This window comes from Pteronotus mesoamericanus, unplaced genomic scaffold, assembly GCF_021234165.1.
Source record: "Pteronotus mesoamericanus isolate MK-2021 breed Mesoamerican mustached bat unplaced genomic scaffold, CSHL_Meso_final contig_124, whole genome shotgun sequence".
NCBI lineage: Eukaryota > Metazoa > Chordata > Mammalia > Chiroptera > Mormoopidae > Pteronotus > Pteronotus mesoamericanus.
This window is the reverse complement of record NW_026555051.1, coordinates 2598866-2743044: the sequence shown is the minus strand read 5'-3', so window position 1 is coordinate 2743044 and position 144179 is coordinate 2598866.

Here is a 144179-nt window from a genome sequence, read left to right as displayed (position 1 = left end):
ATACTTATTGCAGAACTATTTCCAATAGCCAAGATATAGAAGAAAACTTCATGTCCATCAATAGGTAAGCAGGTAAAGAAGAGGTGCATATATGCAGTGGAATATAATTCAGACATTGAAAAGAATGAAACCTTGTTATTTGCAAAAATATAAGCTGGACTTAGAGTGTATTATGCTAAATGAAATAAGATCACACAGAGAACAACAAATACCCGATGATTTCATCTGTATGTGGAATCTAAAAATACAATAGTCTACAAGCAGAACAGAAACTGATATAGATACAGAGAACATTTTGATGGTTTCCAGATGAGAAAGGATTTAGAGGGATGGATGTAGAAGGGTGAAGGAATCTATAAATACTAATTTGTTGTTACAGAATAGTCACAGGGATATAAAATACAGCAAAAGGAATATAGTCAATAATATTGTAATAACTATATATATATGTATGGTGTCAGATTTGTAGTAGATTTATTGGGGTGATCACTTCATACATTATATAAATGTCTAATCACAGGGAGGTAGACCTAAAACTAATATAATGTATGTCAACTGTAATTTAAAAATAAAAAATAAAACCACTCACAAAAAAGCAAAAATAAAAACATAAAAAGCCAATTCTTTATCATAAGAAAAGTTCATAGAATCTTCAGAATGTGGCTACCAATGGAATGCTGAGAAAGACCACAGCTGTATTTAACATGAGGCTATGGTATCCCTGTGCTTGACACCAACTTGCAGTCACAATTAGATAAATATAAGATGGTTTAAAAAACATGTAATGTGACACATTGACATTTTGACAGAAATTCTGCTTGTCTTAATGTCTTTTGAGGCTATTTGTAGATGAGCTTATAGGTTGCAAATAGAAAATCATTGATAAAAGAAATTAAGATTGTGACACTGGGGAATGGTGGCATGAAAGAGTGTCTTGGTCTCTCCCCTTGAAGTTTCAGTATTTTGAACAGCTATAACTCAAGAAATGATTCTCTGATCAATGCATAAACACATCTGAGGAATCAGAAATGAAACATCTCCAGTAAACAAACTTAAAGACATGAAAGCATAGGATTTAAATGACAGAGAATTCAAGATTGCAGTTCTTAAAAACCAAACAAACAATGAGATGCAAGAAAATACAGATAGACAGTTAAAGAGCTCAGAAAACAAAGCAACAAACAAGACAAGCGCTTTTCCAAAAAGACCGAAACTTTATAAAAGAACCAAGCAGAAACTCTGTGGATTAAGAACTCAATTAAAGAGGCCAAAAATGAACTAGCAAGCATAGGAAATAAAGAAGACCAGGTGGAGGAAGGAATTAGTGATAATGAAGATAGAAATCCAGAAATGATACAGAAGGAGGAAGAGAGAGACTTAAGCATAAAAAGGAATAAAAGAACTCAATGAGAACTATCTGACTCCATCAGAAAGAGGAATATAAGAATCATACCCATATGGGAAGAAGAAAAGAGAAAGAAGGGAATGGAGAGCCTTAAATAAATAGCTGATGAGATCTTCCAAAACCCATGGAAAGAGCTAGATCTTTGAATCAAAGAAGTAAACAGAACACCTAATTACCTCAATCCATAAAAGCCTTCTCCAAGGCACTTTGCATTAAAACTGTTAAAAATTAATAACAAAAGAGAGAATTCTCAAGGTAGCCAAGGAAAATAAGAAAGTTATCTATAAAGATAAGATCTTTAGGTTATTATCAAACTTCTTAGCAGTAAGTCTACCAGCTAGTAGAGAATGGAAGCAAACATTCAAATTACTGAAAGAAAGAAATTACCAACCAACAATAATATATCCAGCACAGTTATCCTTTAGCAATAAAACAGAAATAAGCAATTTCCCAGACATATAGAAGCTGAGGGAATTTATCACCAGGAGAGCTCCATTCAGATCACTCAAGAAGGTTATTCTACATGAAACCAAGAAAAAAATATCAGAAAACTACAAGTAATATCATCAAAATCTTACAGCATAAACAGAAATAATTTGTGGCGACAAAAACATAAAAGGGGAGTTGGTAATGGTCTGAATTTGCAAGGGAGGATGGAGATCAGAAACATTCAAAAGGAAAAAAATACTGTATATATGAAACTTTATAAACTTTATGGAAACCACACACACACACACAAACAATAACTGAGACACATGACTTAAAAAGAAAACAAGAGAAAGAGCTATGGAATACCACCAAACAAAAACAACAGAGACACAAAGAAAAAGAACCAATGCAAACACAGAGCTACCAGAAAACAAAAGATAAAATGGCTATAGGAAATCCTCATACATCAATAATCACCCTTAAAAAGTAAATGGACTGCATTCTCCAATAAAATCACACAGACTAGCCCTCAGGAGTCACACCAAAACTACAAAGATAAAGATAGACTCAGACTGAAAGGGTAGACAATGATTGTTCAAGCAGATAGTATCCACAAATAAGCAGGTGTAGCCATGCTTTTACCTGATAAAACATATTCCAAGGTAAGAGAAGTAACAAGAAACAAAGATGAACATTTTATAATGACAAAGGGGCCATAGCATTTCTTGATGTACATGTACCCAATCAGGAATCACTAAATATATAAATCAAATATTAACAAAAACTTACAAAAACACAATCATATATGGGGACCTACACACTCCGTTGATAGCTTTAGACAGATCATCCAAACAGAAAATAAGAAAAACATTGGCTTTAAATGACACATTAGACCAAATGGACATAATTGACATTTATAGTTTTTCATCTTAGAATATCAGATTATACATTCTTTATCAGTGCTTATGGAATATTCTCAAGGATAGGTCATATGTAGAGATACAAAACTAGCCTCAACAAATTTAAGATACTGAGATTTTACTAAACATATTCCCTGACCACTATGCTTTGAAATTAGAAATCAACTTTAAAAAAAGAAGTAAAGAAGCCCAGAAATATGTGGATATTAAACAAAATACTACTAAAATGTCTGGATCACAATAGAAATAAAAGGTAAGATCAAAAGATATATAGAGACAAATGAGAATGACAATACAACATACTAAATCTTCTGGGGTGTGACGAAAGCAATAATAAATGGTAAGGTTATATGATTACAGGCCTATTTCAAGAAACAAGAGAAATCCTGATAAACAACCTAAAATACAACTTAAAAAACTTGAAAGAGAAAAAACAAAAGCAATCTAAAGTCAGCAGAAGAATGAAATAACAAAAATTAGAGAATAATTGAATCATGGAGAACAGAAAGACTAAATAAAAAATACAACAAACAGCTGCTTTTTGAAAATATTAATAACATTGGCAAACCCCTGGATAGACTCACTAAGGAAAAAAAGAGAAGTAGCTCATATAAACAAAATCACAAATGAAAAGGAAAGGTACCAAAGGCATTACAGATATGCAGAGGATGATACTAGAGTACTATGAAAGACTATATGCCACCAAATTCAATAACCTAGAAGAAAAGGATAAGTTCCTAGAACTGTATAACCTTCCTAGACTAAATCATGAAGAATTGGAAAATCTGAATAGATTAATAGTGAACTGAAGCAAACATCAAAACCTTCCCAAAATAAAAGTCCATGACCTGATGGCTTCACTAGTGAATTCTATGAAACATTAAAAGATGTGATATCTATCCTTCCAAACACTTAAAAATAATTGAAGAGGGAATATTCCTAACACATTTTATGAGGCCAATATAATGCTGATAGGAAAACCTGGCAAGTATAACACACACATAAAAAAGAAAAGTACAGACCAACATCTCTGATAACACAGATGCAAAAATTCTAAAAAAAAACCAAAAAACAAACAAATCAAATACAACACAAAAAAAGAAAACTACAGACCAATATCTCTGATAACACAGATGCAAAATTCTAAAAATTAAAACAAACAAATCAAATACAACAATGCATTAAAAAAATAGTACATCAAGATTGGGTCTTTAGAGAGACAATCAAATTCAAATGAGGTATTAGAATGGGCCCTAATGCAGTATGGCTGATATCCTTATAAGAAAAGGAAATTTGGACTCAGCCACCTGCAGATGGAAGACAATGTGATGATACAGGATGAAGAGAGCCCTCTATAAGACAAGGAGAGAAGCCTATAATAGATCCCTTCTTCATGGACTTCAGAAGGAACCTATTCTGCTGACATCTTGATCTTGGACTTCCAACCTCCAGAATTGGGAGAAAATAAATTTCTGCTTTGAGCTACCTAATCTTTGGTTCTGGTTATGGCAGCCCTAGCAAAGTAATACAGATCTGCTTCTGCCCTCACAAAATTATTATGTTTAATTCCTCAGCCTGATGGTAGACATGCTAACTTCCTTTGACATTTTTCAAGCCTGGCTGCTGCGTCTTTACTTTGCCTACACCTTTACCCTCTCCCACCCACTCCATCACTTTCCTCACTGCTCTCCAAGTCTTTTTGGACCCTAGCTATTGTGAGGGAGAATGGGAGTTGGTTTTAACTTGAGGAGAGATAAGAAACTAGGATCTTACACATATCACAACTATATACATAGATAATTCAAAATTGGAACCTACGCATACCTTCAAAGATGTACACTCCCCAAATGGTCTGAGTGAATCATTAAATAAACTGTAGTATTGGTGGTTTCATATAATTTTTGTTGTCTTTATTAAATAGTGTCACATATCAACTTTGGTAGGGCAGATTGTAAGATTTAATTCTGAATAGGCTATACTAATATTTAAAGCAAATGTTTCACTTATGTAAAGAACAAAACTTGTCCTTGAGATTGAAACTAAACTAGTGTTTGTATATTTCTTGCCTATTTCTATTATTTTAAAAAAGCTTTAAATGACTTTTTGGTATTCTTTATCCATTTTTTTATTAAATATTTGTAGAAAATTTTCCCTAAAAAAACCCATTAACCCTTTTTTAGATTATGTTGTCAATACTTTCCTATTCTATTATTTGTCCTTTAATTTTTTTAATATGTATATTACTGTATAGTCTTAAATGCCTAATATAGTCTTATTGTCAATCCTTTACCTCATAGCTTCTGGGTTTGAATATTTTACTTCAGGGTAAGAAAAATATTATTTTGTATTTTTCTCTTAAAACTTCTTAGATTTTACATATTGATTTTTAACTCACCTCAATATTTTTTGTTTAATGTGTGAAATAGGGCTCTATATTTGTTTTATTTCAAGTAATAGTTGTTCATGCACCTTATTTGTTGAATTAACCTTATTTTCCCCATTGATTTGAAATATCAATTTAATCATATAATACATTGTTAGACAGATATATATATATATATATGTTTGTTTCTAGAATGCTTATATTATTACATTGACCAACTTGATTATTTCTGTAGACATAACTGCTGAGATTTTATAATGGATTTAAATTTTTTAATATTTTATAATGGATTTTAAAATATAAAAAATTAATAAAATCACTTTGCATTTAGAAAGAAAGAAAGAAAACTCCTACTTTTTGTGACAACATGGATGGAATTGGAGACGATTACGCTTAGAATAAAAGTAAAATAAAATAAAAATAAAAAGCATTTAAAAAAATTTTTAGGTTCAGATTGCCCATAAAATTCCCAAGCTGAAAGATGTAAAAATAAATTTCATTCTTTAATTAAGATTAAAAAAAGGTCACTTTCAAGTAGTGTTCATTCCAGAGGCACAAGGATGGTTCAACATATGGAAACTGATCAATGTAATACACCATATTGACAAAACAAAAAATATAAACCATATGATCTTATCAATAGATGTAGAAAAAGCACTTCATAAGATACACATTTATGATTAAATGCTTATAAAATTGGTGTAAAGGAAAAGTACTTCAACATAATAAAGGCCATGTATAACAAACTCTCAGTTAATATCATACTCAATGGTGAAAAACTGAAAGTTTTTTCCCTAAAATCAGGATCAAGACAAAGGTGCCCACTCTCCCCACTCTTATTCAACATAGTTCTTGAAGCCCTAGCCAGAGCAATAAGAGGAGAGGAAGAAATAAAAAGCATTCAAATCGGGAATGAAGAGTGTCACTTTTTTGCAGACGACATTATTCTGTATATAGAGAGCCCTAAAGACTCCAAGAAATAACTGTTAGAAACATTAAATAAATACAATAAGTTTGCAGGGTATAAAATCAATGTACACAAATTTATTGTTTTCCTATATACTAAAAAATGAAATTTCAGAAAAAGAAATAAAAAAACAATTCCTTTTGCAGTTGCAACTAACAAATATAATAGCTAGAGATAAAGTTAACGAAGGATGTGAAGTATCTATGTACTGAAAACTACAAAACATTGTTAAAAGAGATTGAAATAGACACAATTAAATGGACAGATACTACATGTTCATAGATTGGAAAAATGAACGTAATTAAAATGTACATATTACCCAAGCAATCTACAGATTTTAATGCAATCTCCATCAAAATCCCAATGTCATTTTTTAAAAGAAATAGAATAAAAACATGATCAGATTTGCATGCAACCACAAAATATCTTTAATGGTCAAAACAATCATGAGAAAAAAGAATGAAGCTGGAGGTATCACACTATCCTTTCTTCAGAGCTATGACAGTCGAAATAACACGGAATTGACAGAAAAACATACATATAGACCAATGGAACAGAACTGAGAGCTCAGAAATAAAATCACATGTATATGGGCAAATAATTTTTGACAAAGGTGCCAAAAACACACAGGAAAGGATAAAAGAAAACCTCTTCAATAAATGGTACAGGGAAAGTGGGGAAGCCACATGCAACAGAATGAAACAAGACTACAGTTTGTCCCCATGTGCAAAAGTTAACTTAAAGTGGAGAAATGTGCAGAAAAGTGAACCCTCTTTCATTGTTGGTCATTCCTATGTTCACTGCATCATTATTCATGGTTGCCAATACAGAGAGACAATCAAAGTGTGTTCTCATAGATGTTTGGATAAAGAAGATGTGGTATATATCTTCTCAATGGGATACTACTCAACCATAAGAAAAGACAAAATACTGTCATTTGCAACAACATAGATGGAACTTGAGCATATTATGTTAAGCAAAATAAGTCAGTCAGAAAAAGCTAAGAGTCATATAATTTCTCTCATATATGGGATATAAAACTGAACCTGATAGACATAGACAACATTATGGTGGTTACCAGAGGGAAGGGGTTGGGGGTGCAGAAGGGTAAATCGGCCAAATATATGGTGACAGAAGATGACTTGATTTGGGTGGTGGATATACAGTGCAGCATACAGACCATGTATCACAGAAATGCACACTTGAAACCTATATGATCTTTTTAACCAATGTCACCTCAATAAACTAAATATATGTATGTTTGTATTTATACATACTAATAAAGAAAAAGAATTTCAGAAACTGCAATATAACTTCTTGACCTTTGATGAAAATAGGTAGGTAGTATTTATTGACAACAGTTTTTAAAGACATAAAAAGAATAAAATTCTTTAACCACAAGTCCTTAACTGAGAATCCATGGTGTGTGTGTGTGTGTGTGTGTGTGTGTGTGTGTGTGTGTATGCACACACACACACACATATACTTCATATATATACTGAATGCTTCAGACTTTTGGCATTCAAAATTCAGTTGACAAATTTCCTAAGTAAAAGCAGGGAACAACTGTAATTGAACAACAACAAAAGAAGAGGAACACATTTCAATATAGTCAATCCTACAACTTCAATACTACTAAATACCAAGAAGAACTATTGGTTGCCAAAAATTCAGCCTTATATCCATTGGCAGAAAGAATCAACAGAGTCACATATATGAGCTAGTAATAGAAAATTGCTTCCTAAACTTAAAAAAAGCTCAACTCTTAAATTGTAAAAAAAAATAATTTTAAATTATTCCCAAATACATACAGAGCCAAAATGTGTGTATATTATATAATTCTTTGTTTCAGAGTATAACTATCAGTAGAGTTATGGATGATATTAAAACACAAATCCACTCACGCTCCTGACCAGTTCCTGGGACTGCTTGCATAGTCTTAAATTTTCTTCAAAGATCAATAAGCAGTGGTTGTTAAATGGATGCTCTTCCTTACCACTGTAGGTTTTCCAAGGTGCTTTTAAAAACTCCTCATTGCCCTGATGCAACCTCTTTGAAATCCTTCAAGAAAGAGAAAAGGAAGCAGAAAATTGCAAAGTGCAGCAATACAAACTGTGAGTGGGAAGCACTCTGTGGTATACGCTTTAGAATACAGGCAAAAGGATTTTTAAAAACAGCGGCCCTTTAGTGCAGTGTCAGCACCTGCTGTAATAAAAACCAAGTGACAGCAGAGTAATTCATCCTTAACTAGAGTCACTTGTTTATATATATTTTGCTGATTCATCAATATATCTGAATCTTAGTCTTTATAAAATACAGATATCCTACATTTATCCTTAAACTGCATAATTTTTTTAGAATCAGGTAGATTATATAAATCCATAAATTAATTGTCTGCATGCTATTCATGTTCATGTATTTTGACTTTTTAAATATTTCTTTTCTCTGCTGCACAGTTAATGATTTATATATTTGCCACAGAAAATGTATCAAGATAGATGTTCCAGACACATACATACAAGCAATTCCTTTCACTTTTCATCTTTTCATGAGAATAAAACATTTAAAGGTTTATTTCATGCTAGATTCCTGCCACTGTGTCAGGCACTATTATCTCAGATGCAATTTATTGGCTCTCTAGATCCCAGGGTGGTTTAAAGCAATGCTGGTTTGCTTTCATACTGTGGAATCAACTTGTTTGGTTCCTTCCCTCATCACTGACTATTTTTGCCTAAGGCAATATTCTGGTTTTCTACTTGGACCACATGAAAGGGCCTCAGGCAGAAGCAGAGTTAAAACATTCATTTTGGACTTTGATCAAGATGAAAACATGATAACTAGGAGATGGAAATTCGTAAGGTGGTTATCCTGAGCTACATCAACAGTTGTTTAACAGCCTGGTGATGTTCTCGCTATGTTTTGGGGATTGGGGATGAGCCAAATTATATAACAATTTCAATGAATAAGAGGTATAGTAGTAATAATACTATTGGAGGAATATAATTTTGTTATAATAAAAGAACAGGTTTCATTTCTATGAAGATTTTGTGCTTTATCTCCACTCTAATGGTTTCTTGTTTCTGATCTTCTTTTCATAATATACATTGAGCATCCTTCATGGGGAAGAACTATATTTGTCACTGAAAATAAAATAATAATGTAATCAAATAACAATCACTTCCATCATGAAGTTTACAGCCTAGCAGGGGAGCTAGTAGTAATAACTTCATAAATAAATATGTGACAAAGTATGATGGGGCAATGTGTGCTACAAGACCAGGTACCAGAGAGGCTTTATTTAAACTGTCCCCAGATAAGTGATATTTGACATGATGACTGAAGGATGAGTGAGGATGAAGGATTATTGAGACAGGTGGGCATATAGAATTCTAAATAGATGGATTAACTTATTTAAATATCCTGAAATGAAGAGAAGAAGAATCATGAAGAAGTGAAAGTAAATCACTGTGACTAAATTCCCAGGAAATACTGGGGGCAGGCAGTGCTAAATTTTAGGTCACATAAAAGATTTTGGTCATTATCTTTGGAGCACAAGGGGAATAACTGAAGCTTTTAAAGGGGAGGAATCAAATAATCATGTTGACACCTTAAATAGATGAAGACAGGGCACCGAGAAGACATTGCAATAATCGAGGAGGAAAGTTAACATGACTAAACTGATGGTGGTAGAAATACAGATAAGATGAAGATAAATTTAAGAAATTTAAAGGAGTTTATTTTTGATAATAGGTTTGTTGATGTGAAGTGAAGGAGAGTAGAGCAGGGTAAGTTTTAAATCTCAGACTTGCAATTCTGTATGGTTATTAGTTAATGTCAGTGGGAAAATGATAACTTTTTTGATTTGTTAATTTGGAATGGAACAGAATACAGGGAAGGTGGTTCTGAGTTCTAGTTTCAATCTCTTGATTTTCAGACACTTTAGAGTAATCTGAGAAGATCTGTCTAGTATTCTTTGCTACTTGGATTTGGAAAAGAGAAATCTGAGCTCAAGGTCATAATCTATGAATTACCATAGAAATCAAAATTGAAGCCCTGGGCATGTATAGAATTTCCTAGAGAAAGTACAGAAAAACAAAGATGACTAGAACTGAGTCTTGAGAAGTGTCAACATTCAAATGCCAGGCTACAACCAAAAAATTATGAATCATACTTTTTGAGTTGTTATTATATGACATAAGTAAGCCTCTGCTGTATATTAATCTGTTGGATATTTATGATAAACTTGTGAGAAAAATGTTACTTTTCTATTTCACAAATGACACTGCGGCACAGGGAGGATATGTGTCCAGCCAAAGGTCATACACACACAGCTATCAAGTGGTAGAAATAGGCCTTAAATCCAGGCAGTTAGATTTGAGAACCCATTCTTTTAAACATTACAATCTGCCAGGGTGTTTTGGGAAATTAGCAAAAGAGCCTGAGCAAGATATGTAAGAATTTAAACTCACATTTGTGTTTGTCCTCTAGATCTGCAACATTCAATGCTCATTACTAATAACACGATTTTTGTGCACTTGACATATGGTTAGTCCAACTGAGATGTGATGTAAGTATAACATACATATCAAATTTTGAAGACTTATTACAAAAATAAATTATGTAAAATATCCCATTAATATTTTACATTGATTACTTATTTTAATGATAGTATTTTACACATAATGGGTTAAATATAATATTAAAATTAATTTCACCTGCTTATTTTTTATATTTTAATGTTCAAAATTAATTTTAAACTAGAAAATGTAAACTTCCCTACATGAATCACATAATATTTCTATTGGACAGCACCTTTCTAGATATTTCTCCCATTTGCTCTCTGAATTCTTAGCTCTAGGTAGGCCCTGAAAAACAGATAATATTCTCTCCTTGACACACATGTTCCATTCAGAGCTGAGCTCTAATCTTGTCCCTCAGGCTCTCAGACCCTTCCTCTGCGGTGTTTCCATGGTAATTTTGCCTTAGGAAAAGAAAGATGCTTTTAACCTGAGTTCTAAAAATTTTCCTTCTCAGGATTTACGTCACTTCATACTGATTTTACGGTTCTCTCTTCTGTTCTTCTCTAAGAGTTTAAATAATTTTTGACCTCATGAAATTTTAGTTCAGTGCTTCTCAGGCAGATGAACATTTAAGAACCACTTGGGAAATTTTCTCAAATTATACAAGGTTGTCACCCTGGGAGATTTTATATGTGCTCCCAACCTCTATTGTCTGAGAAATGAATTTGCTACACTATAACTAATTATTCTCATTTGCTTCATGTCCTCCCAACTTCTGTCGACTCAGTCAGCTCTTCAGCTCTCCAGATCATGACCGCTTTGTTTACCTGCTTGTCACCAAAGGGCTCCATTTCAGTCCTATGTTATAGACTGGAATGCTGAGTTTAGTTCATGTGGCTATGGAAACCTGCCATTGGTTTTGACCAGAATAACAGTGACCTCAAGTTCACACATCTAATTCACATGAAAATATCTATTTGTCTATCTAGGAGACACCAAACATAGGTATCTGCTTAGAGAAGGCATTTCTAAAGTCAGCAAATAGATATTTTATAATACACCATTCAAGATAAAATGAAGAAGAGGGTTTACTCACAAGCAATAATGCATTTAAAAATGGAATCCAATAGAATTCTTATGATTTAGGTCTTATGGAAAATAAAGGTATTTTCCAAATGTAGATTTTATGTTTTTCTTATTACTCTGAAATTTCATTTCATATTGTAAAGACTCTTCGATGGGCCTTGTAATTATTTTGCAAGTAAATAAGGATGTCATAAGACAGAAAGAGCAGATATTTATAAGTTAGGGCATTTTATTCTTTCATCGGTAAAATGGGGCAATAATACTCAATTCAGAGATTAGAAGAGACGATACAGGTAACTATGTGAAGAATACATTAAGATCCCTATAAATCTTAGTTACTTTTCTCAAGCAGAGCTATGTTCAAGATTTAAGACTGTTTTCCCAATTCTTCTTTTTCCTTATAGTTCACCACACTATTATCTAAAGCAGAATTACAGAGATTTAATTTACTTCTCTAATTATTATTTGGGGAATAGATTGCAAAAGTACAGCCTCTAAAGGAGACAAAATTAGGACACTGATTACAGTGGTGCTGAGTTATACCACTTAAATATACCCACACAAAGATAAAAGGTTGATATTCTAATAACTGGTAATTAGTACACAGCTAGTATCTTCAGAATTTGAGTAATTTAGCTGAAGGACTATACAAACTAAGAATTCAAATGAACTTGAACATTTTTATTTACATTTATTTTTTGTTGATGGTTGTGAATTTATTGCCATTTATTGCTCATAGTTTTGATCTTCTTTTTCTTAAATAAATCCCTTTAATGTTTTATACAATAAGGGCTTGGTGGTGATGAACTCCTTTAGCTTTACCTTGTCTAGGAAGCATTTTATCTCCTCTTCCAGTCTAAATGATAGCTTTGCTGGATAGAGTAATCTAGCTTGTAGGTCCCTGCTTTTCACCACATTGAATACTTCATGCCAGTCCCTTCTAGCCTGCAAAGTTTCTTTTGAGAAATCAACTAAGAGTCTTATGGGAACTCCTTCATAGGTAACTATCTGCTTTTCTCTTGCTGCTTTTAACATTTTCTCTTTCTCTTTAGCCTTTGGAATTTTAATTGTGATGTGTCTTGTTGTGGACTTTTTGCATCCATCTTTTTTGGGGGGCACTCTGTGCTTCCTGGACTGTATTTCTATTTCTTCACCAAATTAGGGAAGTTTTCTTTCATTATTTTTTCAAATAAGTTTTCAATTTCTTCCTCTTTCTCTTCTCCTTCCAGCACCCTTATGATGCAAGTGTTGGTACATGTAAAGTAGTATATGAGGCTCTTTAACCTATCCTTGTTTTTTTGGATTCTTTCTTTTCTTGTTCTGATTGATTGTTTTCTTTTCTTCCTTATGTTCCAATTCATTGATTTGATTCTTGGTTTTTTCCACTCCACTGTTAATTCCCTGTAAATTTGTCTTTATTTCATTTAGTGGAGGCTTCATTCTGCCTGGGTCTTTTTTAGGCTATTGAAATACTCAATGAATTTCTTGGGCATCTGTAGGGTACATGGAGGCAGTCTGGCTACCTCATCTAGATGCATGGGTAACTGGAGGGAGCAGCTCCTCACAACCTTAGAGGAGTCTGATAAAGCAGTGTTCCCACACACTTTTGCCTGGGTCTCATGGTCTTGAGCCTCAGGTGCGAAAAACTTCCCTGTAGCCTTGAGTAGGATTGCATGTGTAGCTCATGATAGTTACTTCACCTTCTGATTTGATTGTCTTCTTTGTTTAAGGCTAGTATAAAAGGGATAGGAACTTTGGATGGGGTGGGGGGTTGAGGCACTGACTTGGACGCAGGCTTGTGGCCTGTGTGACTCTCTCAAATAAAAGCATGTCAAGAATTCCCAAGGCTCCAAACATCTTCTTCCATCTACCTGAGCCCTGAGCGGACCTGTCCAGCCTAGAGAGGTTGTAACACAGCATCCTAACAACGAGTGTTTTGAACTCTGCATTTGATATATTGCTTATCTATAATTTGTTCAGTTTTTTCCTGGAGTTTTATTCTATTCTTTCATTTGGGCCATATTTCTTTGTTTCCTCATTTTAGCAGCCTCCTTGTGTTTGTTTCTACATATTAAACAGAGCTGCTTTGATTCCCTATCTTAGTAGCATGGCCTATTGCAGAAAAGTACACCTGTAAATTGGATGGGGTGGAGCCTTAGGTAATCACCAGGGCAGGACAGCCTGTGCAAAGTAGGCTGATGGAGTGTCAGATACGGTGTTGCTGCTCTGTGTCTCTGTGTTAGAGGGCTCAGAAAAGAAACAGTGGCTGCTGCCTGGTCTCTGTAGTTTTGTCCTGGAAGAAGCTGTCTCCCGGCACACACCCTGATACCAAACACTTCAGTTTCTCTCTGTATGCCACTCATGCCCTTCCAAGTGTTACCCCGATGCTGGAGCCCAGAGGGTGTGACTCTGCATAAGTGTTAAGACTATTCTTGGCCTTTAAAATGACATGCCTGAGAATCCCACAGTTTTGGCAGCCACCCCAGTCTTCACTGGGTTTTACAGCCAGAAGGTATGGGAACTTATTCTCCTGGCACTGGAGTCCTCAGCTGGGTTGTCTGGTGTGGGGCTGGGATCCCTTGCTCTGGAGGTATTCCTCCAGATTTTAATCCACCGCACGTGGGAATGGGACTGCCTTTTCACATCTTCGTGTCTCCATGTCTCCATCCTTCCCATCCATCTGAATGAATGTGACTTTTTTAATTCCTTGGTTGTCAGACTTCCATTCAACTCAACTTTCTGATGATTCTCTGTGTTAGTTGTTTTGTAATTTAGTTGTAATTTTTTGCTGTGATTGTGCAGGAGCTGAGCCATGTTTACTACATATGCCTCCATCTTGACCAGAAGTCCTGAACTTGAACTTTCTAAACTCATAGATTCCTAATAGACTAAATTCTTCCCTTACTCTAAGAATTTCAATCATATTGGATATGACATCCATTTATGCCATTGTGATTCCCTAATTCTTTCTCTACTTCATTAATTTTAGGTAAAATAATTGCTAACTTCATTTTGTCATGAGTTTGGCAGATACATTAGAAGAGTCTAATCATTTAGATAAAAGCTATGATAAGAGAACAAGCTAGCAAACATAACTTTTTTATCATTGTACAAATCTATTGTTAAATATAATTATACATTTTATTCATTCATTCAGGAAATATTTATTTGGTACCTATAGTATGACAGGCACCTAAGTCCTAAAAAGAATATATAAAATAATTTTTTTATGAAAATAAAATAGGAATACATAAAAGTAAATTTAATAAACTCATAATTTATTAAAACTAACCTCCATTACAGTAAAATTAAGTATTTAATTAGACATGCCTAACTTGCAATCATTTCTATTTATTTTACAGATTAAGAAAGTTTTTACTGGACGTTTGATCCAACGGAATGTCCATTAACTAACTGAACTTCCAATAAATAAAATAAAATATAAATTCAAAGTTCACATCCAAAGAGTCATATGTGGTAAATAATTAAGGAAACCTTAGAATGAACATAAAAGTGTTATTTTAAAATTAAACATGTGATTCATTAAAAAACTCTCAATATGATAATCCATTTTATGTGTTGACATGGCTATATCACGGTGTCTTGCTATTGATCAAACATTATTCTAGATGTTTCTGCAAAGGTGTTTTTGAATGAAAATAAAGTTTAAATCAGTGAACTTTGAGTAAAGCAGATTACCTTCCACAATGTAGATGGGCTTCAACTAATTAGTTGAAGGTCTTAAAAGAACAAAGACTGACCTCCCCTGACGAAGAAGAAAATCTGGCAGACTATTTTGGGCTTGAACTGAAACTATTCCCTGAGTTTCCAGACCACTGGCTACTCTCATCAGATTTTGCATTTGCCATACCTCCATAATCAAATTCCTTAAGAAAAATCTCTCTTTCTTAATACACACACACACACACACACACACACACACACACACGTGTCTCCTCAGGAAAAAGTCCAGCCATTACTAATATAATGAGAACAGTTTGTGTGACATTGATGTAAACTGGCAGCCAAGGAGAGTGGACTGGAATGAGCATGCATGAACAATGACCATTTCACTGTAGTAGTCAGTGGGGATGGTAGACACTATAGACTGAGCATGTGCGCTGTGTAGCTGTCACATTAAAAATGACTGAGTGAGTAGAGCAATGAATCTGCATCAAATTTTGCAGTAAGCCTGAACATCCCTCCATGGAAATTATTTCGATGATTCAGAAGGGTGCAGCTCTGGGCAACTGGTGATTCGCAGCTTCATCACGACAATGCACATCCTCATTTGTCACTTCTCATATAGAGTTTTTTGGGCAAAACATCAAATCATCCAGGTGACTCAGCCCCCTTACAGTACAAATTTGGCACTCTCTAATTTGGAGCTTTTCCCAAAACTAAAATCACCTTTGAAAGGGAGGAGATTTCAGATCATCAATGAGATTCAGGAAAATATAATGACGCAGCTGATGGTGATTGGGAGAACTGCGCGAGGTCCCAAGGTGCCTACTTTGAAAGGGACTGAGGTGTCATTGTCCTTTGTATAATGTTTTTTGTTTCTTGTATCTTCTTCAGAAAAAGTCTTTATATTTCATAGCGTCTGGTTGGATACTTTCTGGACAGATCATACACACACACACACACACACACACAAACACACACAATCTTGTATGTGTGCTCCCACACACACACAGATTTTGTTAGCTCTTTCTCCAAATAACTCTGACTAATAACACTCACTTTTTAATTATTCTCATATAGGTCATAAAAGTTAGAAGGGCTTAATGCTGTCATTACACCTAGTAGGGAAGAATAAATACACTTTGAACAAGTGTTTTGCCCAAAACTCCACTCAAAATTAATTTACTGTTTGTAAACCTGTGTGTACTAATCTTAAAAATGAAAACATAAGCATTGCTAGGCTTAATAAATATGAACAAATGGAATTAGAATAATGATTCTAATGGTTTCTAATGAATAAATGGAATAGGTAAATGATTATGAAATGTGATAATAAACCTCATTTTATCTCTGGTGAACTATAAGTTCTCTCAAGAAAAAAAAATATTTACTTCCTTTAAGATACATGTACCAGCAGTTATAAATATTCTCATTAAAAGTAGCAGCTTCATTTATACTAAAATTTTAAAAACAATCCCTTATGTAAAACAAAAACCAGAGAGTTTAGGACAATTCAATCTCAGAAACCTATTTTCTCCATGTCTCTCTACTATGCCCACCCACAGCAATGGAGCTTCCAAGGGAAAGGAAATCCTGCAGCTCCAAGGAGCTTGCTTATGAACATAGGGGCCTGAGAGAAAAAAGGATATGCATTTTTCAGAGACTATATTACAATTATAATATTGATAAATTAATGGCTAGATAATTAAAATAATATATTTTATATTTTAAAATTAAATGAAGATAGCAAGTTTTTTTTGTATAAAGCATCCCTAATCATATTGTATAAGATATATTTTAATGTCAAAAGCACACTCATCATATATATTTATACATATTTAAAATAATATATTAATTTTCTGTTATCTAACAGAAAATGGTTTAATGATTTAATGTGATAGTTTATTTTAAATCATCCAATATTACAGAGCATATGCATAGTCAACTTCTAAAGAATCAAGCATAACAGGACAAAAATCAAAGTCATAATGAATACAATAGATTTATTCAATGATGATTCAAAGGTAATTTTAGAAGCCTTTACCATTGTCATCTGGTTTGCACAAGTATCACTTAAGAAATAAAAGAACCAAAGTATTCATGGCTAAGAAAGTTTAGTGGACAGTGGTCATATCATTAAATGTAGATAAAACCTAAGTTATGGCCTTATAAATAAAAAGAATGTGGTGCAACTAACATGACTATTTCCAGCCTGAATGAGTTACCAAAATAGTTATCAAATGTTAATTTATGATTTAGGAATCAATCAGACTCTGTTATCCTGACCACAAAGTTTGTTTTACAATAAAAAAATGACTATTCAAAATATCATCAAGTATTTCAAAAGATTTTGCCTTTGTGACCTTGGAAAAGTGCATCTTTTCTATCATAAAATGGGATCACAGAAAACTATTTCTAAAGGATGACAAATGGAAATGAGTATACTTTATATTAGTATTACTATTGTAATATATAATTTTTCATATTAAAGCCATCTCTTTACCTATTCCAACAATGTTTCTTTCTGGTTTGAATAAAAATAAAATCTTAATTACATAGAGAAACACTGCATAACAATGAGGTTTACAAGCCCCTGGTCATTTAGCAGTCAAGCTATATAATTAATATATGTGATTATTAATATATTGTGATTAGACTTTATGTAGAGTAACTCTATATTAATACATGTATAACTATATATTAAAAATTTTAAATTTCAAATTGTTGTATTTGTGGTTTGGGGTAAGAGTCCTCATTCAATGAATATGTTTCTGATGTGTTATGCTTCTTAATCAGGAAGTATTACAAATTACTTTTCAGAAAAACATCAGGAGAGACAAAGAGCAACTATGTAAAACATGTATATTTAGAAAAGGTAACAATAGTTTCTAGTGTAGTTGACACAGCTTGAATAATAAGTATCTCTAATACCAAATGGAAGGATTTTAGAATATATTTACCAGGGATTTCTTGACTTTGTATGTCTTGTAATACAAAGTGGCTTGTTCTCAATGGCTCAGTAAAGGGATCCTAGGCATCGAGATGAAGATCAACTGCAGAAGCACCTGTAAAGCACTATGAATTACTTTGTAAACCACCACCACATTAGCTTAGATATGGTGATTCACAAAGAAATCCACAGCACTTCACAGTTTGGGTAAAGCTTGGTACCTATGAACCAATAAAAACAGTACCCTTACACAACCAAAAGTTGAGGGAGCATTTTCAGCTATTTTTACACCCTTTCATATGACATCAAAATAGAATTATAGCGGATAAGCTAGATAGAGCAATATTCACAATCAGTTGAAGAATATGTCTGATTTTGTGCCCCCTCTTTTAATTGGAAAAATACAAGAAATACTGAATATTTATTTTAAATAAACAAAACTTAAGAATAAAATGTATGCTTTCTGTATTATATACCAACTAATTGTCACTTAAAATAATTTCTAAAGCAACAACTAGCATTATATTATGCAGGGTATTAAAACAGGTTTCTACTCATAAAAATAAAAGGCATGGTTATTAATATACTTGTCAGAAATGGGAAGTAAGTAATAAAAACATATGTGATTCTCACTTATACATCACAGTATATGTGTTGCTGGAATAATTTAAAAATATACTCTGTTACTTAACTTCACACTTTATAATCACATAGCTTTATATTTTATTAAAATTATTAAATTAATTTAAGCTGAGTGTTTTGGTATTATATTTGTTTAAATGAACATTTTTTCCATGTAACTTGCTGAAATCCAAGAATATTTATAAAACCAAATGCCATGTTATACACATTAAATTCAACTCTGAAAGAAAATCACACCAATAAAAAATGGGAAAATATTCAGTAAAATTACTATCTTTAGTAAAATCACTAAAATCAAACACTTTTATTTATACCTGTCTTAATGATAACATTTATCTGAAGAACAGGGAGAGAGCTGAAAGATTTAATCTAAAATTAATGAAAAAATCTATAAATTTTACTTGTCTATGAAACATAGTATCAGTCAGAAAATACATCGCTGTAAAATTTTCACCATTTTTTAGAGTATACTATCACATGTTAATATTAACTAAAAATTATGTTATACAGAAACTCATGAACACACAGTCCCAAGCAGTTCACTATTGTCACCATAGGTCATTGCTTGGCATTCCTCTATTTATCTTCCCCAACCTCACATTCAGCAACTAGGCCAAATTTGCTCAGTAGATGGACAATTAGAAATATTTAAATAAAAAGAAAAATTGTAAAAAAAATTATATATTCAGAGATATATATTATATGTCTCTTTTGTGCCAGACATAGTTCTGGTTACTAGATCTATAAGAACCAACTCAATACAGTCCCAGACTTCAAGGAACACAGAGAAGAAACTAAGCAATTGAAAAATGGGTGGTATGTGCCACAGAAATGTTCCACGTAAGGCTCATGGAGACCACATGCATTGGCCACTTAATCCAGCAGTAAAAGGGTTATTGACAGCTATGCTGAGGAAGTGTTATATAAAATAAAATTGGAGGAATGGCAGGAGTTAGAAATGAGAAGGGTGGGGTAAGACCATTCTATCTTTAAAAGAAAACTATAGCCTGTAGAGAATGGAATGTTATTTTTTTTTTTTAGTATGATAGATGAAATGGAAAGCCTATCCTATATTTTGAGGGTTAAGTGAAAACAAGTGAGCATCACCAGCTGGGGAGCAGCAGGGGCAGACAAATTTGAAACCAGTGATCTATACAGCATGATGACAAAGCCTAAAAAACGTGGGTAGGGTGAAGGAGCAGATAGAAAAGCGCTCTCCAGATTTGAACGGATGTCCCAAACTGGCCCAGGCAAAACTCCTTGCAGAATTGGGAGAGTTTTCCCTTGCAGGTTTATTTAGGCTCAACAGTGGGTTGAGGATATACATTCAGAAATTGACAGAGTTTTGAAAACAGATCACCTAATTTTAAGAAGACATCTAAGTGGATATGTGAATAACCATCCCAAATGTGAAATTAATTTAATCAAAAATGTTAGAAAAACAATTCAGAATGAATGTTACAATATTTTGTTTCTTCTTTTGCCCTTCTTTCTCTACATAAGACAAGTATGCTTTCCATACCAGGTATATATGATAAATGTGTGCTCTAATTTGCTTTATTCCTGAATTTGAATCCAAAAAAAAAAAAAGAACACAAAAAACCTTCAAGCATGTGACTCTTTAGATTATATTCACCTACTTAAAAAAAATACCTCCTACATTTCTGTTAAATATGTTGTCAATTTTATGTAAGAGGATAACTGATATGCTCTGAGAAAGAAATGTTCTGGTTGCACAGATTTTCTGGCACACTGATTAATTAGACCACATCATTTTTTCCAATTTTTGCATTATTTGAATTCAGAAATAGGTGAAGTTTAATTTTTCCTAATGAATGACCACATTGCACTGCTTAATTTTCCTTTCTAAGGCTATTCAGAACCTTTGTGACTTTTTTTTTTGGCCTGCAGTCAACATTTTCTTTAGTATTCACAATACTTTGGTTACTCATTCAATACTTAACATTTGAGTAGACAGAGTGCCTAACCCAAGGAATTCAGTGTACCATGGAGAATACAAAGTTACCCTGCATCTGTAATTAGGAACTGCATGATAAAACTTTTGACCAGGGGTTCTTTAAGGAAGGTAAGATTGAGGGTGGTATGGGGAGAGTGGTAAGGGGAAAATGGAGACAGCTGTATATGAACAACAATAAAAAATATATAAAGTGTTGGAGATACAAAAAAAAGAGAAAGAAACAACTTTGAATAATGGTGTGAAAAACACATGCCAAATGTCCTAAGTTTGCAAAGAGGAGTTAAGCAAACACCCAAGTCAAACAGGGTAGAAGGGAAGGATGGCATGGATTTGGCACATATGTTACACAATATGGCACATCGCACACAATTATAAAGTATAAAATAGACTGATATTTCTGTGTTCTAACACTAGAACAAATCCTAATGGTTGTTTGTTGGGCAAGTCACTAAAGTTCAGATGAATTAACTTCATTCTCTTACTATTCTAACACTGGGAGAAAAATTCCAGCTAACTTAAGGATTCTTTCTAACTGGGCTCCAGCCAGTCTACAGGTTTATCAGTGGACAAATGTCACTCAGTAGTCTTAAAGCGAGTAATTTAGTTATAATTTGAAAGTCCAAACAATAAGTCTATGTCGTAATTTATTTGCTAGAGTCATCTTTAGTTTTAGAATCTGATGTCTCATATTTCTCAATTCATACAAGAAGAAAAAATGAAATTTAAAAATAAATAAATAAGGAAAGGCAGGACTAACTAATATTGACTATATTTAAGATAACTACTACTGCTGATAGAAAGTAAAACAGTTGCAGAACTGACAGAGGCATCTGTGGTTAAGAACTGTATCACACAACTTGTATGACAATCCCTGCTGGCAAACTGATTGGGGGACACAAAGCTCCAAAGGAAGCCCACCTTCTGTCCTGGTGATGAAAGCCAAAATGGATGGAAATAATATAGAAAGTAAAATAATATAAGACAAATATAGAACAGAAAATGAAAAACATATGCACAGTAAATACAATCTTCCTGCTAGTTGTGTTTTCCCTTTTCCTCTCATAAACCCTTCCTTTTGCCCCTCACTAATGAAAATAACAGTGCAAATCAGGTGATCAAAGTAAGTGACAGCTGATGAAAGAATAATTAAGCTGCTACAGAATGTTTCCATGTGATGGCAATGAAAAAATATATCTTTTACCGACATCTCAACACCTTTAAGTTTTAATTTATTAGTTTAAATAATTAATGTAATGAATAACAATAACTGAGCTAAATATTAGTCATAATCTGCAATTCAATGAAAAAAAAATAGACTTCCAACCAAGACATAGGCATAAATAGACACTCTTCACCTTCTTGCATATCCATAACAAGGATCACAACTAACTTCAAGACAGAAAGCAATTAGAATTGCCAGAAAATTGAACTTTATGGAAACCCAACAACCAAGGATTTAAAGAAGAAATATTACTCCAGATGGGTAAGAATGGTGGAGATGGGGAGCTGGGGTGGAGAGAACACAGAGCGGCTTTAGCATGACAGCGGCAGCAGTGGCAGCCAGCAGAATTTGCCATCCCACATTCACATATGGTGGATAAAAATTGGGAGGGACACCTGGGGAGTGAGTGACCCCAACCCCAGGCAAGACCACACAGGACAGGGTTCCAGTGCCAGGGATATAAAGCCTCATAACTTTTGGCTGTAAAAACCAGTGGAGGTTGGGACAATGGGAGTAACTTCCAGTCTCTCAAGAGAGCCCGTTTAAAGGACCAGCACGATCCCAGAATACACACATACCCACCCACTCTGGGATTGAGCACCTGGGCAGCAGCCACAAGGGCACCAGTTGCACACAGAAAGTGGTGAAAGTAAATGTAAATGGAACAAGAGCTGAGCAAGCAGCATTGTTCCCTCTCTGATGCCTCCCCCACATACAGTGACACAAAGAAATGAAGCAGGTTACCTCACCCTGGAAAATAACTAAGGCTTCTTACAACTTAACAAGTGGGCCAAGACAGAGAGTCAAAGCAGCTCTATCTAATACATAGAAACAAATACAGGAAAGCTGCCAAATTGAGGAGGCAAAGAAATGTGGTCCAAATGAAAGAACAGATCAAAACTTCAGAAAAAGAACTAAATGAAATGGACATGACCAACCTATCTGATGCAGAGTTCAAAACATTGTTGTTAAGAATTCTCAGAGAACTCATTAGTACAGCAAATGTTTAAGGGAAGAAATGAAGCCTACAGTAAGTGAAATATGAGTGAAGTAAAGAGAAATCCAAGAAAACCAACACTGAAGGGAAGAAGCCAAGGTACAAATCAACAATTTGGAATATAAGGAAGAACTAAACAGTCATCCAATACAGAATGAAGAAACAAGAATTCAAGAAAACAGGGACAGAATAAGGAGATTCTGGAACATCTCCAAATGTGCCAACATCTGAATCACAGGGGTGTCAGAAGGAGAAGAGGAAGAGCAAGAAATTGAAAACTGACACTTCCAGCCAAGATGGAAGCATAAGTAGAAACACTTTGCCTCCTTGCACAACCAAAAAAAAAGACAACAACAAATTTAAAAACACCAAGAACTGCCAGAAAACCAAACGGTATGGAAGTCCAGCAACAAAGGGCATAAAGAAGAAACATTCATCCAGATTAGTAGGAGGGGCAGAGACCAGCAGGGAGGTGGAGAGGACAAACAGTAAGGCAGCAGCAGGGGACCGGGTGGTCCCACATTTGTATGCAGATACACCAGGAGAGACAACTGGGGAGCAAGACAGACTGCACAACCCAGGGTTCCGGGTAGGAAAAGAAAGTCTCAAAACTGCTGACTATAAAATTATGTGGGGGGTTGCAGTGGCAGGAGAAACTCCCAGACTCACAGGAGAGTTTGATGGAGAGATCCACAGGGTCCTAGAACGTACACAAACCCACCCACCTGGGAATCAGCACCAAAAGGGCCCAATTTGCTTGTGGATAGTGGGGCAAGTAACTGAAAACTGGCTGAGAGCCAAGCAAGCAGCATTGATCCCTCTCTGATGCCCCACACCACATTTTGTGTCACAATGCAGCCAACTAGGTTGCCCTACCCTGGTGAATACCTATGTCTCTACTCCTTACAAGATAATAGGAGTGCCAAGACAAAGAAATATGGCCCGAAGGAAAGAACAGATCAAAACGCCAGAAAAAGTACAACTTAGGAGGGGAAGAGATAGACACCTTATCAAATTCAGAGTTCAAAACACAGGTAATCAGGATCCCCACAGAAATGGTTGAGTATGGTCACAAAATAGAGGAAAAAGTGAAAGCTAGGCAAAGCAAAATAAAGAAAAATATACAGGGAACCAACAGTGAAGGAAACCAGGACTCAAATCAACAATTTGGAGCAGAAGGAAGAAATAAACATTCGTCCAGAACAGAATGAAAAAACAAGAATTCAAAAAAATAAGAAGAGGCGTAAGAACCTCCAGAAAAACTTTAAATGTTCCAACATCCTAATCATAGAGGTGACAGAAGAAGAGGAAGAGCAAGACATTTAAAACTTATTTGAGAAAATAATGAAGAACTTCCCCAATCTGGCAATGGAAATAGACTTCCAAGAAGTCCAAGTTGCTCAGAGTTTGAAAGAAGTTGGACCCAAAGAAGCACATGTCAAGGCACATTATAATGACATTACCCAAGATTAAAGATAAAGAGAGAATCTTAAAAGCAGTAAGAGAAAATTACCTACGAAGGAGTTCCCATAAGACTTTCAGCTGATTTCTCAAAAGACACTTCACAGGCTAGAGGGAGCTGGGAAGCAATATTCAAAACCATGAAAGGCAAGGACCTATATCCAAGATTACTCTATCTAGCAAAACTATCATTTAGAATGGAAAGGCAGATAAAGTACTTCCCAGACAATGTAAAATTAAAGGAGTTCATCATCACCAAGCCCTTATTTTATGAAATATGAAAGGGAATTATTTAAGAAAAAAAATCAAGCCTGTGAACATTAAAATGACAACAAACTCACAACTATCAACAACTGAATCTAAAAATAAAAACAAAAACAAAAACAAACTAAGCAAACAATTTGAACAGGAAGAGAATCACAGAAATAGAGATCATATGGATGGTTACCACTGGGGAGGGCGGGGGAGAATGAGGGAAAAGGTGCAGGGATTAAGAAGCATAATTGGTAGATACAAAATAGGCAGGGAGATATTAAGAATATAATAGGAAATACAGAAGCTAAAGAACTTATATGTATGACCCATGGACATGAACTAAGGGGAGGAGGGATGGAGGGGAGGGATTACTGGGTGGAGGGTGATAAATGGAAAAAACTGGGAGAACTGTAAGAGCATAACCAATAAAATATACTTAAAAAACAAACAAAATTAATCCCTACTGCATCAATATAAAAATTTAAAATAAATTGCATACACTCATAAAATCATTGGAATTTTCATTATTTTGGAAAAAAAAACATACAAGGAGAGTTTTTATTTAAGAAGTTCCTACAAAGCACTTACATTAATTCATTTACTTCTGACAACAGAGAAGACAGAAACCCTAAGTTTTTATTTAGAGTCCCCATCTTAAAGATGTGAATATTGAGGCTCAAAAAGTTAATAATTTGTCGAAGACCAAAAAAGTATTTAAAAGGCAGAGCCAGATCTGTCTAAAAGCTTATGGTTTTTGTTTGCCACATAACTGTTCAGTACTTAACACTGCCTGTAGCTTTTGGTAAATCTGAGAAAAAAATTAGATAAAATTCTAAAGTTGTTATAGATTATGCTGAATACAATGTAGAATCAAATGTAGAAAATATACATGAGACCTACAATAAAACAATTCCTTTGACTAAATGTTAAGAAAATTTAATTTATAATGTTCAAATTAAAAATTTACCATAGACTACCCAGTTCACTTGAGATAAACTTTAAGGTTTTTTTTTTAAACATCAATTAACATAGTAAGAGATACTACCCCAATTATCAAGCATCCCTTTCCTACTTATTAAAGATATTCCTTAGAATGTTGACAGAATTTTTAAAAACTAGTTTGTACTATTAAATTTGTTTATACTTACTGTATAAAGTATCCTGTCATTAAAAACATATTATTTATATGCCTTGGATTGATCACGGACTTTTTTGTGAATAAGCCAACATTAATGGCATTTTATATTACAGGAAATATTTTTCAGGAAATGATGGGTTTAGCTCACTGTCAAAGATCATTAGTCTAAGGAATTATATCAAGAGATACAGTTTATGAAATAGGCATCTTCATTTACTCATGGGGTCATTAGAATAATATATATGTGCACGTGTGTTTCCTTCCTTTTTTCTACTTTAATACTAATGCCCTTAAAAAGTGGCAGGATGGATAATTCTCTATCAATTTGGGGATAACTCATTCTACTTCAAATATTGCCCCCTACTAAACTCTCCATTTGGGGGAGTCAATTCAATTGTTCATTTATGTGAAGAGCAGATATGTGTCTCCTAGGAAAAGGCATGAGAGGATAGAAAACAAATAAATGTTTAAAAACACATGTAAACTGTCAGTGCTTATTATTTCCTCACTAATGAAAATCCCTCCTGGAAGAGTAGTTCTGTTGAGTAACTACAAACATAATTTTCTGTAGACTGACTGTTCAAAACCTCAAAAATTATATTTTGAAATTGAAAATTAAGCTTGGCACTCTAATTTTGCAGACGAAGATAGAAAGAAATGGAATGTATTTTTAAGCCCCAAACTCACTCTTTCCAATGCTTGAGTGACTATATTATATTACATAATAATACTCGCTGGGAAACGCCTGGCCTGGTTTCGGGAGCTGGAACCCTGCCAACAGGATGGAGGGCCCCAAGGCTGGAAATAATCAGGAGGCCTTGGAGAACCAGGCACCAGAGGAGACTTGACCTGTTCCCCCAGGCAGGGGCATAGCCCCTGCCCCTCTGCTTTGCCTTGTGATGGACCTTGCCAAGGATGTGTAAGACCCCTCGGGGGAGGGGCAACCTAAGACAGGCATTGACTGATATGGGCAACAGATAAGAAATATCCCTACACCTCTCGTCTTGGCTTGGATACGGCCAGGGTCCTCACTGCAGCCAAAAAGCAGTATCCTTATCTCTTGGTAGTTCCCTCCCTGCGCCTAGCTCAGGCCTGAAACAGTGCAGGAAAAGCAGCCCTAAATCATACCTGGCGGTTGCCAGGGTAATCAGGCCTAAAAGTAAATTCTTTAGAGTGTTCTCTGTTCCTTCCTCAGATCTCTGGTCAGCTCATGCTGCAAAGGACCTTCACATTATTTATACCCCTTATCCTTTATCATTCAGGTGCTTGCCCCATCTTCATTCTCTTTTGTTTAGACTAGTCTCCTCTCAGACCCACGTAAATCAGTGAATTCCTGTCACTTGTTTTCTTAAAGGTATCTATTCTCTGTGAACCTTAACATGCTAATGTAATGAGTGTATGTACATTCCTGTGGCCTAGTCCACTGATAAAGTTTTCAACAAAAGCCTTGGAACAAAGGGCAATGGGGCCTTCCCCTCTAGACAGCCTTCCCCATTAGGGGGATGGTGCCACAGCCTTCTCTGGTAGGAGGAAAGTGCCCGTTTGCTCTCCTGGCAAACAGAGAAGTGTTTGCAATGTTTTGTGTTTATTCCCCTCATCCGTGACAACCCCGGGCCGGGCTCTGTGGGTTTCAGGGCCCTGCTCCCACTTCAGTTGACCCCAGCCAGTTTCCCTCAGGTTTCAGGGAGCTTGGCACTCCCCCACAGCGGCTCGCCCCTATAGCCACCGCGCAGAGCAACAAATACTTTTACATTATTTTATAGTATTTTTATTAGGTTTGATCATATAACAGACCATGCTTATATTTAACTCAATGCTATTGGCTGAATATGACATAAATATGAATGATACACTTCTTAAATATATGTTTATAAATACCAAGGATCAGGCATAGTTAGAACAGTGAATTCAACTTTAGTTTGATTTTACAAATATTTAATTATCCATTCATCAAAGGCATTTTCAGCCTCTACTATATAAAGGAAATTATGCTAGACACTGAGGAATCAAAAAGGAAATACTTATTATCTCAGTCTTCAAAGAGCTCAGTCATTAGGTAGAATGACAAATCTGAAATATTTCTACTACAGGGATAACAGCAATAATAGGCACTTTAAAGACCCTACAGGAGAAGAGGTATCTAATCAGAACTGGACTATCAGGAGAGAATTTCTGGAAGAAATGACACCCAAATTCAGTCATATTGGGTGAAAAAGTAATTGACCAGGTAACTGGATGAGGAATGGGAATGTTAGCAAGAAGAGTATTCCAGGTGAAGGAAATAATACTTGCAAAATTAAGGAAGAAAGTATCAATGCAGCATTTATGAAAGTACATATTAATATTATGTGACAGAAAATATTGTGGCCAGAAGAAAGGGTTAAAATTAGTTAAAAGGCCAGTGGTTTGAGATGTGTGCTAGACATAGTTTAATCAAGGTGCCTCAAGATGTGGCCAGTGTCTGTCCTCAAGAAGCCCACAGATTGGCGACAGGTGATTTGAACAGCATTGTCTTCATCAACACTGCAACTCCAACCATTGCAACCCCCACCATTAATCACAGCACCTGCTGCCCCTCACCCCATCAGGGAAGAAAATATGTTCCTCTACCTACTCTGTCCTCTTTATTTTCCCCTCACTACAACCCACGTAAAAATGTCTTCAAAGAAAAAGCTAGGTCACTCACGTTCAAAACCAAAATTATAAAACCAGATAAATAAAAACTTTAACAATAAAGCTAAAAAAACACTTAAGAATCAGAAAAATATCCAAGCTCACCCAATTATATTAAGGTAGCCAAAGCTAGCAAATGCATAGACAAAGACAACAGTATGATGGTTCCCAGAGGGGAAGGAGGGTGAGGACAGACAGAGAAGGTAAGAACAGTCAAATACAGGGTGAGAAAAGAAAACTACACTTTGGGTGGTGAGCACAGAACTCAATATACCGATGATGTATTATAGAATTATACATCTGAAACTTATATAATGTATTAATTAATGTCACCCAACAAATTTGATTCAGTTTAAAAGATATCTTCCCTTACTCTTTAAATCACTTATTTTATTTTCCCAGTGCAATGAAAAAGTACACAACTGATGCCCATATTCTTTACATCATATATGACCTTTTTATCCTCTGCTTAAATATTTTATTTTCCTAGGCATTGCTTTCACAGAAAATCCCAGCACACAAAGCTTATTATAATCAGGCCACAAACTGTCCAAAATTATTTTTTGCCACTCCACTCCATATGTCATGTCCCAGCCCCATTTTATTTCCCATTTTTATCCAAACAAAGCTTCATGCCTGGCAACATGAAATGTCTCTACCTGAAATGTCTTATAGCCATTTCTTCTGTAGAGAACTCTTTTTTATGTTTTCTCTTCTTCGTTTGTTTTTAAATCATTTTTTACCATTATTCTATTACAGCAGTCCCGATTTTTACCCCTTTGCCCTCCTTTGGCATCCCACACCCGCTCAGTTAATTCCCACACCATCGTACCTGTCCATGAGTCATTCATACTTGTTCTTTTTCTAGTCCCCTCTCCTTCTTTCCACAATCATACCCCTCCCCCCTCCTAACTGGTCACTTTCAGTCTGTTCCATGTTTCCATGCCTGTAGTTCTATTTTCTTCATTAGTTTATTTTGTTCATCAGATTCCTCTTATAGGTGATATCGTATGGTAATTGTCTTTCAATGACTGGCTTATGTCACAGAGCATAATATTCCCCAGTTCTATCCACCCCAGTTCTTATCTATTCACAAAAGATAAGTTTTTTCTTTCTTTCTGCTGCATAATATTCCATTGTGTAAATATATCACAGTTTTTTGATCCACTCACTTACTGATAGACACTTAGGCTGTTTCCAGCACTTGGCTATTGTAAATATCACTGCTATGAACATTAGGGTATGTAAATTCTTTTCAACAGGTGATTTGGGATTCTTAGGGTATAGTAGCAGCAACAGAATTGCTGGGTCAAAAGGCAGTTCCATTTTTAGTTTTTTGAGGAAATTCCATACTTTTTCCCAAGTGGCTACCCCAGTCTGCATTTCCACCAACAATGCTTTTCTCCACATTCTCACTAGCACTTGTTGTTTGTTGATTTATTAATAATAGACATTCTGACAGGTGTGAGGTGATATTTCATTGTAAATTAATTTGCATTTCTCTGATGGCTAGTGATGTTGAGCATTTTTTTCCATATATCTGTGGGCCATCTGTATGTCCTCCTTGGAGAAGTGTCTGTTCAGATCCTTTGAACACTTTTTAAATGGATTGTTTGAAGTCCTGGTGTTGAGTAGCATGAGTTCTTTATATATTTGGGAGATCAAACCCTTGTCTGATATATCATTGGCAAATGTTCTCCCATATAGTTGGTTGCCTTTTCATTTTGATGATGGTTCTTTAACATACAGAAGCTTTTTAATTTGATGTATCTCATTATTTTTTTTCCTTATTTCCCTTGCCCTAGGAGATATATCAGCAAAAATATTGCTACATTGGATATCTGAAATTTTCTTGCCTGTTTCCCTTTAGGACTTTTATAGTGTCATAATTTATAGTTGTCTTTCACCCATCTTGAGTTTATTTTGGTATATGGTGTAAGTTGGTGGTCTAATTTCATTTTTATTGCATGTACAAGTCTAGTTTTCCAAATACTATTTATTGAAGAAGCTATTTTTACTCCATTGCATACTCATGCCTCCTTAGTCAAATATTATTTGACCTTAGAGCGCTGGTTTCAGTAGTCATTATGTCTTTCTTTGGTGGGTCCTTCCTTCTTCCTGGCTAATTGAGAATCACACCACCCATCAACCACATCTTTATGCTATTGTATTGGTGCTGCCAGAACAAAACCAAGTAAACAACCCAAGAAACAAGCCCACACCTGCAAAAATAACCCCTATCCACAACCATACTATAGTAGCAAATGAACAAATATTAATAAAGATGTAAAGAGATTAAGAGTATTATAAGAAAGGAAAAATGAATACGAGATGACTAATTCAAAGAAAAATGATTTGAAAGGGGTAGATGGAAGAGAAATAATTAGAGTAGGGAACATAAACAAGGCAAAGAAAGAAAATGTACATCATAATTGAGAAAAGGAGGGAAGAAGGCAGAATGTAGTAAGAGAAGGAAAGAATATATTATTAGGTTTAAATAAATTTTTTTTAAATATAGTGAAAAACATAGGAACCAAATTGGAGAAAAAGACCCACTACAGCAATATCAACAACAAATGAGCAAAGATTAATATATGTGGGATGGTAATAAGAAGGATAAATGAAAGAAAGAAAAGTTTATGTGATGTGTAGAGGAAAGAAAAGTGATTTTGAGAGGATAGAGGGAGAAAGAATACTAAGAGAGAGGAATGCAAACTAATCTAAGATGGAAAAATAAAATTTAACATGTAAAAAAAGAAGGCAAACTGGAGTAGAAGAGGGTAACAGTAAAATTTGAGATTTGAAATACAAAAATAGTAAAGATTTAGAAATAAAATTGAAGAGGTATAAGAACATCCACCATATCAACAACCAACGAGCAAAGACTGATGAAGGTGGAGATAGAATAAGGACCTTTTAAGAATGGGGAAAAGAATGTGGGATGACTAATGACAAGGGAAATGGTTTTGAGAGGCTGGAGGGAGGATAAGTACAGTGTGGAATAGAAATATGTCATAGCAAGAGAAAAAATAAAATTTAAAACAAAAGCAAGAGAAGAAGGAAGAACGTAAAATGGAGAACGGAGGAACAACATATGAGATTTGAAATAAACTGAAATATAAAAACTGGTGAAATAATAGGCACACACTTGACGGAAAAGAAATGAATGTTAAAAAGCTATGCAGGAGAGAAAACAACACAAATCATGAAGACCATGGTGGAATTCATCTCAGTAGAATCCAATGTTTACCACTGTCTTTCTTCAGGATCTGCTCTTCTTAATGTCAGATGGTGTCCTACTCTAGCCCTAGACAGCCTGTTCAAGACTACAAGCAATCCACAGTTTGTGGCTATCTTCTTCAGATCTGGCTGGTCCCAATGGTCTGCTCTGCTGGCTTTTCATCAGCCCAGGGCCCAGGAGTAGTTCATTTAATGTCCTGAGAGAACTGCAAATACCTTCTCCACTTGCCTCCAGAGGGGACTTCTGGTATGATTGGGAGGGCAGGGACCCTGGATCACGTCTACGGGGAACTATTCAGTCTTCAGGGAAAATGGTGGAAGTGTTTCCCCATCTACTCACCACACGTCTTGGTCTGTCCCAGATTCTTTCCAATAATGTTTGATTTCTGGTTAATTAGCTGTCTGTTTCCCGTGAGAAATCTGTGTAAAAGGGGTAGCTCTTTCCTGCTTGGCGCAGATGGCAGCTCTGTCTAGGTGCTGAGGCCAGACGGGGTCCTGAGCCCCACTTGTTGCACCTATCTATAATTGCTCTACTCTGCTGGTTTTAGTGGATTAAGGCCCAAGGAAAAGCATAACTTGTAGTGTCTGGTAAAGAGCCCTCTCAGAGCTTTTTCTTCTTCCCCTGCAGAAATGCACCCAGCAGGTAGTTCCTGAGCCAGGCCTCACTTATCTACAGAGCCTGTAATCCCACAGGTGGGAGTTGGGCTCGTCAGTGTGTGAGGAGACCAGCCTGGCTACAGCAAATCTCAGGCATTCAGCTTCTGGTCATCCAGTCCCTACCCTGCTGCTGTCTTGCTGGAGGTTTGGGCCTAAACTCTCCACTCTTTCCAGTCCTCTGCTCACCAGCTGTGCTAGTGTCCCACAGTCCTTACAGAATGACTTTATCCCTCTAAGTTCTTTGTTAGCAGAACCAATATGCACATGCACACAAGAACCATGTCCCTGCCAAGTCTCAAGTTTCGCATCAGCTCTTCTTTTTTAAAAGAGTTTTTGTGTGGTCCTCACACTGCAGCACCAAGCCCTGGGGGCATGCTCTCCATGTGCTCCCCTACCTCCAAAATCACAGAGTCTCTGTCAGTCAGGGCTGGCCACCACCTGCCAGAGCCTCTGATGGTTTTAGATGAAATTTCTCTCTAGAAGTGGTGCTGGGAAGAGTCCTGCAGGGATACTATAACATGGGGAGGTAGTGGCCTGCTGTACCAGCTTCCTCCAGAGATACTCAGCCTCAGGCAGGCATGCTCACACTATACTGTTTCTGCAGCCAGTGCCTCCCCAGCTTTCTCTCTCTGGCCCCAGAGCTTGCAGTTCCTGAGCCAATGGGCAGCTGCCCCGAATCTGTGCAGCAAGAAGTGCCAGTATGAGCAGTGGTGGTGGCAGTTGCTCTGCTAGGAGAGTCCAGGATCCCAACTTCCAGATGCCCAGTAATTGGGCAGGTTCTTGCCCACTCACACACACTCCCCACACTCAGCTGCGAATGCACTCATTCACAGATGCTCTCACTCTCTCTCTGCTGGATTTTTGAGTTGATTGCTGTGTGGTTTAGCTGCAAGACCAGTTTGGGTATGGGAGCAAGTAGACTGAGCTTCTACCGACTTTGCTGTCATCTTGAATCCAATAATGATAATATCGGATCTAGAAATTTCTTGATTATTTATAAAGATCCAACTCTCATATCATGTCCACTGTGAAGCATTTTCTGATTTCAAAGAGATTGGTTGTATCTGCTTCCTCAGAAGACCCACAGACCCATGTACCTACTGCTATTATAGTAGTTTCTATTCATGTGTAAGTAATGCTTTATTTGTTTGTCACTCTCCAAATTATTTAACTTTCCAGAGGTCAAGAATTGTTCCTTAGTCATTTGAGACAGACAAGCAACTGATGAGGAGAAAGTATTGGCAGCTTATATAATGAACTAGGGGTCATTACAATAAGGAAACGACATACAAAAACAAAACAACAAAAAAAACACTAACAACACAACATGATTAAAAAAGTTAATAAATTATTTAAACTTCGAAATCATAAAAATTGAGAAAAAATATATAATTTGCCTCACTTCATTTTTATTTAAAAAATTAATGAATCAAAAGAGTAACAAGAAATTTCATCTATCAGACTGCCAATAATTAAAACATTTGTCATGCAAAGTGACAGGGAATTGAGACTCATTCTCTATTGATTACTGGCAATATAAGTTGTCATGTTTTTTTCAGTTCATAGGGGAAAATGTCAAAAATTAAAAATGGGCATGCAATTGTAATCTAAAAATTCTCTTTGTAGATACCCACAAATATTTATTTTAGAAAAATATATTTACAGAGACACTGATTGCAGTGATTATTTAAAAATCACAACTTGGAAACAATTTATTCATCAGTAAGAGAATGATTAAATAGATCATAATTTTAAAATTATGTAGATATTAAAATGAGGTGGATATTAATGTGGTAAATCTCTATGATAGTATAATAAGTACATACTTTATTGCAACATTATGAAAATATGGGTATGATCTACAAATTTAAAAAATCAAGTTATAGAACAATATGCATAATACGAGTTCATTGAAAATGTAAATGTATATATAGGAACACCTTTTGTTGTACTTCTCTTTATTGTGCTTTGCAAATACTGCATTTTTTACAAATTCAAGGTTTGTGGCAACCCTGCATTGAGCAAGTTTATTAGCACCGCTTAACCATTACTATTTTCTCCCTTGGTGTCTCTTTGTCATATTTTTGTAATTCTCATATTATTGACATATTGTTTCAAAGATTTGTTATGATGATCTGTGATTAGTAGTCTGGATGGTACCATAGTAATTGTTTGGGGGCACTATGAACCAATCAGCACCTCATGCTACAGAGAAATTGTTAGCAGATGCAATAAACTTTATTGTTGCCTTATTTTAAGAAATTGCCAATCCACCCCAACTTCCACCACCACCACTCTGATTACTCAGCAGTCATCAATATTGAGGCAAGACCCTCAAAAATGTTACAACTAGCACTTTTTTTAGTAATAAAGTATTTAAATTGAGGTATGTACATTGGGATTTTTAGATATATGCTAGTGCACATTTAAACTACAGTATTGTATAAACATAACTTTTATATGTACTAGAAAATCCCAAAATTTGTGTGACTCACTTTATTGTGATACTTTAATGGGGTCATCTGAAACCCAACCCACAATATCTCTGAGGTATGCCTGTAGAAGACACTCTAGAAGATATTTACCAACTTTTATTATTTTAAAAAATATTTTACTTATTTATTAGCTATTCTTTATGTCTTTTGTTTTTATTATATATTTTTCCATTACCACTTAGTCCCCTTATACCCCCATTCCGCGAGCAATCACCACCACACTTATCCATGACACATACCAACTTTTAAAAAAATGTTTACATCTGATAAATAAGTGGGAGGCAAAGCACACAGAGCAATAGAAATGAGACTTCGAGATTTTGGCTTGTGTACTTTTGTGTTTACTTTAGTCATACAATAACATATTCAGTATTAAAACAACCAAGAAAAGAAAGCAAAGTTTTGGTGCAATATAAAAATATTAAACTCAGGAACATTATCACCTAACTAGACTGTAATCAAATAATGCTCATATTTACATCTTCAACCCCCTAACACTTATTTTTACAATGTGTAAGGAACGAAGCAATTTTCTGAAAACTCTACCTAAGGAGTAAAATGGACATGAGAGACTAGTTCCATATCCCAGTTCTGATATGTATTAACTGGGTGGATGTTATTTCTATGAGCCTTACTCTCTTGCATTTAAAATATATATAATAACACTTACTTCTTAAGATTTTGAAAATGCTTGGTTCATAAGGGGCTTAATAATTTCTAGTTTCTTTTATCTTTTGTTAATATAAGAAACTTTGTTCTATTTGGAGGTGAATGATGAGATTTGCCCCCAGATATCTTTTACTGGAGGGGTCATCACACAGTAACCAATGATGTGGTGATTTCCTCTCAATTTATGATACAGTATTGCCTTTAACCTCTAACTTCAAAATCATCATAATTTTATGCTTTTACTCATAAAAATCATAAAACCATAGAGCTGGAAAAATACCTTCAAAGTCATTTAGTCTAGGTTTCCCACCTACAGGCAAAGTGATGGGTAGCATAAAATATCTATTGTGTTTTAATCATTTCTCCCAAAAATGATTTGAGCATTTGCTTGAATGAGTAATCCATCAAATGCTTAATAAATCTTTTACTTAAGTAATATCTTCAAAGAAATAGACATATAGAGATAAAGCAAATTCCTTTTCTTTGAAATTAAATTATTTTTGTCCTTATTTATTATAATAAAAAGAGTGGAACTTTTAACATTTAACAGGAAAGATATACAAACATGGACAAAACACAAAAACTCTGATAGAAAGGAAAATTAATATCTTTTGGGAAAAATGTAAAAATACACTGCAATTCTGGATATAATGGCAAATTCATGACAGTGTTCATCCTTCGCAATTTTCAAAACAGTTGTATGCTCCTTCCCTCTTTGTCAAATATTAACTGACCATAAAGACATGGTTTTATTTCTGGGTTCTCTATTCTGTTCCATTGATCTATACATCTGTTCTTTTTTTTTTTTTTTACATTTTTACTTTTATATTTTTAAATTCATAAATCATGTTTATTCTCTTACAGTTGTCTCAATTTTTCCCCCTTTGCCTTCTTCCACCCATCCCACCCCTACTCCCCGCTCCCACAGTCAATTCCCACTCTTTTGTCCTTGTCCATGGGTCATTCATACATGTTCTTTGTTTAGTCCCTTCCCCTTCTTTCCACCCTTGTTCTCTTTCCCCATCCCTTCTGGTCACTTTCAGTCTGCTCCATGTTTCCATTCCTGTGGTTTATTTTCTTCGTTAGTTTATTTTGTTGAATAGAGTCCACTTATAGGTGAGGTCATATGGTATTTGTCTTTCATCAACTGGCTTATTTCACTTACCTTAATATTCTCCAGTTCCATCCATATTGTTGCAAAAGGTAGGAGTTCCATTTCTTTCTTTCTTTCTTCCTTCCTTCCTTCCTTCCTTCCTTCCTTCCTTCCTTCCTTTCTTTCTTTCTTTCTTTCTTTCTTTCTTTCTTTCTTTCTTTCTCTTTCTTTCTTTCTTTCTAAATGCAGAGTGATTTTATTTATTTTTTAAATGTCAAAGTTAATTATAAAATATTTTAAAAAATGTAAAACCATTATAAAGTCTCAGCAATTAAGCCAACATGACACCAGCATAGAAATAATCAGTTAGATCAGTGAAATATAATGAGCATTCTAGAGACAAATGTATATATTTGTCTATCAATATAATATATGATTAAGTTGATATTTCAAATCAATGGGGAAAATAAGGCTTATTCAACAAGTAAGGTGTATGGACCACTATTACTTGAAATAAAACAAATATAGAGCCCTATTGCACACATTATACAAGAAATATTCGGGTGAGTTAAAAATCAATATGTAGAATCTAAGGAGATTTAGAAGAAAAGAGAACTAATACTTTTCATGACCCAAAGTAAAATATTCAAACCAGGAAGCTATAAAGTAAACATTGGCAATATGACTATATTAAACATTTAAGCTATAAAGTAAACATTGGCAATATGACTATATTAAACATTAAATATGTATAGTAATATACATATTTAAAAAGTTAAATAGAATAGGAAAGTATTTGTGACACATCTAAAAAAAGGTTAATAGGGGTTTTTTTTTAGGGAAAAAAGTTCTATAAACCTTTAATTGATAAATAGATAAAGAATATCAAAAAGTCATTTAAACCTTTCTTTAAAAATAATAGAAAAAGGTAAGAAATATATTAAAACAGATTTAGTTTCAACAACTAGTAAAGGAACAATTAAAATTACATCATTGTCACAATCAGATTAATGAATATTAAAATATTGGTAATATCAAGTATCGGCAACTCTGAAAGGAACTAGGTATTCATATAAACTTTTTCTTCATCTTAAAGCAGTTCCTTTAGCATATTTTGCAGTGCTGGTTTGGTGGAGGTGTACTCTTTTAGCCTTCTTTGGTCTGGGAAACTCCTTATTTCACCTTCCATTTTAATTGAGAGCCTTGCTGGGTAGAGAAGTATTGGTTGCAGGCCTTTGCTTTTCAAGACTTGGAATATTTCTTGCCATCCCTTTCTGGCTTGCAGTGTTTCTGTTGAGAATTCAGCTGCTAGCCATATCAGGGCTCCCTTATATGTTACTATCTCTTTCTCCCTTGCTGCCTTTAGGATTCTCTGTTTGTCTTTGATATTTGCCATTTTAATGATGATGTGTTGTGGAGTGGGCCTCAATGGGTTCCTCTTGAACGGGACCTTCTGTGCTTCCTGGACTTGTATGACTTTTTCTCTCCTCCAATTAGGGAAGTTTTCCATCATGACACTTTCAAATAGGTTATCTATCCCTTCCTCATCCTCTTCTTCTTCTGGTATCCCTATGATACAGATATTATTACGTTACAGGGTGTCCTGCATTTCCCTAAATGCCACTTCATTCTTTTTGAACCTTTTTTTCATATTCTTGATCTTTCTGGGAGCTCTTTTCTACCTTGTTCTTCACTTTGCTAATTCAGTTCTCAGCTTCATCTAGCTTGCTTTTGATTCCTTCTACTGTGTTCTTCAATTCAGAAATTGTATTCTTCATTTCCTCTTGTCTCATTAATAGTTTCTATGTCCTTTTTCATGCTGATAGAGTTTGCAGTAAGTTCCTTGTAGTTTCCCTGTAGTTTTGGTAATTCTCTTTGAGCTCACTGAGCTCATTGAGCTTCCTTAGAACTGTTGTTTGGAACTCATTATCTAATAGTTTACTTGCTTCTATTTCATTTCTCTCTCTTTCTGGGGTTCCTCCTTTCCCTTCGAGTGGGGCATATTTCTTTGTCTTCCCATTATTTGTGAGACTCTTCTCTTTTGCTTCTGATTCTTAAGTTGATGTTTCTTGATTTCCTGACTTTGTGGTCGGAACTTCTATGGTCGGAGACCGCTGTTTTTACTTTCTGGATCTGCCTTTGATGAGGTCAGATGTTGACCCCGTCTGACCTTAGGCAGTCTGTTCGAGACTTCGAGGAAACTACTGTGTGTGGCTATCTCCTTCAGCTGTTAATATAGTCACTCTGCACTCAGCAAGCCGCCTTATACAGCTCAGGGTGGAGCGGAGTCCCTCCTGGGCGTGGGGTTATTGGGTCCTCTCCCACTCCTGCCGTGTGGCGGGGGGAGTCCACACTGGGATTCCGCCAGATACTTTCTCAGCTCTCTCTCCAAAGCCTCTATCCCTAGTATCTCCTCAAGGTCTCTAGCCCACTCTGCCCCTGCCTTTGCCTGGGACCAGGGTAAGTGGCTGCAAAAAAAATGTATGCATTTTTCCTTTAAACAGTTCTTTGCATCTCCAGCCACCTGTCTCTGGCAGAAAGCAACCCTGCTGCTTTTTCACAGCTGGCTGTTCTCTGTGTACTCTTTGGTCTCTGGTGTTGTGGGCTAGAGATCCCCGCTTTTGCTTTAGACTTCACTCTTCTCAGGGGGATCCAACTGGCCATTTCAATATCCTTATGGTGCTGCCACCCATGGTCGCCCCACTCGCCTTCTCGAGTCTGTACCACACTCCTGGGTACTTTAGTGCGTTAGATTGCACTAAAGCTGATTCTTCTGTGTCCGAGGTTATAAGGCTCCTCTCTCACTACTGTTCAGTTGTTTGATTCAGGTGATTTCTCCCCAATTTAGGTGTAATTCCAGGTTGGTCCTGGGAGGAGGTCAGTGTGACTTCCACTCACTCCTCTGCCATCTTGAAAATGCTTACGTATATATCTATTCTTATGTCAGTATGAGACTTTTCTGATTACTATGGCCTTATAGTATAGTTTGATACCAGGTATTGTGATCCCTCCTACTTTATTCTTCTTTCTCAAGATTGTCGAGTCTATTTGGGGTCTTTTTTGGTTCCATATACATTTGTGAAGTATTTTATTTAGATCTGTGAAATATACCCCTAGTATCTTAATAAGAATTGCTTGAATCTATAGTTTGCTTTGGGTAGTATGGACATTTTAATGATGTTAATTATTCCAGTCCATGAACATGGTATATGCATACATTTATTTGTATCTTCCCAAGTTCTGGAAACAGGCTAAATGCTCATCAGTAAATGAGTGGATCAAAAAATTATAATACATCTATACAATGGTATACTATGTAGCAGAAAGAAGGAACTCCTACCCTTTACAACAGCATGGACGGAACTGGAGAATAATGATGCCAAGTGAAATAAGCCAGTCATTGAAAGACAAATGCCATACAATCTCACGTATAAGAGGAACCTAATGAACAAAATAAACTAATGAGCAAAATAGAACCTGATGCATGGAAACTAAGAACTGACTGACAGTGACCAGAGTGGAGAAGGGAGGGGGATAAGGATGGAGAGAAAAGAAGGGGACTAGTCAAGGAACATGTATGAATGAACATTGGACATAGAAAAGAGGGTAGGGAATGATTGTGGGCGTGGGGTGGTGGGCTGGGCAGAGGAGGGGAAAGGGAAAAAATTGGACAACTTTAATAGCATAACAATAAAACATTTTTTTAAAGAAGCCACTGGCAAATGCACAGCTTAGTCTCCCTTCTCCTCAAACCTAACAGTCTATTCTGAGGCATAGTAAAATCATAGCGCCTCTCAGGGATGTCCCATGAGATGAACATTTTATCTCTTTGTGAAGCAGTGGTCAGCTTGATAATACACCCAGAATACACTTGTTAACCCTCCTCTGCTTTATTCCCCTTTTCCTCATTGTTCCCATCCTGGGATTCCACTCCAAATAGAGCATTGACATACAAATATAAATAAAATAAAATGACTTGTCCAAAGTTATGTGGATAAGTAGTAACAATAAGTTTAACTGAACGTATTAAGACTGAAAAGCTTGTGCTGTTTTATTATTCTTCTACCATATCAAATTATCCTTCAATGACATCAGGAAGAAACCCTCCCAAACAACTCCATAAAACATCTCATTAGAAAGTCAGGTATATGAAAAAATCTCACCCAGGGATTCCAAATACAGTTAGTTCCACACATTATTTCTTCCAATTATCACAGTACTTTGTGCCTTTTTGTGCAATCATTTTTACCACATCTGTGCATGCCAATTAATTGAAGACATTTTTGCCTCATTAGATTTTAACTGGCTCACATGGGCACCCTTGTAAATGACCACCCTGACCTACTGCAATCTCAGTGGAGCTCCACATCCCCCAGTGCCAACATGCTAAAAATTGTAAGGATACCACTGCTGGGGATAGCTCTGGGCAAATGTGTAACAGTGCCTAGGAACTAAGGCCCAGGAAATGTGTAAGAAACTCAGAAATTCCTTAAGGAAACAAAATGCTGGAATTCTGCTTTGGCAACTAGGGAATAAAAAAGGAAAGGGCAGCAGAAAGGGCTGAGAATCAGGAAGCCTAACTATGTTTGTAACTCTGATAAGTCATTTAACTTCTTTGATCCAGTTTTGTAATCTTCCTACTACTTATTTATCTAAATAAAATAATGCCATAGGACTTAACTATCTGTAAAATGCCTGCCAGCTATAAAATCCAATGATTTTATTGGTTAAGCACTAGCCATAATGTAAATAACTTCATATGAAATTAGACTCTGCTCTTGGAATAATATTCTACTTAAACTTAACGGTGATCAACAAAAGGACGTCAATACCTTCCTAAGAAAGCATATTTAATTTTCAGAAATGCAGAATACTTTGACAGTCATTTTAATGAGGCTTTTAGATTTACTCATTTGACAGAATTTTAAGTGTAAAATGCTAACATTACTAAAAACCTTTTTTCTACGTTAACTATCATCTTTCCATTTTCAGTGGGTTTTGAAATTTAACATTACCAACTGTATTTTAGATTAATTTATGTGTAGAGCACTTAACACCCGAAGCAGTGCACCACCGTATTAATAACTTTCACATTAATGAACATGATAATGATAATGTTAAAAACCTGCAAGCGCTTTCTTTTTAGTTGTTCCCCTTTTTCTCCCTTTCCCCACCTCTACCCAGCCTCACCTTCTCCCTCCCCATTTCAATCCCCATATTGTTGTCTGTGTCCATAGTTGTGCATAAATGATCTTTGGTTAATTTCTTCACCATCTTTCATCCCTTCTGTCTCCCCCACCTCCTTTCCCATAGCTGCCAGTCGGTTACTATCTAAGCTTCTGTTACTATTTTGTTTGTTAGTTAATTCTGTTCATTAGATTCCACATATAAGTGAGATCATGTGGTATTTTTCTTTCACTGACTGGCTGAATTCACTTAGCATAATTCCCTCCAGGTCCATCCATGCTGTTGTAAAATGTAAGTTGTGGTACATTTACACAATGGAATACTACCCAGCAGAAAAAAGAAAAAAACTCTAATGTTTTGAAACAGCACGGATGGACCAGAAGAAAATTATGCTAAGTGAATTAAGCTTGTAAACTCTTTATGCACAGTATATCCAATTCCCAAAACTGCCTGTTGCTTCCAATATTTCCTCAATTGCAGATACAATTTAATTTTGTATTTTTGGGAAAGCATCCAAAGTGCAGAAGAGATAACTTAAATTCACTTACCCAATAAAAAGGCATATTTATCTAACAGCATATTCATGATAAAGGAAGAGATGTAGTATAACATGTTTAGAGTATACAACTGGGGTCAGATAGTCCTGGGCTTGAACCCCAGTTCTGCCATTTGCTTACTTGCAAAGCAGGGATTATATTTATTTAAGGATCATGGAGAAGCTTGGAGATAATAACATGAATTGCCTGGTGCATTTTTTGATAATTTAATTTTAAATCCCAGTAATACTTTAGCATTAAAATTCAATCAGCTTAGGTGGTAATAAACCTTCTGTAGAATTAGGTTAGCAATATTCAATTTCAGCAACTGGATTGCTTTTAGGAAAGAGGTGAGCTCTGCTCCTCTAAAACAGGAGTTCTCAATCTTTCCATTATAACCACCAAAAACATGCTTTTCTCTCCAATCCTGGTCTTCTTTGATTGTCCTGCATCTCATGATTCACACCAGCACTTATTCGGTAGCTCGCACCATGAAACTAATTTCATTGACATCTCACCCTTCCTCTCTCCTTTACCACCGATATTCATCATCACCAAGTCAATCAGTTTTTATTTGCAAAATATGTCTCCAATAAATCCATTTTTTTCAACTTTACTGACATGATCTTCTAAATGTAATATTGTTGTAACTGGTCCCTCCATGCACACATAGCTCTTTCTGAACTGTTATATATACTGTATTGATCCATTTTTTAAAATAAAAATATGTTCATTACCTTCTTCTTGTCTTCAAATACATCAACAGCATTCCAAATTCTAGAAGAGAGACTAAAATCCTTATCACAGCCCACCAGGCTTGAGATTATCTGAAGTTATTATTTACCTGTTAAACTCAACACAAGCTATTTTCTCCATTGTTCACACTAGTCTTTTTTAATTGCTGTAAGTATTCTTGGACATTTACATATTATTTTATTTGGCCTAGAACCTTCTCATCCTTCTGCCTCACTCATTCTACTAATTCTTACTTATTAGATGTCAGATAAAACATACCTTCCTACAGGAAGCACTCATGCTTCCTGCCAAACTAAAACAGATTAGGCTTTCCTTTTCTGTGCTTTCATTGCAGCTGACTTCTTACTTCAGCATAAAGGTTAGCAATATGTTTTGGAAATTCATATATCTTTTATTATATATTTATTAAATTAGAAAAATTCCAATTGATTACTAGAATGTATAAATTCCATGAAGACATATATCATGTTAATTTTTCTCAATTGCATATTCTTAGTAAATAACATAGCCAATGCATACCCAAATTAGTTGAACGAAGTACTAAAAGAAATTAAGGATTATTTTTTCTTGCTATTTTTTTCCTATGTTTTCTGTTTTGAAAATATTTCCCCCTACAAACTCTATCTGCTCTTTTGTCCTCATAAAGATGGATAATGTCCAGCATATACAATTCAAACACTAGGCACATCTCTTATGTACCCTTGGTAATTGTGCCTGCTTAACCAACCACATCACCACAGTTGCTCCAATTTAATTGGCAAACTGTCCTTCTGGTTGGTATGAAATAATCACTATCACAGTGAGAATATATAGTTATTGGTTTTGTTAATATGGAAAATATTGGTTTTGTTATTACAGAACAGTATATAATTTAAGATTTTTGAAGTGTTTAAAACTAGTAATCTAAAAGGGCAAATATTTAGAGTACCTCATAAGACCACACCGATGTTCAATTATCAATATTTTTCTATTTGTGAACAACTCCAAAATTAAAAGATAGCTGTGTTCAGAAGTTCAGACATAAATGAGTCAATGGTTCAGAGCTCAGAATGTATTTTCCAAGGAAAAATGTAAAAGAACAATATACATAATTACCCACATGGAACTATTTAATTGTACAGACATATTTTATTCCTAGCAATCAAATCTAAAAGTCTAACTATGAAAAATGCATTGAATATGATAGTAGCATTGGAATCGGGGCATTATGGAACTAACCACAACATACAGGGGGGTCCAGCAGAAGGAATGACTGCTTGAGTGTGGTTGGTAGGTTAATAATATGAGTGTAATAATTTATAGTTTTAATTTGGACATTTCACCTAAAATGTCATATGGTGTACTTGAGTGTAATATTGTTACGTTACATAATTACATGCTAATGATTTTATAGTAAACAATTTTGTAATTATAAAAGGTGTTATTGGAGCAAAACCCTATATATTAAAATGGTATTTCCTTGGTTGTGCTTCTTCTGAGGAAGAGAATAGGCACCCTTAGCTGTCCAACAAATGGAACTTTTGAACAGAATGTATGTGAGTTAGGCACTGGGTACCAAGAAGGCACTGAAATCACTATTTTTGGTCAGTACATACAATGGATCTCTCCAAAGACTTTGGAGTTCTGCATAACCTGATTCTATTTCACTAAGGTAAAATCCTAGAAACACCATTCAACCCACTTAGCACATTCTTTCATCTTCGTATTTTCATTATGGAGGAAGAAGAGACAGTGACTGTATAGTCATTGGATTTGGCCTTTGTTTATGATAGGTAAATAAAAAATTTAAAAGTTTATTTTAGGTGTCTTTCTAATTGAAGGGAAATGCTTGGCATTCCTTTAAATTTACTTATTTTTTAAACAAATGAACCAGCAATGCATTATGTTTGAATGGCAAGTACATTATTCTGCTAGAATGGCATGCTTTTAACTTCCTGACACAACCTTTAGCCAAACTCAGAAATGCAATATAGAGTGGGAAGAGAGAGAAAATTCATTGCAGAGAAGATCTAGCATTGACATAGATGGTGTAACAGTTCTAGAATTAATTTAAGTCTTTATTGGCTAGTATTTAAAATTAGAATTAAAATTGGGGGCTGAAAGAATTGAATCCAAGCTAAAATTGTACTATGGAAATATAAATAGCAAGTTTTTGTGGCAGGCCTAAAATGATATAGTCCTCCTGGAAAGAGCAATTGAAAGAGCCAATTAATTCATAGTAGGGAGGAGTGGTTGAGTTAAAGCAATTTAATTAAAAAGACAGGGCAGGGCTTCTTCTTCAGATTTGAGGACAATGACAAATGGTGTCTTAATTAGATTCTTAACTTCCAGAAAAGAGTATGTGCCACTGGGGTTTTGTGCAGGTTGTACATATTCACTCACATAATTCCTTTCACTGCTATTTCCTTTCCTCTAGCTTTAAGGAAGATAGGTACTTACTAATTTTGTTTTTGATTTGCTATTTTTACAGAAGAAGGTCTTTGTTTCTCTGTCTACCTAGTATGTCTCAAATTTATTTTAATGTGGCTAAGATTATCTTTGAAGATCAGGAACTGTTCTTAGAAAATCAAGGTTCCTGAAATTTTCTTTTTTTTTTTTTTTCATCCTTTTTTTTCTATATACCTTGGTTTTCTCAGACATGATTGACCATAGTAAAACTTTCTACATATAATTTGGACTCCAAGTACATGTTTCTTCTTTCTACCTTACTATCTAATTCAGCAGCTGAAGTCACAGGAACAAAGTTCTCTGCTGCTAATATCTTCTGATATCCCCACATTAGATAATTTCTTACCTAAATGAAAATTATTTTCATTATTATTATACTTTTAAATTTTTTTATCATCATAAATATTTTTGAAATGGCAACATTGCTTAAGGCTTATTTTTTTCAAGTAAAGTGAGTTTTAATGAAAAAATAAAGAACAATCAGGGCATGTCGTATCATGAGCAAATCGTGATCTACTTCTTGGAGTGGCTGTAATGTCCATAAGACTTGGGGCCTTTCAAATAGATCATGTAACATATTTTGCTTAAATGGTAGCCACAATAAAAACAAAAAGCTCTACTGAGGCTGGGGGATGGGGGTTTGGGAGGGATGAACACGTTTATATAATATTGAGGAATAAATGAACAAAAAAAGGTATCCTTTGCTTTTATGAGATAACATTCCCTTGTAGGATAAATACAGGAGTTAACACTTGGGTAACTTGAAATAAATGAAATATAATACTTTTAAGTAGGACATTGAAAAAAAGAGAGAAAGGAAAGAAAATAATAGAAAAATACAGAGTTCTTTCAGATTAAGGTTGGAGATGAGAGAGTAGTGGACTTTTACACTGAAAACAATATTTCAGACATTTAAGACATATCCACTAACAGGTTAGCCTCATTGCATTAGAGTAATGCAGGGCAAGTCACGAAGAAGCAGAAAGTCTAATGGGTGATTTACCGTGAGTGAGGCAGATCCACGTATATATGTTATAGTAATAATTTACACAGTTTTACAGATATTCTTCTTGTCAATTTCTACCCTAGAATCTGGCAGAGCATCTGAAAATGGATGTTCATAGATGTGTGGTGAGTTTAAGTCTACTGACATATAAGTTTCATGTTATTGATCTGTGTCTTGGAGAAGAGGGTGGAAATTTGTTTTCTCTAGTTATTAAAGGCAACAATCAGATGAGCTTCTTGGATTAACTCAACAGATTGTCATAACTTGTCATTTGTCTAAGAAAACTGTTGGCATTAAGATAAACTATATGTCCCAGAAAAGTGATTCTCAAACACCATGTCTTGACTGTACCTGATATTACATTGGAGAGGTCATCAATTTATTGCTAATATTGAAGAAAAATGTCAGTGAATGATTTGCATTAAAAAAAGAGAAACTATGTTCAAGATGATACTTATGCCACCTTACTGTATTCTGATATGTAAACTTTTTAGAGTACACATCACGACCAAGCTACTAGGAAAAGAACATGGCTCACAAATTATTTTATTTAAGTCATAGCCAGCAGTGTTATCTTACAGGGACAATCATATAATGGGTGGAGATGTGGAGTTGGGTGGAAGACAGAGAATTGTAATACCAGATCATTAAGATGGTAAAGGGAAAGAAGCTTTACTGATCAGTGCTTGACAATACTTCTGTCTGAAAATATGTTTTCAGTTAATGAAATATTTGTTCATATTTATGCCAGGATAATTGAAATCAGTTGAAGATATACTAAAGAAATAAACTTCAAATTGGATTTTAACTAATAAAATAAAATAAAATAATATCAGCATGCTGTTTTAGAAAGAAGATATGCAAAAATGAAGGAGTTTGTAGTCTCAGTTTTAAATATAAGGAACTTTATTGAATCTTTTGAAGATAATTTTTGTAATCCTCACTCAAGGATATATATGTTTATTGTTTTTAGATAGAGAGGGAGGGAGAGAGGTAGAGAGAGGGAGAGTATCATCTATGTAAAAGGAAAATATTAATTGGTTTCCTCCCATACACACCCAACTCATAATCTTTCGGTGTACAAGATGACACTCCAACCAACTTAGCCACACTGCCAGGGCTAAAGATAAAATTTTGAGGGATACATGGAGATATTGGGAGACTTTGTTAGTCATTATTATGGATTATGTAACAGAAATCTAACCCTTAGATATGATTTTATTTGACTGTGAAAGTTTTAAGATATGTCTATGTTAGCAATAGTCTTTACTGTTCCCAAATGTAGCATACACATTATCAACTTTATATGTTTACAATTTTCTTGAACACATTCGAATTTGTCACCCTTCTGTACCATGAACAGACTATAAAGAAAAGAATTAACTTTGTGTAGTTTCATGAAAAGAGTTTCAAGAAGTTTAAGAACAGATTTATTCTGTAAATGTTGATGACAAATATAGTCCATCAAATAATCTTAAAATATAAAAAATAATTACATAAATTGATGTACACATGAACATAAACAGAGTAAATACCTTCTCACAAAAAATAGAAACCAATCTCAACATTTATAAAGATAATATAGTCCTGATAAAATATAACCAGGGAAAAAATTTTAGGGAGATACCAGTATAACCTGTAATCATATAATTTTACATTTTTTCCCTAAAAAAGTCTATACATTTCCTTTCACAAGAGCACTGGCATTTATTTCATTGACTAATTTACTCTTATCACATAAAGGAGGATATAATTTAAAATGGCTCTTATAAATTGCTCAATTTACAATGATATTATCAAGACTTAGTCTAGAAGAGATGCAACCCCTTCGTTAGATTCAACACCTGTGGAACTGATTGAGCAAACCTACTGGCATCTCTGATGGATTGATGAGCTGATACTTGCCTGGGGGGACTACTTTACATTTCCAAGATTACTTTTTTTGTTGTTTAGAACTTAAATTTATTCTGAACACTTGGCAGCACTGAGAATGGTGGTAAGCACCAGTTATAGCATGCTGTCCATTGCAAAGCTGTAGAATGAGTAGGAAGATTTGTGGGTGTTCCCGGGAACTCATCAGTCTCCTGTTCATTTTTAATAGGAGACTCACAAGTTCCTGCAAATGCACACAAACATCGTAAGCAGAGGCTGGTATTTCCTCTACTGCAAGTGAATATAGTAATCTTTCCCCTCTGGAGTGTCTTCAGCAGCTTGGCTGGTGCTTGTAATTCTTTCCAAACAAGGCATCATGGTCACTGGTCACTTCCATTCATCTATTCAACAAAATTAATTGAGCTTCTCCTATGCTAGACACTATTCTTATCTGCAGGGATTAGTGGTAAATAATTTCTTGTCATTATATTTAATCTATTGAGCATTAGTCCAGTTAATTTTCAATCATGCTTGAGTCAAAACTTCAGTCTCCAATGAAATGAGAGGCAGTGATGTTTAAAAATTGCCTGTGTAATAACTGTTAAGCTTAGAGCTCATGGCGCAATGGGAAAAATTTAGGAATGGGAACTAAGAGGACTGAATTCTAATCCTAATTCAGCTAAAACCTAGCATTATTTCCACAGTCAAACCATTTAACCTTTTTTGGGCTTCAGTTTTCTTAAATATTTGTAAAATGATTATTTGAGCTATTTCATTACTACTCCCAATCTGGATGTTTAATGTCTGATTATAAAATAAGAACTGCAAACACAGAATGAAAAGCATTTATATGTAAAATGTAATGTCATTGAATTTGTCTTTTTCTAGTGGGAATGCCTTAGGTTCAGAAATTACTGTAAATTTTAAATATGAAATTGATTGCTGGTATGTTTTTCTACTAGCCAGTATATAAATTATTTTTCTCATATGAAAACACATGATTGATTTGCTTTTTTACTGATTTCTAACACTGAAACATTTTCCTCTAGGCTTTAATTTTCCCATTAGACTTTAGACTCTAATATACCAAGAGAGGCCCCATTTTTTAGTAGGAAGCTGGGGCACATCATCGAGGTGAACAATTGTTCAGTACCATGTTTCAGGCTTTGCAATTTTTCTGCAACTTCAAACTGAAGAAAATTCAGCTTCTGTTGGTTGGTTAGTTTGGAATAGAAAAATGAATATTCTAGTACCCATCTCCCCATAAAAAACATGTATATAAAGAAATGTGTCTCCACACACATGAACACAGAATTTTTAATGATCCTTCAAACTAAAAAAACAAAAGTTCATATCTAGTAAAAACTCATGAACTTAGTCTGGGTACATCAGAGTAAACACACTCCATTTATTTAGCTATCTGTATGTCCTTGTAAAAGCCAGTCTGTTAAATGCTTTATGGAGAGGTTTAATTAAAATCTTCAATTAAAATTCCAAATTAAAATTTAAGAATACTTGAAATACCTTATGCAAATAAGAGTAGATCACATTCTCTATCCAAAGGATAAGCATCCTCTAGGCAGAGGCCCCATCCTATGTGTTCCTTTAGTTTCCACACCTGCAAACTCTTCAGCAGTTAACAAAATCAATTGTAATGTGGAATAGTATATAAAATTTACATTTTAAATAAGTAATGAACCACTAAGTCATGAAACATTTATTCAACTGTTTTCAGAGTTTTAAACTAGGTGGCCAAATAAATGAGGTACAATCTCTTCCTTGTAGTGCCTCCATTTAAGCTTTAATTAATGATAAAACATAGGTTCTTTGTGTTAAATGCATGTCATAAATTCAAATATGCAAAGATAAAAAAAGGAGAACCATTAAATAGAGGTGAATGGTATAAACCAAGAAATAAAGAAGAGGAAATGTTAGATTAATAGTGGAGCAGTATATCATAACACATAGGGTTTATGGTTCCACTTTTAGAGGCCAATATCTGAGTCTTTGAAACATCACATACTGCACGTATGTATGTGCACAACATTGACTCCCTCTGAGCCTCAATTTGCTCATCTTAAAACAGGAATACCAATAGCACCTATCTCTTAGTGTTTTTCATTCTTATTACCTTCATTGTCATTACTGAGGATCTGAAACAGGAGAGGGAGAACAAATTGGATTCTACAGTTCTGCTACCGACTTTAGATACAATGCTAAAATTTTGAAGCTAGAAATTGATAAAGAAGGAAAATCTCAAGAATATCAGTGAAATCTAACACCTGACTCATTATACTTGTGAAAATCTACTAATAATATCATTTCAGTGAACTATTGTACCTTTGGGTTCAGTATGGTTTCCATTCCTAGGGGATTGTTTCCAAATTACTTGAAAAGTTATTTGAGATGATAAAAAAATTATACACATTCTACATATATAGTGTTTTAAAAATCATGCATTGACATCATTACAGCTCTTTGACAATTAACCTTTATGCTACTTATTATCAATACTGAAATAAATTATCTAGGGAATATTCATGCAATTTAGGAGATCTCAGTGAATAAAGTGATCAAAAAAGAAAAGACATAGAGTAAGATATAAGATATATATTTGTGTGTGCATGTGCGCATATATACATTTCTAAGGCACAAAGTAACCTCTTTTCCAAGGGGAATTTAGACTAAATACAAGGTGTAAGACACTGAGGATTTGAGGTTGTTATATTTTAAGTGTTTCAATGGTAAGCATTTTCAATTCTTATTCCAGTGTCTAATATTCATACAAACAAAATAAATTTCAAGGAACACTAAATTGGTTCTTTGTTTACAGAAGGTTTCATATCATCAAATTACCATGTTCAGGAGAAATGGTACTAAGTGGTGAGATAGACTAAGATAAATCTGAATTTCAAAATGTGTCTTCCATGCTAGAATCTAGTAGCATATTTAAGGCTTTTGCTTAGAATTGAGGGGTGAGGGAAGGAAAGCAGTTATGGTGTATTGAACTCTATGTGGTCAAGTTCTATGATCTTTTTTTTCTATTTTCCAACATGATTGTGGTTATGCTCATAGACTTTAGATAAAACCTGTGAAGATAATAATGAAATATGCATTTATTTACTCATTTGTGCTTTCAAAGATATTTGGTTTGACACTAAGTTCGTAACTGGTAAAAATATTCCCTAATGTCATTTTACTTAATTTTCTTGCCTACTCCTGTAGCTGAACCTAAGGAAAAGAATGTTTTTGACCAACTATAGTCACATAGTTTATTAATAATCAATTTCTGATATATGAACAAAAATTACATATAAATATCAAAATTAACTTAAAATCTAAAGAAAAACAATCATACAATTAAAAAAGACAATTGCTCTTGATAGACACATTTAAAATGATTAAACAAACTCAAGATTCTTTACTACTTGGTATAAGAAAAGAAAACAATAATTATATTTATAACTTTCACTTTGTCAGATACCTAAGTTTCTGAGTCATAATAACCATATTAAATATCATTATCCAATAATAATATTATCCAATAGGGTTACTTAAATAGTTTTAACTTAGAGAAAGAATGTTATGCTAGTGTAACAATTGTCAGGGGTAACTGAAACTTAAATTGATTACCGTTATGCTTTCAGAAAAAAAATTAATTCCTATTCAAATATCCTATAATAAAAAACCTAGTTATTTGTTCAGAGAACTTAAATGTTTTCAGCTTTGAAAATATTTAAGCAGTTATTACATTGACAATAATTTTAAGAAATATTTTACAATATTTTACATACCTACTTGTCTTTCAATTTTTAAGAAATCATGCATGCTTGCTATATAAAGACTCATGTAAATATCAATTAATGGATGAATGGGTGAAGAAAATATGGCATGCATATATCTATATCTATATATCTAGCTATATCTATATGTATATCATCTATCTCTCTCTATATATACACATATATACACATCTATGTACATATATATTACTCAGCATGCAGAAACCTTGAGATCTTTTGCTAAATAAAATAAGTTAGGCAGATAAAGAAAAATACTGCATGAACACACTTATATGTTGTGTCTAAAAAAGAAACAAACAAGCAAAAAAAAACACAACGAAATTTATTGAACAACAGATTGGTGGATTCTAAGAACTGTGGTTGGGTGTGGAAAAATTGGTTAAGGTGGTCAAAACTCGTAGTTAAGAGAAAAATAAATTCTAAGAATGTGATTCCTGCATTGTTACTACATTACCTGTATGATTATATTTGAAAGTGGCTATGAGAGTAGAGCTTAAATGTTATCATCAGAAAATTTTTTTTCCAATTTTGATGAATAAATCTTTATCTAATGTTGTTGCAGCAGACAAGATGGTGGAGGAGTCAATGTAAGTCACACTGACCTCTTACCAGGACCAATCTGGAATTATAACTAAATTGTGGAGAAATCACCTGGAACAAACAACTGAAAAATAGTGAAACAGGAGCCATGTAACCTCAGACAGGAGGAGGAATCAGCTTTAGCACAACCTAACTGGTAAAGAGTGCAGTAGAGACTTGAGAGGCTGTCTGGGAGCCCATGGGCAGCAGCACCAGAGGGATATTAAAATGGCCAGTTGGATCCCCAGGAGAAGAGAGGAGTCTAAATCATAAGTGGAGATCTCGAGCCTACAGCACCAGAGCCCCAAAAGGACACAGATAACAGCCAGCTGCAAAAAGCTGCAGGGTTGCTATCTGCCAGAGATGAGCAGATGGAGATGGAAAGAGCTGTATAAAGGGTAAACACATACATTTTTATTTGTAGCCACTTACCCGGGGCTCTGGCAAAGGCAGGGGCAGAGAAGGCTAGAAACGTCTAAGGGGAGACTGGGGAAGGAGACTTGGGGAAAGAACTGAAGGAATAGCAGGTGCAATCACACTGCTTACTCCACCCCATACAGCAATAGCCATCTTGCTCAGGCAGACCACTCCCATGAGCAGCAGCAGTATGAGACGACATAATAACCCTGACCATAGAAGGGACTCTGCCCCACCCTGTGGTGCTCAAGACTGACCGCTGAGTGCAGAGCAACTAGATTAACAACTGAAGAGGACAGCCTCAGACAGTGGATTCCTGGAAGGCTCAAACCGTCTGTCAAAGATCAGACAGGGCCAACATCTGACATCATCAGGGGCAGATCCAGAGAGAAAAAACAGCAGTCTCCCACCATAGAAGTTCACACCACAAAGTCAGGAAATCAAGACAGATCAGCTTAGGAAGCAGAAGCAAAAGAGGAGAGTCTCACAAATAATGGGAAGACAAAGAAACATCCCCAACTGAAGGGGAAGGAGGAATCCCCCAAAAGAGAACTAAGTGAAATAAAGGCAAGTAAACTATCAGATATTAAGTTCAAAACAATGGTTCTAAGGAAGCTCAATGAATTCCATGAGCTCAGAGAGAACTACAAAAAACTGCAGGAAAACTACCAGGAACTTACTGCAAACTATATCAGCATGAAAACGGACATAGAAACTATCAAAAAGAGACAAGAGGAAATGAAGAATACAATTTCTGAATTCAAGAGCACAGTAGAAAGAATCAAAAGCAAGCTAGGTGAAGGAAGAGATCGGATCAGTGAGCTGGAGGACAAGGTAAAACAAAGCTCTGAGAAAGAGCAAGAAAATGAAAAAAGACTGAAAAAAAATGAAGAGGCATTGACAGAAATACAGAACAACCTGAAACATAATAATATCCATATAATAGAGATGCCAGAAAGAAAAGAAGAGGAGGAAGGGATAGAGAACCTATTTGAAAAAATAATGATGGAAAACTTCCCTAATTGGAGGAAAGAAAAAGTCACACAAGTCCAGGAGACACAGAGGGTACCATTCAAGAGGAACCCAATGAGCCACACTCCACAACACATCCAGTTAGCAAAGGAAGTCCTGAGAGTTAAGTTCATATCAATACGGACCTACCTAAAAAAGACAGAAACATTTCAAATAAACTACCTAATCCTACAGCTTCAAGAACTGGTGAAACAACAACAAAGTCCAGAGTGAGTAGACAGAAGGACATAATCAAGATCAGAGCAGAATTGAATGACATAGAGACTAAAAGAACAATTTAAAGGATCGACAAGTCTAGGAGCTGGTTCTTTGAAAAGATAAATAAAATTAACAAGCCTTTAAGCAGACCCAACAAGAGAAAAAGGGAGAGGGTCCAAATAAATAATATCAGAAATGAAATAAGAGGAATAACAACTGATACCACAGAAATAGAATGGATTGTAAGAAATTACTATGAACAATTACATGCCAAGAAATTTGAAAACATGGATGAAATGGACAAATTTCTAGAAAAATATAACCTTTCAACACTGAATGAAGAAGCAGCAGAAAGCTTGTACAGCAGAAAGCTTCTCCATAACAGCTGGAGAAATTGAAGCGGTCATCAAAAAACTCCCAGCACACAAAAGCCCTGGACCCCATGGTTTCACAGGAGAATTTTACAAAACATATTTACAGAATAGGTAACCCCTGTCCCTTTCAGACTAATCCAAAAGCTCGAAGAAGAGGGAAAACTCCCAAACTCTTTTAATGAGGCCAACATCATCCTAGTCCCAAATCCCAATAAAGACAACAAAGAAAGAAAACCACAGGCTAGTATCACTGATGAACATGGATGCTAATATCCTCAACAAAATATTAGCAAACCACATCCAGTAATACGTTAAAAAGATCATCCACCAGGATCAAGTAGGATTCATTCCAGGGATGCAGGGATGGTTCAATATTCGCAAATCAATAAATGTTATACATCACATAAACAAAAGGAAAGACAAAAACCACAAGATCATATCAATAGATACAGAAAAAAACATTTGATAAGGTACATCATCCATTTATGATAAAAACACTCTGTGAAGTGGGAATAAAGGGGGCATACCTCAACAAAATAAAGGCCATATATGATAAATCTACAGCCAACATCATACTTAATGAGCAAAAATTAAAAGCCTTCCCACTAATATCAGGAACAAGAGAAGGTTGTCTGTTTTTCACCACTTCAATTCAACATAGTATTGGCAGTCCTAGCCACAGCAATCAGAAAAGAAAAGAAATAAAAGTCATCCAAATTGGAAAGAAGGAAGTGAAACTGTCCTAGTTTGCAGATGGCATGATAGCATACATAGAAAGCCCTATAGATTCCACCAAAAAACTACTTGACCTAATAAGTGAATTTGGATAAACAGAGGGATACAAAGTCAATGTTCAGAAATTGAATGCATTTTCGTACACCAACAATGAAATATCAGAAGTAGAATTCAGGAATAAATTCCTTTTTGCTATAGTAACAAGAAAAATAAAGTACCTAGGAATAAACTTAACCAAGGAGGTAAAAGACCTTCACTCAGAAAACTACACAACACTGAAGAAAAAAATGAAGGAAGACACAAATAAATGGAAGCATATACTGTGTTCATGGATTGGAAGAATTAACATCATCAAAATATCCATACTACAGAAAGCAATTTATAGATTCAATGCAATCCCTATTAAAACATCAATGAAGTATTTCACAGATATAGAACAAACATTTCAAAATTTTTTTTTATGGAACCATAAACAACTCCAAAAAGCTGCAGCAATTCTGAGAAAGAAGAACAAAACAGGAGGGATCACAATACCTGACATCCAACTATATTACATGGCCACTGTAATCAAAGCAGTCTGGTACTGGCATAAGAACAGACAGATAGATCAATGGAACAGAATAGAGAGCTCAGAAATAAACCCATGTCTTTCTATAGTTAATTAATATTCAACAAAGGGGGCAGAAGCATAAAATGGAGTAAAAATAGCTTCTCTAACAAATGATGTTGGGAGAGCAGGACAGCTACATGCAAAAAATTGAAATTCAATCACCACCTGACACCATACACAAAAATAAACACAAGATGGATAAAAGACTTAAATATAAGATGCAACACCATAAAAGTCCTAGAAGAGAACATAGGCAGGAAACTCTGAGGTATCCCATACTGCAATATTTTCACCAGTATGTACCCTAAAGCAAGGGACATAAAGAAAAAAATAAATAAATGGGGCTTCATAATAAGCTTCTGCACAGCTAAAGAAAATATCAGCAAAATGAAAAGGGAACCGAATATATCATCCTGTATGGGAAAATATATTTGCCAATAATACCTCAGACAAGGTTTTGACCTCTAAAATATATAAAGAACTCACACAACTCCTCTCCAAGAAGACAAATAATCCAATTAAAAAATGGGCAAAGGGCCTGAACAGACACTTCTCCAAGGAGGACATACACAGGACCCAGAGTCATATGAAAAGATGCTCAGCATCACTGGCCATCAGAGAAATGCCAATTAAAAGCACAATGAGATATTCACACCAGTCAGAATGGCCATCATAAACAAATCAACAAACAAGTTTTGGCGCAGTTGTAGAGAAAAGGGACCCCTAGTGTGCTGTTGCGGGGAATGCAAACTGGTGCAGCCAATGTGGAAAACGGTATGGAGTTTCCTCAAGAAACTAAAGATGGAACTTCCTTTTGATCCAGCAATCCCAGTGATGGGATTTTCCTCTAAGACTCCCAAATACCAATTCAAAAGAACGTATGCTCCTCAAAGTCCATAGCAGCAGAATTTACAATAGCCAAGTGCTAGAAGCAACCTAAATGCCCATCAGTAAATGAGTGCATCAAAAAACTATGGTACATTTACATAATGGAATACTACACAGCAGAAAGAAAGAAGGAGCCCCTATCCTTCGTGACAGCAGGGATGGAACTGGAGAGCAGTATAATAAGAAAAATAAATCAGGAGGTGAAAGACAAATACCATATCATCTCACCTATAAGTGGAACCTAATCAAGAAAATAAACAAGTAAAAAATATATATAACCAGCAGCATTGAAAGAAAAACAAACTGACAGTAACAAGAGGGAAGGAGGGATGGGGGGGTAACGGGGAAAAGAAGGGAAAGGGTCAAATCAAGGAACACGTTTAAAGGACGCATGGACAAAGCCAAAGTAGGGAAAGATTGAGGGTGGGGGTGGGTGGGGCAGGGGAAAGTGGTGTCAGGAAAATGGAGACAAATGTATTTGAACAATAAAAAAAAAAAACTGTCGTAGCAATCATTTCACTACATATACACATAAATCAAATCATTTTTTGTACAACTTAAACTTAGGCAATGTGATATGTCAACTATATCTGAATAAAGCTGGGGGGAAAAGAATAAAAAGGATTTGCATTTTAAAAGTATACAAAGTTAAATGTGAAAGTATCTCTTTGTAGCTTCCTCTGTTTACCCAATCCAACAGCTTTCTTGGGAGTAAACATCCTTAACAGTTTAATGTTAAACATCTAGAATTTTTCCTACTAGTGTAAGTTTTGTTTTTTGTTTTTTTAATCCTCAGACAAGGATATTTCTATTTATTTTAGAGAGGGGGAGAGAGAGACAGAGAGAGAGAGAGAGAGACATCAATCTGCTCTCTCACCAGTTCCTCATGCTCGCACCCCAGCTGAGGATCTCAAACCTAGGTCCAGGCCCTGATGAGGGATGGAACCCAAAACTTTGTCTTATGAGGATACTCCAACCAACTGAGCCACCCAGTCAGAGCTAATAGGAGTTTTTGTTTCCTTTTTTTCTACATAAATAGGGGTAACATTATCCATTGCCATCTGTATCTGTTTTTTTCTTTTTTGTAAATCTGTCCTCATGGCATTTATTTCTAGTGAGAGGATACAAAGAAACATAAATAAATACAGTTTAATCTAGTGAAATATTGTGTTTTGTTACCTTTTTAATTTTATTTTCATCTTTATTGTATTTATTACATTACCTTTTAGTCCCCTTAGACCCTCCCTTTCCCCAGCAGTAACCACACTGCTGTCCATGTCCATGAGCAAAAAGGAAAAGGAATCATGGACATGTATCTGTTTTGAATAGCTAATAGTCCATGGCATTGATGAACTTTGACTATTCACCATTACCCTATCAATAACAAATTTTGCTTTGTCTTTTTAAAAAGTATACTTTATCGATTATGCTATTACAGTTGTCCCATTTTTTTCTCCCCTTTACCCCACTCCACCCTGCATACACCCTCCCTCCAGCATCTCCCCCATTAGTTTACGTCCATGTCATACATATAATTATTTGGTTTCTCCATTTCCTATGTTATTCTTAATTTCCCCCTCTCTATTTTGTGCCTACCAATTATGCTTCTTACTCCCTGTACATTTTCCCCCATTCTCCCCCTCCGTGTCTCTGCTAATAACCCTCCATGTGATCTCCATTTCTGTGACTGTGTTCCTTTTCTAGTTGTTTGCTTAGTTTGTTTTGTTTTAGGTTCAGTTTCTGACAGTGTGAGTTTGTTGTCATTTTATAGTTCATAGTTCATAGATCATAGTTTTGATCTTTTTCTTAGATAAGCCCCTCTAACATTTCACATAATAAGGGCTCGGTGATAACCCCTTTAACTTTACTCCCTTAATGTTTAACTTTAAAGTTGAAGTATTGCTCCTTTAACTTGACTTTATCCGGAAAGCAATTTATCTACCCTTCCATTCTAAATGACAGCTTTGCTGAATAGAGTAATCTCGGATGTAGGTCCTTGACTTTCACAACTTTGAACACTTCTTTCCAGCCCCTTCTTGCCTGCAAGATTCCTTTTGAGAAATCGGCGGATAGTCTTATGGGAACTCTTTTGTAGGCAGCTCTCTCACTTTCTCTTATTGCTTTTAATATTCTTTTCTCATTTTTAATCTTGAGTAATGTAATTATGATGTACCTTGATGTGTTCCTCTTTGGATCCAACTTGTTTGGGAAGCTCTGATTTTCCTGGACTTGAAAGCCTAGTTCCTTTGCCAGATTGGGGGGAGTTTCCTTCATTATTTTTTCAAATAAACTTTAAATATCTTGCTCTTTCTCTTCTCATTCTGGCACCCCTATGATTCAGATATTGGAACATTTAAAGTTGTCCCAGAGGTTCCTAAACCTCTTTTTTTTTTTTTTTAATTCTTGTTTCTTTAGTCTGTTCCAGTTGAATGTTTTTTCTTCCTTGTGTCCCAAATCGTTGATTCGAGTCCTGGTTTCCTTCCCTTCACTGTTAGTTCCCTATATTTTGTCTTTATCTTCTTATTGCAATCTTCTTAATAAAATGTTATAATTAACATCTTCCTGAGTAATACTTTTGTGTATTGTCTAATTATTTCTTTAAAAATGGTATGTGATATATTTTTTCTATATCACTAGAAACCAATAATTGTTCACTGGAAAGACAATTTTTACTACCATCAAGAGAGAATGCCAGTGATTGTTTCTTTGTACTCTTAACAACACTGGATGTTATTGTTTTAATCTTTCAAAATTTGTTGGGAAAATATAGTATCTTCTTGTTTTTATTTACCTTTTCCTGATAAAGAATAAAATTAGATATATGTTGGTGTCCCCGTATTTTTTTTGGTTACTTGTGGTAAATCAGTCATGCCTTTTGACAATGCTTATTGTATTCTGTTTTGTTGCTTTCACACTGAAGTGTTAGGAGCTATTTATATCTTTTTCATGGATAATAATCTCTCCTACATGTTACAAATATTTGCTTCTAGGTTTATACTTAAATTTCACTTCATTATGGTGTCTCTCACTGGATTATTTTTAAAATGCTTGTATAGTTATATCTGCCATTTATTTTATGACTTGGAGTTTCATTTCTTGCTTAGTGGGAAGCTTCTAATATTATAAAATTTATAAAATTATTCTAACATTGTAAAAATAGACTTCTATATATTCTTTTATTTTTAGCTTACTTTTTATATTTATTTAATTTAAATTAAATTAACATTTTATGCAGTGAGAGATAATAGTACATTTTTGCCAATGAATAACCAGTTTTGTCAGTCATTTGCAAACTTGCTCATTGCTATGACAGATAGAATTTAATATCTTTATCTATCATCTATCCATCAATCTATCTAATCTTGCTTGATCTTGCATTTTGCTATTAACTTACTTTTATATTGCTACTTGTGTACCAGTCTTTCCTTATCATAAATGTATACAATTATTTACAATTTAGTGGTAGGGCAAGTACCAGTCAGGAGGAAACTGCAATGATTCAAGAGAAATTTTGATGCTCCAAAATGGCAATGGGACCTGAAAGTTAAGTATAGATTTGATAAACATTATAAGGCACTCAGAATGGACAGAAAATAAACAATATTTGGATGTTATAACAGAAAGAACCAAGAGTGATATCTAGAACTTTTACTTAAATAATGGGGTGAATTTTGATACCATTTACTTAAGGAACAAAGAATATTGAACAGATTTGAAAACTAAACACTTGGCTTCAGTTGCAGGTCATGAAGAATTTGATATGACTATAGTTCATCTACATTTATATATTATAGAGGTGCCCAGGTATTCTTATCCCTTTTTTATGAAATATCTAAACTAGAGATAGTGTCTTGGAAATTATCAGTTTAAAGTGGTAGTAAATGCATAGTAGTTAATGACATTAATTGTTTATGATAGGAAAACAACATAGCTCAAGAATGAATGCTAAAGGGCAATAACATTTAAGGAACAAAGGAAAAGATAACACTGATCAGAGAAGTAGAATATATGGAAGACTGTGATCTGAAAGCCAAAGGAAGCAAGTATATCTGGTAACTGTTGATCTTCATGTTAACGACTTACAAAATCAGCACAATTTAGAATATTTTTCTTACCTTTGATTCCAAAGATGAAATTAGTTTCTTGGTAATATGTGCCCCTATGCTATGTGTTGCTTTATTTAATTTATGTTTTGCTTTCACTGTATTAAATGTGAATATCTTCCAAGATCCATCATGAATTTTATCAATACATATCACTGTTTCAGAATCAAGACAGATGTGAATATTTATGCACAAGATGTCAGCCAGAATATGATCAAGAAATATCACTCAGAAATTTGGCATACAATTATGCAACAAGTTGCTTATAAAACTGCATTGTTGTGTGTGTGTGTGTGTGTGTAAGAGTGCTAATTTAGCTCTTTATACTCAAGTGCCATTAAAAATAAGAATTAAGTGAAAAGTAAACTACAGAACCACACTGGTGGTGTAAACTTAAATCTAAATCCCAACTGAATTTTTATGAGACTCAGTTTACTCATATTTAAAATGATGATACTTATATTTTATTAATATGATAATACATAAAATAATGTGGGGGTTTAAGCAAGACCATTGCCTTTCCATATCACTTATTTTACAAATACAGTACATATAATCTGCAGAAACAAATCATTTTCCCTTTCCTATGACAATACCTAACTCAGCATATAAAAGGATTTACAAAAGTACAGAATGCTTTATAAATGAGAAGTACCTGAGAACTTCAGATCACTAATGCAAATGTCCCTGATATATCTTTTAAATTAACTAGTGATTTACAGCCCAATTAATCTTTGAAGGTATTAGTGGATGGTGAAGAGATTTCAAAATATAATGTTTCATCCTGACTACTGTGGTTCACTGGGTTGAGCATCATCCTGAGAACCAAAGGGTCACATATTGAATTCCCTGTATCCAGTATTCTGGGTACATGCCTGGGTTGCAAGCCAGGTCCCTGGTTGGGGTTGTGTGAGGGGCAACCAACTGGTGTTTCTCTCTCATATCATGTTTCTCTCCTTCTCTTTGTCCTTCCCTTTCCCTCTGTATGAAAGTAAATAAACATAATGTTAAAGAAAAAGAAAAAAGTTTTCCCATGGGAAAGAAAAAAACAGAAGTCACAAGGGGTGTTGGTTAATTTTTTCTTCCTAGGTCAAAGATTAATTTCTGTATTTCACCATGTATAATGCACATTTTTTGGCTCAAATTTTTAGGAAAAAAACTTTCATTTTAATTTCAGTTCAATATATATTTATTTATTTTTAGGTAGTTGTTGTGGTATTACAAAGGAATTTTAGCATTTATCTTTTAACATATTAAAGTACAAGACATTTTATGTAACAAGTAATTAAAAAACAACAGAACAAATACAAAGTATTTCAGGCACTACTTATGTATAATGTGCATCCTTATTTTTCCTTCAGAAATTTGGGCAAAATAGTGAGCATTATACATGGCAAAATACGGTAACATGTTATTACATAGTTTAGTCGATAGCTTTTACTAAACCCTTACACACACTTGTTCGCACTGAGTTATCATCATGCAATGAAATGCATGGGGCAATGGAGGAAAAGCAGGAACAACTGTAAGAGCATAAACAAAAATAAAACTAAAAAAATAAAAATAATAATTGGATATAGTCCAGATTAGAACATAGCTGATAAAGGAAATTGAGGAAGACCATATAAACATGGGTTTGGGTATTTGGGAAATGGTCCATAAGGCTATGATAGAGACAATGCTGGATATACACCAAGTCTTATGTATACTATTTTTTTCTTCTGATTCATACAGAAATCTAAGGGATCACGTGATATGTTCTGGTAAATGAAAGTTGAATGAAAATGATGTGCTAAATTTCTGGACTAAAGCAATAAGAAGTTCCTTCCTAATTCTGAGCTCTCACTGTTTCCCTGCTCAGCTATGTACTTTTTACATTTTCAACAACTGATTAAGAATGTGTTCTGAAGCCAGGATACTTGGCTTTGGATTCTGGTTATAATAACCTTCTCTACCTAATTTCCTCTTTGTAAAGTAAAATAATGTGTCTACATCAGAGGAGTCATGAGAATTATTGATATAATATGTATAAAATTTGTAAAATACCAGCAAAAATAAACATACAACATGTTCACTATTTACATTAGTATTTTCTACTTATGGCCTTTTCTATACCTTCTCCTATAATTTTATATAATTTTCTGTTTCCCATAAAGAATAACCCTTTTATGGAATTCCATTTAGGTTTTGTTTTACTCAAAAAGCAAACTTCTAGTAATTAGGTGCAATTTTAGAATGTATTGTGTTTCTAAGAAATTAGTTTCTCATTAAACATAGTCAGAAGAAAAAAAGAGCTCTATCAATTATAACAAGGTAATTATTGTTTCCATGGGTGGGAGGGTAAAACAAATGACCTTAACAGCCCATAGACATCCACATTTCTAAGATTTTATGCTTCTTTGCACTTCCCTAAAGATGTCTGACTTTTAAAATCATTTTTCACAAAAATAGAATGATCTTGTAATGAGTGAGAAACTACTTTGAATAATTCTTATGTAATTTACCAAACTTGATTGATGAGACAATAGGCCAAACCACTATCTATTAAAAAATAGTTTGTAAAACTTTCTGTAGCAATTATCATCGAAAATAATTGGAAACATAATGGTTTCCAGAGAAGATATTCAATAATGTGAACAAGCCCAGCAAAAAATAAATGAAGAACAGTGCAGACATATTACTGATTAATGTACTGACACTCAAAATTTAAATGTGACAGTTCATGAAAATGTTAAAGACTGAGAAAAACCTATAAAATATCACAGAACAATCAACCCACAGTAGGGATTCAGAGTTAATATTGAGGTTACCCTACAGCCAGACTCTATTTCTTTATCTATAGATTTAAATTTGGAATATTAACAAACTCATCATTAATGGGTTCTTTTCTATTTTTAAGTATGCCAGAAAATGCTAAATTTGATGGCAAGGCTAACATTTATAGGAATGTGAGTTCTTTTTTCTCCAAATAATTAAAAATTTTTTTTTGACTTCTAAATACTAAAATATATCACAATTAATATGCACATTCCAGCTTTTAAAGCTCCTTACCAAAAATTTTTATTAATAATATGCTTATAGTAAAGACTTCACTTTTATGCTTTACTCAGAACTAGCTAAACTGGCAATGTGTAACAGGCTTATTTAGGCACATAGTAAGTTTACGACAAACGTATAACGTCTTCTAGATGGTCAAATGATGACAAATGCAGACGGCCTGCGTAACTAGTATAATCCATGGACAAAAGCCACCAACATCATATGGCATCATCCACCACAGGATTTAGAAAGGAATTTACAGTGAAATCTTTTAACTTCTAATTGTGGTTATTCTATTAATGTTATTCTTATAAAAACTGAGCATCATTAAAATGAAAGGATGCAACAAAGATGTAAAGTATGTTCTCAATACTAAAGAATTTTTTCTACTGGGAAATAAGATATAGACAAAAGGCAAAACAATATAAGTACTCCCTGGAATCAAAATTCTTTGATTTCCTGATTCATGAAAGATATGTAGTTCTCATCAGCAGAAAAAGTTCTAACATTGTGTGTTTTCTTTTACCTAACCTATCTTTGGGAACTAATATAGAACAGAACTACATCCATTGAATTCAAATTCTTTAAGTCCTGACACAGCATATGCTAAAGCTAAGAAAGCTTGATAAGTAGCTATATTATTGCAATCAATACCAGCAGACAAGCTTTTTTCATGATTTTCATTTCTGGTAGAATAATTGGCTCTATGGAGCTCAGGATTATCTGTTATCTGTAGGTCATGGTAACTAGATATCTAAAAAGAATATGAATGATTAAATATACACAAGAGCTGAAGACAAAAACTTAGAAATTGAATAAAAAGACCAACAATAAATAATATGATCAAGGGAAAATTGAAAAAGAGATGAAACTTGATTTGTCCTTCTGAGAATGGATGCAGTTGAATGGAGTGAGAGTAGAAAAATCTTACCATCTGCACACACACACACTTGTCATAAGAAAGCTTATCAACAGGTGTAGCAGATTGCTACTGAGAAGTAGAGGAAGGTAAGTCTTGATAACCTGTTATTTTTTATGAACATCTTTGCAGGCAATGGGGAACAACTGGAAAATTTCTGAATATTGGTGTGAGATGAGTCAGATCTAGTATCACTTTGGAATTTGTCCACAGGATATGTGAGAGTCTGGACACCAAAGAAGAGGTCACTTAGGAAGCTATGGCCACTGTACTAGCATAAAGTAGTATTAGCCTGACTGAGTATGGTGGCAGTGATATTATAAAAGGCATTCTGAAATTGGAAGAGGCCAGATTTAATGACAAATTCATATAACTGTACATAAAATGAAGAAGTAAATATCTGTGAAAATTTCCTCACCAGAGTGACCAGGAAAAGGAGGATATGGTTAATAGGAACTATTGAAAAAGAAACTACTTCTGGAAGAAATTACATTTGAGGTGACTGTAGAACTTCTAAATTTAAGTGGCTTTGGATATCTGGAATAAACTCTAGTAATTTGGAAGACATCTCCATGTAGGTGATAAATGAACACTTAAAATAGAACGGATTTGTTCAAGGGAGAGAGGGAAAAGCTCTAAGAGGCCTGAGGGAAATAGGTTTCCTTAGCATTACTTGACACCAAAATATATTTAGGTGTAGTTGTTCTGGCTAAAATGGTGCTTTCCAATTTATTAATCTATGCCTATTGACATTTTAAGAAACCATTAAATTTCCAGTCATTGGAGATGACACACATGAACTTCAAGCTGACAGGCCTGCCTTAAGAGCATAATAAAGGCAGAGCATGTTGTGTAACTAAGGAAAGTTGACTAAGGAAAATCTGTAGATATCTGGGACCTCTTTCATATTCTCCTGAAAGTCAATTTCATTTTATTTTAGTGAAAATGAGCTGTTGTGAAAAGAATATCATATTTTTTAAAGATTTTATTTATTTATTTTTAGAGAGAGAGGAACGGAGGGAGAAAGAGGGAGAGACATGAATGTGTGGTTGCCTCTATCATGCCTCCAACAGGGTGCCTGGCTCGCCACCCAGTCATATGACCTGACTGGGAATTCAACCGGAGACCCTTAGGTACACAGGTGGGCACTCAATCCACTGAGCCACACCAACCAGGGAAGAATGTCATATTTTATAAAACTGATTATTTCCTTAATTTTGCTCTCTCAAGTACAAAGTGATATGGTAAAAACAAACAGAAATGTCATGTTGGTTGATGCTCCTTCCTCTTCCCATTACCATAATAAAAATGCAGGAAACCACTTATTGCCAGATTAGTTAAAATATAAGAATTATCTAAAGAAAAGTTTATTTAGAAAAGTTAGAAAAAAATTATTATTAATATAAATTCATAGAATGATATATGTATATTTGAATCATGAAGAAAACTAAAAGGTAAACAATGATTGATTTGAAAATGCCCAATTAATATTTAGAATCCATCGTGTCAAGGTCCACAAGAGGACTTATCAAATAAAGCTTTATTCTGTAAAAACTGGTAATTATTTTTATCATAGAAAGAATAATTGCATTTGCCAAAGTTCTGTCTTGGACATGGCTGCAAAGAAATTCAAACTAGACTTGTTGCTAAATCACAGATTATATGTATTTTTTTTACTATTTCTTCCACCCTTTTTATTATGTATGTGTTCTTCTTTAACTGTCTTAGAGTATATAGTTATTTTACATCACAATCTAACTTAACTCCTTTGGAAAAGCAATTGGGGCAGGAACAACAAACAAACGATGTATCTGAGTATGTTTAGGTTTATGAGTTGGCCAAAAAGTTTGTTGAGTGTTTTCCATAAGATAGTTGTCTTTAACTTCATTCCAAACAATTTTGTTAAATTGTATTGTGACAGCTGTCATAATGCATTTAAAAATACTTATTGGAATCGGTGAATTTTTGTGTAGCCATTTTAATATTGAAGATGGAAGAAATTAAGGATAATTTTTGGTATATCATAGTTTATTTCAAGAAAGGTAAAAACACAAACTGAAAGGCAAAAAAGAAGTATTTGTGCAACGTATGGAGTAGGTATTGTGACTGAAAACCTGTTAAAAGTAATTTGTGAAGTTTTGTGCTGAAGATTTCTTTCTGGACGATGCTTCACAGTCAGGTAGACCAATTGAAGTTGATTGCAATCAAATCAAGACATTAATTGAGAACAATCAACATTACGTGATGCAGGAGATAACCAACATACTAAAAATATCTAAATCAATAAAGTTATTGGTGAAAATGAAAAATGTGTCTTTTATTTTATGGAAAAAAAATACGGACTGTTTTGGCCAACCCAAAATACTCATATGCATCTTTCCAGGTAATTCTACTTCTCAAATGATGCATTTTTGTATGATTTTATTTTTTCTTTACAAAAACAATATACTTGATTATGCTACTCTATGCTATCTGATGGATGTGTTCTCTGTAATCTTTTCACAGCAAGCCATGCAAATATGTCACTTATTATAATGAAGACAAATGTTGCTTGCATGTATCAATTATATTGTAGCACATGCAGAGTTTATCTAGCATTTTGTGTAGTGATGCTCTTGTTAGCTTAAGTAAATCAACATAGTTGTATCTGAAGTTGCTGTTCTATCATTACAATGATGAAATGAATGTAAAGTAATCCTATAATGCAGATAATCAGTTTTCCCTGAATCCTACTTAGCAGACGGGTAATGTTTGTTTTTTTTTTTTTTTTAATATAAGATACAGTGATTACTGAGAGTTGTGTGTGATTGCCTATTGCCTGCATTTACACCAAAAAAATGATATATTTAAACTATCATCCTCCACTGACTCTTGATTTCAGAACAAAATTAAAGATAACTACAAGTTATGTCAATGTCTTGTCCTCCAATATCAAAGCTCATGAATGTAGTAGAATCTGCTTTCAGTCTCATAACGTTAATTTAGTCTCATTTCCTCTCAACTTTATTTTTTTCCTATTATAAGCAACTTCATTATGAGTTACTACCTCACCTGGAGACATCACAGTCAAAAGCCAGGAATTGGAAGATGCTGAAGAGAGTTAAAACTTCAGCTGAACGTGAAACTCTGAGTCAGGAAGGTAAAACATACTATTAGAGAGTGACAAATGTGTAGTTGCTCAAATAAATATTTTAAGTGCAGAGAATATGCTGTGTACCAAATTATTGAGTCATCAACAGAAAAGCAATAAAATAATATGGAAACAATTAAAAGAAAAGATAAAACCAAAAGAAGGAAGTCAGTTCTCTATGGCACAAGTATTTATTTTTTAATTTTATTTTTCAATTGCAGTTTACATTCAACATTATTTAATATTGGTTTCGGGTGCACAGCATAGTGGTTAGACAATCCTATACTTTTTAAAATTGATTTGAAAGAGAGAGAGAAAGGGAGAAAGGGAGAGAGAGAACAACATCAATTTGTTGTTCCACTTGTATTTCCTCTCTGGAGAACTGTCTATTCAGGTCTTCTGCCTATTTTTTAATTGGATTTTTTTGGTTTTGACTTGTGTAAGTTTATTATAAATTTTGATATTGACAACCCCTTATCGAATGACTGTATCATAGGTGAATACGTTCTCCCATTCATTAGGTTATCATTTTGCTTTGTTGATGGTTTCCTTTGTTGTGGCAAAAATATTCTTGAGCAAAATTAAATGTTAATTTAAACAGAGCCAGACCATCAAGTGAACTGTTTGTTCTGTAATGCAAAGCTAATTAAAAGGAAAAAAAAATCTCCTTTCCTTTGCACTAAAATGACATTCTATACTTTTATTCTGAGTGGCCTCAACCATATTTATATATTATTATCAGTAATTATACATATACACACACACATCTTTCATTAAATGATGATCTCTTGTGGCATAAATGGATTTTGATTATCTTTTATGGTACCCACCACAATTAGCACAGTATCAACAGTTCTCATATAAAAATGCTCAGAAAATATTTCTTTTAATTTGCCAATGTATATGACTATATGTTTTAAATTATATTAATGAATAAATGAATATAGGTGATGTGACATGGGTATATATCTTTTGATTAGAGAAAGTAAATTAGTCAGACTTTTTAGATTTTTTTAGTGTAAAAAAGGGCTTACCTTTTCCATACCTCAAGATAGGTCATGTACTTGGGAAAACAAATGTAGGAAAAACAAAGACAGAGATGGAGAAAAGTAACAGAAGTAAAATGAAATGCAAAGAGAAGAACTGGTGTCATCTGCTTTTATTTTCTCTGCTCCCAACCACTTAGTCAAAGGGAACTGAAAACTGTAGTGGGGAAGAGACTTAACAGAACAAGAGCAGGAAAATACAGTCTGTATAGATTATATAAGTAAAGGAAGCAAAAAGAGTTAAGGAGTAAAACAAAAGGAGGTAAAGCATATGAGAGAATTTCAATAATTACACATTTTACATAATATTGGATAACATAAAAATTTAAATTTATGTTTATTCTGAAATATGTAAAGCCATTATGTTATTTCATTTTAGAGATGTTTTCTATACATGAATACTATAAATGGAACTAAAGTGTCTCAACCTTAATCCAGTCCAACTTGATGAGCATACTATCTTTTTCTTTCTTCAAAAGAAAAAAAAAACACATTTAACATTCACTGATATGTATTTATACATTTTCACTACAGATATACAAATTTTTTCTATAGTCTGAATCATATTCATATCTTTGATCAATATCCATTTTTCATACTAACATCTAGAAAAAAATATTATAAATACAAGTATGGTTGCCCCGGTCTGAAAATAACATAGAAATAGTTAAATTTGTATAAAAGTCTCTTTATCTATTATTCATCATTTCTGACATCAAACAGCAATAACAGAAAAATGCCTCAACCCTATCCAATTCAATATAGAGCAAGTATGTAACAAATGATTTCATATGGTGTTTCATACTCCTAAAGAATATTCAACTCTTAAGATATCATTCTTCTAAAATTCATTAAAAAGTTAGAGCCATTAAAATAGTCAAAGGTACATACTCTCTAAGCAGACATAACCAATACCACAGAGGGAGAAATGTATGGTCATTCATCTGGTTCAACAGACTTTCCCTAATAGTAACCATGTGACTCCCTCAAGTTAATGATTTCAAAAGTCATCTATATCAGACATGTCGCCTTTATCTTACTGAGCCATAGCCTTAGGAATCATCAGTAATATTCTTTTCTGAAGATTTCTCTATATTGAGGATATATTAATTAAATGTGTGTTGGTATATGAAGACGTTACTAGAACTTTTTCTTGGACTTCCTTTTATAAGGCTACTTGTCATCAGTCTGGTGACAAGGCTTGGTCTTACCTTATCAACAAGTAAGATTAGACATGCTTATTCATGATTTTCTAACCCTTGATCATTAGTTTTTCAGTATGGCTAAAAGTCTCCAAAACAGAAAAGGAGAGAGCTGGAAGTGATAGTAAAAGGCCACCTAATCAAAAAATTGGCCTACTCAGTTCTATGAAGAACTTGTGTGTGTGCGCATGCGCGAGTATGTTTGCATTCAGTGGATATATTCCAAGTGAAAGACCCCTTTATTTTATGCAAAATAACTAGCCTGCACATCTGCTATTGGTATTTTGTTGTATATGTTCTATTTTTATATGCCTGTTAAGCTGTTCTTGTTTTTTTCATATTCTGGTAGGCAACACCTCTTTATTATTACAGAAAGTTATTATTAAACAATTAATTGCTTTTAGCTACTCATTTTGGAGGACATTAGAGTTGACCATATGAGAAAGAGCTGAAATGAAAATTAACATATGCAAACTGGAGCATTAACCTTTGTGGATTTGAAATAGGGCTAACGCTCTAACCATTATTTTTTTCTCGTTGCATAAATACTCAATTCACATGCCATATGTCCTCATTAGCAATCACCAAGACTTCTTATTAACTCAGTTTTAGCTAGTCTACAAAACAAAGACCTTTTTCAGGTGCTCCTTAAGTATATACTATGTAGTGTATGCTTATTGGGAGGTCATCTCAAATATACTGTGATAATCATAAATACTATTTTCCAAATTCTGCTTTGTGGATTCACAATACAGTTTCACCTCCTGACTTCCTTGAGATAAGATAGAATCTAGCTCCTTGTGGATCAAAGTTATGTTCGCCACTTAATTGTTGATGTCATACCTTCAGATCTCTCGTTTCCTTCTGACACCATCACCAGCAACATTCTGTACAGTGGCTGCTTTGTGAGCCTGGGTTACTGAGTAACTACACTGTGCAGAGGCTCACAGGCAATCCACATGGAACATGTATGTGGACAATGGATGCACTATTGTTCTTTCAGTCTCTGGAATTTTAAAGATGTTTACTTTTGTAAAATAACAGTATATTTTGACCAACACATATATCTTCTTTATTTGATAAAAATTCATGTTCAATTTCAGTTAATCTAAACAAGTATCTTTTTTTTAAATTTTATTTATTTTTAGAGGAGAGAAAAGGAAGGAGGAAGAAAGGAGGAGAAACATCAACGTGTGGTTGCCTTTCATGTGCCCCATGCAGGGGGCTTGGCCTGCAACCCTGGCATGTGCCCCAACTAGGAATCGAGCCGGTGACCTTTTGGTTCCGAGGCCAGTGCTTAATCCACCGAGCCACACCAGCCAGGGCTAAGCAAGTATCTTTCTCTTTGAGATGCATACAAAAGACTTCCAAAACAAATTATGTGTTCATAACATGATGCACATATTTTAATGTTTTATTTATTATTTTTTCATTCATTACAACTTTATTGAGACATGGTTGACAAATAAAAAGTGTATGTTTTTTAAAGAGCACAGTGTGATGTTTTAATATACATATACATTATTAAATGATTATTATAATCAAATTAAATAACACATCCATCACCTTAGAGAATTTAAATATTCATTCAATTGGGCAGTTATAGTTGTCATGGCAAATGAGGATATTGGTATTTTTATGCATCACTCTTTTGTTAGGGTGACTGATCTGAGCCAGTTCAATTCAACCGGATGTGTGGATAAGATCCAGTTTCTGTACTTGTAAATTACCCATATTTTAAGGCAAACAGTTTTAAACATGATTTCATAATTTGGGGGAAACCTGTTCTTTTATGATTATAGTAATGTTATTTTAATAATAAACAAGGGGAGACCCCAAAAAACCAGAATATTTTCTTCAAGGTGGGCTTGTTGTAGTGGTTCCTCCACTAAGTGAGTGTCCTAGGAACCCATCTGTATCAGTGTACCAACTGGCGTTGTTGTGAGAGGCTGCATTTGGCCTCAATGAATTTTTTTTTAAGACTCTTTCAGCATGTTTGCCCATTTCATGGTGGGTGATTTCCAAGTGCACCTGTCCACACCACGCTGCGTGTTCAGCACTTTTTGATCAAAAATGCCATGACCCCTGTGCCCCTCCCTCCCTCCCTATTCACTTGATGTTGCCCAAAGCAATTTTTTATTCATTTTTTTGTTAGTTTCCCTGATGGAGAAATTCCTCAAAGGGAAACATTTTGCTGATGTGGAAGAAGTTAAACCAAAAATGGCAGAAGCGCTAAAAGGCATTAAAATTGACCGAGTTCAAAAACTGTTTTAAACAGTGGAAAAAACATCTCACTAGATGTAGTGGGTCAAATGGAGAGCACTTGGAAGGTGACTGAAGTTTAAACATGGAAAAATAAATACACAATTTTTATAAATAAATTTCGTTTTTTATCATTCCCCCTCATATATGACATAATCAGTATGAATTATGTTTTATTTCTTCAGGTGTCTATCTGTATAAGGACACATGCAGGGAAATAGAACAGCTTATTCTAGTCAAATCATGAATTATCGGGTTTATGAAAGGAGGCTAAGATAAACATAAGGTTTCCAACATGGTTATTGAAATATTAACCTTCATTCTTACTCCCATTTTGACTCAATTCTCCAAATTTGGCATCTTTCATTATACTAGAGAGTAGTAAAGCAGTTAAAATATTTATTTCATGTGCATTCTAACATTCAAAACTATAGATTTACAATGATGAGATGACATAGTGCACACAACAGATAGATAAATAATAGAGATACATAGAAAGACAGACACATACATAAATAAAACTCACCTATTCAACAACTACTTATTAAGCACCAATTATATGCAATGCACAGAGATGATTAAAATAAAATACAACACCCTGAGAACACAATAATACGGCAAATGCGGCCTTTATCATCCAGAAGATATAAACGTATAGATGAAAATATCCAAAACCGAAAGAACTTAAAACAATTATTTAGTCAACTGGAACAGCAGCTAATCATCATGAATCATTAGCTTTTAAATTATTTTTTATCTCTGTTAAGCTTAAAAAGGCCAATATTTTGTTAAGACATCCTGGTGTAGTATTCACCTTTGTAGCAAATTTTTGAGTGAACCGAACTGATGTGAAATAGCACATTGACCCATTTATGCAATTTGAACAGTAAACTTAGACTGTGAATCTGAGTATTATCACCTGCTTAGAAGGCTGGAACATATTTCACATAAACTTGCATTTTTTTCATTTTAATTTTAAAAAGCTTGATGATTATAATAAGGTTTAAGTTTATGACACCTGACAGGTGTATATCCCATTCCACCCCACCATCTTTTTTCTCTGTAAACAAGTTAGAAAAATAGTTGACATCTTAAAACTCAAGTTTAATATCAATATCTACAAAGCAAACTCCCCCAAGATATGCCATTAAATCACAAATTCATTTAAAATGCAAGTCCAGCCAAACCACTCAACTCACAGTTTGTGTAGAAATTCCGCTACATTCAATAGGTGTTATTTCATGGATAATTACACATACACACACACTACAAAATATAGAAGTGTTTCATTGTTCACATTCAAATTAAAAAATGTACATGGTACTCCACAGAGAAACAGAGCTATTTTGGATGGTTTATTAGGTTGTATTTTAGGGAGAAAGGAGCAGCAAGAATTGCTTTTTTAAAAAATTTTACAAACTGTATAGAGGGAAAAATAAAAAATAATATTCACTTATTTATCACATACTAAAATCCTCAGTTACCCCCTTCTTTGGGACGACCTTGGGAAAAACTAAAGGAAGTGGCCATTACACTGGTGTACAAGAAGGCTGTGGTTCAGGCAGCATCGAAGGAGAGAGGTCATCTCAAATAAAATCCTTTAAGTTAGAATAATGCTTGTGTGTGTGTGTGTGTGTGTGTTTGTGTGTGTGTGTGTGTGTAAATATGTGTGGAATGGAGACTCTTTAATCCTGAATTTAAGAAAGCGGTTTTACCGCAGTATTTTGAAAGCAATATTTATTTGCAGAGTTCCATATCTGAAGACTTTATCTCCTGTATTTTCCAGAACATAATGACCTTTTTTTCCTTCTCCTTTGAGATATATTTCTCACATACAGTTTGTACTTTAGGAAATTGATAAGAAAACCAAGATGAAAGCTTTGAGTGACTGCTAAGGTAAATTACACAGCCTAAATTTTAAGAAGATTCTCTTTTAAAAAGAGAAGATTTCTACTCTTTCTTTATCAAAATTTTCCCCCTTCCTCTTGACTGATCCAATATTTTTAGTTTGTTAGGCATTCCTTTTTCCTCTGTCATCTGATGAGCTAAATGCTTACAGCATAAAAAAATAAATTCTCCTTTTTTCATATAGGTAGATTTTGATATAGGTAGATTTTAAAATAGCATAATATTTTTAAGTGGGCAAGCATACTATGGCATAAACATAGTAATTTATGCATTTTAAGTCAATATTACTCAAATCACAATCAATGAAAGGAATATTGTCCCATGAGAAGCTGATTATGTGTTTTTGTTTGTTTGTTTTTTTTCTGAGGAGAAAGTCCTTTGGGAAAAGTAAGTTTAGAATATTCTACACTATACAATATTATATAGTTATCTTCATTGAAAAATTCAGACCCTTAAATATGCTAATGTATATTTTAAGTCTCCAATGGATAGAAGGTGTAAGCGTTAATCATAATTAACAATATAGTGGGTCTATTATGAGTTGTAGATATGTCAGGTTTTCACATGCTATATTTCCTCCAATATCAAACTCACACATTTCTAATGATAATCTGTAGTCACTTTTCACTTTACAATATTTTTTACATATTCAATAATAAGCAAATAGGTGCATATGAAATTTTTCTATTTGCCCACTTTATTGATCCTAGACTCAAACGAGAATCCAAACCATAGCCTTCGTGAAATAATGTCGAGGTAAAAAGATACTCAGCATCAGTGAGCACATATTAAATCACATTTTAGGATCTCATGAGGAAATGCGAGAAAGGGATCTCTAAGAAGAAGCATTTCATCATGCAATGTAAAATGCCAGGTTAAAATGATAAAAACTGCAAGCAAATTCTATCATCATGAGGATAACTTTCTCTTTTTAATGCATGCATTTTCAGAATGCACTTTATAAATAAGTTGGTGATAGTCGTACTTTAGATCTCATAATGTTCAAGTTGGCAATATGAATCAATATAATACAGAATATTTCACCTAGATGTGTGTTTGCTTCTCAGAGGGTCATACTACTAGTCATATGTCCTGACATTAAGAACAGATATAATATATAACGTTTCCTTGAATCTGACTGTGTAATTCTTTTTCTTTGTAATTTCATAAAATGTCTATTATTTTCCTAAAGTATACAGGTATCCCGTGAAATATAGTTTAGTAGGGTTTATTCTGAGTTACCCTGTAACTAAAAATTATAAAAGAAGAGTATACTTTAATGCTATTAGCCACTAATGATCATGAGTTACAGAATGTACAAACATTGATTATCTAGATATAGTCACTTCATTTTTCCTCCCATATGCTTCACATAAGGGTAGATTTTATTGTACAAATATTCTCTCATATTTGTGTAGATGCAGTTAAATTATTTAAACTCTGAGCTGAATCAGAGCTAACAGAAGCTTTCTCCTAAGGTTGCCAGAGTTCATATGCCTTATACAACTATGGAAAACTTACTTTCTCTGTCTCTTTTAATTATATCTTTCCCGGGAATATACGGCATGAGGCAGTAAGGCAAAAGAGCTTATGTATAATATGATGCTACCTCCACTTCTTCTGCCTCCTCTCATAACCACATGAAATTATTTTTCTCCTCTGAGACCTCAGGGATTGTCATCATGCTGTTGGCCTCAGTCTGGATGAGACTTTGGAAAAGCACGTAGAACAGAAGCCTACTCCAATTTGCTGCAGAACTTGAAATTGGATCATCCAATAAATATAAGCCAACATTAGCAGCAGCCGGAAATAGCTGTTCAGTTAAACATGCTGAGAACATATGCCTACTTGCAAATATATGTTTTTTTTTAATCTAGTGAGAGTGTACAAGGTCAGGAACAAGACATGCAAGAATGAAGCAAAATAGAGAACTAAGTTAGAGTTAGTTTTATGATAAGTGACAACAGAGAAAATAAGCAGAACAGATATAATTAATTTCAAAGTAACAAAATAGTAACAACAATGGGTTTTCATATTCAATTAAAATAATATAGTGAGTATATTTTCTTTATAAAGAAAACTCCCCCAAATTAAAGCAAATGCTTGTGTTCTTTTAATTCACAATGTTACACAGATATATGATAGTCACTCTCTTTGAATTATAGTGTTAAATACTGTCATATCATCTTCTTGTTTCAATTTATTCTCATAAAAAAAATAGAAGTCACAGTTTTTGCTACTATCTCTTCCCAAGAGACAGCTGACTTTCCAGGGCACACCTTGCAGGCAGAGAACGGCTTACTAAAACATGAATGGATAAGAAAGTAGAACACCTTTAGCAATAATCCAATCTTTTTAATCCTTGAAAACAAAACTTTATTGTTTAAATATATCTGTGCATACAAACAAACATAAATGTACAAGATGAAACTGAATGATTTTGTCCAAAGGGAGGTAGAATAGATCATTTAGATAAGCACAGACCAGATGATCATAATGTCTAGGGTTAAGAAGCTACTTTGTGATGACAGAATGGAAGGCCTACATGAGAGATTGTAGAACTCAGGCGAAGAAGGGGTCTATATCCTTCATTACATCATAGATTCTCCAAGACATACTGACCATGGGTTGCCTAATTCCAGTGTTTCTATTGGGGGGAAAATTAATTTCTATTGTGTTTTATTCACTGTTATTTTCAGACCTCCTCCATACAGGTTGGATGAAATTTCAAACTGATACACTTGCCCTAACAGATGCTTCTGTTAAAAAAAAAAATCTAAATTGAATTTCTGTGAGTTAATGGCATGATTTAATTACAAAATCATACAAAATTCAGCTGTAGCAAAGAAGTATTGTACTCACAAAAATTAAACAAGTTATCATTATTTTATACTATGTGCCTAACAGATCACTTCTGGAAAATTGTATTCATGTCTACATACATGTATATTTTAAGGAATATAGCAACCAACCACAGCAAATCTATACATAAAACAGTCTGGAGGGGCCAGTAATTCATGTTACATGTTGTGGAGGGGGTAGGAATGGTGTGAGAAGACCTTTCAAAATAAGAAACAGTATTTTGACAGGCACAATACCTATAATGGTATATGAAAGGGTGTCAAAAACTACTATTTAATGGTGTTTTATAGAATAAAACTATGACTTATCTAAATAAGAGATGATATTGTCATTTCAGTAGAGTATTCCACAATGGATTGGCATAATCCCTACGGTATAACTTTTCTTAATACCTGAAATATAAAAGCAAATGTTTACCCAGCACCTCCCAAGAATAACTGAGGAGGTATTCCTAAGATTCATATAAGATTCATCCTTATGATCTTTAGGAGTCACTCTAATATTTAGAGTCTTTAAAAACTATCCAATCATTGAAATAAAATGTATGTAAAGCAAATAGAAAATGGGAAGTCTTTCTGAGGACTTTATTAAAAACAAATAATATGGGAAAGAGTATATATATATACATATTTAAATTTATGAATAAAAAACTACATCCTTTTTTCAGATATTGATTTGAAGTTTAGATTAAAATACATAAAAATTAGAGATATCTGAATAAATATATCTCAAAAAGTATATTTCAATTACTCAGAGTAACATTCAACTCTCTTTTTGCCCTTGCCCCATGTATAGTTTCTCCATTCCTTCACCTCCATGTAAATTGCTATCAGTATGAAAAAAATAAATAAGTAAAAAAGACAAAACTAAGATATAAGCAAAAAAATGACAATAAAACATCGGTTTAAAAAAATCATGAAGCAAAATTTAATGAGATGTCTGTATAAATTCAAAGGAATCTACCAAGAGTGTAAGCTGAGGAGAAAATATGCCCAAAGGTCTATGGAGAGTAACCCCGTAGAAACATCACTGTCTAGTATGCACAACTACAGAAACTCCAGCCTCAATCTATGAAAAAAGTTTAAGAATCACTTAACTAATACTTCAAGACAGACGTTCTTACATTGCTTACTTTAAATTCCCCTCAGGCATCTAGAGTATATTTTTCTTCCTACATCTCAAACTATTTGAGCCACAGAATGGCCAGACATGTACATGTACTGGCTGAACTACTTCCCATTACTAATGAAGTGAAGCTGAGGTGCCTAATGAGTTTACTTCCACTTCACCAATCCTACATTTAGGCCTCAGGGTTCAGCCATTAGTCTGTGTAATAATGATGATGATGACAATCATGAGATAAATTTTTTATCACTGACTACATTTTCTGCCTCAGTAGTTTGTAAGAACTCATGACAATCCCAGTCACATCATTACAGAATCCATTTCTACTAACACTTTTCCTTAAGAAGCACACTTTGTAACATGGCATGCAATCTACTGCAAATTAGTGTGAATAGGTATCATCAATTCCTGATGAAGTCCTGGGACAGCAGCACATAGGATCTATAGTCAGTGTTAAAATGGCCAGGCCCATGTATCATTTAAACAACCCAAGCACAGTCAGAAGTCATTTCTAAACAACAGACAGAAAGCCAGAGGGGAAATGGAGATTCTTTTGCTTAGCAGTACTTCACAAAATATTATATGAATACACAAGGAAAGAGAAAGTTATTTTTCCAATGTTATGTATTATGATTATCTTTATAGAAGTGATGTATGCACATTATAGACAATTCTAAAAATGAAGACAGGAAGGAAAAAGACACTCATAGCACTAGCACAACAATACAACCACTCCTAATGTTGTATGTTCTATTCTTAAGGGCTTATTGTGCTAAACATGTATTTTGTATAGTTAGAATAGGACCGCAATGTAACTTTTATTGAGCTTTCTTCATTTAATTTAAATTAAAGCATACACCCTGCTTTACATAGGACCAGTAAAAATATTATGACAACAAATTGTTGCTATGTAATATATCAACCAGTCCTGTTATAGCAGCATTGTAACTGACGATCACATTGTAAATATATGATATGTATATATACATATAATTCTCTATTTAACACAAAGATGAGTCTTTAAAATAGATTCTCAGAAGTGGAATTACTCAAGGGAATGGACATTTTAGGCAGATTTACACAGGCTGAGTTACATGAAACTGCCTTAAGGGTCTAAATATTTTTTTCCTTCTTTTTTTATTGTTGTTCAATTATAGTTATCCCCATTTCCCCCCATTACTTTCCCCCTCACCCACCCCCACCTCCCACATTCAACACCCCCCCATTGCCTTTGTCTATGCGTCTTTTATACCTGTTCCTTGATGAGCCTTCCCCTTCTTTCTCCCATCATCCCCTTCACCCCACCTCTGGTTCCTGTCAGTTTGTTCTTTATTCCCATGTCTCTGGTTATATTTTGCTCAGTTGTTTGTTTTGTTGATTAGGTTCCACTTATAGGTGAGATCATATTTTCTTAAAGTACCTGATAAAACCTGGTGTCACTAAAGAATTTAATTTCATAATACAGTCTCATATTTACAGTGGACTGGCATAATCTACCTGTTATGATTTTTAGGTTTATAAATTCAGATGTGCTATTGCTCTAACTAGGTTTACTCCTTTGAGCAGGAAAATGTGTTAGTTCTCACTTCCCTTGCTTCTTCCTTTCATAAAATTCTGCCTATGACACATTCCCTCAGGATTTCACTTTTATTAGGAAATATTAAACTACTCCAATAAACTGGTGTATAAAAATGTGGTGGCTGGAAAATATTACCTTGTCCTAGTAAAAGCTTTTTCAATTTATGTACATATCTCCAGAATACTGTCAAAGAAATTCCTACTAAATAAAGCTATGGAAATTTCATATGTAGTAATGGGTCAGTAGAAAAGATACTTGGCATTAGTCCTTATGAAATCATAAAATGTTCAAGTCTTTGCTCTATCATCTACACACACACACACACACACACACACACAAATACTAGAATCTACATAACGAAATCTTGAATCGTATCCACATATGTATTTGTCTAAGATCAAGATAGCCTTTGTTTAAATTCCTGGTCAAGTTTCTAAAAGCTGTTAGTAAGTCACTTAATCCTTTTTTAGGTAACATTTCCAAATGTGCAAAGTGTAAAGAAACCACCTACTTCTTAAGGGAGTTGTGAAGAGTACATGTGAACACTCATAAAAAAAAGAGGTAAAACTGTATATAAGTGTGTGCATTTTAAGTATTGAATAGTCATTTTTAGAAGGTATAAACAATAACAGAAAATGGAATTATAATATGGTAGCAAAATCACTTTTATGGCACACGTGGGAAGAGAAAAAAATGGTGAGAGACAACTTTAGCCTGTGCCTAAAAATAAAATAATACCTTATCTTGCTCATAAAGAGATTCAAACCTTAATCCTTTAATAAGCAGTTTCAGACATAAAAGTTTCTAATCACTGGAAAACGTAAAACATTGATCATCCAGCATCCGTTTCCAGTTCACCTATAAATGTAAGATTATAATCTGTGACCCCTTCTGTCCCTCCCTCACATCACATAGTGCAATGCAGCTGATTCCACTTCTGCTCAGAGGCTAGCAGGAATCTGACAGGACCAACTAAAGCCTTGCAGTTTCTGAGCCACAATACCTACTGAAAGATAGAAAGGTAGTCCCATCGTACCAATAAGATAATTACAGATTTTATTGAGATGACTTGATTTAAGACAGAAGTATTCTTTTCCATACATTTGAAGTTATAGAGGTGGGACCTGCTAGGTGCAACTATTTTGGTCGGATGAAAGGGAAAGTCTAAGACCGGACAGCAGAAGACAGCAGCAGAGAGCCAAGAGATAGAGGAGGAGGGCAGGAGAGGAAGAAAAGTTAATCCTGAGATCCTATAGTCAACTGTTTCTTAGGCTAGTGTGCCCTTCCATCTGTCCTCCATATCTACTCACCACTCTCTCCCATCTTGCTCAGTGCAGGGATGGGGGTCAGGGTGAGGGATAAGGAGTGGGACTGCATCTGTAAGGACTGAATCAAGGCTCTTTCTTGCTTGTGGCTACAGATAAGTTTCACTGGTTGCAAACAGGGGCAGGAGATGGAGGGAGGGAGGAAAATAACAGGGAACTATTTAATTATCCTGAAGTGTAGCAACAGATTTGCAGTGTACCTTGACTAAAAAAAGCAGCTATGGTCAGGTGACCCTCTCCACAAGAATCTGTATCCATGTCCCTGTAACTGATTTCTACCTCTCTTCCCCAGGCCCTAGGCTTAGTAACAGCTCTGTTTTCATTCCCCAGGCCACTGTGCCATCTACCTCTGTGATTTCCTGCTATCCTGCCCACAATTTTCTACATATTCCCTTTAACAAACATTTCTCAAATAACCCAATTTGAATGTTCCATCTTTTTCCTGTTTGATCCTCACGGATAAACCAGTTTGACACTGGACGTTTCAGTTATCTGAGGACTTAAGTCCCTACTTTTTTGTGTGTGCAAATTGTTTTCTATCACTTGTAACAGAAAGAATCTTGATAGATTAAAGCATCACTGTTTTCTGAGCTCATTGACAAATTCAGCTGTCTGGTTTATCCTCAAATGTTGAATTTATTTTATGAATGAGGCAAAAGGATATCTGAACAGAATGCAAGATTCAGTAAAGGTTCTTTAAGAAAGAAAAAATAATCTGGTTCAGTGGATGCCCACTGTAAAGAGCATTTAACCACAAGAAATAATTAAGCTGCTTAACAATCATATTGTAAATCAAGGTTAAATTAAAATTATCTTATTTTTTTTATTTCCACGATAACTCTAGGAGTTATTACACTAAACAGGATCATGATAATGCATAAGTAAATGAGTGAATGAAAAAATCAGCACTTACTGGTGTAAGTATTTAAAGTCTATAAAATCCTCTACACACTTTATTTAACATCATTATCCTGTGTCATAGGTAAGGCAAGTACTCTGGACAATTTACAGGCTATGGTAAACTGAATAATGGCTCTCAAAGATATCCAGGTTTTAATCCTTGGAACCTGTGAAAGTCTTATCTATATGGCAAAAGGGACTTTACAGATGTGATTAGTTAAGGGTTCTGGGATGGGGTGGTTATTTGAGACTATCCCAGTTGGCACTAAATGCAATTACAAATGTCCTCATAAAAGGGAGACAAAGGAAGAGGTGACTACCAAAGGGACTGAAGTACCTAAACTTCTGGGCTGGATTTGAAGAGGGAAAGGGCCAGGAACCAAGTAAAGAAACACAGCTCTGGAAACTGAGAAAGGAAAGGAAAGGAATTCTCCTTGATGTCTGCTGTGGTCTGATGCCCTCCCAGTAAAACTATCTTCAGACTTCTGACTTCTACAACTTTAAAAGAATAAATGTGTGCTGTTTTAAGTCAAAAAGTTTGTGGTGATTTGTTGAAGTAACTGTAGGAAATTAATACACAGATACACATCTGGTGGGCTATTTAAATTCCAAGGAACTAAATGCCTATACCTATAATCATGTAACAGGGCACAGCCAGGGTCCCCCCAAAAGGGTATTTGTAACAGGGTCCAGAGATCGGGGTGTCCAAGAAAAATATTTTCTCCCCACCCCAGGGCGGGCTGCCATGGGGGATGGGAGCCTTGAGCAGGGCCATTGAGAATCATTTGGTCTGTCTATAGCAGGATAGCTTCATTCCTCATATACAAAGGGAGTTTTTTGCATATCACCAAGGCTAATCAGGAAGGTTTCAAAGACTTAATACGGAATGTAACTGGGAGAGAGAGAGAGGAGAGACAGGGGCCTGCAGGAGAGACAAAGGGCCACAGACTCTGGGGAACAGTGTGAAGACCACACAGGAAGAAAGAGGGGAGAAAGGACTCTTGCTGGTGGGCCATGAGAAGGTGCCACATGGTTATGGATTAAGAGCTGGAGATCGCGGCGACGCAGTGGATGGTGCTGAGACCCGCGAGAGGCCTGCGTAGCCGAGCCCCGGCCTTCTGTTCTCTTTCTCCTGAAGGACGGTATCCCTCACTGACCTGACTGGCCTAACTGGGCAAAGGAGGGGAGGCAGGATGGTGTGTGTGCTGGTGGTTGTTTTGAAGGGATTTTGAGGTTTAAGGGTGACATTTAGCCATTAATCAAACCTGTATAAAACTTTTGAATAAATAGTTCCTTTTCCTTTTCACCAAACTGCCATTCAGAGCCATAATTCCGAGGGCGGCGGGCAAAGGACCCACAACCAAGGCATTCCGGGGAAGGAGGGTGTCGTTGTTTCAGTAATAGTCTGGGCATCTCCCCCCCACGGGTCCTTTTGTTCAGTAACAATCACAGTATCTAAGAAAGTAATCATCAATGAGTGCTTCTTCCCTACATCCTTATATAGGGATAACAATGTCATGCACTTATTCATGTAAGAAAAATTGCATGTTGATTTTAATGACTGTGTTTATCTATTCCTTTATCTCGTAAACTCTTTGAAGATGGCACTACGTTTTCCTAATTGGTTTTACTACGTTTCCAGCAGAGTCCCCTGGAGAAACTGTCTCTTAATTAATGCTCACAAAAAGATCTAACTTCTCAGAATCTCACTAGTGGCTTTTCAACCCAGCTTTTGGAGGGCTGGCTGATTTGTTCTTGAAGTAGCATTATTTTCTTGACTGCTAATCTGGATTTTCTCATAGAATAAATTTATGTTAGAAGCTTTAAACATAAATAAGACAAAAATCTTGTCCTGGCTGGTGTGGTTCAGTGGATTGAGTGCCGTTCTACAAACCAAAAGGTCACTGGTTCGATTCCCAGTGTAGGGCACATGCCTGGGTTGCAGGCCAGGATCCTGGTGGGGGGGCATGCAAGATGCAACCACACATTGATGTTTCTCTCCATCTCTTTTTCCCTCCCTTCCTCTCTCTAAAAATAAATAAATAAAATCTTAAAAAAAATCTTTTAGCCCCTGTGGACCACTAAAAACTAATCAACCAAAAATACTTTGCTTAGCACCTGAAAAAAAACATCTCTTTAGGACTTGATTTGGCATGTTGCGAGAGTGAATCCTGGAAGGGAAAAGGAACTGAACTGCTTGGCATGCAACAGGACTGGAATAGGCCACTCAGGGGGCAACTGACTATAGCCAGCATAAGAAAGAAGCTTCCTACTCAGGAGCTATCAACTAACAGTTATTAATAAATGCAGTCCCAGAGGGAAAACCCAGGTCCAGTTATAAAAGCAACCAGACAGCTTCTGAGTTAAACCAAAGAAGACATCAGAGCTATTCTCTAAAATGGACCAATTTTTAACTAGAGAATGACCAAATAATACATGAGAGTAAAGAGAAATAACCACATATAAACCTGGCAAACTAAAACTAGCCAGTTCTGTATTTAAAAAGAGAAATAGAAAAAAATTTATCCCTCCTAGCCTAGAAAAGCCTGTTTCTAAAGAAGCAGGAAACAGTCAGATTGTTGTTTTCAAATGTAAATCAGATCACATCCCTTCTCAAAACCTTACAAAGGAGTCACATTGCACTTTAAATTTAATGTAAGTACCTTAGCTTTTTAATTATTTTATTATCTGATCCCTGTCTAAATCAAAGCTATCCTCACCCAGTACAATATGCTCCTACTATCCTGGCTTACTCTCCTTTCCTCAAACAGATTTTTCTCACCTCTGCCTTTTGCGTAAGATAATTACTCTGCCTACATGATTATTCTTCCTATCAGAGAACAAAAACAACTGGCTTACAGTGCAAAATAACAGATAATCTTATTACTTAGGAGTGTCCTACCTGTAGATGTTTGGAAGATGAATGACTATCAGTACATTTTGCTTCTCTTTCTTTTATCAAGATTATGTTAAGAAACTTTGCTATAATTTTGCTGTATACATGAGGTTTGCCTGAAAAAGTACAGCCATTATTAATATAATAGAAAGGTTTGCTCAATATTGATGTAATGTGGCAGCCAAGGAGAGTGGACTGGAATGTGCATATGTGAACAATGAGATGACTTCACTGTACTAGTCAGTGGGAGTGGCAGACACTTTTGAGTAATCATGTGTACTGTGTGGCCACCACATTCAAAATGACTGAGCAAATGGAGCAAGAAATCTGCATCAAATTTTGTGTTAAGCTTGAACATTCCTAAGTGTAAACTATTTGGACAATACAGAAGGTTGCAGCTTGGGCACCTGGTGATTGACAGCTTCATTACCACAATGTGCCCGCTCACACATCACGTCTCATGAAGACTTTTTTAGCAAAACATCAAGTCACCCAGGTGACTCAGCCCTGCTGCCACCCAGATTTGGTACCCTGTGACTTCTGGCTTTTCCCAAAACTAAAATTACAGACTGTCAATGACATTCAGGAAAATACGATGGAGCAGCTGATAGCAATTGGGAAAAGTGTGTGAGGTCTCAAGGTGCCTACACTGAAGGGGACTGAGGCATCATTGTGCTATGTACAATGTTTCTTGTATCTTGTATCTTCCAATAAATGTCTCTATTTTTTATATTACATAGCTGGATACCTTCTGGACAGACCTCATACATGTTTTTCAGTGCCTGAAATATTGGAGTAGGACTTTATAATAAAGAATAAACTTTATCCAAAGAGAGGTCTTGCCTTGATCTCTTAGAATTCTTGGAATTCCATCCTGGAAAGAGTGCCTGTTTACTCTGGGGTCTTGGGCCAAAGGGTAGAGTTTATGAGGGAAGTTTTGAGCCATGAGGTATCAGCTTGACATCCAGATGGGCTACAGACTAACAGCCATGAAGGCAGTGCATTATGTCTGTGTTACCAAGCCCCAATAAGAACTCTGGGCACCAAGGCTTCAGTGAGCTTTCCTGGTTGGCAATGCTCCCTGCGCATTGTCATGCATCATTGCTAAAAAAACAGTGACGACCATGACTCCACTGTGAAAGAACAATTGGAAGCTTCACACTTGGACCCTCCTGGACTGTACCAATAGGTCTCTTCCTTGGGCTGATTTTAAGCCATATCCTTTGTTGTAATAACTTTTAATGATTTCTCCAACTCCATCTGATAAATTATCAAACTTGAGGGTGTTCTTCGGATCCCTGAACTTTGTAAGGACAATTTTTGTAAAGTCAGCTTCAGGAAACAAAGAAATTACGTTCATCCACAGTAGTTTTGGTGTCTTGTATGTTCAAGTACAGCTAAAGAACACAAAATTCCCTCACTCCCAAGATAGATGGCTTCAGTCCAGGGAAAATACCTGTGTGAAGTAGCCTTCTCCCTGCACAGAGATGGGGAACGTAAGAGGACAGTGAAATGAGGAAGGCTTTGTATTATTATCCAACCGTTTCATCTGGGTATGCTTGAAAGAAACTATTTGATTTATAGGTCAGCACAGCAGTGTGTTTTCACCACATGGGCCTGTAAGAGCCACTGTTCTACGACAATCTTAAAACAGGAGCGTAAGCCCTGTAATCTAAATGGGAAAGTTTAGAATTTTTCACCCCTGCCACAGGGATGTAGGAATTTGTTATCTGGATTAAAGGCATGATGGTTTGAATGTAGGGATGCCCAGCATTTACATCTATTCTTAATATGCATAAGAATTACTGGGCATAACGATTCATATGTGCATATATGTTATTATACTTTATGGGTTATTTAACACATTTCTAAGAGCAATATAGACCACGTGCAATTTCCCCCTGCTCTAAGCTCAGCCAAAAAATAACTCCAGTGAACTTATTTCTCTGTTATTCCAGTTGTCCAGGCAACAGATACTTCTTTCACTTACATTCCCTGCCCACCTTTTCATACAATATTCTCCTCATCCTTCAGGTTTCAGTTTAAATGACACCTCCACTGAGAAGCCTTTCTTCACTGCTTATCAAAATTGTATTACCATCACATCACATATATGTTTTCTTTTTTTAAATATATTTTATTAATTATGCTATTAGAGTTGTCCCAATTTTCCCTCCTTTGCTCCCCTGCACCCAATAATGCTCATCCCTCCAGCAACCCATTAATTTATGTCCATGAGCCATGCATATAAGTTCTTTAGCTACCCCAACACGTACACTCTTCTTAATATGCCCCTGACTATTCTGTGCCTACCAATTTGTACTTCTTAACACCTACACCTTTTCCCCAATTCTCGCTTCCCCTTCTCCCTCCAAACTGATAACTCTCCAAATGATCCCATATAATGATTGCTTTGCTTGTTTGCTTAGTTTTCTTTTTTAGATTCAATTGTTGATAGTTGTGAATTTATTGCCATTTTAATGTTCATAGATTTGATCTTCTTTTTCTCAAATAAGTCCCTTTAACATTTCATAATATAATGGCTTGGATGGTGAACTCCTTTAGCTTTATTTTGTCTGGCAAGCAATTTATCTGATTCAGAAATCAGCTGAAAGTTTCATGGGAGCTGCTTTGTGGGTAACTACCTGCTTTTCTCTTACTGATTTTAACATTTTTGCATTATCTTTAACCCTTGGCATTTTAATTATGATGCGTCTAGGTGTGCTCCTCTTTGGGTCAAACTTGTTTGGGACTCTTTGCTTCCTGGGCTTGTATGTTTAATTCCTTCAGCAAATAAGGGGATTTTTCCTTCATTATTTTTTTAAAAATAACTTTTCAATTTCTTGCTCTTCTTCTGTTTTTGGCACCCCTGTGATTTAGATATTGGTATGTTTGAAGATTTCCCAGAGGTTCCTTAGCCTATCCTCATTTTTCTGAATTCTTTTTTCCTTTTGCTATTCTGATTGAATGCTTTTTTCTTCCTTATGTTCCAAATCCTTGATTTGATTCTCAGTTTCATCCCCTCCACTCCCTTCCACTGTTGGTTCCCTATCAATTTTTCTTTATTTAATTTAACCTTCATTTCTGTCTTTTTTTAAATGTGTTTGAAGTACCCAATGAAGTCCGTGAGCATCCCGATAATCAGTGTTTTGAATTCCACATCTGATAGACTGCTTATATCCTTTTCATTTAATTCTTTTTCTGGAGTTTTGTTCTGTTCTTTCATTTGGGGCATATTTCTTTGTCTCCTCATTTTGGCAGCCTCCCTGCACTTGTTTCTGTGTATTAGGTAGAACTGCTTTGACTCTCTGTCTTAGTAGTGTGTCCTATTGTAGAAAAGCACACCCTTAAGTTGGATGGGGTAGAGCCTTAGGTAACTGCCAGGACAGGGCAACCTGTGTGAAACAGATTGGTAGTGTCTCCAATATGGTGTTGCCACTCTGTGGCTCTGTGTGGGAGAGGGCTCAGAAAGGGGACAATACAACTGCCTAGCCTCTGGAGCTTTGTCCAGGAGGAAGCTGCCCCCAGGCAATCTCCTTGATGCTAGACACTTCATTTTCTCCCCAAATGCCACAGGTGTCCTAGCTGCTGCCCCAGTGCTGGAGCCCAGAGGGAGTGAGTCTGCATAAGTTCTAAGTCTGTTACAGCTCTTTAAGAGGAGATGCCTGAGAATCCTGCAGTTTCTTCCACCGCCCCAACCCTCACTTATTTTACAACCAGAAGTTATGGGGACTCATCTTCCTGTCACTAGAATCCTGAACTGGGTGGTCTGGTGTGGGGCTAGGATCCCTCGCTCCTGAGGTATCCCTCCCAATTTTTATTGATTGTGGGACCACCCATTCTGTGTCCTACGTCTTCATGCATTTCTGCATCTTCACGCCTCCTACCCATCTGGATGAATCTAACTTCTTTAATTCCTTGGTTGTTGGATTTCCATACAGCTTGATTTTCTGATGATTCTGGGTGATAGTTGTTTAGTAGTATAATTGTAATTTTTCCTGTGGTTGTGCAAGGAAGTGAACCATATTTACTTATACCTCCATCTTGATCGGAAGTCCTATGTCCCCTTTTCTCAAATCTAAGTAAGCTTTATGGCCACTTGACCATAGAATTCAGTGGAAGTGAATACTGCAGTGGCTTCCAGGCCCAAACTTTAAAATCTGGCAGCTTCCACTTCTTATCATGCCTGCCTTACAAAGCACTACCCAAGTTGCAGATACATGAGCAAAATAAGTCATTATTTTAAGCCTTAAGTTTTACAGTCATCGACTATGGATGAAGCATATATAATTTGGTACTCCTCTTCAAGTAAGAGATGTAAAAGTAAATACAAGATTGTTATTTTGCATTCTCTGCCTTTCAACCTTTCTATGTCCTTGTGTTATAGGAGTCTTGTAAAGAACTTGTCATTGATTTCTATATTTTTGGTCTTCTCTGGTAATCTTTGTATTCTTACTGAAAAGTTCAATTTATTTTCACTTATTATAATTATTCTTATGTTTAGATTTTTTCTGCCATCTTATGTTGCTCTTATGTATGCTTTTTGCTCTGTGCTTAAACAGCCTCATGTTTTTTCTTCCCTTTGCTGTGCCTATGCAGTAGATTTATTTTGTTTGTCCTTTGAGATTTCATTTTTGTCCTGTAAACTGGCCTTTGGGATGCAAACATCCAGGCGCTGTGTGTCCCCACACATTCTTCCATCACCCCTCCCCCACCCCCTGCTCTTTCTCTTGTTCACTTCCCCATGCTGCACTGGGGCTGCTTATTCTTTCTCCCATGATCACATTAGGAAGGTCGTTCCACCCTGTTCTCCCTTACCCACATATATATTTTCTCTGCACCTATTACTGGTTCTTACAGAAAATATAACAATATGTTCATCTATTTTGTTTAGTTTTGAAAAAAAAAACCTGTCTCTCAAAATGGACTTTAAATTGCTTAAAGGAGAGATCATGTCCTTTTGGCTCACCTTTCATCTTCAAAACGAGCACTATGTCTGGCACACAATGCCCCCAGAATTAAGAGGACAAATTCTTTAAATGATTTAATTTAGTATTTTGAGCAGATGGAAATGCTTTAGATAGAACTGATTTGCCATTAACAGATAACGCTTTCTTTATATGTCTTCTCCGTGGGCTTTCAGGTATTTGAACACTCAAATGTAGATCAGACAAGGTATAAGAGCAAAGAGTCTCCCAATTAACTCTAGCACTTGTCATAAAACAAACTGGAAAAAATATGGTAAAGTAAATCAATAAACCCATATAGTATCTACCCTCCAGAAGGAAAACCAATCAAACACCAAGAGAAAGGGAAGCAGAGGATTTAAACCATTGAGACAGGTGGTTTAGTGAACAAGAGAGATTTTGGTTCTCTGAATGTGTTTCCTGATATGAAAAATAGAGAGAGAAATCCTTACTTCTTGGGATTTTTGCGAGGATTCCCTAAGAAAATATAAACAGCAGGCTTAAGAGAGCAGTCTGTGTATAATATACTTGATAAATATTAGCCCCCTTCACCCTTATCTCACCTGTGAAATATTAGTAAGAACTCACATCTACTGATTGTCTGCTTAGTGCTAGGAACAGCCCATTTTATATGTGTCTATTCGTTTTATTTTAACAACTCTATGAGGCCAGAGTTCTTACTATCATCCTCATTTTATAGATAAGGAAACTGAGACACACTGACAACTCATTTGCCTATGGCCACATAGCTTTAAGGGACAGAGTTGGGTTTCAGAGCCATGAAGTCACGCTCCAGCATCTGTGCTCTTAGCCAACATGCTCTGCTGTCTTTTCAACAAATAATTTAAAAACTAATTATTAAATGTCTACTTTGTGACAGGAATTAGCCATTATCTGATTTAGTCCTTGCATCATAGAATAAATCATCCTCACTCCAATTTTGTAGGAATTTGAGGCTCAAGAAGATTCAATGACTTATCCAAGATTTTTCAGCTCATAAACCACAGAACTGTAATTTGAACAAATGTCTGTTAAAATTCTGACTGAAAAAAACTATTTGATGACTTACAGGACCTCACTGAAGTCTTTTTATATTAAAGCCCTTACACATGACACTCTTATGAGACATCAGCAAGCATACACGCACCCACAGAGACCCTCATTAACACAAGAAAGGGTAATATTCTTACTGAATAAATTCTGTTATAGATCTTTCTGCTAATTTTAAATTGTTATTATTATTTTTTATATAAAAACTACCTAGCCTTATAGTTACTTAGTTGTCACTATTATTTATAAGTAATAATTATATTAATAATATTACCGTTACTAATGGTGTTAATAATTATTAGACTAAAATCTAAATACTCATGTATTTGCTATTATCACCTCTTTTTTTGTAAACCAATGACAAAACATATAAAACCATACCCTTAATGACATTAATTTGTTTGATTATTACTTTAATTTATCAATAGTAGGAATGCTCATATTATAAGAGATTAAATAGCTTTGTGATACTTCTTCTGTGTGGTAAATGTATCTAATTGTAACTGCTTAGCCCCCAAATGCCTTTTTAACCCTAATAAGATAATTTATTTCAGTCAGTGCTTTATTTTGGGACTGTTGGTTGCTTATAATATTTTAACGTTTAAAAATTTTATTTAATTATAAATATATTGTAACACTGAAATATTTAGAAAGTGCAGAGGAAAAATACTAATAATCTCATATTAAAATAATCCACCAGGTTTTTTTTTAAATATGTCCTTTCAGTCTTTTGAAAATTAAAACATAACTATATCATATCATGAATACAGATTTAGACATTCCATGAGACTACTGTTTTCTAAACCATCATTGACATGATTTCATAACATAGCACTAAGTAAAACAAAAGTAAAAATCATAGTTCACTCAACCATTATCCCCTTATCCTATTTTGTGAAATAGTTCATGAAGTATAGTCCTTTATTTATTGTTTAGATAAACATCTTGATAAATATAGATTTTTCTACATTGGGATTATATTTTTAGGATAGATTTTTAGAAATGAAATCGCTAAAACAAAGGGAATGGGAACTTTTTTTGGATCTTGGTATCTTACTCTCAAAAAGTAATACTTCACCTGAAACTGTAAAGCAGACTGGCTTATTAGATGCTCCACTAAAAAAGAAAAAGGAAGAAAACATATTCGGTAACAGCAAAAATAATTTATTTCTCATTCTTGGCAGGAAACACAGATTGGATCAATAATATATCTCCAGAGCTGTTGAGAGAATCTTAAGTATAAGCAGTTCTGGACTTGAGTATGGAATTCAGAACACAGACTCATCTCTGCACAGAAAATCATGCTGCCTCTAAGTTTCAGTCTGGTTGCAAAGGCTTGTTTGGTTCATTAAGTAGCTAAACTATAGCAGCAATAATGCTGTAAGACTTCCCATCACATAGTTTTAGAAGGTCTTCCTCAGGCCCCCACTCAGAAACTGAGCACATCTCTCTGTCAAATGAAGATGTGAAAGTGGAGACGTACATTCCCTAGATTTTTGCACTGACCAGGACATGAAAAACAGAATGCGTAAGGAGAATGGGTTTCCAGTGGCAGTGGGGAAATACTTTAAAAGAGAGTTCTAGGATCCTAGTATTTTTTTCAGCCAGAGAGTACTTTTGATATGACAGTACAATCCCCTCAGTGAGAGGAAATGACCAGTCTTGGCAGGAAGTGAGTTCTCAGCAGTGCACTGGCCCTGTATGCATGCTCACGTGAGCCTTGGAGACACTGGGGTGGGATTCTAAGAGGTAACTTGTGGAAGGAAAAGAAGATTGGAAAACTGAAACGGCATATGAACAGGCCAGCACAGTGGATGGTGTGAAGGAAAAGTCCATTAAATAAGTTAATTGAAATTGAAGACGGTAAACTACAGAATTCAATGGAAGCCATTTATAAAATAAGGGAGACAACAGTGTGCACAGCAGGTAAGCTAGGTGATATTTTGAGATATTGACTTTGTTTTGTGTTTTTCTTTCTGTATTTCCCTTACTTCATAGTTCAGGTGGGTTGTCCGCTCTGGACCTCATTGTCTCAAAGGAGGTACATGCCACATGGGAAAGCCCAAGCAGAGTTCAATTCCCTCTGGCTTTTGTTTTTTAAAAAGCTAAATGCTTAAGAGAGTTGCCTGAGTGGAAGGATAGAGGACCATCCCAAAGCAGAGTGAAGACAAATTCAGGGAGGAAAAGCCTCAGGCTTAAGTGTGTCAACTGGGCTGGCTGAAGAGAGGAGAGGGGGGCTAAGAGGACAACATATCTTGAGCACAGGTACACACAGAATCCAGAAGAATAACCAAGGGACTGGGGGGGCCTTGACATTGGGACTTGGCAAATGGCACCAGTCTCCAAATCTGACTGAACCTGAAGGAACTATGTGGGAGAAACTAAGGATATTTCAACATCTGGAAAAACAGATGACTATTGTTCACATTTCTTTCCCCCGTGACACCATGGCACAGTGTACCTCTGGGGACCGTGACACAATCCTGCTGAGCTAGGGAAGGATATAAACCCTACCAGTGGCTTAGGTTCATATTTTTCTAGCCTGAGGAAATACAAACCCAGAATATAAATTGAGTGAGTTATAAAAAGTAAATTTCAGCACCTCTGATACTGAGACTAAGATTCATATCTAAAAGGTAAGGTTATCTTGCTTGGAAGGAGCTAATTTAGAAATGTCTGATCATCCCCACACCCTCTTAACAGCTTTCTCATAGAATACTTATTTTTACTCAATTATTATTCTAAGTGTAAATTTTATCGTGCAAACGATAATCTTCCTTTTCCTTAAGATCGAGTTCAAATTCCTCTGAAAGCCTCTTTATGACTTCTGTATATCAACTTCAGGATCATCTAGTAGAAGGGAGAATTCTTTTGCCAAAATTCACATGATACTGATATACAGTACATATGACAAAAATGATGGAGAAAGTAAGAGAGGAGAAGATAACATTTTAAAAAGGAAAATAGGGAGAAGAAAAATATGGAAAGAGGGAGGAGAGAGTAGAATGGAGGAAGGGATTTTTATTTTCCTCTAATTAATAAATGGCAGATTTAGGACCAGCCTTCACTCCCTCTGACCACAGATTCTTTGGGGATTAGTCAGTCACATGTTAAAGGTGGTCTCTTAGCAATATTAGTCCACTGCTTTTCTTTATATGTCATTTTAGATTCCGAACACTCCTGTCATATGAATGCAGACAATTATATATTTTCCACATGAGCCATTCCCTCTTCTGGCAGAACTCAGATTCGTGAATAACACTGAGGAGGAAAAACACTCCTGGAATTTCATGATGAATTAGATATTTTGTGATTTAGATAAAACCAGAGATGGCAAATAAACTATCACCATGTCCCCAGAGGTATACATTATGGTATGGATGTCAGATGCTTTCAGTAAGTTTGCAAAATGACTCTCAAACATGTAATGACATCATTCCAGATTAAATGACAGTTTTGAGCATGTGAAAACTCTCAACAGCATTTATAGGAGTAAGAGACACTAATATAAAACAGTGAATAACCATGCCATGCTTAATTTGCATTTCTATTTCTTCTCCCTGCAGACAGCTCCATGTCTCTTTGCTGTTTAGAAGCTTGTTTTATAACACCTCCATGGGCATTCCTGCCTCCATCTGGGCAGTACAATCTATTCTGCCTGCTACTGAGTTCCTCATGGCCATCACACAGATTTGCAATGCAAAAAGAGACCAGTTGGTCTGACTTCTTTCTAATAACGATAGTAGTGGTCCAGATGAGTCTCCCCAGGATGTGCCACCCTGGCATGTAGATCATTTCAAGCTGAATACAATTAACGCCCAACAAATTCAAAAATAATTGTATTTTTATTAAGTTCCCCCTTTGCCTGCCTAAAGGAACTCAGACAGAAAAACCTGCTACAAGAAGAGAACCTTAGCATATAAGAATTAAATGTGACAGACAGGGAGAAACCTAGCAAACTCTGCTGAACACCCCTCTGTGTCCCATTTGTTTCTGGAGGTCCAGCAAGAATTTGTTTATTACATGTTTGCTCTTTTTCATCTACCTGTAAACTTTCTAGTTTCCCTTTGAAATCCTAGGCCGTTGCCTCCCTCTCCTTAGTTCAAAATGGCAATGTAAGCCTCCATTGCCAAAAGGGTCTTGAGCTCTCATATTCTTATGGAACCCCCACATGTACATACGTAATAAATTTGGTCATTTTTCCTGTTACTCTGTCTAATGATAATTTGTTTATTAGCCCAGCCAGAAGAATTTAGAAATGTGGGAGGAAACATTTTTCTACCCAAATTGCACTGCTATAATCCTGGACTGTATTTTACATGTCTGTGCTTAACCACCTCATGTGTTTATAGTGGCCACATAGTTCATGTGAAGTGAAGAAAAAATGGAGACTCTTGTCAGAGGCATGGTACAGTATAAAACAGCTTTCTTTAAATTATTTGGTTAGATCGAGGAAACCTAGGGCTGAAATATAATTGATCAGCTTGCAAGTATAGTATTAGTCAATGATCTCAAATACAAATGTTTTTACGTAGAGGCAATACTGACAAATGGGGCAAACATAAATCAAATAAATGGTTAAAATAAAAGGTCAACCTGGTAATATGACTAATTTTTATGAAGCAAGAATGTATCCTATTCAAGACATATTTATGAACATCCAGTCCTTTTTCTTGCAATCTAGCAGCTGTTTTCCCTTTATTTTCCAATGTAGCATAATCTATAGGGCCCATCATTTGAACCATCCTTTCTTAAAATAAAGCCCCAATTCTCTTTCTCTGTACTCTTGCCCATATCCAAATACCCATGTTCTCCTTCCCATCACCAGGAACAATAGCTGCTATTTACTGAGCACTTATTTAAAATACTGTGCTAAGCATGTTACAAGCATTATCTAATACTCAGTGAAATCCAATGACAATGGCTCTTTCAAATCTTTATCTCCGTTCATAACTTCTTGAGTTTCAGAATATTACCTCTAGTTGTCTAGTGGTAACAAAACCTAAAATGAAACCTTTTGCTAACTAAGCCTGTGTTTCCACCTGTATCATCCTAACCTATATCGAGAATCAGGGACTCATTCTAGTCTCCTACTTCTCTAACATCTTGTTATAAACTGCTATGAATGTACCACCCTGATATTTCTCAGCTCTACTATGTATTCTCCATTTTCATTGCTACTGCTTTAGAGGGGGCCCGAATTACTTCTCTCATAAGTATTACAACATTCTGCTACACAGTGTATTTGCCTTTAGTTTCTTCTTTCCAATATATTCTCCAGAAGGATCTTCCTAAAATATAATCTCAACAAACCACTCCCCTACTTCCCAAAGTCCTCAGTTCAAGCCTAAACACCTTAGCAAGTTTTAAAAGACTCTCAAGCCAGAATCTCTAGCCTCCTCATCCACCGGGTGCACAAAATCTCCATACTAACCCATCAGTAACTGTTTCTAAGCATATTTCTTGTTGTTAGTGAATTTATTCATTCTGCTTACAAGCATTAGTGAAATAATAATAGCAGAAGAAGACCGTATGTGTTTTCTACATGTACAGAAATCTGACAGGGGTTATAGAGTAGGTCCACCAGGCAGGAACCAGAGATTTTATGAGCATGTAGATATATTTGGGTGAAAGGATAACAGTTTATCTTGACCAATGTTAAGATTTGGGGTGAAAAATACATTTAGCTATTTGAAAATTACAACTCTTTTCATAAATAGCTGAACTCAATTACTGAACCATGTTTCATTTCTTTTTGTATCATTTTTGGCCAACACATGACTTTCAACTCCTATTATCCTGCTTTATCAACATGGCTGTCTTTCAAGAGAACACTATCTTTTAGCAATTTAGAACATACGGCAATATGCCCAGATAGTAGCAGTCATTTACAAATAAACAAGCTAATGAGTCTCTTAGAAAAAGCCTTTAAATGACTAATGTGAGCTAGGAGGGTCCATTAGATAAATGCCTACTTTTGTGCATTTTCTTTAATTGATTTTGACTGACAAGTTGGCTAAACTTTGATGTCAAGGGCTTATATCTTTTCCATTCTGTCACAAGCTGTAAATAACTTCACGCTGAGTATGAAAAAAATGATACTTTCTGTTTTCAAGGAGAAGAAAATAATTTCAATTGCTATAAAATTCAGATTATCCTTTTCCCAGATATCATATTTAGTATTCCAGTATATACTTTTATACTTAAGAAACCTCCTATAATTTTGCTTTTTGCAACAAAGACATAAAAAGATAAAACAATAAAAGTAAGACAATAATAGTTCAATTTATTTTGAATTCAATTTAAAGTTTACACCATGATATTTGTTTGTCTTAATCTAAAATTGCTTCAATTTCCCCAATGTTTGTGGAAGGGTTGATTCAATTTCAGATTAATTCAGATTGCCTTGGTAATGGAGCTATTGTTTACTGAACAAATCTATCATGGTAACAATGCTGTCCATTTAAAGCAGAATGTTCCCTGTTTTCTGAGATCTGAAGTTTGATACTGGTTTTTATTTTGATAAAGGATTGTAACATTGTTTTATAGTTATCTTTCTTTAAAAGAAACTGTCAAGAATCCAAGACTCATCAATATTGGTCTTTAGTTTTTGTTTTCAAATAGTCTTTTTGTCAAGATAAAATATAAAACAATACAAAAGAAGATATACATACACATATATGTGTGTGTTTATATATATTTATGACCCTCTAAATTCCTGCAAGATATTTTCATCAGTTGGCACTGTGGAAAGAAATAACACATTGTACATGATTAAGGACTTTAATTTTTCAAATGCCCCAATAGCTTTACAATTATGAGGATATTCAAATGAGATTACAGCCTACAACTTAAAAAAAAAGTATTAGTGATCTCAAATGGTACTGTCAAACCACTCTGTGCTAAAGGGGGCTCTTGGTGCAGTATGAAATCAGATGACTTAGGTTTTTGTTTTTTCTTTTCCATTCTTTTTTGTAGCCCTCTCATAAATAAGATATAGAAAAAGATTTTGATCAAGACACTAGTGAAGAAGAAATGTAAAAGTTATATAATGCAATGTGATAAAATGATGTATAAAAGCACTTGAATTACTTTTTTATATTTGCATAAAAATAGAAATACCAAAATTCTTAACATTTTTTGCAGCATAATGATGGGGGTTAAAATACACATAGTGAAGAATCTATTCACATTTATTTGGTAAAAATCAATTAGCAGCTGTTTTTAAACCAAGCTGGCTAATGAATATACGTTCTGGAGTCATAAAAAGGTTAATTATAATTTTTAGCTGATCATTGTTTTAACATCTTTGAAAATTATCTCTTATTGTTAAACTTACTTGATTACTCTACAATTCAGTTGTTTTCCAGAAACTGAAGTTGTACATCTAGTTACAAAAAGTACTGAAATAACCTGAAGTAAAACAAACAGACAAACAAACAACTATTGTTCATTAGGAAAAGAGAGACAGCTAGATTTTGTTAGGGAAACAGCAAAAAAAAATAGTGCTATATTTGTGTAGCTAATTAAGACATATAAAATGGAATCATGCCAGCAAATAACTGTTTTATTCTACAAAGACAGATAGCACGGGAGAAAAAAGGCATAGGATTAACAAATAAGATTCATATTAAGACCTATAAAGTTCTTTCATGTTTCCATCCCTTTAACTATTTAATGCAAAACAATTTTCACAATATTTCTATTAATATCTTCAGGTATAAGTTAATGAAATCATTAGGAAACCAATCTTCTACCACTATCTGAAAAGAAGAATGTTATTGAAGACAGCTTTATGTTCTAATTCTTTTAGTAATGACAAGTCGGTAGAGCAAAAGCCTATATATGAGAATTTTAAAAGAAGATACTTTGGCAATGGTACTGTAATGTCTTGAGAAAAGTCTTGTGAAAAGTTAGTGATTTGAGTCAGAAAAGAGCGTCATCAAAATGAATGATGCTGATAAAGATAGTCATACAATGAATTTGTTTGTAATTTTATTTAGATCATGCAAAAACCCTCTAAAGAGGGTAGCATGCATATCATCATCATTTAATGAGTAGTGAAACTGAAACTCAGAGAATTTAAGCTCTTTGCAGATGATCATGCGGAACTATACTATAATAGAATAATGATGAGTTCTCTACCGCTTGGAGATATAGTGATTTTCTTATTTGACCTGAATTTCTTAACTTGTAAAATAGTGATGATAATAACTACCACCAAGAGTTTTTAACCTATTAATGAGATAATGTATATATGAGGTTTGATAAATTAGCTGGTGTGTGGTAAATATTATCATCATCATCATCATCATCATATAACTGAGTAGTCACATTTGAACACATTTTATTAGTTAGTTAAGGCTGCCATAACAAAATACCACAGATTGTACAGGTTAAACAACAAAATTTTATTTTCTCACAGTTCTGGAGGCTAGAAGTCCAAGATCAAGATCCTGACAGATTTTATTTCTGATGAGAGATCTCTTCCTATCTTGCAGGCCATCATCTTCTCACCATGTCCTTACAATTGCGGGTACTCACTCCTGGAGTCTTGTCCTTTTTTTCTTTTTTTAAGAACTCCAGTCTTATTGGATTAGGACCCTGTCCTTATGACTTCAATTAACCCTAACTACCTTCTCAAAGGGTCTGTCTGTATAGACAGTCATACTGAGGGTTAGTTAGGGCTTCGGCTTATGGATTTGGGAGGGGAGAATGTGTTCAGTCCATAAAATTCTGCCCTCTGTTCCTCAAAATTCATATCCTTTTGTCATACAAAATACATTCACCATATCCTATTAGCCACAAAAGTATTAATGTACCTCATCATGAAATCCAAGTGCAAAGTCTCATCTAAATATCACCTAAATCTGGTATGAACGAGACTCTAGGTATGATTGAACCTGAGGGAAAAAAATTATCTCTGCCTGTGATCCTATGAAACCAAACATATGCTTCCAAAATACAGTGGTGGTAAAAACTGGAAAAGTTGGCATTCATGCTGCCTGTCACTATCAGAACCAATAAGTAGATATAAGGATTGAATATTTATGGGCTCTTTATTCAGATAATCAGTGACCTGCGAAGACAGTGCGTTATATACCCTAAAAACAATCTTAACATCTCATCTCAAGCCAACCTTTTTATAAGGGGGAGAAAAGCGTTGTTAAAAGGTTTGGAAAACATAATCAGATAAGAATTGCACTTCAGAGGTGATTTTCCTAAAATTTCTTTATCTGCTGATCAGCAATCTTTATTCCTTAAACAAAATGGCCTCAGAGACCATCTTCATCACTTGCAGGACCCCTGAAGTCCAAAGGTTGAATTGCTTGTATACCTCCTGGAGTCACGTACGTCCTGTATTCCGGTTCCTGAACACCATGTTCATTAATTACTTAAGCCTGTCAACTATAAGTAAAGCTAAAATCTTTAACTCTTAAATTTTCCTGTCAGTGGAGCAAATATAGCATAGATATTTAATGTTCCAAAGTGGAGACATCAAAAAGAGGAAAGGGCTGAGCAGTCCCCCAAAAGTCCAAAACTTAGTAAGGCATATTCCACTAGATTTCAATAACTGACAGTAATCATCTGTGGCTTTATCCTCTGTCTTCCAGGTTCATCTGGGAAGCAGCCCCAACATCCAGTCCTACTGCGGCACAGACCCTTGATGGAGGTACTACTCCTTTGGCCGTGATTGGCAGCCTTACCCCTCTGGCCCTGGCCTGACTTGTGAATTACCCTCAGGATCATTCTTCCCTTTTCTTAAAGGATAAGGCATGTTCACATTGGAAAGTGCATAGGTCTATTGTTGTTTTCTGTAGAATGTTAGAAGTCCAAACCTTTCTTTATTTCATCCTGTCTTTGCCCCTGTTAATCCAAACTGGAAGTTGAGTCTATGCTGATATAATTCCATCTCTAATCCTAACTTGTGTTGACATGGCTGACTAATCCATGGATCACCTCTCCATGAAGTGATTGCCCAGGCACATCTTTAATGTTTTTTTGCAAAACATGCTTTCTAATTTTCTGCAGTGTAAATAGCCTGAAAATTTTACAAATCTTTAAGTACTGATTCCTTTTTGCTTGATTATTTTTCTTCAATTTATCTCTCTCCTCTCAGATTTTATTATAAATATTATATATGAAATACACACATTATATTATTTAACATCTCCATGATTTTCCCATCCTGTTATTCTGGAATATATATGGCTAAGGAAGAAGTGATCTTAAGCAGTGATTGAGCCATGAAGTAGGGACTGTTCAATAGCACAATACTGTGCTCTGTCATATTTATGTAAATGAAACATATTTAAAGTCAATAAACTTTGTTTTTCCTTCAACTATTATAACATCGCAAATATAAATAAAAAACATATTTTTTCTTTTTAAAATTATTTTCCTGACATTTTATTTCAGCCAATTCTGTGTGTAGCTGTATCCCTTTTATAGTTCCACAGGGGTGAGTAAGGACTTGTGCCTTAGGGTCTGCATTTAGAAAGGTATTGAAGACTCTAAGGTGTTGACAGTGAAGAAGTGACATACAGGAGACCAATCACTCTTTCCTTTGCTAAGACCTCACTAAAAAACCTACTATTCCATTCACAATTAAAATTGAAATCAACAGAGACAAGAGGGAAGGGGGGGGGCAGGGAAAGGGAAGGGAAGGGGAAAGTCAAGGAACATAGAGCAAGGACTCATGGACAAAACCAAAGGGGAAGAGCTGAGGGAGGGAAGGTGGGAGGGGGCAAGGGAAAGAGGTGGGGGGAAGGCAGAGACAAATGTATTTAAAAAGTAAATAAATTAATTAAAAAAATAAAAATAAAAATAAGATAAAAAAAATAAAATAAAATTGAAATCATTGTTCATGAACTGGCTTTCCCAGATCCCTACATCCTATGATAACGCCACTATTTTTCAGAGATACAAAAGAACTTCCTATTTCTGCTTATACCCTTCGGCTGCCATGCCTTTTTCATATTTTCATCGTGTGTTTAATGTCTCCTAAAAGTCTCTCCTTTCCCCGAAAAGACATGCTTTTGGCCCCAGGTTAAATGGCCTCTCTTCATAGTCTTCCATGGTATTTCTGGGTTGAGGTAATCACTAACCCAACTATGTCTCCATAGAACTGTTACTATGATAATATGATCAGTTATTAGTTTACTGTTTTGCTTCTCCTACTCATGTGTGAGGTCTTCAGAGCTGAGGTTCTATGTTACTAAATTCTTTAATCTTCAAGGCTAAGTATAATCTGGTACATAGAAGGTAATTAAACATGTGTAGAATAAATAAATGAATGGCTGCAGTAAATTTTTATTGCCATCCTCCCAAATTCCTCCTTAGCTAAAAAGCTGGTGTTTACCTTTATTAAGACCTATAGTTTTCTACAACCTAGTATAGACTAAAAAGCAGAATTAATGAAGCAACTTCTCTTTCAGTCTTTATAAAAATTAAGCTCTATTAGTGGGGTCCAGCATTATTTGTGACTGTGTTTAATTTGTCAATGGTTACAAAACTAATCAGCATTTTTCACTCTGCATTACATCAATATAATTAGTAAAATCATTTATGAAGTCTTATGTTACATTTTACAATTTCTCCATCGCCTCTTGTCTGCATCTACTTTTTGCAATGATTTTCCCCTCTATATAAGCATTGATGATTATAGTTTCAAAATCTTACATGTAGCTGATTAACTATTTACAAGACTGTTTTTTTTTCTCTTGGGACACAGAGGTAGGTTATATATTTCAGCTTCCATTGCATTGGTGAGTTCTGGCCAATGGGATATGAATGAAAGTATGGAATACCACATCTGAGCCTGGCGCATAAAATGCCCCATGTGTTTACCTGTGCCTTTTCCCCTTATACCAGCTAACTGAAACTAAGAAGTGTGATTTTAAAAGTCACTTTTTGAAAGTAGCAAGAAAGAAGATGGGAGGAGCCCAGGTCTTTGAAACTCTACTTGAATAAGACCTGACCATGTACCAGCCATCTAATTTTTGACTTGAAATGATTAAGAAATAAAATTTTATTGTGCTTAAACTATTACACATTTTGGGATTTGTTCATTATTACAACTAGTATTATCTTAACTAACAACCATTTTTGTTATATGTCAAAACATTTAACAAGATTGCAGTGGCTGATGAAGTCATAAAACAGTCCCTAAAACTTTGTATGGGTATATGTATGAGAAATAGAAATGGGGAAGGCAGGTTTGTGAGACGCTGCCTAGTGGCGGCAATAACTATGAAGAATTGCTGACAGACCTTCCATTACCTAAGATTGCCTCTAATTAACAGGCAGCTCTCATGCAAAATGTGTTCCTGCTGTTTGAAAAACTTACTTTGAATATATAATACCAATTATAGGGACTGAACATGTCAAGATTTTGACAGGTGTCTAGATAGTTATGCAATTAATTTTATTTATGCACTTTCTGCTTTAAATTCTAAGAAGAAAATTGACTAATGCATCTTAAAAAGGTCACTCATATTTACCTCTTCACTCCAACTCACCACCATTCTTCCTCACACCAAATAAAAGAAAAAGAAAATGAGAGAAATGAAAAAGAGAAGAGAAGGAAAAATACAGTTAAAGGAAAATAAGCTAATTCAGTAATAAAGTTTAATGTGGAATATAAAGTGGCAAAATTTTCATGCTAGTCATTAGCTCAAAGGATTAGAGATTATGACATGTGCCGGAAAAGGGGGAGAAGCCAGACGTTTATTTTGAATGCTGAGACAGCAGGGCATTTATTAACAACATCTAGATATACATATTTAACTATACTGCAATCACAATTTTACTGTCACTCTTCAAAACTGAGAAGAAACAAGCTGTGCTCTTCCTCCTCCTCTCTCAATGGCCCTGTGAGACTGCTTGGAGCAACACGCAATGGCAGCACCACGTGCCTCCTTGGTACTCACATGGCAATGATGCCGTGCCATCCAGTGAGCTAACACTGTGTGATCAACTTGGGCAAGGTGAAGTAAAATCACTAAGGCAGAAAATAAATCTTCAAAACTTGACAAATAGTTATATATAAAATAGTAAAATTGTGCTTATGTTCTTAAGAAAGATATAAAACTTCTTTTGTTTTCTACATTAGGATAAATCTTTCATTTATTCCCTCATTTAATATGTAATTCCTGAAACCTATTATATGCATCATTTTTTAACTTATAAAATAAATGGCTTATTTATTAATTTCTTCAGTAAAAATATGGTAGTAAAACTAACTAGAGAATAATAGCATTGCAAAATACTTGGGTGGTATTTATTTTCAAAGAGTTGACACTGATGTTTGAGTTGCCCAAAAGGCAAATATCCAACATCAAGTCTGAAGGTAGGATTGAGGGTGTATTTTGGAAAATGTAAGAGGAATGATTGTGAAAGGAAGGAGGAGAACCCAGAACTGGCAGACCATAAATGGAATCTCATTTGGAACCATATTTAGGTAAAAGTACATATGGAAGCTAAATATTTGAATGTTGTTTTCTTAAAAAAACCTGAATTTGTGTATTATCTCCTCCATTAAATTATAGTATCGCTATAACTGAGAAGTGTTGAGAAGCAAGTGGGGAGCACAAACTTGTGATAACATCAGTTGCAGAAATAGTAAAAAGATTACAGAACTCAGCAGCAAGAAATGATAATGGCATGAACTATGACATCAGAAGGCCCTGTGTGAACCTCTATCCCTCCTCTGCCATTAACTACCTATGCCATTATGAAAACAATTATTTAATATGCCAGAGTCTGCCTCCTCTTTTTCCCACATTCTATTGAAATAGAGTCTCCATGACACATCCTGATCTTAGACCCTTCTTCCCTCTCCAGTAAAACTGAGCAATTATCTTCTCTGATCCTTGCCCCTAAGACTTTAGTTTTATACTATTAAACTTAAAAAATGTTATTAAAAGACAAAACCAAACAAAAAAAATAACAAAACTTACTTTATTTATCTTCCCTATCACGCAATGAGCAACTAGAGGGTTTATTAATAATCTCCCTCCCCCAGTTGCCTAAAACAATATCTGGCACAAAAGAAATATTAAGCCCATGTTTACATAGTCAGAGACTAAAGTGTAGTCATTATACTTACCCCAGTGCTATAGGGGATTTAAATTAAATACTGTGTGTAGACCATTAAGGTGAAAGTGCCAACAAGTATGCTCAAAAATAGAAGCAGCACCATGGATACTGACAGAGCATAGTAAAATACTGCTGTTGTGGTTGTCAACCAACCATGAAATATGTTAAGGCACATACTAAGCATGCACCCTGCTAGTCAGAAGGTGCAAATACTATATTAGTAAGGGACAAAATAAAAAGCCAAGGGATCTCAGGCTGAGTCAAAGAGTGCCAAACTAGTAGTAAAACCAGTAGTGTGGTAGGGAGCATGCTCTGTAGCAGAGCAGCAGCTAAATAATAACTCAAAACTACATTACGGAGCTAGGAGAACATTGCATCCATTAAGCACTAAGGCATTCTTTGGCTGCTATGAAATTAACTATAGATTTAAAATCTCTTAAATAAAGATTCAGGGGAACATATGAATGTGAAAAAATACAATTTAGTTTTGTCTTAGATGCAAATAAGGACAGACCAGGTAAAGGATTGAGTAAAAGGTAAGAAACAATGAAGAAAATCTCATAGGGTGTATGGATTTGGACATTGTTATCTAGGTATCAAAAGTTAAGAAGTCTACTTAGGGAGTCTGTAAAAAAATATTTAGATAGCTTGATGTATTTTTTAAAAGTTTACTTTGAATATTTTTAAGCACAGCCAGAACTCTGAAGTTCATCTCAGGGTTCATTATTCCTATAGTCTAAGATTTGTCATCTTCAGATTGTGAATGCATGAAAGATAAATGTTATAAAAAGAAAAGTTGAAGAAAAGTAACAAATTTATGTAATACTCTGGAAGAAGATGGACTAAAAGGAAAACAGGGCCAGAGAAAGATGTTCAGGGGAAAAGTATGAAAAGTAAAATGGGTAAGATGAGATGCTTCAAAGTTCCAATACACAATAGTCAGGTAACTATTACAGTGTCATTTATTTTAGGGCCTTGAGTTTCTTTTCAGGAGAAGACTGATTTCTCAATGTACAGGGCATTCATGGTCAATAAGTTTATGGAAGAATGCATTCATTCATTGGGGTGTATATTCTGCCATGTAAAATGGCTTAATGGCAATGGCTAAACAAGTCAAGCTTATTTATCTTTCACATAACATTCAACAAGAGGCAGTCCTGGACTGTTTTGCTCTACAAATTAAGCCAGGGAGCCAGATTCTTCTGAAGGTTGTTCTACTACCTTCAGACAGTTGACCATGTCTCTATGACATAAGATGGTTCACCAAGACATCCCATCCCACATTTTCCAGGTTACTAGAGGGAGAAGGAGGAGAAGCATATACATAAACCTTTTAAGGACTAGAATCATAAATGGCACCAATTATTGTAGTTCATATTCCATTGACTAGAATTAGACACATAGCCAAACTTAGATACAAACTGTATATACTTTTATTAAAAGAAAGGTCATATGTCTAGCTATTGAGCTAGAGAAAAACTCTGATAGTTGATTTAACTGAAAGAGGATATACAAATACTCAGTAAAACTGATGAAAATCAACAAGCACCCTGGTGAAAAACAACAGGAATTTGCAGAAGACACTTGAGACTTTTTTTTTAAGAAAATTTCTGAGTAGCTTTACAAAGCAGATGAAATAGGTCGACTCTACCAATGACTTTCGAAGTCTAACTCAGCAGGTGATGATGAATTAAATTGTTCAGGAGCTTAAACAAAACAAATATGGGCTGATTGTTCCCATATGTGCTTATGCTTCTGGCTGCCATAGAACAAAACCTTTCACAACTGGAAAATGGAATTATCCTAGGATTAGGAAGCAGCTGTATCAGTTGCAAACCAATTCAGCGCCAAGACTGAGTCCTAGCCCTGTAATTTCCTAACTTTATAAATTTGTTGAGCCAGAAACTTCTATAGATCTCTTTTTATTAATCTGCAGAGTAGAGATATTAACTACTGAAAAGGACTAGAATGAAGATTTGATCAATAATGCGTAGGAAAGAAACTGGTTATTAGTTTTTTAAAAAGCATTAACCAAATAAGAACCTCTGTTGTTATCAGCTGGGACAGTATTTATTTATTTCTACTTATTTGTTCTATTTACTTCTTATATGTTCATGCAATCAAAATCTTTGCACAGTTACTCTGCTGCCAAATTATTAACGCATATCTATTTCTTAGTTATTTGTCTTAACAGATACTGAGTGAAGTTGTTCACTTTGACCCCTAAGAGTAAAGCTCTAGAATTAGATTGTGTAAATCTTAACGCTTTAAGGGAAAAAAAAACTATTAAACCCAGCTAGTTGTGTATACGGAATTGCTCTTGTTCTAAATAATCATGCATAAAATGTGGATGCTTAGGACCCAAGTCCAACCTGTCCTCCAAAAGGAAGATCCTGAGAACAACATCCTGTACCCTTTATTTTATAAGTTCTCTAGGTATATCAGCACTGCAAAGCTTCAGAGCTATTTGGCCTGATACAAATATGAAAAAGCTCATGATACAAGCACGTTACCACATGAATAATAGGAAAAACTTAATTCCCTTGGCCTCATAAATAGAAAAAAAAATAATTTTCCTGGTAAGGCACTCACATCCAAGTTGAAGCTTTCTGTGACAGCCCCCCCTTTATAAGTCACCCTGATTTTTTAAAACATACTTGTCCTTATTCTGGAAGATTTCAAGGAGTTCTTGATAAATATCTGGGGGGGTTAATATCAAACCTACTAGCAGACCCAGATACATAGCTACCATAGAAAATAAGACCATTAGCAATTTTTCAAGCAGTAGGTGATTTACACATATTCTTTGTAATCCTTAAATATCTGCAATGTAGCTGTTATGATCTTCATATTATGATGAAATTACTGAGATTAAAAGAAGTTAAGTGATTCACTATCCTTGAGTTAGTAAAGCATGAAGCAAATATAGGATTATTACAAAGAAAAAGCAAAGAGAGGCCCAAAGTGAAAAACTTCTATTCCTAGGAAACAACAATTCTTCTTTTTAACTTAATTCAAAACTGGATGTAAAGTGGAAATTTGGGGTTGCTTGTTTAGTATCCTGTGTCCAAATGCAAAACTCTTGAACTGAGAATTAATACAGTATAAGAAGGACATGAACAATTTCGCAGGTGTTTTCAGAATGTAAGCTAATTCAAAATAGCTTAAATAAAGAATGGCCTAGATTCCCTTTCCCATGGTGCTCTGAGGAGAGCCTTTGTCTATTTATGTTGGTGATTCTAGCCTAATGTCTTCACTGCATTCATTAATCGTACAGGTTTTTGCTCCACCATAAAAAAAAAAAAAAGAACCACATATTTGAACTAGAGATGACTGGAGGTTTCTTTTCAGAATTGCACAGTGAAAGTTGGCTTTTTTTCCCCACTTCACAACATAGAAATTTAAAATGTAATCTTCAGTAGCAGACATGGCGTCTGCTCTCACAGAAATATTGCTGATTATTGCCAACATAGAAGCAAGATTCTGCAGCACGAAGGCCACAAGAGAATGCTTCACAGACTCCCAGGATGTTACTGTTGAATAACCCAAGCCGAATCTGACTCACGGAGACAGAGTGGGTGTCTGCTTTGTGATCACTAGGAAAAGTGTGTTAGAAAACTTCTAAGCATGACACTTAGATCAACTATATACAGTGGTATGGCTGAGTCTCTAGAATAAAAAAGCCTATATTCTGCCATTTACAAAATAATCCCCCTAAAATGTACTGTGATTTCTAAACGTTTCAATCAGCAATCTGCAACTCCCCCAAACAAAAGTCTTCTACATAAATAAAATGCATTAGAACCTAATTTTATGCAATGGCAAATATAATCTTTCACATAAACATTTCTTTAATTACAAATCTTCATGGATAGACCTACAACAAAATAATGGCTTATATTTTAATAGCTATTACTTCATAAGGTCTTTGATATGGCTTCTATTTATTGAATATTGACTTTGTGCCAGAAAGAATTATAGGTGCTTTCCATATATTGTCTATTATTTCAGTGGAATCTTGCAGCAACCGTATGGTACAAGTAACAGAAAAAGGAAATGAGACTCGAGTTACTTGAGTTATATATATCAGTTAGCAATCAAAGAAGGATTGGTGCTATTTCCATTAAAGCATTACAGGGTATTTGTATAAAGGAAGCCTACTACAGATTTTCATTTTATAGCAAATGAAAATAAGAAAATTGCAGTACACATTGCTTATGTCAATTTTTCTATAACTTTCAATTTCTTTGAGATACTATTATCCATGTAAATAGTCAAAACTTACAGAAAACTTTCTCTTTTCAAGAGGAGTGAAAATAGAATTTCTTCACTTTGCTTTTCTATCTCAAGGAGGCAATTAAGATTCTGCTAAATGCCAGTTGAAAACTTGGGGGCCTTGCCCTCAGCCTATTTTAATTCTTTGGCTCCTCACCTATCACAAATGCTAGAAGCAGCACAACAGCAGAAACAGTAAAGCACAGGGGTGGATCCCTGCTGTGCCACTCAGAAGCTGCATGGTCTTGGACAAAGTTTTCATTCCTCTAAACTTCATTTTCCACATCCTACTGTGAGAACAATACCTACCTCCTCCATCTGTTGCATTGACCTGTGGACTAACTATAGTAAGAAATTTGAGTTCCTATTGTGTCCCACACTTCTTAAGGAGCCATAAAATAATCATTGCCAAATCATTGCAAAAGAGTTGTTTTTGAATCTTAAAATTATACATTGGATTACAAACCTTCATAATTTTTATTTACACACATACACACACCCATCCCTCATCACATTAAGAATCATTTCATCTTACCACAGCATGAAGGAATTTCAATGCAGATGCTCCAACTTTATTTGGGATACTTCACATATAAGGGTTCTACATCTTGAAAACATCTCCAAAAGGTTTCCTACATGAAATAAAACAAAAAATCTTGTGAACATGAAAAATAAAAACTTAGCTTCTTCCTGTAGTGCTTATCGCAGATTGCTTGTGTCACTTTCCATCTAGCTTATTTTCCTCCAATTCTAAAAAAAAAAAGGTCACATATGTATTTCCAGGCTGCTGATTCACAATCCCATCTGATAAATGATGTATCATTACTTATGACACTATTGTTTTGCATTTTCAGATATTTAAATTTATCACATTTGCTTCTGTAAATCAATGGGCATTCTTAAGTAGATATTAAAAAACAATGGTTAGGGTATAAAACTTCTACATCAAACTAAATATTTTTAGTTAATCAATGATCTAAATATAGATGATGAGAAAATGCATGAGAGCAATCAAGTTACAGCAAGTGTGCCAGAGGAAGAAAAATAATTTGAATACTATAACTTTTGTCTTTTAAGATGCTTGTGGATGTCCTTCTGAAAGATTAATGCATAAAATAAAACCATGATATGATATTGAAATCATATATACATATATACATATGTATATTATTTTAGCATATATACATATATATATTATTCTAGCCTTGACAATTTTGCAAACATAAATTTCATTCATAAATTTACCAGATATGCTCTGTTGCAAAAAGGTAGCAATTTTTAGATACTTCTCTCCCTTTCTCTCTCTCTCTTTTACACACACACACACACACACACACTTTACAGGTAAAATTTATTCCAAGAAATTACACTGCAATCATATAAATACAATAAAATCATATTTATTCACCAGCCCAGGTCTTTTCCTTTAATAACTAGGTTGATTTCATTAAAACAGAATCTTCTACAAAAGTTATAATAATAATTAAATAAAATACTGTTTATGCAAATCATACTAATGAAAATACTGAAAATCTGATGGTGTGAAATGTCTCAACCTGAAGGAGACATGTCATAGTGATCAAATTTAAATTAGTCACTTTTAAACAAATTCCATTGCTTCACTTTTCTGGTAACTTCCTGGATTTCTATTTCTACAAAGATTGCCATTACAATTGTGCTGGATGGCACAAGTGAGTCTGTCTTCCCAAAAAGTAGATTTGAAAATGAGTCCATGGATTCCATCCAGCAGTATTGACATCTCGAGTCCTCTTGATAAATTTCACTTCAGGTATATTCTTTGAACCAAGAAGGCTACTCTAATTTGCCTCTAAAGAGATGCCAGGGAAGAATTTTGTCAGTTTTTAAGTTTATTGGTTCATAGCCTAAAACCCAGCTTCTATATTCTGCACTGAGATTTTGGTGCTGGGCTTCCGCACACACTTCTCTTTTGCCAGCTGACTTTCTGTTTGGTTCTGCAATAGGAGGCACAGCAGAGAGGCTGGTTTTGGAGGGAGGCAGAATGCGGGGAGCATGGAGCTTATTCATTCACATTTATTCACTGCCAGTGTTGTTTTCACAATCATCCTTTATCCTTTTAGAGAAAATTAGTCTTTTCAGGCCCTTCCAGAAGCTGTTCATTCTGCTTTCTCAGAAATGCCAGCATTAGGCTGCTTGAACTTCTCTATTCCTGAGTTTTTGATTTTGAGCTCCTAAGGCCTCTCCACTGAGCTCCTGAGATACCCACACCGGTTGCACAGCACCACTAAAAGAAGTGTGGACCTCAGATCTACAGGGTCCTTGTTCAAACTCCTAGGAACCCTAGTTCTTCCTTTTGTTCCCCAAGCACTAAGAGTGGAGCTGCCTCTTGTGGCCGCTCTCCCTGTATGACTTCAGTGACACCTTTTTCCATTCCAGTTCTCATGTACCTGTTGAACCTATAATTTATTTTACATTTTTTATATTAAAACAACAGAAGGAGTTTCTGTTTTCTTCTCTGAACTCTGTTATAGAATGCATATTTTATTTTTAGGTTGGAGATGGGAATAATGGAGGAAGGGATGATAAAGAAGAATCTAACATTTGTTGAAATATTTTCCATTTACTTTATTATCTAATCTCAAAAATATCTTATGAAACAGGTATGGTTATCACAATTATTTGTATTAATAAAACGAATGATAAAATTTATGGAGGTCCTATAATGTGTTAATTTCTTTATATACATGATTCTATTTAATATTCATAAATTTTCTGAAAAGCTATCATATTAGATCCTTTTTATGGGTAGAAAAATGAAGTTAAAGCTAAATTTTAGACATCCAGTGAGCCACAGAACTGTGATGTGAATATAGCCTGAGTGCCAGACCAATGGAGCAGATATGCACATATTCAAATTATTGACAGGTTTAATTATATAATATTAATAATTACATTTGTTAATATCACTATAAATCTCATCAGAAAATTGAGTATTCAGAAGATATCAACTTTTTGGTGGTATACAAAAGATTTTCAAAATTTTATTATTCCTTGGAAAGCTCAAATTTTCATTGTTATAAAAGTAGCTTGGGAATTCCATGGTCCAAGAACCTAAATTCTGAGAGCTGCTTATCAAATAGTGAGCTAGAAACAGTACCTGAAGAGTTAGAGTACTCCTAAGAATTTGAGGTCAGAAGCCCTCCTTGGGGCCAGGGGCCAGGCCTCCACCTCTCTACCCCTCTCCTCTCTCAGTGACACCACTATGGTCAGTCATAATGGGTTTTATCTAAGATTACAATAACTGGAGCTGGAACAAAAGAAACGACCTTGCCCTGGCTGGAATCCTGATGGTCATTGACAATTGCTTGTTACCTTGTTAGCACGATTGCTTACCTCATTCCTGGGGCTCTGATGCCTCTTGCCCAACAAATGTAGGAATTCTAAGTTAGCTGAGGGAATAGACCAAAGCATGAGAAAGATAGAGACTGAGAAAGAGATGGAAGACACACTGACAGAGAAGAACCATTGAATGGGATAAGAATGAAGGGTCGGAGGAAAAAGATTGATAAACAGCCAGAGAGTTACAATAAGGGACTCAGGAAGGAAGAGAGGAAGGGGCAGAGAAAAGGAGAGTCACACACACACACATACACACACACACACACACACACACACACACACAGAGAACAGAGAATGAAAGTATACCATTTCATTAGATTGCCAAAGACAGGAAAGAGAAAGATCTTTGCTTTGACACAGTTTTCAAATAGTCCCAGTTACGAACAAGATTTTCTTTTTTCTCTCTTGATAGGTTGGTTTAATGTGAATGTATGTGGGTATATGCCCATGTGTGTAGGATGAAGGGTTTTGCCCTTCTCTTTTGCCATAGCCCATAAGCCATGCTGATGGGGTTTTTTTTTGACATTCAATATTATTTTATATTAGATCAAGTGTACGGCATAGTGGTTAGACAACTATATAATTTACGAAGTGATCCCCTGATAACCTGAGTACCCATCTGAAACCATACATAGCTATTACAATATTATTGACTATATTGCCTAAGCTGTACTTTATATCCTCATGAATATTTTGTAACTGTCAATGTGTACTTTTTAATACCTCATTTTTTCATTCATCCCTAGAATCCCCTTCCTTCTGACAATGCTTAGTTTGTTTTCTGTACCTATGAGTCTCTTGTTTTGTCTGTCTATATTATGGTAAGTAAAATGGGTCAGACAGAGAAAGACAAATACCACATGATTTCACCTACATGTGGAATCTAAAGGACAAATTAAGTAATCACATTGACTAATGATGGAGGTAGAGAGGGGTACTCTGTGTTGGAAGCAGGTAGATCTTTGCATCTACGTATGGAGAGGGCCATGGTGCTTGACATGTATTGTCAATTATTTTACTTTGCCAGTTAAACATTCAAGTCAGTTAAGCTTGAAGAAACTCAGCTCAGACAAACAGAAATAGATTTACTATATATATATATATATATATATATATATATATATATTTTTCCCCCTCTAACCATAATGACTTCTTGTGTTTCATATGAAGAAAGCATTCATTCTTCCTAAACTTAACTTCAAACTGGTCCTTCCTACCACACATTGTGCATGTCTAGATTCCTAAATACAGTAAAGATCCACTCAGTGATCAAAAACAACTAATTTCTAAATAGCATAAAGACACTATTATGTTGCAATATAAATAAAGACACAATGCTCTTATATTCATTGTTAGTGAACAACTAAAGCAACAGGTCAAAAAATAAAATGAATATGTTACTGTCAATGTGATATTATTAGCATTCACTTTGAATGAGATGTGTATGTTAAAAGTGGTGAAGATAAGTAGGTCACAAATCAGCCAATAACAAGAAAATGGGAGCTCTGGGCTTTGATTCTCCATTATGGAAACAAATGGGGACTTGGCATACACCTCTGGGGACAGCACAGGCTACATGAGGCCGTTTGTCACATTGGGTGGAGAGAGGAGAAAATATCCTGGGAGCAGGAAAGGGCTGCTAGAGCCAACTATTATGATGGCAAATAGGAAGCTAAGCTGTCTATGTCCATTTGCTGATTCTGGTGGGTTTTTTATATTGTACTTTCAAACTGGACCCTGATTTTTATTAAAGTGACAGCCTTTTATCTTGACAGTAGCACTGTTTCTTAATCTATAAAACACAGTAATGGAAACACAATAAAATTTTCCAAACTATTCTGCATAATATTTGTGCACAAGAAGATGTTAAAGAAAGTCATGTAGTGCTACATACTCTATGCTTTTTCTTTCTTCTTTTTTTTTTTTTTGTTGGTTTGTCTTTTGATTCACAGTTCCCTTAAATCGTAAAAGTTATGAGAATTCAACAATAAATTTTCTTTAATGTTTAACTAAATTGTTTGACCACAGAATCCCCTCCCCTTTTTGCATGTTGCCATGTCTTGGGATGGCAGCATTACCAGTTTAGAACACAGTTTGGAGAATGCTGAACTTGGTGCTCCCTAAAATCTCTTAGACTCCAGAATTTTGTAGGTCTAGCAGGGGAACTGTTTAAAACAGTAGGACAGAACGGCAGCACAGAGAGTGGTCCCTAAAATAGCTCTAGCCGCCTCTGAATCTCAGGGGTTCCGAGGAAGCATATGAGGAGCCAGGCGGTGAGCAGCCAAGGGGAACGTGCTATGACTCAGATTCCGGATGTAGTGAGCCTCACACTAAAATGCTGTGTGCGAGGCGCTCCCTGGGGGGCACTATTTACTTACCACTACCGCATTTTTAGGTCAACGAGCACAAGGGGAAATTTTCTTTCGGAAGTATCAGGAAAGGAAAAACGAATCATAGGAATTAGCTGCCCGCTCCGCATATGGGGCACTGCCAAATGCAACATACAAACTTTCACAAGTAAAATGTGGCAGAATTAGAGAGCTTTACCTTGGAGGAGAACCAGAATGAAAACGCCATGCATGAGGTAAAATTAATGTTCTATTTTATGGACATGTTCCTTATTTTAGCACAGCATTCCCTAGATTCTCTTATACTTTATGATTCTTGTTTGACTACTGTCTGTTTTACAGGTGAAGTTTCACTATTCTAGGCAGTAATGATAAAGTCTATACGTTGAGGTCTCCCAATATCCCCAATATGTAGAATATAAACTCTGAATGTATACAAGTACAGTGGCTTCTGTTTTCATGATGTAAAAGATTATTTTTTGTTGTTTTGTTTGTTTATATCACTTTATATGAAAAAAAACCAGAATCGTCATAAAAGAGGTGAATCTGAAAAAATAAAATTTACCCACATTTTAACATTTCGTGGAAATCCAATCATAGATTACTTTGCCCTAGAATTTCCATTTACCACTACCTACCAAATCTCACAAAATTGAATAAAAATGAGGATGATAACCATTTCTAAAGCACTTTTTATGTGCTAGGCAATGCATTAAATTCTTTACTTATAGCACTTTAAAACACATAATAAGCCTGTAAGGTTGGTACTGTTATCATATTCATTTTACCAATGGGAAAACTCAAACCAGGAGTAATTACATAAATTTTTCCAAAGTCTCACTGCTTTTAAGTGGTGGATCTTGTAATCAAATTAGATCTGTCTGATTCCAAAGTTTAAATTCTTAATGATGCCACTTCATTGCTGGTAGTTTTGGGTACAATGCAACTCTAATAATAAAAGAAAAAGAAAAAGAAAAAGAAAGGGAAAAAAAGTCCATACATATAGGCCCATGACAGAGAATATTCTAAACTCTCTGCATCTAATTTGGGTTACGTTCTGGGAGCTACAGATGTGTCTAAGGATTATGGTGGGATGAACCTCGGCAGTTATAATGAGCTGAGGAAAATCTAAAGATAGTGATTAATGGTGACTCTGCAATAAAGAACTAAACTGTAATTATGAACAAAGCATGTCCAAAAGATCCAGGCAAGAAGACAAGAAATGAGTGCACACATGGGAACAAAGAAGATGCAATGACAGCAGCTTAGGTTTGAAATGGCAGCAGGGGGAGCCGAGAAAGATGTCTCGAGGTACTGGAGACAAAGGTGTAGGCACTTTTTATGAATGCCTAAAGCCTCTCCTGTGTGAGGAAAATTTTTTAAAAAATATCAAGTTGGATCTGACAGGATCTATAGTGCTCTTGGAATTGGCATCTCCCTTACCACACAGAGCAATGAGGCCCCTAGGCTTTAATGATAGTGCTTGTGCTTTAATCCTTAGGGAGGTTGAACTGCTGTGAGATTCACTGCAAAAGATGAGAGAGGAGAGGAGAAGGGAGGTGAAGATGGGGAGAGAAGAGAAGAGACTGGGAGAGACAGGTTGGCCAGGGCAACTAAATCCAAGTGAGGAAAAACTCAAACAAAGAGGATGCCAAGACCTCAGCTCACAATAACCAATAATAGGTTAAGATCAGGATTATCAGCAAGCAAAGGGAAAGAGCAGGGACTGGCACATAGGATAAGGATCAGTGCAGTCATTTGGTGGATGCTGTGGTGCAGCTTGATGTTTCCCCCCATCTGAGTCCATGCTTTTACAGCTGCCCATTACCCTACTTATGTGCTCATGAGCTTCAGTCCCCTGTGGTGTCTCATCCAGTCATTAAGGTTTGCCCAGTTGGTTAGTTACACAGGTTTGGAGATCACTGGAATGCAAATGAGAAGCAAACATGTGAGACTGGGAGACAAGGACGATACTGAAAGAGAAAAACAGAAATATTTCCAACATTAGAAGATAGGAAGAAAAGAAAAGCACCTGCTGTTAAACTATCATATTTTATTGTCACTTGAGGCAAGTGGATGAAAGAGCTGGGAAATAAATGGACTGAGTTAAGAAAGGTATAGATCAGAGGTGAGGTCCAGATACCACCAGAATAACTCAAATGCTTTGGATAGATGGAAATAGAATATTAAGATTATGAGAGTAGACAATGTAGACAAAACGAAAGAGAAGAGACATCAGGGCAAGAGAACTAAGGGGACAAAATCCCTCAACAGAAAAGGAATTATGTTTTCTCAAGGAGTTAAATTCCCTCATCATTCATACCCCTATTATCTCCTCCTCTTCTCTTCTCTTTTCTTCTCCTCTCTTCTTTTTTCTTCTTTCTCTCTCTCTCCTTCTCTCTCTCTCTCTCACTCTAACTGAACAATAAATCTCAAAATTCAGCATCTTGTATTTATCTTGCCATTCTATGCATATATATGTGGATATAAAGAGAACATACATAATATGTGAACAGTCTACTAGTTCACTTCTATCAAATATGAACAGCAACAGATTTCCATGACTATTTATTTACAAATGACTACTATTTTATGGCAATTTTCAAAGCCTAGAAGAGAGTATAAATGTCATATAGATGCAGTGAAACATGAAAAACATACTGGATGTTAGAGCTCAGACTTTTAATACATACAAAACTCTAAAAGCAGCAATTATGTGAGGGCAATAATCATAGGGGTAAATATAGTGTACATGTCAGATAAGAAAAGAAACGGTTCCTTAAAATATTTTCAAGGCTGCATTTTGTGTTTGCAACAATTGAATTTTAAGTCCTTATTGCTGGTATTAAGATATTCAGCATAAGTGAATTAGATTTTTCAAAACACTCAAAGTAGCAGAAATATTCTCCTTAGAGCCAAAAAGTACATAAAAGCATTGGCTGCGTACCTCAGTTGGACAGAGCATAGTCCCAATCCACCAGTTGTGTGTTCGATCTCCAGTCAGGTGTGTCTGTCTGTCTCTCTGTCTGTCTCTCCTCCCAACACACACTTTCTCTTTTTCCCTTAGTCTATCTCTCCAAAATCAATAATTTAAAAAAAATTTAAAGTACATAGAAATTCTACTTCAGTGAATCTATCTTTGATCTATGCAAAATTCTGATTGAAATCGTATTTACTTTTAATTTTAACAGATGTCAAAAAATTAAAACAATCTATATGTTCATCAGTAGAGGACTGGTTAAAATGTATCATAGCACATTCATTCCTTAGAAAGCTTTATTGTGTGTCTGCGTGTCTGTGTGTGTGAGAGATGTATAGAAACAAGTATATAAGTACTTTGAAACATTTACTGTGGTCATTTGTGGGTATAGAAAAAAATGTGTAATTGTCATTTTAAAATATTTTATATTATCCTTTCTTCTTTTTGCTTTGGACACATGTTACACTTAGAGTTGGAAAAAATATTTCAAAAATTATATAGGTAGATACAACATATACATAGATTATAAAAAATGAATTTTAAGTTCAGTATTCAAAAAATGTAAAATAATGATGGCTGAATTATCAAAGTAGCCCATATTTCTAGGATATGTTATTGTAACAGATTCACTAATCTCCTCATTCATTCATTTATTCATTCACACAACACACCTTTACTTAATAGTCACTACATGCCACATCACTAATCTCCAAGTGAACAGAGATGGAAGAAGCAGCATGACTGTCTTTAAGGAAAACCATGAAATCAGAAAATGATGGAGAAAGATAATGCTCATTTAGATTTTTTGGTTAGGAAGCATTTTTATGTACTGTTGTACTAATAGTACAAATCCAAGTAACACTGTTAGGTATAATTGGAGTAGGTGTAATTCTTTAGATGGCACTACAACCTAACACCATATTATCACTAGCAGGCGTCCAGTCTGTGGCAAGGATGGAACCAAGCACTACAGTGCCTGTGGGTCTGTCTTTCCCTTACTCATTTGCTCATCCTGGCAGACAGCTCCTGGCTATATAGTTCCTGGCACCCAAGTAAGGACCCTTAGGCAAACCCCTGCCCTGGCACAGTGATTTCTATATTTGAGATTTATCTGATTCAGGATTTCATAGCCAGGGATATCTGTAAAAAAAAAAAGTATCCATTAAGAGATAGCCCATTGACATATTTTGCATGTCTATTAAAAACAAGAAAACAAATCAGAGGAATCATCCATATCCTTTTGAGGAGCTCAGGAAAAGAAAAGGTATGTATTTCAACCACAATTTATAATCTGAAAACCTTTTCCAACCCCAGTGGAACTATTTATCATCTCAGTGTAAATATAGCCCAGAAAAAGAAAATGAGCCTCTGTAGTGAAAATTCTGAAAGTTGGCACTATAAACAACTGCGTGGAGAGCTCTGTGCTGTTTACACAGACTCTAACCATCGTTCAAGGTGAAGAAATCAATGACAGCATGAAAATCAGCCACTGAACCTCAAGAGATGCCTTGTTCTCTATGCTTTGCTTTCTATTGAGCGTCTTATTCTTGATCAAGTTCTCTCCCCAGGAAGTGCTAATAGGCTAACAGCTACAGAAGTCTGTTTTGTTCTCTAAACCAGCAGGATCAAAGGGTGCTCTGTGGAAAACTTAATATGCCTTCTGACTTCCTCAGAGGGCTGCTATCCCTCTACCATAACTTTGATGCCACTTCGAAGTTTCTTTCCCAAGCTCTTCAAAATACTTAACAAGCTTTAAGGAAAAACTACTGATCATCAAAAAAAAAAAAAATCATCTTATTTATTCCAGGGATTAAAGAGTGCATGACCTACTAAACACAAGGCGAGGCACGAAGCCCTACCTTAGGCACTTCACCTCTATTAAAACATTCAATTCTCGAGACAGTCTCAGGAAGTTGACAGTATTGTTAGATACATTTTTTTCTAAAAAGGAAATTGAGGTGTAGAAAATTTAAGACTAAGTAATTTTTCAAAACTGAACTAAACTTAGTTAAAACCTTTTGCCTTTAATTTTCAAATGTTCTTCAATTATAAAAACTAAAAAAAATAGATGTTTAACTTTTTTTTAACTCAAATAACCATTCAGGCCATTTCCTTCCAGGTTTTCATATGTACTTAATACCCCGTTGAAATTTTTGTGTACATGCAACTTTTCAAACATTTTACTGTAAACATCTTCAAGCATAAAGATAAATTAAAGAATTTTTTCATTAAGTACCCATATACAAATAACTCATTTTACTATTAACATTTTACTATATTTTGTTTATCATATATCTGTTCATCCATTACTTACAATTTGTGCGCTACTATTTTTTTCTTTATAAGTCATCATAACAATTCCTGCTGTTGTATCAATCCATTTTGCCTGCCAGGCCTTCTAAACATTTAATGTGATCCATACTCCTTATCTTAATTTATATCTTATCTTACTTTCAGTCTTCAATTCTAAACACACTGTATTTACTTCCCTTAAAGAGATTTATCAAACCGCTCATCAGCCATACTCAGGCCTAATCCTGAAACTGCACTCATTGGAACTCCTGACAATATTCTTGTCACATGAAGACGACTTAGAAATACCTGTAGCTTGATAATGGCATTGATTTGAATGACAGGGAGAGAGACAGACTATAATGGATTATTACTGTTACAATGTTATAATCTTTCCAATAATGAGTCAGGATTATACTAAACACTACCTAAGTACCAACATATCCTAATTACCCCATTTGGTATAAATATAAAAAGTTTATATTTACTACAAAACTCTTAAGCTTATGTGGGCAAAGGCCAGTAGTCTCACCCATTACTTGATTCTATACCTTAAGTTTAGGGACTATCAAAGGAATCTGAAATTAGAAAAGAAAGTGAGTGCTATTAATCCAAAATTCTAATCTACACAGAAATCTTTTCTAGAGCATATGTATGTCACTGATGATTAAATGTGATCCAAAACACACTTGAAGTTTTCCCAGGAACATTCACTTTATTATCTTCAGTATGCCAACAAATTTATTCAACATCTGCTCTGTACAGATACTTTTCAAGGAGCTAAAGAAGGAAAAATAAATAAATTCTCACTAGGGGCTTATACAGGGAAGAAAAATTAGTGAGGAATAACATCCAGCTCAGAAATTATTTGGACGTGCACTGTGTTGGTATTGGAGAACTGAAAGGGGCACCTAACCCAGCCCCCAGCACCTGTGAATGGCAGAGGACAAATGACAAGGAAATCTTCCAACAGTGGGGTGTGACCCCCACCTTACAGTCTAAGTAGAAGCTGACCAAGGAAAAAGGTATAGAGAGGTTTTCCCAGAGAGGGAATTTTAGCAAAAATATTGAGGCAAGAATCATCATGGTGTACATGGAAACCCCAAAGCAGTTTCGTTTTTCTCACCTAGATTGAAATAAGAAAGATGCGAATGATAAAGATGCAGGGCAAGGTAATTTAGAAACTGGTATGCTCTATTATAAAGCTTTGATTTTATTCAGTAGGAGAAATCATTGAGGAGCTTTAAGCTTGAGTAACATGGTCAGATTCTTGTTTTAAATAGATTGTTGTAGAGACAGGGACACTATGTAGGATAATTTTGCAAAAGACCGTGAGAGATATTGAGGGCTGGAACCAAGGTGGTAATAGCAATAGAAATGAATATGAAGAAATAGTGTAGGAAAACAAGTCATTTTTGGTTTTGGTATAATCTCTAGGTTTAGTAGTTTAGAGCAGTGATTTTCAATCTTTATCATCACATGGCACACGTAATAAGCTAATTACTAAAATTCTGTAGGACACCAAAAAATGCATTTTTTTGCTGATTTGACAAATAAAATAGGTACAATTTTGACTCATTCATACCAGATGACCATTGTTTTGTTGTCTGTTGTCATTTTTTTATTTGTTTGTTTGTTTAATTTGACAGTCTAAGGGAAAAGAGGTCAATGTCCCTGACTAGTCAGGCATTGCATATTTTAAAAAATCTTGTGACACACTAGCTGAAAATTGATGATTTACCAAAAAAGAAGTCTGAGAAACATTGAGTATAGATACTGTGAACTCTGCACAAGTTGTAGTCTGGGATAGGGGCAGGAAGCAAGTGAAAGAACAAACTATCTCCAGCGCAATTTTAAGACTTTTTTTCTTACCATCGCTTCCCACAATGATAATATTATGGTCTGAATATTTGTGTCCCCACAGAATTCACACATTGAAATCCTACGCCCAAAGGTGATGGTATTAGGAGGAGGGGGCCTTTGGGAGATGATTAGTTCATGAGAGTGGAGCCCTCATGACCGGGAATGCTGCCCTTTAATTAAGACCCCTGAGAGCTCCTAGCTCCTTCCACTGGTGAGAGTACAGTGAGCAGGCTTTGGGCCATCAAAGAGGAAGCGAGCTCTCACGAGACATATCACCACGATCTTGGACCTCTCTGCTTCCAAAACTGTGGGAAACAAATTTTTTTTTCCTATAAGCCACTTGATTTATGGCATTTTGTTATAGTAGCTCAAAAGGAGGAAGGCAATCAAGAATATACATTTTAAAATAGAGTATAAACAACCAAATCATTTCTTTCTTTTTTTGAGCTAAATTGCCATTTTGTGTACTCAAAATGGTTAAATGGTTAAAAAGTAAAGAGGGCATGAGTTTTAACCTACTATTAAGAAAATAGATTTCAGATTTTATTTAATTAAATCAATACTTAATATAGCAATGTGTAAGTTGGCAATAATTTTGTCTCAATTAAGTGAAAAATAATAATAAATTATTGACATAAAATGTGACTTGAATCATATTCAAACCAGTTTTCAAATCAGAACACTGAAATCAATTATTGAGAATATGAATCTCTCTTGACATCTTCTTTTCCAAGGAAATAAGTTAATAGCAGGATTTTATTTCAAGGAAGTATATATATTAAAAAAAAAAAGCAAATTCTAAAGTATATCCTGGCATAGGAAAACATTAATTCCCATCTTCTACATATTTAAATTACTGGACAATGAAGATTAATGTTCAGAATCATGATTCTGTGTCACTGCAAGTTTTATAAATTGATGATTTAATTATTACTACTATATTATCCTTCCTAAGGAACAGAAATTTTTAAGTGCACATTTAAAAAAAAGCTTCCTCAATGGGGGTCTCAATAATGGATTTTCCTGTTTAAACTATAATTAATTGAATTAAGTAATGAGAACAACTCAGGATATTTTTTTTAATCACTTGGGATCCCTTGTTTGATTTGTAATACTTTAAAATACTTTTAATCTTTAGAAATGTCCTTGCCAGCTGGATATAGTGATCACACCTTCCCCCAATGAAACAAGAACTACATAGATGAAAAAAGCACAAAACAATTTTAAATAAACATAAATATATCCATTTGTAAAAATAATTCTCAGTCCTAAAGTTGTTTTCATAAGGGCTACCTGGAGAAAATTTAAGTATGAATTCCTCTAGATAGGATGTTTGTGTGAAGCAAAATTTGAAAAGTTCCAAGCCAATTTGAATGACTCTAGGTTTAACCTACTTGGGTGTCTATAGCAGCTCAGAACTACAAACCTATTGATTGAGGTAGTCTCTGGATATAGGGAAACCCCATTTCAGCAACTTCTCCACAGCCTTGCCAAAGGAAGTTTATTGGTAAAGCCCTACAGGCTTCTTGACATAAAGGTTGAGAATGAAAGGTTATTTTCTCTCAAGTTCCTGCTGAATGGCCTTATCTTGAGAAACAGAGTTCCAGTAAAATGACTAGAGCATGGGAAGAAAGGTTTGGGGGGAAATGAAAGGGAAGTTGAGAAGATACATAAGCATCATGGACACGTTGCCTTTGAAAGATTATGAACAAAGTGTTAGAGGATCACATGATGACATTTAGTAGTGTTGTTCTTATTCCTTTTGTGTGGACTTCCTTTCCAAGTGTTCTTGTATATTTATCTAACATGATCTGTACATCAATCTTGGCAGGTAAGCAGAGCAGATTTCTTTTTTCCTACAGATAAAGCAAGGTTGGAGACAAAACCATTATTTAAATGAGCAGCCATCAGGTGCTGATTATATATTAATCCTCACAATCACTGTGTGAAGTAGTACACACTATCATCCCTATTTTGTAAATGAACTTATGCATGAAGATACCAAGTGACTTGGTAACTTAAATCATTTAGTATGTAACAATGTCCTGACTTACAGTGCTGAGTGTGTGTGTTTGTGTGTGCGTGTGCGTCTGTTTCCTAGGATATCACCTTTCTTCCCATGAGCGAGTGCAATGGATTCCATAAAGGTAATGAGATAGCCTTTGGATGAAATGTTTTCAATATTAGGAAAAAATCTTAGAGTAAATGCCAGATGAAGAATTATCTGAAGAGAAAAAGAAATAAAGTATACTTGTTTTGCCTTTATCCAAAGGAGGGCACCTTTTTAACTATACTCACTTATTCATTAAATTGAATCTTTTCTTGGCCTTAAGGAATACAGGAGCTAATACATATGAGAGTTGATATTGTGCCAAGGGCTTGTTATCAGCATTATTCTTCAAGAATTTACCCATTTACAAAGGAGAAAATGAGGCTCAGAGAGTACTCTGCCCATAGCCACACAGACTGCATGTTGTGGGACTGGCGTTGCCTCCAATGCCGATCACCTTACAATGAAAATCTTCTAACACATGGGTCCCTCCAAGGCGGGTCCTGCTCCCACTTGCCTTGTTCATATCTGCTTCGAGGATTCAGTGCCCTAATTTCACACTCCAAGTTGATAGCACAGCCTAGTTCTTATACCTAACATAGTTCTCAAATAATTATATTTTGACTGACTTAGGAAAATGACATCAATTGTATCCTAAAAAAATAACTGAAAGAATATTGGAAAGAAAATAACTTTTAAAGAATAGAAAATGTTCCACCACTAGGGCAACAACCAATTCCTCTGAGACTGAAGAAAATAAGAAAATTGAAGCAGAAGGAAAGAATCCTTGTTTCATTTCTAGAGATAAATGTGGCAACAATAAAACCAAATGTGACCTGGGGCATTCTGCTACGTTTCAGTCGCTTTTCCCCTTCAGAATGAGAAGCCAGTTCCATAGGCCGATCATGTTATTACTATTTAATTCTTGACTTCTGGCTGCCTACATCATCCAGTTTTGCTATTTCACCTTTTATTCCCCTTGGCAACAAATCTAATGTTAGTCTGAGTTGACTGTGGAGACCTAAGAGAAAAATCTTGTAACCTATGAACACAATCTTGTCAGACAGGGTTAGTATTTGTTTCTGATAGACGTGAAGGGAACAGGTGTTTTTGTATCATTCAAAATGTAAAATTTATGGCATATAATGTTTCTTCCTTCTTCACCTCTTAAAGTAAACAATTGATAGTAGATAGAGATTAGGAAAAGACGTGCGCAGTTTTTTTACTTTTTTCCAACAAGTTTTAATAAAAAAGCTTTATCAAAACCCTGAAGTTATTTTAAGTATACACTGCTTTGCTTTATGCAAATAATATATGTTCATTAATGAAATAGCATTCACCAAACTGAACACTGGATTCAACATTCAAGTTTGTGCTGCTTTGAAAATCCAAAATAGTGTTTTTAGTTATACTTTTTTCCTAAACATTACAAAGGACTAAATCAGTAAGATATTTAAAATTAGAAATGAATTTGCAACATTTAACAGATACTTTACATATCATAGAGCAGTTGTCAATATGTGATTGATAAATAGCTCATTGAACAAAAAAAATCTTTTAGCCCTATAGAAAACAAACATGCTGAGTTTTTGCTCTAGAAATTTACCATGAAGATGTTCTCTTTCAAATACCAGAGGCAGTTGGTTGCCTCTCCTTTTCCTATTTTACAAAGGCTGGTTCTCCTTTCATCCTGTTACAATGAGCTAGGAGATAAAGAAGCACTGTTGGTCCCAAGTGACTTTTCCAGGGCTAAGTCTCAAGCAGGGCTTCTTCAGGTGTTTCTTATTAAAGTGGAAATCTCATTGCAATGATATTTATGTTTACTTATAGGCTTTACTTACAAATCTAAAAGTTTCTTAAAGGTAAAAAGAATCCTGCATTCACTTTTGTACCTCCATATACCACAACAGGGCCTAGCATGTACTAGGCAGATAATATATGGCTCCTGACTGGATCAGACCTCTCTAAGTATAAACTAAGGGAATGAGTTAGATCTCCCAGTTCTTTTTAAGTATTAAACCTCAGATCCTTGTGATTCTGTAATGCATTTTATTGAAAATTGAAAATATGTACATCACCCTTATACTTCCTGGTATTAGTGTTATATAATTTTGAGTTATGAAGCACAATTTCAGTAAAGCTTATTACACTTTGAAAAACAAGCTGGACATGCAATCAGCTCTTTATTATTATCAAACCTGAACACAGTGTGACTAACCCGTATGCCTGGGGGTACCATTTTCTTGTAGACATGTTCTCCCAAGAGAACAATAGTGATTCTTTTCAGAAATCAGAAATGTGAGAGAATACAGTAGTAAAGAATATAATATATTCATTATTTCATTCTATCAAGAGTCATATTGAATATATTAATTCTATTCATCAGTGCACAAAGAAAAAAAAACACCTGTCCTTGTGAAGATCACATTTTAGTGAGGAAGTATAAATAAATAATAATAAAGGTGATGTCACAGGAAATTATTTATGCATTAAAAGAAGATCAGCACCATGGTAAAAATAATAAGAGCAGATGGTGGTTTATTGGAAAGAGAAGAGTCACAGTTTTATAAAAAGTGGTCAGCGTTTGCCTCACTGAAAAGTTAATATTTGAGCAAAGTCATCCAAGACAGATACCTGAGGGAAACATTCCAGGCAAAAGCAACAGCAAGTGTAAAGACCTAAGGCAGGTGCTGCATCCAGTGCAGGCAACTTGGGCAGAAGCAGAGTCAGCAAGAAAAATAAAAATAGAAGATAAAATCTAAAAGGTAATAGAATATCATAGGCCCTTGACATTTCACCTGAGAGAAATCACGAACCATTAGATGGTTTTGAGATGGTTTGAAATTCAACTAGATTACTCTGGCTTCAATATTGAGAAAAGGCTGTAAAGAGGCAAAAGTGGAAACAGAGAGATCATTCAGAATGCTGCCCTAATAACCCAGGTGAAGACCAGGGTAGGAGTAGTAGGAATAGTGAGAAACTGTTGGCTTTTGAATATGTTGTCAAAAAATTAGAAGGATCCACTAATGAACTGGTGTGAGTATGAAAATAAAAAATAAAAAGAAAAAGAAAAAGAAGATTTAAGAATGATTCTGAGGATATTTACCTGGAGCAACCAAGAGTAGAGTTGCCTGTTATTAAAGGAGATGAAGTAGATACCATGGAAAAATTTGTTTTTTTTTTTAATTTCTTTTTTGTTGTTGTTTTTATTTATTTTTAAAAAATTAGAAGTTTTATATTTGTATACAATGAGTTTGGGATGTCAACTGGAAGTTTAACTGAATTTAGTAATTAACTGGAAAATTAACTGAAGTTAGCTGAATTTAGAAATCTGGAATTCAAGGAAAACATCAAGCTAGAGATACATATTTATGTCACTAGAATATACCTAGAATTTCTTACAAAGGGATGATGTGTTCACTGAGGAAATAAGTGTATGTGAAAAGGGAAAAAAAGAAGGGAAAAGAAAGAAGGGAAGGGAAGGGAAGGGAAGGGAAGGGGTTCTAGTAGTAAGCCTGAGGACATGTCAATGTCAGGAGGTCCAGAGAAAAAAGTGAGGAAAGAAGACTGAAAGAAGTGGCCAATGAGATGGGTCACTGGATAGTATGGAGCCCAGAGGCCAAATGAAGAAAGTGCTTGTAGCAGAAGGATGTCATTTCATTGCTATTTTGAAACTTAACTTTCATTTGAGAACTTTAAAATATTTCAGGCATTTCAAGCCTATGCAGACTACAGGATTTCAAAAGATATTGGTACATTACGTTTACTAATGGCATTATCTAGCTCACTCTTCTGTGAAGTGAAAACATGTCAGTTTATTTGGACATGTAGACTGAGTAGATTTTTTCCAATTAAAAACCAAAATGCTTGGGCTCCATCATCAATATATAAAAACTTAATTGTCTTAAATGTACTAGAAATGCAGTAGTCAAATGCTGCATACAAATATGATATTTTAGAAAAGCAAACAAACAAAGACATGTGCACTTCCAGTTGGAGAAAACAGTAGCATCTTCCTCCTAGGATATTTCAAATAGTTAAAGAAAATACACTAAGTTTTCTGGAGGAAGTCAGGTGAAAAAACTAACATGTAAATTTCAATCTACAAAGAAGACACAGTACAATATGGTCATAAAAACACAACTAGGAGCAAAATAATATTTATTGAAGACGTGTTGTGTAGTTCTGTTATCTCATAAAAAGAGTTCTTAGATATTATTATCCCTATTTTATAGATGAAAAAATCTTGATTCATAAATTACATGACATTTCTATTTTTATGTAGATAGTGAGTAACAGAGTCAGGGTTGGAATTATTTTCCAGTGGACCAGGAGTCAGAATGTCTTGGGTTATATTCTTTGCTTTGCTGCACATTAAATGGTAACCAAAATAAGTCACTTAGAATATCTGGGCTTCAGATTCATCATCTGTAAACACAGGGATGCTATCAACTTGAAGGATGATTTTGAAGATATGGGCAATAAGGAGCACATTATGGCTTCATTTCTGGGGACTGAAGAAAAGAGTCATATCACAATGGAAGATAAGGGCCTGAGGATAAGTAAGCATGGATCTAAGTAAGATACTGGCTTCTTCACCACTGGTGTGTTTTGCAATAAGAGAAGATAAAGAAAATCCTAGGAGCAGGGGAGAGAGTGGGGGGAGGGAGGGAGGGAGGGAGGGAGGGAGAGAGAGAGAGAGAACAAAAAACAGTCTATAGCTTCTCAACGAATAGAAACACAATGCCCTCAATATATTTGACTCTAATTTAACTTATATTTTATGTGTGTGTGTGTGTGTGTATATACACATATAGACACATTATATATATATATATATATATATATATGATTAGGAATATATATATTATATATAGATAGATAGACCTGGAGACTATTATGCTAAGTGTAACAAGCCAGTCAGTGACAGATGAATATTGTACCATATAAGCTCACTTATATGTGGAATCTAATGAACAAAATGAACTGACAAAATAAAAACAGAGGCCTGGATATATGAAACAGACTGATAACTTTCAAAGTAGGGGTGAACTGGGTGAAAAAAAGGTAAAGGGATTAGCTGAAGAACATATGCATAACCCATAGATACAGATAAACAGTGTGGTGATGACCAGAGGGAAGGAGGGTGGGGACTGGGTGGAGGTGGGCAAAGCAGGGGTGGGGGGACAGGATGGATACATCTGTAGTAGTGTAAACAATAAAAATAAAGTTAAAAAATAACATATTTTAAAGCTAAAATTTACACTGACTTCTGAACCTCAGGTAATGACTCTGATCATTAACTCAAAATAAATCCAGGAGTAATAGGGAAGTGACAGAATGACTGAGGCATAATTTAAACTTTTAATTTTAGAAGAAAGGACTACTGGCCTTAAAAATCCTGCCTTAAACCCTGGCTCTTGCCAGTGCCCTGTGCCACTTTTCCATGGCACATGGTTATGAAATGAACTCCCTCTTATCTGCAAAAGTAGAGAAAGTTTTGACATTCTAAATTATCTGCAACACCCAACCCAATGGGGCTCATATACCACCTATGGTATCATTATACAGAATTAGGATGGGCCTTACTATTCTATCACTCATTGGCTTCAATACTTTTGAATCCACTTAAGAACCTCAAGATTAGGCAAAAATCATCACTTTAGAAACTTCATTGTCCCATATATTACACAGATTGATAATCTAAGCCAGCAAGTTTCCCGTATATTTCAAAAATATTTACCATGCATTTGTTAATAACCCACTGGCGTCAACAGGGATATGAAATTACAGATGATTGAATGCCATTTTCTTGATCATATATAAATTACTTAAGTAACTAAGTCTTCAGCACTAATCATGTCAATTATGAAACATTTTAGGAAATTGTTTTTTATTGCGCTCTGGCTCAGTTAACTTAATTTGTCAACTGCTTTTCGTTCAGGTTCTTATTAGAACTACTGTCACACAAGGAAACACATTCCTTTGTTCTCCTATGATCTACATGTAGGCTGTGATTCTCCTTTGGAAAGTCCAAATGTATTTATCAGGGGATAAACAGTAGGCCTGAGATAGCTGAGATTAATGGCCAAGAGGCTGCTTTCTTCATATCCCGAAAATGGCCTTGTGTTGGATGCCTTTGAGATTTCTTGAGCTATATTTTTTCTTTAAATATAAAGCTACAATTTAGAATCCTAGAGCTGACCTCAACTGTCCTTTTTATGCATAATCTAAATGTGATTCCCAAACCATACCAGAGAGCTCATTCAATTTCATACTATGATCTGGATAAAAACAGAACCAAAATCTGTACTTTGGGAAGTTCATGCCAATTGATACAGTTGATCTGTATCAATCAGAAAAGCCCACCACATAAGAACGTTAATACATTGAACTTGGCACAACTGATTCTGAAGTACTAAGCAACGGAAATTGCATCTGTTCTTAGATACTTCTTACCAGATTGAAATTTAAAACATTTTGTGACAAAAAGAAAGCATCATGTTTAATTTCTCTACTATGTTATCTATAGTGAAACCATTTCAAAACACTAATTAAGGGGATCAGTTATATAAGATATTGGTGTTAAACCATGAGTTTTAAGCTCTAACAGAGGTATTGGTATTTTCTAAATTGCAGTTCAAGGAAAGATGCATCATTTTAAAAAAGATAAAAAGAAAATGTCCTTTTCCAAGCTGTTACTTATTCTCAAATTCTGAGGAAGAAAGAAACAAAATGGTCCATCGATTCTCATTAACCCACAATACAAAAATATCTGCTGGACTCACTGGCAGATGGCTGGAATTAGTCAGAAAATGTGGGCTAGATCTTGGTAGCAATTAATACTTTGTTACGAAGAAATAACCATCATGATATGGTATCATTTTACTCAGTATTTATAAACATTTTAAAAAAGATGCTAACATTGAAATTTTAACATACGTAGGTCAATCTGCCCTCTTTTGCTGATGAGGAGGTCTTTAATTTATAGCAATACTTTATTAGATAAAATTACCAATCTTCCTAAAACTCAGATACAGTAAACAAAAAATTTTATAAACATGCACAAAATCCTAGGATCACTCATCCAGTAAGACTGTGGCAAGCAACAGCACAATTCATGCAATATACTGCCTGATACAAGGAGTTTGGAGGCTGACTCCTGTTTTGCATCAGTTCCTTTGTCAGCCACCACAGGATACAGTCCTCATCTTTCAGGGGGAAGAAGTAGGCTTCATTGTAACTACTCCCTGATCATTAAGGGCTTTCTCAGTTCATTATACAGTCTATACTGATAAATGTGTAACAATATATGTCCCTTATATTCAATTTAGGATTTTTGAAAACATAGACTGATAAAAAAATTGATTTTCTTTACCTTTAGCCTATTAAGGCTCTCTATTTGTGCTATGTAATTTCATGGACACCGCTTACAGTGTTATGGCACAACTTACTGCCCTGCTCTGATGCATGATTTCTAAACATTAAGACATGGTTAAATTCAGAGTTTGAACTAAAATAAAGTTGTATGTAAGCTTTCTACCCCTGTCTATATATGAGAAATAGCATCATAAGGCATTTTTCTCCAATGGATGAACATTAATGAGTTTAGTTCCAGCCAAAATGTAACTGACCAAGTGCATCTTGACTCTGATGATTTAATATTCTTGTGTCAAAAGTCAGCTTGTGACACATTCAGCTAAACTGGAACCTGAAGCCAGGTTAACTGGGAGCTGCCTTTCTGACTGAGTAGTATAATGATGTGGTTGTCTTGAAAGAGAAGCCTTGTGGATTCCCAAACTGACAGGATCTATGGAGACCAGGAAAGGGCTCAGAGGAAGCTGTTTCCATGACTGCAGGGCCTGGTAACTAGGACTGCTGAAATAAGGAGGTAACTGATTTTATTCAGTTATAAATGACAGAAAGTAATTTTGTTTTATGTCATATGCTCTGAAAAGGTGTTATTTAGACTATGGCCACCAAATCTTTTCCATGTCCACTGTATAGTATACGCAATGGAAAAAAATACTCTTTAGAGAACTGAGAATAATATCAGAACTCTTTGAAATCTAAAGTCATTAAATATTGGATGCATTGCATTGTCAAATATTGAAGTGAATTATTAAGATGGATGTGAAATCAACTGTTTTGGCAGCTTACATTAATTTTTATCTTTCTAGGGTGGAAATGGTACAATTATAACTGAAAATATTACTTTGGGGCTGTATTAACCATCAACAGACAGTACATTCATGCAACAACACCTGGAAATTGCTGGGCCCATGGTAAGGTGCACTGTGGTGGTCAACAGTGTGAGACCGTGGGGTAAGAAACCCAATTTGTTCTCAGTTTCCTCTTTTTATAAAACAGAAATAAGATCTTGGAAACTGTAGATAGGAAAATGAGATTAAAGTAGAATAAGAACTTCACACAATGTCTGATACACGTTACATACTCAATAGATGTTGAGGCAATTTTATTTCCTTTTAAACTTGGAGGAAATAAAATGGTAATGTTAGGTATCAATGTGGAATTTACTACTGCCAATTTTTCTTTTCCTAAAGCTTTTCTTATTTGATCAATGCCAAGGATTTCAACTAAGTCTTAGAATAAAAAGAACACTAACAAGATAAAAAAATGAAACGAAGTTATTTTACCATAGGAAAATAAAATGCTTCCCCACATAACATTCTAAAGAGAAAAGTGTTGAACAAATCGGTTACTGTCTTTAAAAAAAAAGTGACATTCTCATTTTATATTACACAAGTATACAGTCATACATTGATTAAGATGATTTTGAATCCAGAAATCATGTAAACTGGCTGAATTAAAATTATTTATTTACTGTCAGGATATGGGAGCTGACTAGACTCCAAATGCAAGAGTCCGGCTGGGCACTAAAATTCAGAAACTCCAATACTATCAGAAATATGTCATTTTTTTTCATCTGCTCTGTATGTCTGCTTTTTTGTTTTTAATTTCAATTGTCCCTCTGTTCTGATTGTCTTAGGGTTCATCTGTTTTTATCTGCTTTTTTTAAAGATTTTATTTATTTACTTTTAGAGAGAGGGAAGGGGAGGGAGAAAGAGAGGAAGATCAATGTATGGTTGCCTCTCACATGCCCGCTACTGGCAACTTGGTCTGCAACCCAGGCATGTGCCCTGACTGGGAATCAAACCAGCAACCCTTTGGTTTGCAGGCTGGCAGACACTCAATCCACTGAGCCATACCAGCCAAGGCTGTTTTTATCTGCTTCTTTGAGCTATATTGTAAAAAAAAAAATGCTGCCTGTGGTTTCCTAGTTTTTAATGTATAGCCAAAGTTCCAAGGAAACACTATTCTTTATTTATTCATTTCAGCACCAAAACTGACAGTTAAGAACTATGATTAGATAGAGAGAGGCAGATGCCTATCCCTGGATCTTCATGGTATATGCATATTGTGACTTCTGGAAACCACACGATAGAAAATTTGAGAAGTGATTATTTCCCAAAATAATCACTGGGTTAATAAAACACAAGTGTCCACTTCAATATATATTCATATTAAAATATATTACATATACAAAGTCTGTCTGGAAAAAGTTTGGTCATTGTTAATATAAAGAGAATGGTTTGCATGACATGGATGTAACCTGGCAGCCAAGCAGAGTGGACCAGAATGCACATAGGTTAACAATGACCACTTTGTTGTACTAGTCAGTGGGGGCAGTAGATGCTGGTAAGCAAGCATGTATACATGTGCTGTCACATTCAAAATGACTGAGTGAGTACAGCAACAAATCTGCATCAAATTTTGCATTAAGCTTGAATATTCCTCCATGGAAACTATTCAGATGATTCAGAATGTGGCAGCTTGGGCAACTGGTGACTAGAAGCTTCATCACCACAACATGCCCGCTCATGCATCACATCTTGTGCAGACTTTTTTTGTGAAACATCAAATCACCCAGGTGACTCAGCCCCTCCACAGCCCAGATTTGGTACCCTGAGACTTTGCATTTTTCCCAAAACTAAAATTACCTTTGAAGGGGAAATGATTTTAGACAATCAATGAGATTCAGGAAAATATAATGGAGCAGCTGATGGCGATTGGGAGAACTGTGTGACAACCCCAGGTGTCTACTTTGAAGGGGACTGAGGTTTCATTGTCCTATGTACAATGTTTCTTGTATCTTGTATTTTCTTCAATAAATATCTTTATTTTTTTCATATTACATGGCTGGATACCTTCATATACAAGGATACATACAGGCATTTATATATATTACATCATGATTAGACAGATACATAGGTAGACAAATGAGGCCTTGAATATTTCAGATTTGTATTTTACTATCTTGCTAGCTGAGCAATATATACTGATTCTGCTACACATAAGACTGTGGTCTAACACACGCACACACACACACAGAGGAATGTATAGATTTCATAAAATAAATTAAAAACCAAGTAAACTCACCAATAATAACTATGAACATGATAACCCTTGTCACATTATGTATAGTTCCCTGATTACGGATGTGTGTTGAACAAAATGAATATAATATTCTCATTCTAACTTAAGGGATATGTTGCTTCATAATATCAACTGTCAAATTTGATGATATATGAAGGCAGTGTTTATATATAAAGTGAGCCACTCAATGGCTGGTCAGTGAAAGTAAAAAATGATGTTGGGGTCCAAATACAGTGAGGATAAAGCACTGGAACCTTGTGTTTTGGCCATATTCATTTTTACATGCTTCATGCTATACAGCCATTATGACATCTTCATATGGGAATACAATATATTGATATTTGTTCTTCTAACCCAACCTACTTTTCCAGCAGTATTCCCAAGTTAAAAAGGCATCTCTTCTTTTTGAGTGATTAGGCAATAAAATAATGACCTGTTTTCTTTTGTACTCTAGATTCCATCCATCACCAAACTACATGCATCTACCTTCTAAATACACCTAGGAACTCGATACTTCTCTCTACTTTCATTAAAATCACCTAGGCCTAAGCTATCATCATATCACCTGGAACATTGCAGGAAATGTCTAACTGATTTCTCTATTTCCATCTGTATGTATTTATAATCTGTTTTCAACAGTAACAAGAATTATTTTTGTAAAAAAAAAAGGAAATTTAAATCCAAAGATGTCAGGATTTTGCTCAAAACCTTTTAATGTTTCTCATCTCATTCATACTCAAAGTCTCCATAATAGTCTACAAAACTTTATTGAATCTGCACCCCACCTTCCCAATCCACCTTCTCTGACCCCTCTAGATGAGATTATGTTAATCTCCTACTATTTTCCTCTTTGCTTACTCCATTTCATCCTCTCTAGTTACTTTGCTGTTCTCAAAATCAGAAGGCACACATGCACCTCAGGGCCTTAGCACCTGCTACCTACTACCTGAAATGCTTTTCTCTATATGATCGAGCCCCTTCTTTCATTCTTGGCTCACAGGTTACTCATTCAGTGTACTCCTCCAACTCTATCCCATTTAAAATTCTAGACCTCTAGCTGCTCATACCTATTCTGTGCTTTATTTTTCTATGCCATATTTATTACTATCTGACATACTATATATTTTATTCAGGATCCTCCTCTCCTAATAGAATGTAAACTCCATGAGAATGAGTATATTTCATTCTTTTAGTCACTGTTGTATCATCAGTGCCTAGATTTGTCTTGGCACATAATAAATGCTCAATAAATATGTGTTTAAAAAGAAACAACAGACCCATAATGGAGTCACTTGTGTTAAGCCTTATGTGAACAAACTAAGTTTTACTACTTAACTTAATTGCAGTTTTAGTTTCTCACAGGAATATAAGCCTAACCCATCAGTCTGGAATTTCCTAGTAAGCACTAGCGAGGTAATCTGCTTGATACATACTTTTTGTTCCCTAAGGGAAGGTTAATTGTCTGAAAAAATACAGTTTCCTCCCTCCCCTCTCTGTCTATACAGGCCTTCTATTTTGCACAGTTCCTCTGATACTGCCTGATATATGAATTGTTGAATAAAACAGATTAGGACTTCAAATTTACTCATTTGAATTTTGTCTGTTAACATATCTTTGCACAGAGGAAGTGGGTATTCAGAAAGGAGGGGAAAATCTGGGAAATCCGTACTTTGACAAGGCAGGATATGCTGATATGTATATAATTGATAATATGTAGGCATTGGCATAATCAACACATAGCTTCTCATCAAGTGAATGACCAAACTGCAATAGATATCACTCTGGGATAAAATGACTAGCTTACCAATCGGTAACGCAAAAATGTGTGGTGCTCACATATGCACTGCTAGGCTTACCCTTCAAAGAACTCTAAGACCATTATATGGTCATCTCTAGTAATAAGAAAATGTGGAGTCCATAATGTTAAATAAGTTACCACGGATCACTTATCTAGTGACCATGTCTGAGATTACACTTCTGCTTTAAGTTAGGAATGCCTACATTATTTAAAACTAAAACTAAATCAAGTTTCTTTTTCATCTCTTTATGCTCCTTAAAGAGATTCTAAAACTACTTTCAATGTAAAACTACGTTACAATGAACGAGCTTCAAATGAAAGCACTAATTAAGCCTCATTCTCTTACTATCATGACAAAGCCATCCTGATACCACCAGAAAAAGTAACCAATTACTTTTCTATTATTTGGAGTGGCAGACATGTTGGCATTGGCAGAAATTCAGAAGTCATTTAATGGGGACATATTTGGAAGGTGCAGATTCCTCCCATGCTATCCCAAACAGTATGTCATCCAATGGTGCTTTGAAGAACTTCATCTTATTTATTGAGTTCTTACTAAACACTAAATACAGAGCTTCATGTGACATATGAAGATGAATAAGGTGGGCTCTATGTTTAGAAGGAATGTACAAAAGCCTGAGGATGACATGTCTTGGGAAAATGCAGCATGGTATATTGCAGTGAGCATTGGAATGAAATTTGAAAACCCAGATGTTATTTTTCCCATCCTCAGGATCATGGTTTCATTCAATATCAAGGATAAGTGTTAGGCACAGCAGAGAAACAGAAGTATGTATGGAAGTATGGAGAAAATAAAATTTAATTTTATTTCAGTAATCCAGGAATATAGGCTTAATATAGGTTATAGTAGTGTTTCTCAAAATGTGGTAAAATTATCTAAGTGCAAAGTGCACTTTAAAAGGTGCAAATCCTGAACATCATCTCATAACTACTGAATCAGTATGAAGTACAGGAAAGACTTAGGAATGTACATATTAATAAAGCCCTCCAGGTGATTCATATCCATTGTAAAGTTTAACAACTGCAGAGTTAAGGAAAGTATGATGATTAAACTAAAATAAATTATCCTTTAAGTCTTTCAATAGTAATTGAAAAATTCTTTCAGGAGTAGGAAATGGAGGGAGATGTGCAGAAAGAGAGCTTGGATATTTCTGCTCTTGGTAAAAGCTTTCTATTTTATGTACTATGACAACTTTTACAATGCAGGTCAAGGCCAAAAATTGACAGTTAAATTTAGCATTCTAAGTGCTATAGAGAATTGTCTTGTTTACAAAAACCCGCTAAGAACCCAAGTGGTTTAAACCATTTCCCAAGGTGAAAGGCTGATCCAATACTGAAGAGCTATGAGTGTGTATATTCACCATTGCATTAACTGCAGAACTGCTTCTGGGAGTGAATGAAGTGACGAATTGGATTGCTTTTACCAGATGACATATGAGAAAATGTGCTACTGGTGACTAGAGCCTTGATCTCCTAGGATCTTCCTCTAATTAGCAATATGGTTTTAAGCAGTCACTTAACCTTCAGAGTCTGTGTTATAGACTCACCCACAAGGTAGATTATATTTCCCACTTCCCTAGCAGTTATGGGTGACCATAAGACTGAATTTCAGGCAATCAAATATGAATGGACATGATATAAAATCCTCCACTGTGCAGCCGGTTGGAGTGGAGATGACCATGTCAACCTGGAAAGCCACATGTGTGGAGGAGGTTTCCCTTGTCAAACTGTTCACCCCTAAAAGATTATTAAGTGAATGAGAAATAGTTTTTATTTAGACTTAGCTATTTAAGTCACTAAAATTTCCATCATTTTTGTTATAATAGATATCACTACCTTAACTAGTACTTTAGTCCACTCAGGCTACTACAACAAAACACCACAGACAGGGTTGCTCCTGAACAGCAGACTGCATCCTTCACAGTTCCTGAGGTGGAAGTCTAAGTCAAAGGCCCGGCATGGCTGCCTATTCATGAGGACCCTCTTTGAGCTTCAAAGGAAGGGTTTTTCCGCTCTGTCCTCAAATGGCAGAAGGAGGCAAAGAATCTCTCTGGAGCCTCTGTTATAGCAGCATTAATCCTATTCATGAAGTCTCCATCCTCATGAACTAATCACTTCTCGAAGGCCCTCCTACCAATATCCTCATCTTTGGGAGGTAGGATTTCAGTGTAAGAATTTGGGTGGGAGGGGTGACACAAACATTCAGACTATAGTAAGTAGTACAATTATACTACATGTAGGGCATGCTGTGTCACCGGGGGCTAAGGATGACACTCCTGTCAATAGTGGAGAATGTTGAGCTCTGTAATTGGATTTCAGAAATTCAATGAAGAACATCAGGTCCTCTGCAGGACAGGAATCATACCACTTTCTTGGTGATAAGATGGAACCTACCATATGAAAAAAAAGCCAGGAGCTACATAAATCACCTATGACATTGCGCTGTCTTCTGCAGGCTAGAGCTTAGGGGATATATATTCTAGCTTAGGGTCAGAATAAGGCAGCTCTGGTAGAAGTGGAACACCCATTCTTTCTAAGTTAAATTATATATAATACTGCTACTATTCATTTCCTTTTTGTTATCTCTCAATATATATTAACATAGTAATTCTGAATTCCAACTTAATTCATGTACTCTAAGGTATATCAAGGAGTTTGTGACTACCATGTTTCATGTATATACTATAATTCAAGGATACCTTTTCTTGCTATATGATAATAAAATTTAAAATTCTAGGCATAGAAGAAACTTATAGCACAGCAAAGCAAGAATACTCATCAAAATAAAGAATTTTATGAGTAGACAGGAGACAATTTTAAATCTAAGGTTACTGAGCCATTAAAAGTTAAGAAGATTGTATATGTGTTCTTTTAAAAGCTTCCTTCTGCTAATATGTCCTTCACCTTATTTAGGCAAGATCTTCCAATTAAGTAACAGTGATCCAGAATGTGCCTAATTTATCACCCAAATTACTTCAGATTACTATCACAACCAATGCATTAAAATGACTTTTAAATTTTGTTTGCAAGTAAAGAGTTAAATGGGAATCATATGGGGAAAGAATGGTAGGTGGTAAGTTTGTGACTGTTTTCAACAAATATCATTCTCCATAAAACATCAGCCAGGTATTCTGTGAAACACTAGGATGGAATTATATGGTCTCTACACTCCTAGACATTAAGTGCTACTGGGATACTAACAATGACAAATAAAACAGTGTTAAATACTATGAAGTGATATGTACTGAATGTCCTGGTAATATATAAGTGTATCTCCTAAATAATAAATGTGGCTTATTTTACACTTATCATTCATTATGCACTCTATGCTTCACAAATTTTAGCTTGTTTAACCTTTCCCAACAAGTCTATGAAGTAGCTTCATAGTAGTAGTAGTAGTTTTTACTATAAATTATAGGAGAGGAGAATAAATATCAGAAAGGCTATACATCTTTCCCCAAACCATGAAGCTAAGTGAGTAGCTGAGCTGATGTTTGAATCCAGGTCTCCTAACCCCAAAGCCCATGCTGAAGAGCTAGGCCCAGCAGCAGCAGAGGTCATCTCAGACATTATTTTGAGGATATTGGAAGGCTCAGCAGGAACAAGTGCTTGCTGCAAGGTATTGCTAATGTCTGTTATGGGCATGGAATGGAGGAATGACAACACAAATAGCTTAACTGACTTTATAATCGAAAGCTGCTCCCACTCATGGTCCTACTCTGTGAACAAAATGTAAAGATGAAGAAGGAGAAAGGAGAAATATGTGTTATTCTCAAAATTAGTGGGATTAGGAGATGAGGTTAAGATCTGATGACTCAAATGCTGTTTGCGTTAATGCATTTCTTTTTTCCTTTTTTAACACCAAGAGTTTATTCTTGATTAGGTTAGTTATAACAAACTTATAACAAACTTCACTGAGATCAATGATTTCACAGCCAGACTGTCCTGCCACTAAATACAAACCTAATATATTGTTCTAATAAAAATGAAACCTTTTTTTCCTAATAGAACACAAAGTGGGGAAATAAAAATATCTGTCTTGAAATGAAATAATTCCTTTAAAAACTTCCACAGAAATATTTAAATTTACAATTTAGCTTAAGGTGTTAGTTTCCTATCTCACTACAAATAGAATCAATACATGCTGGATCTGAATGCTATTCAACATGGCTCTGCATCATGAGTTCAGGAAACTAGGCAACTCTTCAGTGCAAGAGGCTTCTGAGTTATAAACCTATGTACTGTATCTGAATCACTAGCCTTTTTTAATAGAAATTCTGAAATTTTACTACATTCATACTCAGGTTACTATTTTATTCCAATATAGCACAGGTCTACGGACAATACATGAGGAACTCTAAATTCAATGAAGATGATATTTTCCCCTCATTTCTATGATTTTGGACTGTCTATGAAACAGTTAAATTTTATTAAAGAAGAGTTTTAAATAAAAGGAAACAAATAGCCCTCAATCTTACCAGTAGTCAGACACAAAATGAGTGATGATATACATACACTCACATAGTTCTTAACAGAGTTTCATTTCCAGTGGCTAAATGAATTTCAGTGATTATTTATTCCTAAGAGTACCATAAATAGGATTATACATTTCAACAAGATTCTTAATTATGATATACTGTGTTGTCAGTGTACACAAGGCTTAATCACATTACTTTGGAAATAAGTGCAAAGACAGGAGTTTGCTGTCAGCACCATGATAAGTCTATCTGATCAGAGACAAACGTATGACTAATTCTATTTGTTTAGCTCTGTCGGACATGGAAGTACCACTTCTCTATGGGTGATATGGTTGCTTGCAAACTGTCAAAGAAACCAACAAAGAAACAGTGGCACAATTTCTAAATTTCATTTCTCATCTGGTTGTGATTTTTTTGCATAACTGAATTACAACCTGATTTATCTCTGTATATCTGTTTATATAGGGTAAAGACTAGATATAGAAGTTAAATAATTATTTTGGAGAAATAAATCGTTCATTTCATAACTATTTAAGAATTCATGTACTAGAAAAAAAAATCAAGATGGTGGAGGAGTGAATGGAATTCACATTGACCTCCTCTCAGGACCAATCTGGAACTACAACTAAATTGTGAAGAAATCATTTGAACAAACAACTGAACACTGGTGAGAGAGCAGCCTTATAACCTATGACAGACTAAAGAATCAGCTATAACACAACCTAACTGGTAAGGAGTGTGGTAGAGATGGGAGAAAGCAGGTGGGGTGCCGAAGGGCAGCAGCACCAGAAGGATATCGAAATGGCCGGTAGGATCCCTGAGATGAGTGAGGTCTAAACCATAAGCAGGGATCTCCAGCATACAGCACCAGAGCCCAAAAAGTACAGAGATAACAACCAACTGCGAAAAGTTGCAGGGTTGCTCTCTGACAGAGACAGGCAGCTGGAGACATAAACAGCCTTTTAAAGGGCCAAAACACAAAAATTTTATTGGCAGTCACTTACCCTGGTATCCACTAAAGGCAGGGGCAGAGTGGGCTAGAGACATCTGAGGAGAGGCTGGGGAAGGAGGCTTGGGGAAGGAGGCTTTGGGAAGAGAACTGAGAGAGTAGACAGCAGGATCCAGGTGCTGACTCATTCCCCATACAGTAGCAGATATCTTGCTCAGGCAGACCATTCCTCTGAGCGACAACAGCGTGAGAGGAAACAATAGCCCCACCCCCAGAAGTGACTCTGCCCTGGCCTGGTGGTGCTAAAGTCTGACTGCTGAGTACAGAGTGGCAGCCACAGATAATAGATTCCTGGCTAAAGGGGGTGCAGAGTGGTCTAGAGATACTTGCAGCAAGACTGGAGACAGAGGCTTTGGGGAGAGAACGGAGAGAGTAGCTGGCAGGATCCAGAAGGTGTCTCCTTCCTCATACAGCAGCAGCCATCTGGCTCAGGGAGACCACTCCCCTGAGTGGCAGCACCCTGAGAGGACCCAATAACACTGCCCCCAGGAGGGACTCTGCCCCACCCTGTGGTGTCTAAGCCTGACTGCTGAGTGCAGAGCAACTAGATTAACAACTGAGGGAGAGTCACAGGCAGTAGATTCCTCGAAGTCTCTTAAGGACTGCCTAGGTCAGACAGGGTCAACATCTGACATCATCAGAGGAGGATCCAGAAAGGAAAAACAGCGGTCTCCTACCATAGAAGTTCACACCACAAAGTCAGGAAATCAACACAGATCAATTTAAGAATGAGAAGCAAGAAAGAAGAGTCTCACAAATACTGTGAAGACAAAGAAACACCCTCCAATTGAAGGGAAAGGAGGAATCCAGAAAGAGAAATAAATGAAATAGAGGAAAGTAAACTATCAGCTACTGAGTTCAAAACAATGGTTCTAAGGAAGCTCAATGAGCTCAGTGAGCTCAGAGAGAATTATCAAAAACTACAGGGAAACTACAAGGATCTTAATGCAAATTATGTCAGCATGAAAGAGGACATAGAAACTATCAATAATAGACAAGAGGAAATGAAGAATATGATTTCTGAATTGAAGAATGCAGTAGAAGGAATCAAAAGCAGGCTAGAGGAAGCTGAGGATCGAATCAGTGAGCTGGAGTACAAGGTAGAAAAAAGCTCTCAGAAAGAGCAAGAAAATAAAAAAAAGACTCAAAAAGAATGAAGAGGTGTTTAGGGAAATGCAGGACAACCTGAAATGTAATAATATCCATATAGTAGGAATACCAGAAGGAGAAGAGGATGAGGAAAGGATAGAAAACCTCTTTGAAAAAGTAATGATGGAGAACTTCCCTAATTGGAGGAGAGAAAAAGTCACATGAGTCCAGGAAGCACAGAGAGGTCCATTCAAGAGGAAGCCAATGAGGCCCACTCCAAGACACATCATCATTAAAATGGCAAATATCAAAGACAAACTGAGAATCCTAAAGGCAGCAAGGGAGAAAGTAACATATAAGGGAGCCCCAGTATGGATAGCAGCTGACTTCTCAATAGAAACACTACAGTTCAGAAGGGAATG